Source organism: Carassius auratus, chromosome 28, assembly GCF_003368295.1.
Source record: "Carassius auratus strain Wakin chromosome 28, ASM336829v1, whole genome shotgun sequence".
In the NCBI taxonomy this organism is placed as follows: Eukaryota; Metazoa; Chordata; class Actinopteri; order Cypriniformes; family Cyprinidae; genus Carassius; species Carassius auratus.
Genome location: NC_039270.1, coordinates 16,865,509 through 16,984,811, shown reverse-complemented (window position 1 = coordinate 16,984,811; position 119,303 = coordinate 16,865,509). Strand labels below are relative to the sequence as shown.

The 119,303-nt window shown below is 38.5% G+C and overlaps 11 protein-coding genes and 2 non-coding genes across 25 annotated transcripts; 11 read left to right on the top strand and 2 right to left on the bottom strand.

Moving 5' to 3' along the window:
• The first annotated feature begins 1,840 nt into the window (after window positions 1–1,840).
• Window positions 1,841–20,605, top strand: LOC113047017 (excitatory amino acid transporter 2-like). Its single transcript, XM_026208244.1, has 11 exons — window positions 1,841–2,497; window positions 9,992–10,135; window positions 12,370–12,522; window positions 12,651–12,904; window positions 14,025–14,130; window positions 14,331–14,457; window positions 15,726–15,959; window positions 16,590–16,784; window positions 17,579–17,713; window positions 17,856–18,288; window positions 19,399–20,605. Exons 1-11 carry the CDS (start codon window positions 2,362–2,364, stop codon window positions 19,612–19,614), a joined length of 2,133 nt encoding a protein of 710 aa, XP_026064029.1. The 5' UTR covers window positions 1,841–2,361; the 3' UTR covers window positions 19,615–20,605.
• Window positions 20,606–21,309: 704 nt separating this feature from the next.
• Window positions 21,310–24,987, top strand: LOC113047024 (fibroblast growth factor 21-like). The gene is made up of 4 exons (XM_026208258.1): window positions 21,310–22,915; window positions 23,189–23,266; window positions 23,525–23,628; window positions 24,646–24,987. Exons 1-4 carry the CDS (start codon window positions 22,762–22,764, stop codon window positions 24,964–24,966), a joined length of 657 nt encoding a protein of 218 aa, XP_026064043.1. The 5' UTR covers window positions 21,310–22,761; the 3' UTR covers window positions 24,967–24,987.
• Window positions 24,988–25,341: 354 nt separating this feature from the next.
• Window positions 25,342–33,187, bottom strand: LOC113047020 (potassium voltage-gated channel subfamily A member 7-like). Of its 4 annotated transcripts, none has more exons than XM_026208248.1 (4): window positions 32,863–33,187; window positions 32,468–32,610; window positions 30,919–31,634; window positions 25,342–26,908 (listed from the first exon to the last, which is right to left on the bottom strand). In XM_026208248.1, the coding sequence occupies exons 3-4, from the start codon at window positions 31,603–31,605 to the stop codon at window positions 25,997–25,999; spliced, it is 1,599 nt and encodes a 532-aa protein (XP_026064033.1). In that variant the 5' UTR covers window positions 31,606–31,634; window positions 32,468–32,610; window positions 32,863–33,187; the 3' UTR covers window positions 25,342–25,996. The 4 variants fall into 4 exon arrangements, with proteins under 4 accessions (XP_026064033.1, XP_026064037.1, XP_026064032.1 ...); XM_026208252.1 differs by having other exon boundaries at window positions 32,927–33,187; XM_026208247.1 differs by lacking the exon at window positions 32,468–32,610.
• Window positions 33,188–34,672: 1,485 nt separating this feature from the next.
• Window positions 34,673–37,053, top strand: LOC113047023 (17-beta-hydroxysteroid dehydrogenase 14-like). Its single transcript, XM_026208257.1, has 9 exons — window positions 34,673–35,108; window positions 35,193–35,231; window positions 35,325–35,428; window positions 35,773–35,839; window positions 36,018–36,109; window positions 36,193–36,297; window positions 36,379–36,446; window positions 36,587–36,683; window positions 36,758–37,053. Exons 1-9 carry the CDS (start codon window positions 35,021–35,023, stop codon window positions 36,899–36,901), a joined length of 804 nt encoding a protein of 267 aa, XP_026064042.1. The 5' UTR covers window positions 34,673–35,020; the 3' UTR covers window positions 36,902–37,053.
• A 1,114-nt stretch (window positions 37,054–38,167) lies between these two features.
• On the top strand, window positions 38,168–47,220 carry LOC113047021 (branched-chain-amino-acid aminotransferase, cytosolic-like). Of its 3 annotated transcripts, none has more exons than XM_026208253.1 (11): window positions 38,168–38,549; window positions 40,241–40,315; window positions 40,771–40,971; window positions 41,819–41,929; window positions 42,061–42,180; window positions 42,270–42,433; window positions 43,794–43,936; window positions 45,385–45,471; window positions 45,756–45,907; window positions 46,001–46,075; window positions 46,173–47,220. In XM_026208253.1, exons 1-11 carry the CDS (start codon window positions 38,532–38,534, stop codon window positions 46,212–46,214), a joined length of 1,188 nt encoding a protein of 395 aa, XP_026064038.1. In that variant the 5' UTR covers window positions 38,168–38,531; the 3' UTR covers window positions 46,215–47,220. The 3 variants fall into 3 exon arrangements, with proteins under 3 accessions (XP_026064038.1, XP_026064039.1, XP_026064040.1); XM_026208254.1 differs by having other exon boundaries at window positions 38,171–38,549; window positions 45,385–45,470; window positions 45,767–45,907; XM_026208255.1 differs by lacking the exon at window positions 38,168–38,549 and having other exon boundaries at window positions 40,612–40,971.
• Window positions 47,221–47,634: 414 nt separating this feature from the next.
• Window positions 47,635–51,062, bottom strand: LOC113047022 (interferon-induced 35 kDa protein homolog). Its single transcript, XM_026208256.1, has 10 exons — window positions 50,789–51,062; window positions 50,268–50,297; window positions 50,122–50,193; window positions 49,880–50,038; window positions 49,662–49,778; window positions 49,262–49,406; window positions 48,558–48,664; window positions 48,259–48,445; window positions 48,066–48,172; window positions 47,635–47,983 (listed from the first exon to the last, which is right to left on the bottom strand). Exons 2-10 carry the CDS (start codon window positions 50,277–50,279, stop codon window positions 47,771–47,773), a joined length of 1,119 nt encoding a protein of 372 aa, XP_026064041.1. The 5' UTR covers window positions 50,280–50,297; window positions 50,789–51,062; the 3' UTR covers window positions 47,635–47,770.
• A 915-nt stretch (window positions 51,063–51,977) lies between these two features.
• Window positions 51,978–84,841, top strand: grna (granulin a). Of its 3 annotated transcripts, XM_026208241.1 has the most exons (35): window positions 51,978–52,097; window positions 52,363–52,448; window positions 53,149–53,286; window positions 53,719–53,856; window positions 54,170–54,298; window positions 54,453–54,537; window positions 54,694–54,791; window positions 55,196–55,346; window positions 55,438–55,533; window positions 55,636–55,733; window positions 56,462–56,615; window positions 56,721–56,812; window positions 58,362–58,515; window positions 58,621–58,712; window positions 60,503–60,656; window positions 60,753–60,853; window positions 61,795–61,948; window positions 62,054–62,145; window positions 63,812–63,965; window positions 64,062–64,162; window positions 65,709–65,862; window positions 65,959–66,059; window positions 67,848–68,001; window positions 68,107–68,198; window positions 69,141–69,294; window positions 69,400–69,491; window positions 71,789–71,942; window positions 72,039–72,139; window positions 73,758–73,911; window positions 74,017–74,108; window positions 74,227–74,466; window positions 81,751–82,026; window positions 82,834–83,076; window positions 83,157–83,405; window positions 84,005–84,841. In XM_026208241.1, the coding sequence occupies exons 3-35, from the start codon at window positions 53,149–53,151 to the stop codon at window positions 84,155–84,157; spliced, it is 4,590 nt and encodes a 1,529-aa protein (XP_026064026.1). In that variant the 5' UTR covers window positions 51,978–52,097; window positions 52,363–52,448; the 3' UTR covers window positions 84,158–84,841. The 3 variants fall into 3 exon arrangements, with proteins under 3 accessions (XP_026064026.1, XP_026064028.1, XP_026064027.1); XM_026208243.1 differs by lacking the exon at window positions 81,751–82,026; XM_026208242.1 differs by lacking the exons at window positions 71,789–71,942; window positions 72,039–72,139.
• A 546-nt stretch (window positions 84,842–85,387) lies between these two features.
• On the top strand, window positions 85,388–91,883 carry rundc1 (RUN domain containing 1). Of its 2 annotated transcripts, XM_026208245.1 has the most exons (6): window positions 85,388–86,488; window positions 87,505–87,513; window positions 87,903–88,061; window positions 88,190–88,388; window positions 89,160–89,255; window positions 89,341–91,883. In XM_026208245.1, the coding sequence occupies exons 1-6, from the start codon at window positions 86,108–86,110 to the stop codon at window positions 90,210–90,212; spliced, it is 1,716 nt and encodes a 571-aa protein (XP_026064030.1). In that variant the 5' UTR covers window positions 85,388–86,107; the 3' UTR covers window positions 90,213–91,883. The 2 variants fall into 2 exon arrangements, with proteins under 2 accessions (XP_026064030.1, XP_026064031.1); XM_026208246.1 differs by lacking the exon at window positions 87,505–87,513 and having other exon boundaries at window positions 85,390–86,488.
• A 728-nt stretch (window positions 91,884–92,611) lies between these two features.
• Window positions 92,612–97,364, top strand: LOC113047015 (60S ribosomal protein L27). The gene is made up of 5 exons (XM_026208240.1): window positions 92,612–92,713; window positions 93,174–93,256; window positions 93,330–93,499; window positions 94,517–94,627; window positions 97,277–97,364. Exons 2-5 carry the CDS (start codon window positions 93,176–93,178, stop codon window positions 97,323–97,325), a joined length of 411 nt encoding a protein of 136 aa, XP_026064025.1. The 5' UTR covers window positions 92,612–92,713; window positions 93,174–93,175; the 3' UTR covers window positions 97,326–97,364.
• Window positions 97,365–99,000: 1,636 nt separating this feature from the next.
• On the top strand, window positions 99,001–108,611 carry slc25a39 (solute carrier family 25 member 39). Of its 5 annotated transcripts, XM_026208235.1 has the most exons (13): window positions 99,002–99,158; window positions 100,453–100,512; window positions 101,152–101,261; window positions 101,807–101,866; window positions 102,841–102,891; window positions 103,922–104,031; window positions 104,121–104,188; window positions 104,867–104,991; window positions 105,445–105,618; window positions 105,712–105,821; window positions 106,752–106,833; window positions 107,024–107,107; window positions 107,653–108,611. In XM_026208235.1, exons 3-13 carry the CDS (start codon window positions 101,165–101,167, stop codon window positions 107,769–107,771), a joined length of 1,080 nt encoding a protein of 359 aa, XP_026064020.1. In that variant the 5' UTR covers window positions 99,002–99,158; window positions 100,453–100,512; window positions 101,152–101,164; the 3' UTR covers window positions 107,772–108,611. The 5 variants fall into 5 exon arrangements, with proteins under 5 accessions (XP_026064022.1, XP_026064020.1, XP_026064024.1 ...); XM_026208237.1 differs by lacking the exon at window positions 100,453–100,512 and having other exon boundaries at window positions 99,001–99,158; window positions 107,027–107,107; XM_026208234.1 differs by lacking the exon at window positions 100,453–100,512 and having other exon boundaries at window positions 99,004–99,158.
• Window positions 108,612–109,966: 1,355 nt separating this feature from the next.
• Window positions 109,967–114,002, top strand: LOC113047013 (60S ribosomal protein L3). The gene is made up of 9 exons (XM_026208233.1): window positions 109,967–110,112; window positions 110,859–111,051; window positions 111,267–111,435; window positions 111,764–111,899; window positions 112,431–112,617; window positions 112,839–112,999; window positions 113,093–113,194; window positions 113,289–113,504; window positions 113,890–114,002. The coding sequence occupies exons 1-9, from the start codon at window positions 110,110–110,112 to the stop codon at window positions 113,932–113,934; spliced, it is 1,212 nt and encodes a 403-aa protein (XP_026064018.1). The 5' UTR covers window positions 109,967–110,109; the 3' UTR covers window positions 113,935–114,002.
• LOC113047690 (small nucleolar RNA U83B) lies at window positions 112,678–112,773 on the top strand. The gene has a single exon (XR_003276348.1). It is a non-coding gene; the product is annotated as a small nucleolar RNA U83B (small nucleolar RNA).
• Window positions 113,678–113,812, top strand: LOC113047688 (small nucleolar RNA SNORA54). The gene has a single exon (XR_003276346.1). It is a non-coding gene; the product is annotated as a small nucleolar RNA SNORA54 (small nucleolar RNA).
• Window positions 114,003–119,303: the final 5,301 nt, after the last annotated feature.

Below are 119,303 nucleotides of genomic sequence, written 5' to 3'. Positions count from 1 at the left end.
AAAAAGTGATTAATAAATAATAAAACATAGACATATGCATATGAAAATGCAAAAATGACTATAATAATAAACCAAACAAACAGAAACTTAAAACAGAATGTATCTTGAAACAAATATCCATAAGATCATATTCTTCAGTAGTTCTCCTGTTTAGTTTAAGCCACCAATTGGAGAAAGTTATCTGTAATGTGAGAGAAATTTGGTTGTTCAAACTTGTTGCATAACTTTTGTTTTCTTTTCTTTTTTTGACATTGATTGCTATCTTCCACACTGTTACTGAAGCTCCTGCAAATAAGGGCAGCCAAACCACAAGAAACACATTCTTACCTCCTCCAGCTTACCTCCAGAAAACAAAAGGGTGGAAAAAAGCAGCTATGTGGTTAGCAGGTGTCCGTGTGATGGTTATAATAGCAGATTTAGTCAGCTGGTCAAGATCGGGAGACTAGCTAAACTGTCTTAAACCAGGCTTGGTCAAGGTTTAGCTCCATTACACTAATCGTTTTGTCATTCTTAAATGCTTAATTTGCTTCTTGGCTAGCTTTCTAAAGGGATTCCCCCAGGCCTTTCTGTTTTCCAGGGTTTTTATTTTGACCGCAACATCAAGTCTTCTGACTGGAGAAGTAAAAGTTATATCTCTCTCTATCCAACATCTTCTGGAACACTGATCAACAAAACCAGAATCTTTCATTTCCACACTGTGTGATCTACAAAAGGAGGCCAACCGAGATTGTTTTTTTAAGCTGTAGTTTTGCTTGTGGCCAATAGTTTCATCCATTCCATTCCTGAGTATCATGTTCTGTCATAGAGAGCTTGCAACTGTAAACTGAACTTGTTCTGTAAAAGAATGCTAAAATAAGATAAGTTTGTAGTTATTCAATTGTAGTAATCAATTTACACAATTTGAAAATAACATTTTATATAAAAATGTGCACATTCACTCTTTATTTGTATGTCTAATAGTCGAAAACGCAAACATCTCTTGTCACGTTCATTTATGATTTACATTAATAATGATCGCATATTTTCAATTCAAAATGCAGAAATTTCGCACAACACAAACTTTACACAAACTCTCATTGCGTTGTGACAGTGACGGTAAGACCTGCCTTCTTTGATTTGATTGGCGATCTTGATCATTTTGACATTGACGAGTGCTATTGGGCCACTGAGGTAGACCAGCTTAAAAACTTTTAAAAAAATGTCATCCTAACAACAAACAGCTTTACTCATTCTTATACACAGAATCTTATACTATCTATCACCTATGACTTTTTTAGTATTTTGAAGGACACAATGGGTGGAAAAACCTAAAAGTAATAAAAATAGACATAGATGCTTCACACCATCTGCTTTGCATTTTCTGATGCTGATTAGAAATCTAAATCTAAATCTTTTAATCTAAAAACACATCTTGATATTCCATCTCACATCCTGTGTGAATGGTACTTAATGCAGCACTGGGCCCAAGTAATGGCCCGATATCTTACCAAATATTCCAATATCGCCAATTTCGCTCAAACATATCCATGGAGACTCTGCAGACAACCAGAAGTAGCTGTAGTTTTCCAAACATGTATGATTTTTTTCCATCTTCATTGGAACATGAAAGAAGATTTCCTTTGGTATTACGGGTGAACTACCACTTTAATATTATCTTCTGACTGACAGCCAAAGCTCTTACATTATAGGTGGCCAATCCTATTCATGTTCTTATTCATAAATCAGCATGGATTGGTGGAAAAGAAAAAGGATGCATTGTGACTCTGGCTGATCTTACAGACCTGCATCATGTCTTAAGAACAGGTTAAGAAATTATGCATTTCATTGTGAAAGTACTTGCTCTTTATTATTGCAAAGGTTAACAATTTTTAATGAATTTAAGTCTTTGTGCCTTACTTGTTGACTGTCATTACTCAATGTTTCACTAACATCCTGACCTTAAAATCACTTACTTGGTTACAACACGTAACCTCCTCTCTAAAAATACAAAGCAGCTCTCCAACAAAGGGATTAGCAGAATGTAGCAGAGCTTCATTTTTATACATGCGGTTCTGGCATGTTGTTGCCTGCATTTGAATGTGGAGACCTTTGTGAAAACAGGTTTAAGCTCAAAATGAAAAAAATGTGAGGTATTGTAAAAGGGATGCAGACTCACGGGTCATAAGCTTCTCTTTCTCACTCTTTCTCTCTCTCTTCTCCACATGAGGCTTCACAGAGGATTATGTTTGTGCAATTGAAACTTGGCAAATGACTTCCCTCCCTCACCCTCCAAAAAAACAAACAAACCCAAAAACATTTCAGCAGTGCTGCCAATCCGTCTTTATGTCTGAGCAGCAACTGTTGTTATAGTTTAAATCTGACATGAAGAACAAACAGATGAACAGGACAGGGAACATCCAGAGAAAGAAAGAGAAATGCAGTTCAAAGAGTCAGAATCAAACAACACCGAAAAACGGTAAGAAGGGAAAGGGCAAAAAGGCCAAGACGGGAAACTCGGGTAAGTATTTCTCTCATCTAGTTAAAAGACTATTAAAAAGACTTATTCTTTGTGATGATGCAATTCACAAATGTTTGTCGCTCTGTCTTTCAGCTCTTGCTTTCTTCTGAACACGTGTGTTTATTCTATATGTCTCATTACTCAACCCTGAGTTTCCCCTACCTCGATCAGTGTCCGGCTTTAGGCAGATGTTTATAATGGGCCGAGGCTGATGAAATGTTTATCGGTCCCACTTGGCAGTCACATGGTATTCTAAAGGAGCAGGAGCTTTGTATGATTCCCATATGGAGGTTTGACAGTGTATATATGGGTGTGTCTGTGTGTGCGTGTAAGGGAGCGCTTGAAAAATTGCAGTTTAGAAGATTAAACGATTGGAAGGGGTTTATAATGTTTTCCTGCAAGGCTTTGTGTTTTTGTTCCTTTGCGATCTGTGATCTCAGTGACTTCCAAACCGAAGCAAGGCTCCATTTCAGCATAATTAAAGTTCTTATTATAAAAAAGGCAGCGTGTTATAGGAGAAACAGCTGTAAGATGCATGTGATGTGAGGAGGTGAATAAGTAAATCTCTTTCTTGACTGTTTCGGACGATCATAGGGATGACGGAATTGGCAACTGCTTGATGTGGATGAGAAAAGCATCATGTTGTGTGGTGCAGATGTTGCTTTGGAAGTTTCTAATAAACCTTTTGTTTATTTATGCATTTTAGACTTGGTCATAGTCAGTCATAAATAAATAATTTAAATATTAAAAAGAAGAATACAATGAAATGAGGCTGTGCGATACATTGGCCTCTGGCGTCATGAGCATAAATGGCGACAGATGAAAATAATACTGACCAATTATGGTAATCTGTTGTTTTATGTGTCGGCATGCTGACGTAAACACAGCAGAGGGTCGGTCAAGGATTTCTAATGCAAATGCATGAACCTGCCATCACACTCCTGCTGGAATCTTTTCTCAGCCTGTGTTACTGAGGCAAAACATTGTGACCAGTGCATTATTTGTGAGGGTGTTATTCCCATTTACAACAATAGTTCATCAGTCTCAGACATCGCAGTTGGGATCTCGCTAAGAGAGACCAATCCACTTCGAATGTAAATTCAATGAGCCAATGCACATTGGTATGCAATTATTTCATCCAGCTATTGCTGATCACAGCATAAGTAGGCAGCTGGTGCAGCACATATTCAGCTTTTTGTTTCGGAGCCAATTGGTTTCAGTGTTCTTCTCCTGACCTTCTGCTATGAGTGATCTAACTGATCGAGTTCAGAATCCTCCACCGCATCCCGAACCCTCGAGGCTGGATGATTGATTTCTTGGAGTTGCTCATGCTGGTTCTTGGCTTGCCCGCCTTTCTTCCCAGAGGTCCATGATGAGCTCACTGGGTCATGGACGGCACTGTTCACTGCCAGAAGCCACCCCAGTGGTTCATCCTTCCTCACCACCCTTGATGGTGGTGCAGCACAGGGGTATACGAAAGTCCAGGGTGGAGCGATCGGTTGTAATGCAATTGTGTCCAAATACCACTGCTACCTGGTGGGGCAAGCCGTTGCTCCCCTCCCTGGCCTATAGGTACTCTTTGGCCCTGACCGGCAGTGCTTATGCTGCCTGCGGAGAAGCTGCCTCTACCCTACACGCCATGGCATTGTTGTCGGTTCATCAGGTCATGGCATTGAAGGACCTGCACAAGAGTGGTCACGACCCAGAAGTTCTAACACACAGTGGAGAACTTCACCCAGTAGATCTCCTCTGCCCAGAAGCAGACGGAGGACATCAGGCGCATCCTGTGCCGGAGTGCAGCAGCTGCCTCCACCTGGCAGTGCCTCAACCTGTTCGTCGCCAAGAATGGTCCCCTGCCACCACCCCCATTCTTGCGCAGCATACGCAGCAGCCTCCAGCAAAGCAGCGCAAGAAACATCTTACTGTCTGTTGTTTAGAGGGATAGTTCACCCAAAAATTACAATTATGTCATTAGTGACTCACCGTCATGTCGTTCCAAAACCGTACGACCTCTGTTCATCTTCGGAACACAGCTTAAGATATTTTAGATTTAGCAGTTTAGTGATATCCATTTCGCAAACGAATCATTCAATGTAACCGGATCTTCTTGAACCAATTAACCAAATCGAACTGAATCATTTGAAACGAGTCAATCTTTAGTTCATTATCTGGCTTGGCTCAGCATTCATCTTCAGTTCTCTCTTCACAGTAGTTCAGTCAGTGTAGTGTTTGAGTAAATGAATTACTCCGGGAGATTGGTTTGTTTTAACTCAGAGGGAGTGTCAGCCACATAAAAAATTTTTAAAGCTTAAGTCATTTGTGGATTAATGCTTATTGGAGATGTGAACTGTTTCAAATGATTCAGTTCAATTTGGTTAACTGGTTCAAGAAGATCCGATTACATCGAGTGATGTGTTCAAAAACCAGATATCACTAAACTGCAGTGTTTTGAACGTGCTCACAACAGACCCGGAGGAGAAGACAATGCTGAATAAAGTCGTTTTTGCTATATTTGGACCAAAATGTATTTTCGATGCTTCAAAAAATTCTAACTGACCCTCTGATGTCACATGGACTACTTTGAAGATGTTTTTATTACCTTTCTGGACATGGACAGTAAACCGTACATACGTTTTCAATGGAGGTACAGAAAGGTCTCGGACTAAATCTAAAATATCTTAAACTGTGTTCCGAAGATGAATGGAGTTCTTACGGGTTTGGAACGACATGAGGGTGAGTCATTAATGACATTATTTTTCATTTTTCGGTGAACTAACCCTTTAACTTCCTGACCGAAAGAACACTCGGCACTGACGCAATGGCATACAGCTGACTGCGGGGCCTGTGCAAGTATGTGTTTGCCCTGTGAGCATTCTAGCACAACACTGTGCAAGGTCAGGGAGGACGAGGATCAGGTCCGGTTAGTGGAACCCTCTTTGCCCACCCGAACTTGGTTCCAATAACTAATACTCCTCGTGACATCACCTCCCTGGCCGATTCCTTTGTGGGAGGATCTACTGACTCAGAGATGGGGCACCGTGTGGCACCAGCGTCCATACCACTGCAAACTTCACTTCTGGTCCCTGGATGGGACACAGAGGTTCTAGGTGACCTATCCCAAAAGGTAGTTGACATTATCACTTCAGCCAGAGCACCATCTATGAGACACAATTATGCCTTAAAGGGGAACCTGTTCATCGAGTGGTGCTCTTCTCACAGAGAAGACCCCCAAAGATGCATGGTCAGAGTCATGCTGTACTTCTTGCAGCAAGGGTTGGAGCGAAGGCTGTTTCCCTCCTCCTTCAAAGTCTATGTTGCTGCGATTGCTGCTAACCACGACCCCGTAGAAGGGAAGTTGCTAGGGAAGCATGACCTGATCATCAGGTCTTCTTACTTCAGGGATCAGGTAGTGAGCCTGCAAGCGCTGCCCCCAGAGGAGGCAGTCCCAGCCTTAGCTTTGCTCTGTCCCGTCCGAGCATTAAGATGCTACATAAACCAAACACAAAGCTTCAGGACCTCAGACCAGCTCTTTGTCTGTCACAGAGGCCAGCAGAAGGGGAATGCCATCTCCAAGCAGAGGATGGCCCACTGGAAAGTGGTACCATCACCCTGGCTTTTCAGGTACAGGGTGGCCCTGCCCATTTAGGTTGCAAGCTCACTCAACTAGAAGTGTTGGAGGATGCAACAGGATGCAACACGTTCACTAGATTCTGTAGCCTTCGTATGGAGCCAGTATCCTCCTGTGTTCTCACCTCAAGCAGGCAGAAGCACTTAGAGGCCCCGGCTTTGGGTTGGCTTGCTAAAAACACTCCAGAGAGCCCATACAGTAGACCCTGTCGAGCTCCTCCATCCCCTCAGCAGCCAGACATGCCATAGCAGTAGTAGCTGGTCTTCTTGTAGTAATCCCTGAACTGTGCCAAAAATTAGCGGCGCAGGAAGTTTCCACAGGACACTGAAAGGGGCAGTAGCTATTGCCCTTTTGGTAGGGATAAAAATTTGTTGGTCAGCGTCGGTAATCACGTCCCTACACCATAGCTTCTGTACTACCACTGAGCAGCTGGGTTACTAGCTCAGCTTCTCAGCGAAAACCTGGATATGCGCTGCACCAGCTGCCTACTTATACCCACACTGTGATCAGCAACAGCTGGATGTAATTATCGCATGTCAGTGTGCTTTGGCTTGTTTAGTTTACACTCCGAGTGGATTGGTCTCTCTAAGTGAGATCCCAATTCGTCAGTCATCTGATGTGACATCTCCATTCCCTCCTTCGAGGAACAAGGGTTACCAAACATAATGTTACTTCATCTATTTCTGTGGTATTTGTGTTTTTCTATGACTAATATGACATTAATACACACATTAAGTTTGTTGTAATTCTGGTGAATTGTTTTGCTTAGTCACTGATGACAGAAGGAGAGCTTGAAGTATTGGGAAATATATTTTTGATTGTTACTTATTCATCATTGCACTAGTATTTGTCTAGAGCAATTTTTGGAAACCAGGCATGATGAAGGAAGTTTGTCAGACCTGGAGAAAAGAATACCTTTGAATTCCCATTCATCTTAAATGTCAGGGAGGACAAGGATCAGGTCCGGTTAGTTGAACCCTCTTTGCCCACCCGAACCTGGTTCCAATAACTAATACTCCTCGTGACATCACCTCCCTGGCCGATTCCTTTGTGGGAGGATCTACTGACTCAGAGATGGGGCACCGTGTGGCACCAGCGTCCATACCACTGCAAACTTCACTTCTGGTCCCTGGATGGGACGCAGAGGTTCTAGGTGACCTACCCCAAAAGGTAGTTGACATTATCACTTCAGCCAGAGCACCATCTATGAGACACAATTATGCCTTAAAGGGGAACCTGTTCATCGAGTGGTGCTCTTCTCACAGAGAAGACCCCCAAAGATGCATGGTCAGAGTCATGCTGTACTTCTTGCAGCAAGGGTTGGAGCGAAGGCTGTTTCCCTCCTCCTTCAAAGTCTATGTTGCTGCGATTGCTGCTAACCACGACCCCGTAGAAGGGAAGTTGCTAGGGAAGCATGACCTGATCATCAGGTCTTCTTACTTCAGGGATCAGGTAGTGAGCCTGCAAGCGCTGCCCCCAGAGGAGGCAGTCCCAGCCTTAGCTTTGCTCTGTCCCGTCCGAGCATTAAGATGCTACATAAACCAAACACAAAGCTTCAGGACCTCAGACCAGCTCTTTGTCTGTCACAGAGGCCAGCAGAAGGGGAATGCCATCTCCAAGCAGAGGATGGCCCACTGGAAAGTGGTACCATCACCCTGGCTTTTCAGGCACAGGGTGGCCCTGCCCATTTAGGTTGCAAGCTCACTCAACTAGAAGTGTTGGAGGATGCAACAGGATGCAACACGTTCACTAGATTCTGTAGCCTTCGTATGGAGCCAGTATCCTCCTGTGTTCTCACCTCAAGCAGGTAGAAGCACTTAGAGGCCCCGGCTTTGGGTTGGCTTGCTAAAAACACTCCAGAGAGCCCATACAGTAGACCCTGTCGAGCTCCTCCATCCCCTCAGCAGCCAGACATGCCATAGCAGTAGTAGCTGGTCTTCTTGTAGTAATCCCTGGACTGTGCCAAAAATTAGCGGCACAGGAAGTTTCCACAGGACACTGAAAGGGGCAGTAGCTATTGCCCTTTTGGTAGGGATAAAAATTCGTTGGTCAGCGTCGGTCATCACGTCCCTACACCATAGCTTCTGTACTACCACTGAGCAGCTGGGTTACTAGCTCAGCTTCTCAGCTAAAACCTGGATATGCGCTGCACCAGCTGCCTACTTATACCCACACTGTGATCAGCAACAGCTGGATGTAATTATCGCATGTCAGTGTGCTTTGGCTTGTTTAGTTTACACTCCGAGTGGATTGGTCTCTCTAAGTGAGATCCCAATTCGTCAGTCATCTGATGTGACATCTCCATTCCCTCCTTCGAGGAACAAGGGTTACCAAACATAATGTTACTTCATCTATTTCTGTGGTATTTGTGTTTTTCTATGACTAATATGACATTAATACACACATTAAGTTTGTTGTAATTCTGGTGAATTGTTTTGCTTAGTCACTGATGACAGAAGGAGAGCTTGAAGTATTGGGAAATATATTTTTGATTGTTACTTATTCATCATTGCACTAGTATTTGTCTAGAGCAATTTTTGGAAACCAGGCATGATGAAGGAAGTTTGCCAGACCTGGAGAAAAGAATACCTTTGAATTCCCATTCATCTTAATGGCTATTACTCAGCTTGCGTACGTTCTGTGCAAGATGATAACAACCTTCCTCAATGCCTGACTTAAAACATATTTTAATTTTTGTTCTGGCTAATTAAAGAACTTAAACATAACTATTCTAAGCTGGCAGTCCAAACTGTTAAGTGTAGACTGATCAAAAAGTTTTGTTGAAAATTTAAATTTGCTTTGAGTTCGAAATTTGAATATAGAATATATATATATATATATATATATATATATATATATATATATATATATATATATATATATATATATATATATTTTACTGTCTGTTGTGTTGGTCAAATACTGTAAATGCAGCCTTAATGAATATAAGAGACTACTTTCAAAAACATTACAAAAATGGAGAAACCGCCTTTGGCAGTAGAATTAAATCATTTTGATATCAACCAAATGTGCTGCAAATGTCCAAAACATTTTGATGTTCAGATCTGGTGGCTGGCTGTAGTACAGGTCATAAACCCTATATGTAAACAAATGGTACTTGAGGCAAAATAAATAAATTACACTTAAAAATAAAAAAAATTCCCAAAGATGGTTTAAGTATAATTCTCATCATGCTGACGTATGTAAAACATTTTCAAATCCTCCTTGTTTTTCCTGAAAAGCGGACACGGCCATTTGTAAATTTTATAGGTCTGGCTTCCGGTCTCATTTGCCTCAAGCTATTTTTAGCTGTAAAAAACAGCTTGTTTTACTGGTTGATAATGCAGATTGGTGTGTCTTTCCATATAATTGCAATGTATTATCTTAATTATCAACACACCAGTTAGTAGTGCAAACAGTTTTACCATTTACTTGCACTTTGCTATTCTTCTTATTCTTCTTCTTCTGCTAATCAACCATAAGTCTCACCTATAGACTTACTTCTGCATTGAAGAATCAGGTGGTTAAGTTTGCTTTTAGTTCATTATTTGATAGTGTATTGATAAATAGCATCATTATCGCAAGATGACAGTGGCTATACTGGCATGTTCTAGATTCACTTTTCTATAGTAGAAAGAACTGGAGAAGCATCATCCATCCATCCAACCAGCAGGATCTAACTGGGCCATGCTAACCAGCAAAAACCTGACCCCCTGACCCATTGAACAACCCGAGTTCACTGGAGGCATAAAGTGAAGCATAGGATGTTAAAGTTAGCATCACTGTTTATTTACCTTGGATTTTTTCTTTCTTTCTTTCTTTCTTTCTTTCTTTCTTTCTTTCTTTTTTTCTCTTGACTTATACAGACAGAATGACGAATAAGCATTTGGGCAACCAGAAAAGTGCAGCATTGCAGATGGAAGATCGAGTGGACGCAGAATTACAAGGCAACACAAACCAACAATGTGGCTGGTTTTCACGCAACCTGCTCCTTGCCCTCACCGTGCTAGGTGTGCTTCTGTGTGTGCGTGCATGTATGCATGTGTGGGAGTGTTTGTACACATTTTCAGATCTGTCTGTGTCTCCTTCCTTGGAAGTTAAGGGTATTAAATAAATGTGCCATTTTATTGTTTGGTGGACATAAACTAATAAAGCCTAGCAAGTCATAGTGAGGTGATAAGGACAAAACAGGAGAGATGGTATTATCTCTAAAATTGTTGATAATATACGGGAAGAGATTAGTTGATTTGCGTATGCAAAAAGAGGCGTAGCAGTTGGAAAGAGGAAAGAAATGGTCATGAAAACTGAAATATTACTAGGGTCCAAAAACAATTTATAAATGTATGATACCACCAATTTCATCTCAGTTTGTCAGCTTTTATCATCAGCTTTCATCTACTCATTCTTTATACTTGCAGTGAGGAAAATATTTCTTTGATCCCCTACTGATTTTGTAAGTTTGCCCACTTACAAAGAAATGAAGGGTCTGTAATTTTTATGTTAGGTTTATTTTAACGATAGAGGCAGAATACCAAACAAAATATCCTGAAAAAGTGCATTATATAAAGTTTAGAGATAGATTTGCATTTTAGTGGGTGAAATAAGTATTTGATCCCCTACCAGCCAACAAGAATTCTGGCTCCCACAGATTGGGTATGAGTTCATGTGGAACACAGATTAAACCTGTCACTTTAAGAAGTTAGTCCTAATGTCAGCCCATGTATAAGACACCTGTCCACACAATCTGTATCTTTCATTGCAACCTCTCCCACCATCATGAGCAAGACCAAAGTGCTGTCAAAGGATGTCAGAGACAAGACTGTAGATCTGCACAAGGTTTGAATGGGCTACAAGACCATCAGCGAGAATCTTGGTGAGAAGGATGCAACTATTAGTGGGATAATTCGGAAATGGAAGATATACAAAACAACCATCAATCGGCCTCGGTCTGGAGCTCCGTGCAAGATCTTGCCTCATGGGGTAAGGATGATAATGAGAAAGGTGAGGAATCAGCCCCAAACTACACGGGAGGTGCTTGTTAATGATCTTAAGGCAGTTGGGAGCATAGTCACCAAGCAAAACATTGGTAACATACTACATACTGACATACACCCCGCAAGGCACATATACAGGCCTGTTTAAAGTTTGCCAATAAACATCTAAATGATTAAGAGAAGGTTTGAGAGAAAGTGCTGTGGTCAGATGTGTTGAGATTGAGCTCTTTGACATTAACTCCACTCGCCATGTTTGGTGGGAGAGAATATGCTGACTATGACCCCAAGAACACCATCTCTACAGTCAAGCACATTATGCTTTGGGGCTGTTTTTCTGCTAAGCGTACAGGATGACTTCACTGCATTGAGGGGCATATGGAAGGGGCCATGTACTGTAAAATCTTGGATGATAACCTCCTTCCTTCAGCCAGAACATGGGTCACAGATAGGTCTTCCAGTATGACACTGACCCCAAACATACCTCCAAGGCAACAAAGGAGTGGCTCAAGAAGAAGCACATTAAGGTCGTGGAGTGGTCTAACCAGTCTCCAGACCTCAATCCTGTAGAATATCTGTGGAGGGAGCTGAAACATTGAGTTGCCAAACAACAACTAAGAAAGTTCAAGGATTTAGGATCTGTCAAAATGAGTAGACCAAAATGCCTCCTGAGATGTTTGCAAACCTGGTGACCAACTACAAAAAAACGTCTTTCCTCTGTGCTTGCCAACAAGGGTTTTTGCACCAAGTACTAAGTCATGTTTTGCTTGGGGATCAAATACTTATTTCACTCACTGAAATGCAAATCAATTCCTAACCTTTATATAATGTGTTTTTTTCTGGATTGTTTGGTATTCTGTCTCTATAAATTAAAGTAAACCTACCATAACAATTACAGACCCTTTGTTTTTTTTTTTGTTTTTTTGTAAGTGGTCAAACTTACAAAATCAGCAGGGGATCAAATAAATATTTTTCCTACTGTACATTCTTAGAAATATAAAAGATAAACCTTGTCTGTCGTTTCATAACTGTGGTCATCGGTAGGTCAAATGTAGACAAATACCAAAATAGCAAGTTCTCAGCAAATTTTTTGGCCCCAATGTAGTGACACTGTTTATACAACAGTAGTTTGATATGTTGCAGATACAGGACAGTTATGCAGTGGTGCATGTGAAATACCCAGTGTCCTACAATGATCCATACAACTTTTAATAAGCAGGCCAAACATAACTGTTTAATCAACACTCTCACAGGTGTTATAGCGGGCACAGTGCTGGGCATGATGCTGCGTTATATTCCTGATCTGGACGCAAACACTCTTATGCTGGTTTCGTTTCCGGGAGACCTCCTAATGAGAATGCTGAAGATGCTCATCCTGCCTCTCATCATTTCCAGTCTCATCACAGGTCAGTGCTCAAACACATGTGTTATATTTTAAGATTGCTAAATGGGAACAGAGTCTCTATAGCACCAGAAAAGAATCCATTTATCTTTGTTGATGCAAGATCTCTCTCTTGTTCTGTCTGGCTCGCAGGCCTGGCCGGTCTGGATGCTCGCTCCAGTGGAAGAATGGGCTCCAGAGCAATGGTGTACTACATGTCCACCACAGTAATCGCTGCTGTTCTAGGGGTCATCCTGGTGCTTGGAATACACCCTGGGAACCCAAAACTCAGGTCCAGTCAGTTCAGTTCCGCCCCCAAGAACCAAGAAGTCAGCAGTATGGATGCCTTTCTGGATCTGATCCGGAACCTTTTCCCTGAGAACCTGGTCCAGGCCTGTTTTCAGCAGGTAAAAGAATGTGCTTGAGCTTTGGAAAGTTTTAAATGTAATCATAAGATCACCCAGTATGCATCTGGGGTCAGTGGTTTACCATGAAACCAGGTACCGCCCACAAACATCATGGATGAGAGTCTGTGTCTCTGATGACTTGTGTCTCTCTCTTCAGGACTTTTCTCTATATTTGTGCTCTATTGAAAATATATATAAAAAAAATTCATCTTTCTGCATTTCTGATGTTTAGAAAATGTGAATCTTTCAGAACAGTGGCACAGCGGGTTGCTCGTGATGTATATTGGGTCACATCCCAATTGACCTATAGTTTCAGGCTGTCTGCCGCCATTGGTTCACTGCTGTTGTCTTTTACATTGTTTGTTAATGGTTTTTGAGCAACCTGTCCTGTCCATCTGCCTAGTTTGTCTTGCTTCTAACAAGTGAAGGATGAATTTGTGTTGAATTTTTCCTACAAACAATACGAGAATCATTTTCTATTATCTTTTAAAGTGGCCTATTTATTTTGCAATCCTAACGTTGGATGATTATTTTTTTATTTTCATTCAAGCATAGTTTTTTCCTGCTGTCAGATAAAAACAGTACACTTATTGTCCAATTATTGTTTTAATATTGCAATTTCATCTGTGTTGTAAGTTGTAATTCCTTCATCCAACTTAGTTACCAGAGTACATGCAGTTTGTTTAAGGGCCTAAACATTAAAATAAACTAAACAGTCTAAAATTTGCATTGGTTCCCTGTAGATCCCACTTCCTCACGTGTCAGTGATTCAGATCAGTCTGTGTGTAATGACAGAGCGATTTGTCAGCCTGCAGAGCTTCTAATCTCTAATAGTTCTCATGGTGCTTAGATGTTAAATGCTGATCGATTTTTTTGTTTTATTGGTCTTATGAAGTATTCTAATTTGTTGAGGCTTTTTGTTAAATGCGAGCCAAAATCATCACAATTAAAAGATCCAAAGGCTTAAACTACTTCAGTCTGTGTGCATTGAATTTATTTAATACACAAGTTTCACAGTTTGAGTTGAATTACTGAAAATAAATTGAATGTGTATATACATAAAAATATACACATAAAAATATACACGTAATCAACATATATTTCTTTCTTCCCTTTTCAGGTTCAAACGGTGCTCAAAAAAGTAGCCGTCCCAGTCCAGAACCAAACTGAACCGATCCTTGTCAACAGGAAAAAACTGGAAATGAAGTGGGGAATGAATGTTTTAGGTTAGAGTATATTCGGGGTTTTTTCTGTACTTAAAACACAAAATACAGCATAGATGAAATTTTAAGTAACATCAAAAAGAGTCATTTCAATTTGTGATGCATTATTAGAAAAACCAAAAAATATTATGATTTCTCAATAGATGAATTTCTGTTTGTCACTGTTTTTAATGGTCATTTTTCTCACCTCTCTGTGTTGTAAGGTTTGATTGGGTTCTTCATCACATTTGGTATCTACATGGGGAAAATGGGCGAGAGGGGGAAGCTCATGAGTGATTTCTTCAACATCCTTAATGAGATCATCATGAAGATGGTGTCCATGATCATGTGGTCAGTCTTCTGTCTTTATTATGATTATATATCTGTTGCAACTGAAACAAATGAATTTATTTTAGCCATTTTATGGCTGTCATCCACTCATAAATAACATTAATTAATCTCTCCATGTTTTGATTGCTGAAGCATGGGATTAAACAGGCTACTGAAGTGTAGAAGGTTTTTTTTTTTTACTAAGGAATTATTGTGTTTGAAACATGTTCAGAGGAGTTCAGCAGAGTGAGGGAATGGTATATAGCATGTAAGGAAGAGGGAAAGAGGGGGATTTGTCAGGGAGAAAACAGCACAGGAATCTGAGAGAGTGCAACATCGTATTTGTGTTCCCAGGAGTAAATGTGGGAGTATTATTCTGGATGTAATATATCCTCCGACACATAAACCGCAGACAGATACCCACACGCTGGCAGAAAACAGATAGAGCACTGAACTTACAGTATGATTCATGTCTGCAGAAATGAAATGCTTGAACCGAAATGCTAACAGGCCATTTTACAGCACAGGAGAAGTGAGACAGTGGGAACGAACATGTCCGTTTCATATTCTAATACATCTTTAACAATAAAAAGAAAAAGCATGGAATAAGTTAACAGCCCAAAATAAAAGCGTATGACAACAAAGACAGTCCCCGCTCAGCCCTGAGACCGTCCCATCTGTAACTAACTGTGTTCTGTGTTTTCCAAATGGTACAATAAAGATCATCTGTTGCTTACTATAACACACTGTGAAATATTTATGAGCAGCATTTCAGATTAATTAAATTCAGACCACATAAGAAGTAACATCATCTCACATGGTGTTCAGGTTGTGAAACTGGGCCAAAATGATGATCCTCTTGCAAGGGACTCCCTGCTAAAAATGTTAAAGGCAGCTATATATGAATAAAGATCCACTTGTAATGTGTGAAGAAAAAAAGTAAGTGTGATTTTACTGTGTGTGTGTTCTAAAGATTAAAATAGTATTTATTATATAAGTATTTATTTTTTATTATATACAAACAATTTTATCTCATAAATATTTCATATACAAACAATTTTATTTACCTCATAAATATTTTCTTTTATTTACTTATACTTTTTTCTTGATACAAACAAAATTTATTGATTGTTAAAAAATACATTCAAACATGTTTTTATTTTATTTTATACTGCTTGTTAGAGAAGTATTATCGCTCAGCAACATAAACAACAACAACAAAAAACACTTGACATCAACTGTAAACAGCTAAACTGACCAGACTAATAACTCAACTGATCTGTCTTCAGGTACTCTCCAGTAGGCATTGCCTCCCTCATCTGTGGGAAAATTGCTGCTATCGGTGACCTGGAAGTGATGGCGAGGCAGCTGGGCATGTACATGGTCACAGTCATAGTCGGCCTCATCATTCACGGCGGCCTCATCCTGCCAGTCATATTCTTCGCCGTGACTCGGAAAAACCCCTTCACGTTTTACTCTGGTATCTTCCAGGCGTGGATCACTGCTCTGGGAACGGCCAGCAGGTACAGACAGCAGACCACTCCTCATGTGTCTCATGCTGTTCTGACTTAAAGAGTTAAAGGTCACTTATCTTGAGAACCAAGATCTATCTCTGTTTTTCTCTCTTTTACATGTAGCACAGCCCAAACACATTCTCATGTAAAAAAAAATATATATATATATATTTTATACTGGTATGTGGTCTCAAATGTTTTAATATAAACTCCAACATAACAACTTAAAAAAAAAAACATCAGATGGATGACTTATATTTTAGGCAGCACATAAATCATCCACACTACGTAATCTGGCCGAACAAGTTGTCTGATGTTCTCCAGAATGCAAGTCTAGAAGGATTAATCAGTGTAAATGGATGGGAAATTATTGAAACATATTTTAGAGAGTTGTTTATGAATAAATCTGGGTTTACATCTGTTGCACCAAACTATTTTCTGAATGTCAAACCAACTGTCAGTTTGGCACAGAATATGCATGCAATCCTATCAACCGGTCCTTTTTGTTTATTTATTTATTTATTTTTATTACTGGTTTTGTGGGTTCTTTTGGAAATAATGTTTAGTCAGGGCAATTTTTCAAACAACAAATTAGCATTAGTTAGACAATTATAATAGATTTAGCGTTCTCTTTTTCAGTGCTGGGACATTGCCAGTGACTTTTCGGTGTCTGGAGGAGAATCTAAATATTGACAAGCGTGTGACCCGCTTTGTGCTGCCCATTGGAGCCACCATAAACATGGATGGCACTGCACTCTATGAGGCCGTAGCAGCCATTTTCATCGCCCAGATGAATGACATTTCCCTCGATGGAGGACAGATTGTCACTGTTAGGTAAGGAGATGTGGGGCTGAAACAAGACAAATGGTGGCTTATGCAGCGGCTGCAATAAAGAAATCCTTGCATTACAACACATGCACACAACAAAATCCCCTTATCCACGGAGGGATTCAGCTTTTAGGTTATTCAGAGAACCTTTTCAGTTAACCTTTTTCATTTTATTCATTTTTTTATTCCGGTAAGACTTGATTCCTTAGAATTCACTTGTAAATGGGTTGAATTTTGAAAATACAAACCCAGATCTTATATATATTATATAATATTAATATAAAATTATATAAAATACCATTCTTAGATTGTACCATCACATTTTAATGACCGCAAAATTGTAGTCAATTATTTTATTTTATTTTACATCCTATTTTATTCAGGTAATATTTGATTCTGTATAAAATGTCATTTGTTGTCTCTTTTAAACATCTGCCCGCTAGTTCTCACATTCAGTCTGAATGCAGTCCTGATTTATGAGTCACGTGTTTGGTTTTATGATCCTTTGTGTTGTGCTATAACAATCTGGTTATTATTCCAGTTATTAGAATTGCCTTTTATTACTATTGCTCTATAATTGCAATACAGTTACCAAACAAAACTTTAACCTGCAGCTACATCACAGATGTTCCTCCTTGAACTGCGCTAGCATCTTCTTCCAATTCTTGTATTTTTCCATCTTTCCACCATTGAATTTCTATTGTTTCACCCCCTCAGTAGATCATATCTGTCAGTGCCGCCCCATACTGTCTCAGTCGTGGTGGTATAATCCCTCTCTCTCTCTCTCTCTTTCTCTGCAGTATGACAGCGACTTTAGCCAGTGTGGGAGCGGCCAGTATTCCCAGTGCGGGTCTGGTCACCATGTTGCTAATCCTGACCGCTGTGGGCCTTCCAACCCAAGACATTAGCCTGCTCGTCGCTGTCGACTGGATTCTGTGAGTTCAAACAGCTCTGTTTGTGTTATGTGTGGGCCCTGACGACGGCCTTGCTTTAATGATCAACTGATGTTCTGAACATAAACAGCTGTCCTGAGCTGCTCTGTGTCAGCGTTTAGAGCTGTCTTTTGTGTGTCTTCAGTGACAGAATGCGTACCTCCATTAACGTAGTGGGCGACTCTTTCGGGGCGGGCATTGTGGACCACCTATCACGGGCAGAGCTCGCCTTGATCGACGGGGAGATCCCTCTATCAGACGCGGAGTTTGTCCCCCCTCCACCCCTCCTCACTGAAATAGACCTCATAGACCCTCTCAAACCACCCGAACTGCCCCCCCGCTCCCCGCGCCCCCCAAAGCTCAACCATCACGCCCCGTCTCTGACCCCTTCACAGTCTCAGTCGTACTCTATCCCGCACTCGCCCCGCTCCGTCCGCTCTCCATCACCTCACTCCATCCGCTCGCCCTCCCCTCGCTCCGTGTGCTCTCACTCCCCGAGGCCTTTCCGAACACATTCCCCTCGCCTTTTACGCAGGACAGAGCCTGGATACTGCGCCCTGCCCACTCATGACAACCAGGTGAGGCTTTGTTCAGAAAATAGCTATATTATGGTTTGATTTTTAAGTTACGAGTGCACAGATTGATCTTACACAAATAGGTCACATAAAATGTACTCACCTTCATGTTGTTCTAATCCTGGATGACTATCTTTCTTCTGTGGAATGCAAAAGTCACTCTTTTTCTTTTCCATACAAAAGTGATTAAACTGGTGTGCTGTATTCCCAATTTTTAATTATGAGATAAATACAGTGTTTTTAGGTAGTTTTTTTGTGCAAGAAACAGACAGCCATTAAGTCATTATTCACTGTTAAGCTTCTTGACGTGTTTAGTAGAGTTCATTAGAGAAGTTACACCGTCTGATCCGTGAACAAGTCTTTCTTTTGAGTCTGATCTTGACAGTGATGTGTTATTTCCAGTTCACCAATCTGAATCATTTGTTTGCAAATGCGACTGATCTGTGGAGCTTGTTTTGGCACCCTTTTTAACCATCCTTAGAAAACTTCTATCCTTGTTCTTTGTAATTGCATGAAAAAGAGTGACCAAGTTCTGCGGAAGAACAAATACACTACACAACACAACACAGAAAAAGTGCACAAAAAATGTAATTTAAATGTATGATCAGCTGTGGTTTCCAGAAAAGTGTTTCAGTTTTTGGTGTCTGTATATTTTACTAATTATACTTGTATATTTAATTAAATCACATATTGTTCATAATAAAATGGTTTCAAATACAAAACGCCATCAGAGTAATAAAAAACAAAAATAGGAATATGCAAATGACTTATATATGATGTGTGATGTGGCTCTGGGGGGAATGCCCTTTTACTGGAAATAATCCAGAAATTCATAGGTTTACTTGCAACCATAAATCTGACAGTAATTTCACCACAATGGTGAACCATTTACAGTTTTCCACTGTATATGTCAGCTTACAGTTAATCAATAAATAGTTTTTACTTTAGTGTGTTTACTGCAACATCTTTTTCTGTAAAAATGACATTGTATTGACATGAGGGTGAGTAAACTAGTCATTTTAAGTTTGATCAAGTAATTCCGATGTTCTTATACCGAGGTGTTTCTGATGTGAATGTGCTGTTAAAAGTCGCCCGTCACTTTGCATCCCGCAGATTACCACTCTTCCCAGAGGTTTCCGAGAGAGAGGCAGAGACCGGGAAAGAGACAGAGAAAGAGAGAGACTGCGCGAGCGGGAGCGGGATAAAGGGAGCGAGACTGAGGAGGACGAGGAGAAGGGAAGAATGATGGATGTGGCGAGTGACGGAGAAGAAAGCGACGACACGGCGTACGACAGGCGCCACAACATCCCACTTTGTGACCTGCCCTGAAGGGATCCACAGACAAAGCTGCAGCACATTTCCACAATACTTCTTCCGTATCTCAGAACCCACCTTTCTGGGTGAACGCTGGCATTTTTGTTGTTTTGGCAAAGACTTTGAGTACCTAGGTTCGTTGTGTGTTTGTTTTGCATTGAGAAACGTGATGTAAGTCAATGGAGGGTTCACTGTGTTTCAGCTTTATAGTCTAGCAACTGTTTGTAACTGTAAACCGGATGAGTGGCTCCGCGCGTTTATTGCACGTGCTCTGCCAATCTTGACTTTATTTATTCGTTGACTTCCCTGTCATATAATTTATCTAGGCTACTGGGATACTGGTTATAAGAATGGATGTCACTGCACTGCTCTGTAAATCCCAGACTTACTCAATGGTTTAGGGAAAAGATAGCCTTGACTCACTTGAGCTGCCTTAGTTTACTTTTATAGACTAGATGTCCTCTGTTCAGTTGCCAGTGCAACATAAACAAAATGACAACAGGCCGTTCAAATGAGTCGAAGCAGTTGGTTCCTATAAACAGTCCGAAGTTGTTCCAAATCTCCCGTTTTATGATTTGTTGGGTTCTTCTTTTGACGGTGGCGAGGACGTCACAAGCAGCTCTGAGTAACATGATCCATTTTCTCAACGTACCCCTCATGTTCTTTTCCATTTCCGTGTGTCTTTAAAATGTGAATCATACACTGAAACATCATTTGCATGTACAGATTTACCAATACACTGTTTATATTAGTGGGTGTGACTATGACATCAGGCTTACACACCTCAGCATTACCAGAAGTGTAAATGCAGTTACACAAATCTGACAGCCAACTTTATTGTTCTTGCACAAGTCGTCCACGGTCATGCTGTATGAACGCCAGTGCAGTTTTCACTCACATCCAGTCCATTATAAAAATAAAATAAATAAAAAAACACACAAATTAGATTTTTTTTTCTGTAGTTACTTTTCATACTTAACAACACATTGCCAAATAATTGCAATATTTTCTTTTAAATACAAATTATTTCATTGTTAAATTACAATAGTTTGTAAAATTATAATATATTAAATTCTAATATTAAATTATAATAGTAAAATTTAAGTTGAAGGTCAGTCATTTTTTAAAGAAATGAATAATTTATTCAGAAACGATGCATTCAGTTGATCGAAAGTGACTGTAAAGTCATTCATCGTGTTACAAAAGATTTCTGTGACAGATTGTGTGATGTTCTTTTGATCTTTCTGTTCAATGAAGAATCCTGAAATGACATGTTGCATATTTTATGTTACTTTTCCACAAAACATATTAAGCAGCGCAACTGTTTTAAACAAGAATAATAATAATAACAATAATACATGTTACTTGCGCAGCAAAGATAAGCATATTAGAATGATTTCTGAAGGCTCACGTGACACTGAAGACTGGAGTAATGACTGCTGAAAATTCAGATGAAAAAATGTAATAATATTTCACAATATTACTGTTTTTACTGCACTTTTGATCAAATAAATACAGCCTTGGTCAATATTAGAAAAACATTCCAAATCTTAGCGACCCCAAACTTGTGAATGGTTGTGTTAAAACAGATTTGCCATTAAACCAAAGTCTCAGATTTCAGTAATCCTCATCAAAACCTTCCTAAATCATAAGCAATCGACACTGTAGCTCAAAAATCTTACCGTACGTCTACAATCATCTCATTTTTTTGGCATTAGTATCTCTGAGACGGATTTATTTTAAACTACGAAAGATCTAAAGCGATATTTTTCTCCCTCCTTTACAGTTCAAGAATTACTTTGATGTTAATATTGTTGTCATTTGCTGTTATGGATTATGTTTATTGTCTAGCGTTGCACTCGAATTAGTCAAACTTAGCTTGCTATTCATAATGTATTTTGTCTGACTCATGTATTTATCATGTCTGATAGACTTCAATTCACTTTCCTATGAAATCAGCTGCTGTCTATGGTGTGCGTAATAAAATCGTAATGATTTATTTAACTTATCGAGTGCTTTGTCCTTTAATGCCTCTTGTGTAAGAGTCGCTGTCAGCACGAGGCATGTTTAAATCCCGTCTGGGTGAACGAAATCCCTTCAAGCTCAACATTTCCTTGCACAATGATGAGACAAAGACATCACAACACTTAATCCGCTCAAAGAAAGCAAAGGATGGGAGAGAGCAGCAGATGGCCAGAAAGACGTCAATCCTCCTCATTCGTCCCAGGACAACAGGGGACACTGACGTTATCGTGGGGACCCTGGACGTCACCGAGACGGAATGCGAAAGCTTAAAGTAGTTGCATTAAGATGAACGGGCAAAATGGCAATTGGAGAAAAGGATGTGATTCTTTAGGGATTGTATTATAAAAGACATCGGTCAACACTTGATGGAGTCCAGCTGTTCAATTACACTTCCGTATTTACAGTCTTTAATCATTTACAGGGATCTAACAATTATTGACAGACCGGGTTTTCATGTTTGTGCTAACTTTTGTTAAGATAAGACATGCACACTTGAACTTTTTCATTCAAAAGTTTCACTTGATGCCACACTGCCCTCTCTAGCTGATGGGACGGTAGTGTAATGTCCTCTCGTCCTGTCATGAATGCTCAGATGAGCATGAAACCCCCTTTGAGTGCTTTTTATGGCCTCTTATCTGTTCTTGTTTAAACTGCCACCTCCACTCCCATCGTCTCTTAATACTGGGAAATAACTGAAACACTTTCTATTAAATAAACAATGATTTATCTGCGATATGCAATTTTCAATTCTATATGTTCTCCTCTTAGTACAAAAGTCGGGGGGGTCCCCTGTCCTCTGAGATCAGTGGCATATCCGGCGTGGCCATGTGAGATTTACCATCAGTTTTTCCTCCTTCATTTCCTGAAAACAAGTTTGTTATCATTTTTCCTTTTCGTACTCGAGTGACTCATGGATTCTCTGTCGCTCTCTCCTGCGCACCGTATAAATACAAGTTTACAGAGACATGTCTTCTGTGTAGACCATCTTCAACATCTGGAGGTCTTGGGGACATCGCAATTTGTTCGCCTCTTACTTTTTATATATCATTTACATTTTAAGTCGGTTCTAAGGTTTATTATTACAGATATTTTCTTTTTGAGAATATTTCAACTTTTGAATACCATCCATTTGTACTGATGAGCACCTGTTCGACTCCGCCAGTCATGCTTTTTGCCTGTTTTTTCATTTTTTTTGCTCTGTGTCCTCCTCTTCATTGGTGTATGTATGTTCCTGTAGAGAGCGTGCTTCTGCCGTTTAGCACACAAGTCAGGGAATGCCTGCTCTACACAGGTAACCTTAACCTTTAACCTGTTACAATTGTTGCAAATGGGTTTCTGCTTTTTTTTTGAGCTGCAGAGTTTAAATAGATGCTAGGATCTGCTTATTGTGGGTGACTGTGATGTGTGCTACTTTCTTCTGTCAACATGGTCCTGTGCCTTTTATATAAGGGCATTCGTTTTGCGCTACAATTGTACTGTGTTTTCTTCCTAAAGAGCAAAGACTGGCTTGAGGTAATGGCAATAACTGTGTTCATGTGTCTGTGTGTGTTTTTATTCATTTTAGATAACAGAAAATATGGGCTGTTCCTCGAAATGAAACCTGACGGCTCCGTTCTAGGGTCTCAAGTACAGAAGCCCGACTGTAAGCAACTGCTGCAAACATGAGTTGAAGAGCACAGTTTACTGTCGGAGTATTATAATCATTAAGTAATCCTTACTTCTCCGAATGTCCTTCAAGGACAAATACCTTATCAGAAAAGATAACAATTCATAATATCTGTGATAACAAGGGTTATGCAAATAATAACAAATTGTCGTCATTTTGGCTGATGATATGAGAATATCTTCTAGTGGCAGTATTAGAGGTCTGAAGGTGATGTGTGTGTTTGCTGTGCTGCAGGTGTGCTGAACCTGCGCTCGGTGAAAGCCGGGGAGACGGTCATCCAGAGCGCCGCTACATCGCTCTTCCTCTGCGTGGATGATGAGGACAACTTGAAAGGACAGGTCTGAACATTCGAACATCTTCACAAATGTGAAACATCCAAAAGAGCATGGTTATTTAAAAACAGATTAATTAAGATATTATTAAACTGAAAAGTGACAATTGATAAAAAGATACCATTCTAGCCTAGCAGTGTATAGATAAAATGGATACTATGGCGTTTACTGTTTTTCCATTTGTACAAGCAAAAAATACAATATTATAATATGATATTTTATTTAAACTTTAGATAGTTAAGGTACTGAGTTTTTGTTTGTTTGTTTTTTAAAGAAAGAAGAAATGTATACTTTTATTTAGCAGTGTGGCATTAAATTGAACAGAAGTGACATAAACGATATTTATAATGTTACAGAGAATATATTTCAAATAAAGATATTTTTTTCTATTCATCAAAGAATCCTGAAAAAGAAAGTCAATCATGATTTTTGCAAAAAAAAAAAAAAAAAAAAAAAAAATGCTGTTTTCAAAAAAGATTTTGGGAAGGTTTTTGAGCTGCAAATCAGCATATTGAAATAATTTCTGAAGGATCATGTGACACCGAAAGCTGTAATGATGCTGAAAATTCAGCTTTGCATCAAAGGAATAAATGACATTTTAAAAATATATTTACGTATAATATATAAATAATAAATTACATTGCAACCAAATGAATGCAGCCTTAGTCAGAATAAGAGACTTCAAAAACACACATAAAAAACTATTTGTGTATTTTTTATGATTTGCACATTTAAAAGTCATTGATATATAAATATTTTTTCAATTAATAATTTGTTTTCTCTTCACTACTCAAATAGATAGACTCTAGATTTGTAGAAATGTTGATTTTACTTTATTACACATAATTCTATACATCTTGTTTTTCTACACATCTTGTTTTTGAATCCTGTATTTCATTATTTATTCGATGTGGAATTGATTTGACATGGTTTGCCAACACCTGTAGTAAACACTGAGTAAGGTGTTAGTTTTATTTAAGGTACATGAACTTCACTGGTTCTGAGTTTTCTTTTCTTTTTCAGTCACATTACACTGAAGGAGACTGCACCTTTCAGGAGTTGCTGCTGCCAGATGGATATTCTTATTTCCTTTCTCCACACACTAAGAATCCCGTGTCGCTCCTCTCAAAGAAGTCCGGGCTGAAACACAGCGCCCCACTATCTCGGTTCCTCCCTCTTGTGAAAACTCAGTTGGCAATGGCAGAGAAAGGAGAGGACAGCCAGATACAGGGGGGCAAACAATACATTAAGGACATAAACCTGGACTCTGACGACCCGCTAGGAATAGGACATCACTCACATATTGAGACGGTCTTCAGTCCCAGTCTGCACACTAGGAAGTGAAGACTGGAGAACATCGGTTATGGAGGCATGCTTTACATTATCACTGGACTGCAATGTTTAAAAATGTTTTGTCACTGTGTTTTTTCTTTGCCCAAAACTGTATTTATTAGAACTTATTTATTTATTTGCTATGGTCTAAAATTATTTAAATTAATTTAACTTAAATATTGTTATATTAAAAATTATACAATTGTGCATTTAAATATTTAAATTCAGCTGGAGAAGATTCCACCTGCAGTTGGTTCCTTCTTTTTGTAATACACCGAGTCACTTCAGTATGATTTTTGTGTCATTAAAAATTTTAATAAATAGTATATAAACATGGCTCAGCGTTACACAATTCATGGAGCACACACACATCGTAAATCACTGTACATATTTTCCTAAAAAGCCTTTGAATGCAGAAGCATTTCACCAATGTCAGAACAGCAGTAACACAAAACTGTTCCAGATGAATGATACTTAAGACTTGATCCATTCATCGGGACACACAAATCCCTGGCACATTCATGGCTGCAACACGGGCGACAAAATACATGACATTTAAATGACACCGCATGGCGCTTCTTCCTACGATTAAGTCAGACAATAAATATGTCAACAGTTCCAGTAAGATCTTTAAAGCAAAGGTGCAAGCGCTTTCATTGCACAACACAGCTCAGCTCATCTTCAGCTAGTTTTCCAAAACGCATTGAGATGCCACTCTCTAAATAGATAAACATAGTTTCTCATTCATTGATTTAAAGTTCAGTGGAAAGGGTGTGATGTCAAAAACGTTTGGTTACCGGAACATTAGAAAGGCGGTTTAAAGACGTGTTATAAAAGTCAATGTTTTTTTAACATCTTCATACCTTTCCTTAAGATAATGCATCTGCATTTTGTACCTTCTTCATCAACTGTTTTGTGTTTCTTGCATTTATTCCTTCCCATCATCCACGTATATTCAGTGAATCACAGTGAGGCAGTGTACCTTAAAACATGACAGAGGACCACCTCCATCTCTCATTCCTCCTCTTTGATCTCCAGTCTCTCAGACTTGGGTGACTAGCGGGTAAACGCTCCCTACACTTTGCACTCCGGACTGTCCTGTGCAAAGTCCAGCCAGGAGAGTCCCATTAAGAGGGCCGCAGATCCCCATATAGGTCGTGCCTCCTTCAAGAGGAACACAGTCTCCCTGTTCCCCAGGCTCTTCCTCAGCATCTTCTTCTTCTTCCCCTCCTTCTTCCTCTTCCCAAAGGGAGGTGCTGACGTGTGTGTATTCCTGGTTGTCCACACACTCCGTTTCGCGGTGGTAGAAGTAGCTGAAGTTGGAAACGATGACGGGAACGGGAAGTGAGATGGTGAGCACGCCGGCGATGGCGCACATGGAGCCCACCAGCTTTCCGCCCACCGTCATCGGGTACATGTCGCCGTACCCCACTGTCGTCATTGAGACCACGGCCCACCAGAAGGCTTCTGGGATGCTGGTGAAGGCCGTTCCCGGGTTGTCCACCTCAGCAAAGTACACGGCCGAGGAGAACAGGATGACTCCGATGAAGAGGAAGAAGATGAGCAGCGCCAGCTCCCTCAAGCTGGCCTTCAGCGTCTGGCCCAGGATCTGAAGGCCTTTGGAGTGGCGAGACAGCTTGAAGATCCGGAAGACTCGAACCAGACGGATGACTCTAATGATCGCCAGGGACATGGACGGCGTCGCTCCCTTAGACTTGGCCAGCTCCGTGCCGAGCGTGACGAAGTAGGGAATAATGGCAAAGAAATCTATGATGTTCATCACATCCTTGAAGAAGGACATCTTACTGGGAGAGCAGGAGAACCGCATCACTAGCTCAAACGAGAACCAGCAGATGCAAATGGTCTCCACCAGGAAGAATGGATCTTGGAAGGGAGAGGACATTGGGATGTGCGAGGTATTGTTTCCGGCAAGGAAAGCCTGGTATGCCATTTGCTGCAAAAGATACAGAGTAAAGAAAAAAAAGATAAGAAATTAGATGCAGAAATGGGATAAAAACATATGACATTCAAAAACATATTAAACACAGCTAGAGCGTGACGTGCATTTTGCATGTTCAAGGAAGGCATATGTTGAGCTTATTTTGTGTGCTTTCAATATACTGTAGTTGAAATATTTTCTTTGTGGTTACAACCTTATACTTTTAATTTACTGTGCAGCTATGTGTGTGTGTGTGTATTTTAGAATTTTGGAAATACATTTGGAACCAGAAGTGAGCTAAATCTGATAACATTTTGTGGACATCCTCATTTGTAAAACCTGTATATATTAAATGTATACATTTTAAATTTGTAATGAAGTATTTATTCTTTTAAATTTAGAACTAATTTTAAATCTATCGTTATTCATAAAATAAGGGGATTTCTAATGCTATTTCATGCATTTTTACTAATATTTACACTACTAAAGAGTTGAATTTCCAAACATGACAGCGCACATGACCAAAGGCTCAAAAAAAAAGTTGGATATATGATGGACTATTTTTGTGCTAAATATACTTCTTCAGGCTTTGTATAAGTTTCTGGATTTTTTCTACGAGCATGGCCCTTTATGCCAATATAAAAGAAGAATGAGAGTAACTGCACGTGTTTATTCGGATTACAGAATTCGTCGGCACAATTGCTTGAGAAGAATTTGATATTTTGTTTTTGGTTGACGAGGGAAAGATAACCTTGTTCAGCTTCCCAAAGAACCCAGCATGAAATCAAAATGTACAGTATTTATTTTGTTAGTTCACATGGTTAGTTTTAAGGTGAACAATTAATCCGTGCAAGTTAATCCTATGAAAAAAATGATTTGTCTTGGTAATCTTTAATCAAAATCTGATCATTTGCTTGTTCTCCGGAATGATGACGCATGAGCCATGGCTTTGGGAAGAATTTGCTGAACTACAACCTTCAACCGTTAGTTTGCTGCGAGTGAAAGATGAGAGGAGGAGTGCAAATCTACTCAGTATTCAGTTTAAGAAGGAAATACATCACAAATAAAGTCTGCAGCAACATCCGGTTCACATGAACAAATGCAGGAAATTCAGAGAAGAAAGAGGAAAAACTCAAACAATGCATTTGGAAGGGAATGGAACATTAGAAGTGTTTTAGGAATAAAAAATGATCAGACTGAAGTTACCATGGAAATAATGATTTTTTTGGGAGGAAGAAAGTGGTTTAATTAGAAGAATTTAAGATCACCAGGAAGTCATGATGTTGCACTCTCCAATATAGGTGGCGGTATACACCTCAACGCTGACCTGTAACAGCCAGAAAAATAAAAGAAGAAGACAGTTTCATCTCGCCCCTATTGAGCTAAAAACACAAATAAAAGCACAGCCATAAGATGAAAATAGCTCAAAAATATTCCGCATCCTAACAATGAGCAGGAGAGATTTTTTATTTTTTTATTACGTTTGAAATCTGGATATTTATCTTACAAAAAACATGGATTCGCTACAGGGGGAGTTTATTCACCCCCCTGAGCCATGCTAGGGACGTTTTATTACAGATGCGAGCACTTTATTTCACATCTTCGGATCTGTTGACAATGAACATCCATTTACCCCCATTGAAAGGCTTGGAAATGCAAAGACAATTTTTATATTACTCCAAATGTATTCATCTAAAAGAAGAAAGTCACATACAACTAATGCTTCGAAGGTGTGCAAAACATGGACATTATTTTCTTTTTTGGGTGAACTAACCATTTAAGTTAAGATAACTGTTCAATATAGAAAGATCATTTCTGAAACTTCTCTTGACACCAAACATGTTTTGCCTAACAAGAGCCTGACTGAAACTATTTGGTTGCCCATTTGACACCCACTTCTTGAGTGAAGCTGAATGTCCCATTCTGCTTTTAGGGTCACAGAACATGACCTGTCACTCAAAGGTCAGTCATTTTTGCTCTTTATCACCCTGACTCCATAAAAAATGACTTGATCTAATGTGTACACGAGCACAAACCACATCAGTATGTAAGAGGTAACCAGAGTAGGGCTATTTTCAAATATGTATCCATAAACACGTATAGCTTTACTTGAATTTCCAGTCATAACTCAAAGCTAAGCACGTGTTTGCATGGAAAACAGATTTATGAATCGCAAGAAAGAAGATTCGAAAACGACATGTGAGATGTGAGTTTGTATGCACGTGTGGTGTGTCTGATCTCATGTCGGGCTATTATTAAGTGTTCCCTATCGTAGTGCTTATTTAGCTTTTGCTAAAGTCATCATAGGATGTTGTGAAAGTGTGTTTCCATTCCTATTTCAGCGTTCAAGGTCTATTTATTAATACAAGCTCCTGTATCTGTATTGATATGCTCTGAAGGGTTGTCCTTACTCTAAAAATAGCACCTCAGATCTCTAAGGTGAAACTTGAGAATGTACAATCTCTCTCTCGCAAGCTTTAGTTTACTGCTCGTTGACGGTCTGATCCATGCAGAATTACTGAGCTGCTTTGGCAGCGTGTGGAGGTTGCGGTCTTGTGCCGAAGCAGTCGGGGCACTGCTGGGAAACTAATTTGATACTCTTTACTAACTTTCCCTCATTGCCCCTAACCCGCCCTGCGTCTCTCTGTTTTCTCTCACTCGATCAAGCACAGGCGCTCTTTCATACTATCACCTGTCATCTCTCATCTTTTTCCCATTTTTTTCTATCTGTGTGAGCCGATCTCTCCACGGACACGTCACTTGACTGTTTACCAACCCCCCCAGAGTCTCTGCTCCCAATCTGTGGATCAGATTTAACGACACGTCTAAAATAATCTCAGCAATAACCCTACACTGCTCCTGAACTTTTCATCTGTTTTCTTTTTTTTAATGCAACTTCTCACACTTTTAAACTTATCCTATTATTATGTGTGATTTGAAATGTGTACGCATTTTTATATCTGTATGTGAATCTGTATAGGCGTATAGTCAGTAAGAATGCCTCTGTGCTCTTAAAAGTTATCATTTAGCATTAAACATTTTTTTTTTACCTTTGATAGAAATTCAGAATGCAATGTAAATTTACACAGCACACTACTTGGATAAATTTGTCTGTACTTTAATATGCAATAGGCAATATGCAAAAAAGTCTCTATTGTCAAGAGAAATAAGCACAGATCAAATTGAAGTCACTTTCAAACGAAGCAGCTTTCTGCTGGTCAAAATAGATCAAATCTGCATGAGCAACTTAAAACTGTTTATAAAGTTTTAATTATGGATATTTTTCTTACAAAAATGCATCGATTCGCTTCAGTAGGGCCTTTATTAAATACCCCTAGAGCCGTGTGGAGCACTTTTTATGATGGATTCATGCGCTTTATTTTGCTTTATTTTCACCCATTCACAGCCAGTTTAATGCTTTGAAGAGCCAGTATATATATATTTTTTTTTACATAATTCCAGTTGTATTACTCTGAAAGTCATACAGACCTAGGATGGCTTAAGGGTCATTAAAGGGATAATTTTGTTTTTTTTTAGGTGAACTATCCCTTTAATTATTGGGGAAGTACATCAGTTTCGCTTCAACAGAAGACCAAGTTATTAAATGTTATTAAAATTTATGAATTCAGAAAAAAGAAAAACAAGAAAGGTGGATAAATCGTACACAATAAGATCAACAACATGCATTAATAACACACTTAGCAAAGAGAATTTCCATTTCATGCTGAGTAATACAATACTTTTTAATGTATGCTCATTCATCTGTATATGCTCAGGAACCCATCTGCTTCATGCTAAGAGCCTTTCTAACATTCTTAATTATTGCTCTGGCTTTGCTAGAAGTTGTTGCTCAAATTTCTTTTCTTTTTTTTTTTTGCATTATGTCTACTAAAAATAAATCCTGCATTTTCTGTATGGTGATATCAACTGACAACAACTTGCTAGTGTTTAGTATCATTCAACTATGTGTGTCACACAGTAGTGTAAATCATGTTGAGTCAGACACTGTAACGTCGACCTCTCACCTCTCTCAGCTCCTTCTCTACTCTGAAGTCAGGCAGCGTCTCCAAACAGAAGATGAGGATAGAGAGCACGATCACCATCACGCTGATGATGGCGATGATGCGGGCGCCTCCAGAGGACTCGGGGTGCTCAAAGAGCATCCACAGCTTGCGCTGGATCTCATTGTCTGGCAGGGGTCGAGGCTCCTCCTTGGGGAAGCCCTCATCCTCTTTGAAGCGAGCCATGATATCCTCACCCAGCTCATAAAAGCGCAGTTCATCCATGAAGACGTCCAGAGGCACATTGGCAGGCCGCCGTAACCGACCTCCAGACTGATAGAAGTAAAGGATGGCATCAAAGCAGAATCGATTGCGGTCCAGGAAGATCTCGTTGCGGAGTGGGTCAAAGTAGCGCAGGCGCCGTTGAGGGTCTCCCAGCAGAGAGTCGGGGAACTGGGCCAGGGTTCGAATCTGTGTCTCGTAGCGCATGCCTGACACATTGATGGCCAGACGTTCAGACAGCGCCCAGCCTCCTCTCCACATTGAACCAGATCGTCGACTCTCTCTCTTACTCTCACCCTTCTCTTTGTCACCCTTTTCTGCCTTGTTGCGCTGGTCCTTGAGCTTCTTGTCACTTTCGCTGATCTCTTCCTCTGCTTCTTTTTTGACCTCCATTTCCCCATCCGATCCTCCTCCTCCTCCTTTGTCCATCTCTTCTTCTTTTTTCTTGTTCACTCAGTCTGTTATATTGAATAGAAACACAGTCATCTCAGCCAAGCATGAACCCAGGAGTTAAAGGTTTGTAGAAACCTATAACCGCTGTAACACTAACAGAAGTGGACATTTCTTCTAGCGTCTATGATAGTCTTGTGAATACATTTTCTGATTACAGATATATTTAGTTTATTTTAATTAAATATTAAGTAAAGATTTTCAATTGTTAAATAATTTTGCACTTATTTGCTATTCTGTCTAATGATTTATTATTCAAATAAGTCAATATTATGTATATATTTCAGCATTATATCATTCCATAATAATTTTGTCCAACTATGTCAATTCAAGGTGTGGAAATATTTTTTTAAATGCAATTATTATAGAATTAAAAAAAAAAATGCTAAAACATATGTGATGCATCTTCAAATTTAATGTAATTTAAATTTATAAAATGTAAAATTAAATTAAATTCAAAATTCAAAATTACATTTTTTAAATGTAATTTAAAACATTTAAACTTAATTACACTTTGGGAATAACATTACACTCAGAAATTGCAAAAAATGCAAATAATTAGAAATACAAACAACAAATAACATGTTGAATTTTTTTTGAAGTATAAAGTTTTTTTTCATTTACTGTACATCAAAATCTTTTTTTAGAGTATATGTAATACAATAGTATTTAATATATTAAAATAAAAGCAAATGTACAATACAAAGTACTTTTATCTATTTTCCAAGTAGTAAAATGTTTAATTAAAATGTGTAACAGATAAATAAACTGCTCCACAACAAGAATTTGGTAAATGTATACAGTCATGTTCCAGTTATGTAACTAAAGATAGTATCCATACTTAAATTCTTCTGCAGAAACTTCTCCTGCTGTTCCATGAAATCATATACCAACATTTCATGTACTCTGTCCGAACCCTGTGTTGACTCCTGCAGACAGATCCATTACCACTTTGACCCTCACCACGAGAATAAGACTACAAGACTTTCAGACAAATAAAATAAAAATAAAAATGTTAAGAGAGCTGTGTATACAAAGACAGGAAAATAACCTGACTTCAAGAATAAAACAAGACTTTAAGTGAAGTTAAGGGGTGAAAAATGTTCAACAAAAACTTCACAATCCCTCGCGAGGAAATATCTCCCAAAATTCGGAAATGTAGTAGCTACTAGAAATATAGAGGCTTGAGTCGTTGAAAAGTTTCTGAGAAGGCGCCTTGTTTGTCCCTCCACTTACCCTCTGCCACTAGTGTCCGTAAATCCAGAATAGTTACCCCACGCTATTCGTGTTTCTTCCCTACCTGCACCACACCATGAGCTGTGTATCTACTGCCAGACGGTCTATAGCCTACGAGTCCAACAGGAGGTGTTTTCTCCTGTACCCTGAACCACAGACTCTGTCCTGGCCTTGGTCAGTGCAGTAGCCCACAGATTCTTGAGGCTGTTTGTAGGTCACTGTCTTCACTCCCTCTCACACTCACCGCAGCGCTGGGGAATGCTGTCATGCTGAAATTCAATCCAGAGCCCCTCGTCCCCTCATCAGCTCACTGTCCCAAACATCGTCACACCAGTACCAGCACCAGCACCTTAAAATGCCTATTTCATTTATCTCTTTTTTATATCATTTTCCTTTATTCATGTATGCATAACAGGTTTTTGCTATTTGTTATTTCATCCCAACCCAGCATTTCTGCCAACAAATAATTAATTATACACAAAACAAAAACTCCTAACTAACATTTTTTCTTTTATTTTTTCCAGACTAATGACATAGGTTTCCAAGTCACTTGTGTATTTCTTTTGTAGTTCATTAAAATAGTCTATATGAATAAAATGAATAAAAAAATTCCAATATTCTACAGATATTCCAATCTCAGTTAATATAACAATTAATGTTTAAACATTAACATCTAGAACAAAGGTTACTATAATTCTTATAAATCTTTCTTTTTTCTTTTTTCCAGTTCAGTTCATACCTTCTTAGCAACACCCAAAACTACAAGAACCATAACCTGTGACGTCTCTGTTGACACTCTGGGGAATCAGATTTCCCCGCCCCCTGCAAACTGGTTCTCTTGGACTGTTTGTTTCGATTAACCTGATCAATACATAAAATAATAATAATTACTAAAAAATAGTAATGTGTAAGTTCATAGCTGATTTACATGTTAATCCATCAAATAATAATACAAATATAAAATAATAATTGTAATAATTATTACAATAATCCTTATTATTAGAATTAGTAGTAGGAGGAGGAGAAGGAAGAGTAGGTCTAGAAGAATAAAACAATTACATAGATGTGAAAAAGCTTTAGTAGTTTATCATTTTATGGTTTTAGGATTTAGTTTGAATATTAAAACCTTTTCCATATTAAAACTGAGATCACTAATAACTTATACGTTTTTTTGTTGTTGTTGTTGCTATTTTGTGAATAAAAAAATTATTGCTTTTCGTTTAAAATAATTGTAATGGTGTAAGTACTTTTCATTTCATGATATGTCACATAGTTTTAAATTTGTAAATAATTGACAGCTTTGGACAAACAGACTGTTTTGTAAACAACGCTGGGTGGCGTAAGTCCACGTGTTCTTCGCCTTTGGCCTAATAGTAACTCGTGCAAGTTTTTCAAAGCCCCAAATACATGAATGATATGTAAACGCATATAAAAACTCACCTTATTAGTGAGTTCACCTTATTCATGAGAACCCAAAAGGAAATTGCATTTCGTTTCTCATTCAAGTCCTCGATCCACGTCTGTAACTTATTCGTTCATAAAGTGACTCTTGACCACTGATCTATATATAGATCAGTGCTCTTGACTCATTTCTGCAACTCTAGTTCAGTCAGAAGGATATTCACGGATGATTTTTGTGGAAATATTTATATTGGTAGTGTTCAGTTTTTTTTTTTTTTTTTTTACTAGATAATATCTGTTGGGACAAAGTAAATGTGTTACAAAATACAGCTGCTTTGCCAACCTCACACACTCCAGCCCATCATCACGTATGCTCAGTTTTCTCCAGCGGTTGTGCACGTCACATATGATGTTACAGAGACATCTGTTCTCAGTTCAGTCCTCTGGAGCACCTGCAGGAGCAGCGCTGTTGACTCAGGAACAGCTGGGAGACCGGGATAGGATCATATTTCAGACGATCCAGTCGGACTCAGCGAACCGGTTCATCAAGTTTACTAAAATAACTTCAACATATCGATTCGTCCAGGAAGCGATCCTCTCTAGTTGACACACACACGGTCGGTCACTACCACTTCTCTATCAGATGATTTGATTACACTAGAAACCTCTTACTCAAGCAGACTCTGTCAGCCTGTGCAGAAAGTTGGCATTATTTACATTTGCTGCACAAGTGAAGGTTTATCGTAGCTTGTAACATATGGCTTGTGCGCAGCGTTATGTCAACAAAGTTGTCATCGTTACTGGGGGCACTAGAGGCATTGGAAGGGGCATCGTTAAAGTGTTTGGTAAGGGTTTATCATATTTATCTTTCCACTCAGTTATCGGAAGTAAAGGGAGTAAGTCAAATTGATTTCGTCTTTGTTTTGCAGTGCAAAACGGAGCCAAAGTTGTGTTCTGCGCACAAGAGAGTATGTGATTGATTTAAATAGCCTTTCGATTGTACGGCTCATTCGCCAATAAATGCAATAACGTTTCCTTCTTTCTTTTTTTACGATTGTCAGCTGAGTGGTCAGCTGGCCAGTCTCTGGAGTCTGTGCTGAACAAGGAAGGACTGGGATCATGCACGTTTGTGTCATGTGACGTGACAAAAGAGGACGACATCAAGGTAACACACTGTCTTACTCCTTTATTTTTGCTTCTTAAACTTGCATATACATAAGAGCAAATACATAATGCAGAGGAAATGGATCAAATAATAGTAACACTTAGCTAATGCAGTTAAACTTTTATGTTTTTTTTTTTTTTCATTTTTGAAAAGGGTTCCATGTAAAACTTGAGATCAGTAATATAAAATAAAACGATTTTTGTGCTTTTTTGTGGGTTAAGCATATAAAATAAGTATAATTATAATGTAGTTTACATTTACATGATGCATAGACTTTTTCAAAACTAATGTATAGTTCAAAATGTATTGTTTCACTAATTTGATTGTCGTATATCATCTTGAAGCGATTAATCAATGTGACGATCGAGAGGTTTGGACAAATAGACTGTTTGGTGAACAACGCTGGCTGGCGTAAGTTTTATTCACCTTTTTTTTTTTTTGTATTTAAACTTCTTTATTTGTTTCTACACTCTTTATTTTAACAAGGGCCTTTTGGATTTCTTTGGAGAAAAAAAATATTTATAATAATAAATAAATGTATGATAAATTAATAAATAAACAGTTTTCTGTATATAAAATCCCCTGCCAGACCCCCCTCACAAGACCACAGATGAAACCACAGCGGAAGAGTTTAGAGACCTGCTTAATCTGAACCTCATCAGTTACTTCCTTACTTCAAAGGTAAGGAAGTGATGTAAAAAAAAAACTTGAGTCTCTTGTGCACAACAACTTTTTTTTAACCTCTTTTCATTACCCCGGGTCAGTATGCACTGCCGTATCTGCGTAAAACACAAGGAAACATCATCAATCTGTCCAGCCTTGTGGCCTCAATAGGTCAGAAAGATGCTGCTCCCTATGTGGCAACCAAGGTGAGTTTCTCTGCTTGTTCTGGGTGCTTTCCTTGATCATCTTAGTTGGAAGTAACAGTAATGCTCAGATATATACACAAGGGGGCGATCACCGCGATGACTAAAGCAATGGCTGTGGATGAGAGTCGCTATCAAGTGAGAGTGAACTGGTGAGTGATCCTGCTAACATCTAAGCTGTCCCTTACTTCGTTATTCATATCTAAAGTATATAGGATTTTTCTCTTGTTCAGATCCAATTGAATTTCCATCTGTGAACATGCTGTTTATTAACATTTAAACTATTTTATAGCATCTCTCCAAGCAATATAATGACGCCTCTGTGGGAGGAGCTTGCCGGCCGCACAGAAGACGCTGCTGCAACTGTTAAGGGGGGAGAAAATGCTCAGGTAGGTGTTCATAAGGTTGAATATGCAATGCTGTTCTGCTGAATATATTCTAGTAACATATTTCTACTCAACAGCTGATTGGTCGAATGGGAACGGAGACTGAGAGCGGATTAGCGGCCCTCTTTTTGGCAGCTGATGCCACTTTCTGTACTGGGATAGATTTGTTTCTGAGCGGAGGGGCTGAACTGAATTACGGCTTCAAAAGCCAAATTCCATAACCGGACGACAGTGATGGAAAGGCCCATGAAATGATAACGGGGCATAATTTTTCATCTCAGACAGCTTGTTTCATGCTGCTTCTCAGTGCAACTATTTGTGTTCTCAGTGTAACTAGTTCTCACTGTAACCAATAAATTTTTTTTTAATCATTGCAGAATTTCAAATCGTTGTGCGAAACGATTTGCACAACTTTTATTTGAGTGAGGTTAAGTTTCATATTAAACAATCATATAATTGAAAGTTTCCTTAATTTCCAAGCAATTGAACATTGTTTTTCATTCACTTATGATCAGGTAAATGGTGCAATAATTGTTCAATTTAGAGCCAACTACATTTATTTGTATGTCAAAATTTTGGGGGTATCGGTGAAATCCTAATTAATTAATCTAAATGCTGAGTTTTTCCTTTTTAAATACAAATTTTAGTTAAATAGTATATGTAAGGGACCTGCACTATGAATTACAGTGCCATGAATGTGCAAAGACTTATTGATGTTTACATGTAAACATTCCATGGACTGTTTGTTACACAATAATCCAATTTTTCAATTGTGATGTAGTGATTGTTCTTTTGACAGGTTGTGATTTGCTTCAAACACAAAATTATTTGTATTCATAATATATATATATATATATATATATATATATATATATATATATATATATATACAATTTTCACCGCTGTCATATTATTTTTACTTAATATTAGCTAGAAAAAGTATGTCAGAAGCATGGCCTATGCCACTAATGTGGATTATTCTGATATGATGATACAAAACAAGTTGATAATGTTGTTTGTCTTTTGATATCAAAATGCTGTGGTTAGTCCTCAACGATATTAAACAGCTGGAAATGCATCGCATTATATGTAAGTTACAAGACAGTAAATAATAATCAGATTGGTGTAAATCTGGTAGCAATGCCTAATTAAAATTAAATTCAAAGAAAGAAAACCCAATTCAATTTAATATGCAAATGGACACTAGGTTTCTTTGTAATCTAAAGCCAAACAGCCTGGTTTACAATAGTGACCAACACAAGTGGGAGGCTATTTTTATTTTCATCACATCGTCAGCTGAAGGCATAGAACATATTGACATAGAACATATTTCTTCAAATGTCCAAAAGCCAATCGTTTAACGGGATCGGACTAACGTCTCATGACCAGAATGAACTAATGAACTACTGGCCAATGACCGGAATGTTTCCCCAAACAACCGCCCCCCCCCCCCCCCCCCCCACCTCCGGCACTGATTGCGATTCGACTCTTTACTTTTTTATCTAATCAGATGCAAGACACCCGTCACTCCCACCCGCGGGTCACTATTAACCCTTTAATGGACAAGAATAGTTTTGTTTGTAACATTAATGACTTTTAAAATTCATATATATATATATGATAAATATATTGATGATGATGATGATGATGATGATGATATAATCGACCCATACCTATTTATTAATCTTATTATATGAGTGTTTTATACACTCATTTTTATACATTTAAAGAATTCAAACCCTGAGCACTCCTGCCGCTGTTTTCTTATGGGGACCAATCCGGAACGCAGAGAGTCCAGGACTAGTGCTCCCACTCGGACTAGTTTACCATTCATCTCTCAGCACGGCAGCGATGGCAGCGATCAGGACGGTGAGTTCAAAGATCATTTCACTTATCCCCCGCCCCCTTACACCACATCCTGCTGTCAATAATTAACAGCTCTGTCTAAACTCCCTATCTGGAGTATATTTAACAGAACCGGATTTAGCACCGTTAAACTGCAGATCATAGACATTGCGAATCGACAACACGGATGTTTCAGTTATCACATAATTGCATGTTTTTAAGTGTTTGATTTTATATTTATATAAAACATCGGAGGGTCATCTATTGTGTCTCTCTTTGAATTGCCGCTCATACTCAAATCTGTCTGTAAATCTCCAGACGCGGATGAAAGCTTGATGAATGAGAGAGAGAGAGAGAGAGAGAGAGAGAGATAGCGCAGCTTTCCACGTATTTCCGTGCGAACGCATGCGCCTATGGCAAGCCCTGTTTACAATCGTTCATAAAATATAATATTTTTTTTTTTACGTTGCCAGCACTTTTCTAAGAAATCACTATTAATATTTCTAAAACGATTAGTAGGATTTACAATTTTAATTTTACTTGTAACTCTTTATTAGACAGGAATGCTATAATTCATTCCAGTAATGGTAATCAATGCCTTTTCAGTTGTGTGACTAGTATTCCTTTGCTATTAGTCACTATCCAACAAGGAACTATTCCACTTTTACTGGTTACAGTTTGCAAATGTAATCAAAAGGTGTCTATATTAACTACCTAGACCTACTTCTGACCATCCATTTGTTGCTGATATTCCTGTTCTACCTGTATCTTGTCATGAGGGGCTAGTACCTATATTTTAGTTACATGTAACATAATGTTTAATCTTACTAGATTTTAATAATGAAATTTAATTTGAAATGTTGAACAATAAAATTCTGACCTGTCATTACATGTACACAAGTAAAAAGCCATTGCGTAAATAGTATGATTTTTTTTTATCTTACAGCTGAGTAATATTAGTTGAACCAATATAATAGTAAATATAATATAATAATATAATAGTTGAATAGTTGCAACTTTTGCATTTGAATTCTTTCCAAAATTGATGCCAGTAGCATTGGTGTTATATTTAGTTAAATAAAATTTATGCATTTAGCAGGCGCTTTTATCCAAAGTGGCTTACAGTGCATTCAGGCTAACAATTTGTTTACCTAACATTAACTTGGCCATATTTTGGAAGTGACTAGTAGCAAAGAGAATTGAATGAATAGTTACTATAGTGAATTTGAAAACAATTCTAGCACCTATTGGATTACTTATTAATAATTCAAATAATACTAGTTGCAGTTAAATATGCTAGTTAGTTTTTCAGGAACTAATGGTAAAACATCTTGCCATAAGATCCTTTTGCCTGCCAAATTATGCACAGAGTTTAGTGAGGTCACCCATCAGAGCTATCATGTAACCCTACTACATTATTTATGATGTAAACAAATGTCTAAAAAAAGAAAAGAAAACACTAATAGAAGTAGGATTAGCTGTGTCTTACAGTAAAATAGGCAAACACACATCCGATTTCCTTGCTTTGCTTGTTCACTCAGGGTTTTTTTAAGTTATTGAAAGCACTGTTATGCAGGTATATACAGCTGGCACATAATAAACCTTCACATCTCACGACGAGGGCTCAAAAACAGCTGTCTAGAACAACATGCTCTGTGTCTGATTGGGCTATGAAAGGCAACGGTCGAAGTCACACTCTGTTTCTGTGTTTTAAGGCCCTGAATGGACGCTTTCTTCAGCCTCTCTCCCTGTCATGTGGGTCGTTGCGGTTCATCAGCTCCTCCTTCAAGGTACTGAAACTAACCTGATGTGCCAGGTTTGTGCACTACTTTCATTTCCATGCCACCACAAGTCAGTCTGGGCCTCCCAGGTCTTGTGATTGTGTGTCTGTTTTTAGTTGGCTCAGAGTTTACGTTCACAAGTTTTAAGGTTCATCCAGAGTTGAATTTTCTGACTTAAGAAGGCCTCGGTGTCACCTTGTGGGATCTGACGTCTCTTTTCTTTGTGCCTTTGCTTTCTTGCATGCTTTCCCCCCTCTCCTCTCTTCCCTTCTCACCACAATTTAATTAAATTCAATTTCTATAAGAGCTTGACTGGCATGATGAATCCAGATTAATTTTTCAAATGCATGTCCAATCAGTGATAATGAATAAACATCTCTCCACGTGCCGGCTTTACTCCCTGCCCCTCTCTGTCTTTTTGTTTTCTCTCCCTCTTTCTCTCTCTCCGCGGTTGTTTGTGCCAGGCTGCAGATCTTACCATAGAGAGGAACCCTGTACTGAAGCCAAAGCCAGACCCCTCAACCCTTGTGTTTGGCAAGCAGTTTTCAGACCACATGCTGACAGTCAGCTGGTCTGCAGCAGGAGGATGGGAGGCACCTCAGATCAAGCCCTTCCAGAATCTGTCCCTTCACCCCGCTTCCTCAGCCCTGCATTACTCCATAGAGGTGAGGCAGTGTGTGAGCCACATGGCTCTTAGTACCTTTTTGTCATTTATTCAAAAAAGAATTGACTTTATTTCCCAAGTCTGGTGTTTTTACCTGAATTGAAAATATAGAAATGAAATATCTGCAGTGTTTTCCTTGGTATTGTAATTGCAATAATTTATTTTTGAAACATTGCCTTTAATAATAATTATTATTTTATGTATGTATAGGTTGTTTATAATTCTAAATCTTATACATCTTAAATAAGTTAAATCTATATTACATGAAATAATCTTGATGAGTATATAGTTAATTATGCAGCTCGACAATGATGTTATATGCAATAACTCTCTGAAGATTGGGGTCAGTATATATATATATATATATATATATATATATATATATATATATATATATATATATATATATATATATATATATATATATATATAATACAGAGAGACAGTAAAGGCATTAACAAGTTTACAAAATACTTTTTATTTCAAATAAATGCTTTTCTTTTCTATATTTATAAAGGGAATCATGAACAACAATATATCCCATTTCCACAAAAATATTAAGCAACACAACTGTTTTCAACATTGATAGCAATAAGAATTTGAGCCCCTAATCATCATATTAGAATGATTTCTGAAGGATCATGTGACACTAAAGACTGGAGGAATGGCTTCCATCATAAGAACTCATCTATATCATATATATTAAAATAGAAAACGGCTATTTTGAATTGTAAAAAATATAATAAGTTAGCTGTAACTCCCTTGGTGAGCTTATTAAGACTGAGTATTTATTTTTTTGTATATCTTTCATTAATTTAATTCTTTTTGATATTCTGTTTTATTCTCAGCTATTTGAGGGCATGAAGGCTTTCCGCGGAGTAGATAACCGCATCCGTCTCTTCAGGCCTCTGCTGAATATGGAGCGCATGTACCGGAGCACGGAGAGGAGCTGTCTGCCTGTTAGTCTTTATCTTATGCCATAAGGCATTACTTCAGCTTATTGATTAATTCCCTGTGATTTGATCACATTTCAACTTAGCCAATCCTCTCCCATCTCCATCATCATATTCTCTCTCTGTATCTCTCTTAGTTGTTTGATAAGGACGAACTGATAAAGTGTATAAATAAGCTGATTGAGATCGACCAAGAATGGGTTCCTTACTCCACAGACGCCAGCCTGTACATCAGACCAACGTTCATAGGAACTGAAGTAAAAAAAACTTTTGGTATTAAAATATAATTTACTGAATGATTTTGGTCTTTTTTTATCTGTAGTGGTGACCCTCCTTCTCCTTGCAGCCCTCTCTAGGTGTGTCTCGAGCCGGTCATGCTTTGCTCTTTGTCATCATTGGGCCCGTTGGACCTTATTTTGCAACTGGAGGCTTTAGTCCGGTGTCACTGCTGGCAGATCCTCGATATGTCCGGGCTTGGAGGGGCGGCGTTGGAGAATACAAGATGGGAGGGTGGGTTTTCACAATTATTTCACCAAACATTAAAAATAATTGCTTTACTTGTCCTGGTGTTGTTCTGATGCCGTATGGCCTTCTTTGTTTTATGAAGCACAAAAGGAGAGTTAAGAAAAATATCCTGCTAACACAATGGCAGCGAATATCAACCAACATCAAACTTTACAAATTAAAGGTGCAAACGTGTTAGAGCGGTCGTATGATACGTATACAGTGTTATGGGGATATACAACAGGGTTTGGTGTAAAAAAACAAACATGAAATTAAATTTTTTATTTAGTGAAAATCCTGGCCTTGCAGCTGGTCTTATTCATGAGACTCTATTAGCACCGCATATCACTTTGTCAGGTTTACCCTGCTAAATTAAAGCAGAAATAAGTCACAGAACTCTTTTCAGAAACCATTTTCTGAAGTGTATAAGCGAAAGTATTTCAAATGTTAACTGTTCCGTAGTGTTGCATCAGAAAGTGTTTTTTCCGAGGCTGCTGTGGGTAAGACGGTTCCGTTTTCAATTCCTCCTTGTTGCAGAATACTGATGCATCTTCTTATTTGTTTTAATGGTTAGATCATGAATTGCAGAAGAGCAATTACACGTCTGCTAGTTTTTTTTCTTTTCACACTCCATTGCCCTTTGAATGACTTGAGGCATATACAGGTGCATCTTAATAAATCTGAATGTCATGGAAAAGTTCATTTATTACTGTAATTCAACTCAAATTGTGTAACTCGTGTATTAAATAAATTCATTGCACAAAGACTGAAGTAGTTTAAGTCTTTGGTTCTTTTAATTGTGACGATTTGGGCTCACATTTAACAAAAACCCACCAAATCACCATTTCAACAAATTCGACTATGGTGACATGCCAATCATTTTCACCTCGTTTCATTTTAATTCTATTCTGGTGGCATAAAAAAGAAGGAGTTATGAAAATTGTGTCAGTGTCCAAATGTATATGGATCTAATTGTGCAGTATAGCCCACCATTTTCCTGACACTTGGGAGTTTTGAAGTAGCTTTTCACGTTGAGGTTATCCAGAGGAATTCATCAGCTTTCACAGGCTGCAGTACGCTGGACATGGACAAGTTGCAACTTGGCATCGTTGTAAATTCTTTGCAGTCTGCTGACCCTTTACAACTAATGCAGCTCTGGTTTCTGTTTATGTGCTGTATCTGTCCCCGCTCACCTCTGTTATCAGTCCGTATCTTACTGTGCCATTATGCATGGAAGGTCCAATTCTGCAAGTGTTCAGACTATCTGATGTCTGTTTATATTATGATTTGTTTGTTATAAACCTCTTCCTTTAAAATCTTTAGTTTCAATGTAATAATGTTTTGTGGCCTCATGTGCATCTCATAGTAACTACGGGCCGACGATTGCTGTTCAGAGCGAGGCGGCCAAGCAGAAATGCCAGCAGGTCCTTTGGCTGTACGGAGAGAATGAGGAGATCACTGAGGTCGGAACCATGAATCTCTTCATCTACTGGACCACAGAGAAAGGAGGTGAGAGGGAGAATCAAAAACTTCTGCAGTCCTAACGTGTGTTTGTAGGTGCAAACGTGTGCTTTAGGTCCCATTGTATACACATTGTTACTGTTGGCAATTTAGTGGTTAATAAACAAAACTACATGCGTCTTGTGGAAAAATATTGTAGCCAGAGCTACTTCTCTGTTTATGGATAAGACAGGTTAAGCAGGTACTGGGTACTCCACAGCGGTTGTCTCATGAACATTTTGTCATTAATTACTCCTGTAATTTCATGTCATTCTAAACCCGTAAGATCTTTGTTCATCTTCATCACACATATTAAGCTGTTTTTAAGTAATAGACAGCAATGCAACTACCACCTTCAAGGCCCTGAAACGTAGCAAGGACATCATTAAAATAGTCCATGTGACAGCAGTGGTTCAACTGTAGTTTTATGAAGCTACGAGAATACTTCTTGTGCACAAAGAAAACAAAAATAACGACTTTATTCAAAAATGTCTTCTCTTCCGTGTCAGTCTTTGATGTGAGTTCACGAGAGTAAAGGTCCTTGCACACTGACTTTTGTCATATTTGTCATCCTTCCCTAACAAGGTCAATTTTTTATTTTATTTTTATTTTGTGGGAAATCTTTGGATGATTAGTTCAGATTCAGTGTTTAAGGACATGTGGTAGATGTGTTGTTTTCTATCGAGGGTCAGAATCTTCTCGAATTTCATCAAAAATTGTTTTCTGAAGATGAATGAAGTTCTTACAGGTTTGGAACGACATGAAGGTGAGTAACTAATGACAGAATTTTATTTTTTTGTGAACTATTCCTTTAAGTGCCAGCTGTAACTGTAGACAGTATGTTATATCATTTTAGGAATAAAAATACTACCCTAACTCTTTTTGTGTGTGTGTGTGTGTGTGTGTGTGTGTGTGTGTGTGTGTGTGTGTGTGTGTGTGTGTGTGTGTGTGTGTGTGTGTGTAAAAATACCTAATAGGCTCCTGCAGTCATGAAACACTTGGAAATATGAAAAAATCATGATTTGCAAGCCTAGAAATGTCTTGAAAATAAGTACAATTTAAAGTTAAGAAAATCTCTATAATGAATATTTGTTCAAATTTAAGTTGTGCTCTTCTCTACAATATTTAATTGGCTAGAAATTGTTTTGTGTCTGTGTAGTGTGTGTAGTGTCTATCAAGTGATTAAAAAAGAAAAAAATCCTTATTCGATAATCATGAAGGAATAAAAAAAACTAATTATTCAAATGGTATGGAAGCCTGACAAGAAAAACACTGACAGCGTATATTGCTTCTGGTCTATTTCTCACTCTCAAAACAGCAAGGTTAAGTCAAGTTAACTGCGTGTGCAGTGTGGCCTGCTGTATGTAAGATGTTGACATTTAGTCATTTGCTTTTCCTTGAAGAATGATCGTCTCCCTCTGCTGGTGGTAAATTTGAATACATGTGCTTCTTTACAGAAAAAGAGCTGGTCACCCCTCCTCTAGATGGCATCATTCTTCCAGGAGTCACCAGGCAGTCTCTGCTGGACCTTGCCAGAGAATGGGTGAGAAACAAGAATGGAAAGGGGGAAGTTTTTCAACTCTCACCTTCATATGTTCTTTAAAACATTAATACCTGTCTAGATTGCAAAACCATATATGTATGATAATATTCAAGTTAGTGACACATTAAGGACAAGGTATGGCATTCTTTTTAATACCATGTAATACAATGAAAATACTATGGTATATGAATAGGAAAATTGTTCAGTGACATGTTGCATATCAAGTACCAAGACATCTGTTGCCGTACCTGTATCATAGCATAGTACTGTTTGTAAGGGTTGCGTGTCTTTTTCAGGGGGACTTTAAAGTGACAGAGCGCCGAGTTTTAATGAAGGAGCTGATAGACGCTTTAGATGACGGACGGATTCTGGAGGTGTTCGGTTCGGGCACTGCATGCGTGGTGTGTCCAGTTGGCAGTCTGCTCTATAGAGGACAGGTAACGCTTCTCTAATGCAAATGTCCTCTGACAGTATCTTGCCAGTATAAACATTTTACTGCAAACACAGTTCTTGATATTTCAATCTTTTAGACTTACCAAATTCCCACAATGAAGAACGGACCGGACCTTGCCAAGAGATTCCATAAGGAGCTCACTGACATCCAGGTAGAGACGTTTTTCAAATAGCCCTTGAATTAATAACAGCTTTCTTTCGTTCCATTGTTACACTGTCTTAACCTCTGTCCCGTATCTCTATGTACAGTATGGACGCACTCAGCGGGACTGGGCACCAGTGATCATCTAACTGATCGGATTGGTCTAAAACCTCTCATCTCAAGTGTTTGTGTGTGGACTAAACAGACAGGGCTGTTATTAAACCTATTAAATATACGCAGTCTTTCCTAATGTCCTTACATGCTTGCTTGGAAATCAGTATGGCATAGTTTGTAGCACTAGAGATCATCCTTAAACCTAAGCTCAAGCGTCATAAGCAACAAACTAATATTTTCTCCTCGCAATAGTTACTGATCCAATCTGTAAACTTTTATTTTTGTCAACCTATCATCTTTTGCTGTCTTCTAAAATATTATTCATTTATTAACATTTCAACTTTTATATTGCAGGACTGGTGCTAAGAAATCAGGTTCAGACTTCAGCATGTAATCATTTTAATGTAAATGTTATTTCACTGAGCTGCTTGTTTGTTTGTGTAACAGGAGAACAGTCATGATTTTCTATCTTACTAGTAAGAGGACAGACAGCTATTCATTTGAATTCACATTCAATGAGTTATCTATCACCAAATTTAGATGATTTAAAACCATGAGCTGAACTTATGCACGCACAAAGGGCTTCAGGACGGCCCAGACATAGCAGCTCTTGAGACCCCTAGAAAAGTCTTGATGTGATAATCATAGGTGATCATTAATAGACTCTGTGTGTGTGTTATCTATATGATATCCAGAACAACAATGTGACCTGTATGTACATGTGTTTGTGAAATGTATAGCATTCACTGAACATGGATAATGTATCAGTTTTAACTTATTTTTGGTGTTGTTTTAATGTTTAGAATACCTATCAGCTTATTATGAACCCCCTCCCCCCTTTTTCCCCTTCATTTTAAACTTTTTTTTTCCTTTTTATTTTAATCCATGCACTACTCCACATCTTTTCTGTCTAAGTGCCTGATGGAGTGGGCTGCTACTGCACTCATGATTGGTTTGTTTTGTTTGAAGGGTTTTTCAGAGTAGATTTCTTTACTTTTTCTGTTTCTGTATTTTTACAAATAAATTAAATTTTCATCCAAATGCGTAATATGCCTTTGGCTTCAACCGCCTATAAATATTGGTTTCTGAAAGTCTAGTTTGCTTGGTTATTAAGCATAGATTTTGATCAACATTAATATTTGGTGGATGTAATATGTGTAGAAACTTCTTGCACCCATTATTTGCTGAATTTCAAAAACCCAAAACATGTCTGGCTCATATATTATAAAATAAATCAGAAAGTATAAGAAAAAGTACCATTTTTAATTTTGCATAGTTAATTTTTTTATGACTATTTTGCATAGTTATTTTTTTTTATGACTATTAAGCCCATATCTGCCAACATTCCTCACTACTGTAATGACAAAAATAATAGAACGACTGGCTAAAAATCTAAACAGCTAAACAAATAAACTTAAATGTAAAAAAAAAATATAAAAGTGTATATTATTTTTGGGGGGGTTTTCCCATTTGTGTATTGCAAAAATCACAGTAAATATTACAGTAAATAAGAGGGAAAGAGATACATACAATATACATTTTTGCAAGATGCATACAAATTAGGAGTTTGCTCGGTCAAGTCTATAGGTTTCTAACGTTCACTCTGGCTGTTTTGAGGAGAGTCCTCATCAAATAGAGCCAGGGTGGTGTGGCCTAGAGGGTTGTAGGCAATGCCTTCCACCTCTCCTCCACCATTGGCCGTCTTCTGGAAGTGGATCTCCAGGTGGTCCTGCAGGTTATCTTTTTCCATGATGTCAGGGATGCCCGTCAGCAGCACTGTGCGCATGCACTCGGAGTCACAGATCTGATAGGGAGCAACAGTCAGCTTACATCAGAAACTATACAGCATTGAGAGTTGAAATTGTGACATACTCTATACTTCATACCTTCATTTGTGAAATCTCGCCATTGAGGAACGGAGTGACCTTCACCTTGTACTTCTTTCTACCAAAGTCTACCTCATGATCTTGTTTGTCAGAAAGACGTTTAGCAACTGAAGACAAATAGAAACAATTGAAAAAAAAAACCCAAGCATCGTGCACGGAGAGGTGTCAGACTGAATGAATTTAGTTAACTTACTGTTATCATCTACAAAGGTAATGACCACAGTGCCAGAGTCATGTAGCATGTCCTTGTCCTCCACCTCGCCGCCTCCATTCTTCTTCTTAGAGAAATGGATGTCCAGTTTGTCTAGTACTCTCTCCTCTGGTTCTTCCTTTGGCAGGTTGGAGACTAGGATTCTGCGTGGGCACACTTGTGTTTCCATCTAACAGATGGAGAGAGAGAGTCGTTTTGGATCACGTTAGTCCATACGAACACAATGCAATCCAAAACCAACAATCCATGTTGGTAAATGGAAGTCAGCTTGTCTCCATTACCTCAACATAGCTGGGTACCAGGAACTGAATGGGTTTTGCCTGCACATTGATGGTACAGTCTCCAAGTTCCACCGAATGATCCTTTAGGTTCAGTATTTTCTGAGCCACTAAGATGGAATATCAGCAGAGATTTGAATAGAGGTTAAAGCAATAAGTCACAAGAGGAAAATCTATGGCAGTGATTCATAACCAGACAGCCCAGACCCACTAGGGGTACTCGACAAATTTACAAGGGTGCCTTGAGATGAATTAAAATGACTTAAAACATTATGTGGACCACAAAACCAGTCGTAAGGTTTTTTTTTTTTTAAACTGAGATTTATAGCTTTCCATTGATGTAAGGTTTGTAATGGACAATATTTGGCCGAGATACAACTATTTGAAAATCTGGAATAAAAAAAAAAAAAAAAAAAGTTGTCTAAATTAAGTTCTTAGCAGTGCATAGTACTAATCAAAAATTGTGTTTTTATTTTTACAGCAGAGAATTTACAAAATATATTCATGGAAAATGATCTTTATTTGATAGCCTAATGATTTTTGGCATAAAAAAAAAATACGAATTTTGACCCATATAATGTTTTTTTGGCTATTGGCCAGCGACTCAAGACACAATTATGACGATTTTTCTTTATTACAGGTGAACTTTTAGGCACTTTTGACAATGTTTTTTTATCACTATGATTCTAGTTTGGACAATTACATACCATCCTTTTCCTCGAAGGTGATCAGTGCGGTTCCACCCTCCATCGGATAAACCATTCGGGGATTCACATCAAAACTCACAGCATGGGCTCCCTCTTTTGTATTTCCCCGAAACACAACCTTCCTCTCAGGCACCGCTGTAGAGATCTGCAGTCAACGTAGAACCTTGTTAAAATTCTCACAGTTGTTAAATCATTCATGTTTTTTTGTTTGTTTTTAAATAAACATTGTGACCTTAGGTTCAAATTTGCATGAATACAAGGGATATTATAGAAAATGTATAGATTACTAAAAAAGTATTTCAATATATTGTACTGATATACTGTAGAGCCACACAGCCAATTCAGTGCAATGGATGCAACAAAAACAAGTGTGAATATATTTATTTTGACACTTTTGAACCTCAGTTTGCTTTTTCAGAGTGCTGTTTTTACAGTCCAGGCTTTGCATCTCCTCCTTTAGTCTCAGGATCTCCTTCTGCAGCTTGGCGTTCTCCTCCTGTACAGCTCTGCATCGCTCCTACACAGAGGAACCCATTAACACAGTTTTTAAATGTCTTTAAATTAAGGGATACAATGAGTGTCTGGTCTTTTTTATTTATGTATTTTTTTTTAACAGACCTTCTCTTTCTGAGTTGCCTTAATACGTTTCTGGTTTTCTTCTTCAGATAATGCTTTCTTTTCATTAGCTCGTTGTTTAAATTCCTTGGCATAGTATTTGTTGGTATCTATTCCATCTCTCAGTATTTGTTGTTCCTTCACTAACGCTTCATATTGTGCCTGTGGACAGATGAGATGACAATGGTTAATAGGCCTAGCTTGTTTTCTGGTTGACGGGTACTACTTAAAAGCCATTGACACACCTTGTATTTGTTGATCTCCAGTACACTGTCCTGACATCTCAGAGACTCACAGTCTGTAACAATGCTGAAATCCTAAATGGAGAAAGAGGGTCACTGTACTGAATAGAGTCTCGAATGCCAAAAATAAAATAAAAGTCTTCCTTTACCTCAGCAGACATTTCTACCTACGCAAGAACCTGTAAACAAACAGGAAGTATTATTACTAGGACAGAAGAGTTTATAATCTATACTAGCACCTTGTTTTTCCATCGAACGTAATATTTTAAAGTTTGAACATTTGCTGGTTGTGTTTGGCTACTAAACTTAAGCTGTAGCATGAACTACATGAAGTTCAACAGCATGTGTTGTTGACGTCACCAAAAGCGCTATAAAACAATTTAAATGAAACCTATTTGACACTTAATTTAGGCGCCAGCACACATTTACATTTATTAGTGCTCGTAAATGCTGACTTTACATTCTTTCGCTTGACATAAAGTTAGGCCTAGCCTATACGCTTTGTCTTAGACACCACTGCATTTAAAAAAAAAACAACAACAACACAGTCAACATAGTAAGTTTTGTAACGGCAGTCTTTTAAACAATTGTATAACTTTTGTGTTGTTTCACGACAATTTGTTTTGTGCATAGGCCTAAAAATAAATAAATAAACAGATGAAAAACTTACCGTGATGAAGCAAACCGTTAGAGAGAGCAGTTTCGCTTTCGTTTCAGGCGTTGTAATCCTTGAAATATATCAACACGAGCTTTACTCACCAGGGGGTGGTGTTAAACAATAATATCATTCTTTAACAGTACTCATATAGTTGTCACGATTACGTTTAGTTTAGTTCCTGTCATGTCTGTTGTGAGCTCTCATTAGTTTCAATGGTTTCTGATTAGTTAATCCTTGTCCAGCTGTTCCTGCTTACTTCTCTCATTCACCATGTGTGTAATATAGACCTGGTTCTGTTCCAGTCTTGGTAGGTTATAGCTTATGACATGTGCTGCCTGTACCCAGTCTGAAGTCTCAGTAAAGTCTGTTTTGAGTGATGTATCTCCATTTGCTGTTCTCATTCCTCGACGACCTGTGACAATAGTAAATAGCCTACTAGTGTTTTTGAACCATACTATAGCAAAGTATGCTTCTTGAATTAATTTGGTGTGGTATTTCTAAAGTTGCTGTGGTATTATAACAACTATAGTAATATAAACAGTTTACTTTACCCAATGCTGTACTAAGTTTTCTTTAACCATTGGGTATGTTATACTACAATACACTACAGTTTAATGTAGAGAAAAATAAAGTACTACAGTATTTATTACAGTTTATCAGTTAACTATATGTAATACAATAGCTATGCTGTAGCATTCATTGGCAAAGTGTTGTAAGTACTATAGCTATACAGTATAATTCACTTTACTATATGGTTCAAAAACATTATAGTATTACTATAGTATTTTATTATGTGGGTCGCTTGTACGTTATTAATTTACATATCAAAAATCACAATAAATATAGACATTTGTTGTAAAAATCTATAAGACTGATATCTATATCAAATTATAGTTTAATATCCAAGTTGCAGGCTACGGGAAAACTGGGTATCGGTCTGGTTGTGTTGATGATGTCATAAATGAAACGCTTTTTACATTAGGTTAATTGAAAAGACTTATTTTATTCAAAGTGCCTTACAAATGTGAGCAATACAAAGTAAAGAGTAATTATTCTAGGGCTGTATGAACAACATGCTGCCTTTTAATTTAATTTAATTAAATTTTAGTCTAGTTATAATTGTTTATTGTAAACTAGTCATCTTTCCACGCACATTTCCAAAGAAATAAAACCACGTATGACACACCTCTGTTACTGATAGACACAGTTACATTATCCAAAGGCTGTCCTCTTATATAGGCGGAGCTTGACAGAGCTCTACATTTAAGGGGCAAACATTAATTAATTCAAGCACAGTGTGGAATCGTTGCGAGGGGACAAGGTAGGTCTTGTAGCTATTTCCCTCATTCGTCTCAGACGACCTTGTGCTTTTTTTGCACAGCATGGTAAAAGTTGTATGCAAAAGTGCTTTGCTCATTGAGATTTATTGTGCAGAATTAGACGTCACTCGTTGCTATGGCAGATTTTTTTCCTACAGGGGAACTAACTCACGTTTATGTGGCATATTGATGTAGTAAAGGGGAAAATATAATTAATGCATGATGGATTTCTATTATTTTATTTTATCTATTTATGTCTGCTCACAGATCGGTAACTTGGAGTCCACGGATCCACGGACTGGTCATTCACCTTCAGCCGTTTACAAATCCACCTGTTCATTCAACAATCAATAGTAAGATGAACTGAAGTGCATACTCTCTCTTTCTTTAACTTAAGAAAAAATAACATTTTCTTTATGAAACATATTTTATTTATTTTTTACCATTATGCTCAGTGAGAAATAGCAACTGAAAAAAAGGGAAAATACCACATTCACAGTTTCCCCTTTTTGCTGCCATAGAAGCCTAGTGCTATAACCAGTCTCGGTCTCGGTGTGGATTGACATTCATAAAGGGGAATTTCCTTTGTCAAAACAAGGAAATAAAACTGCACAATTATAATTTGATTGATGCCCTGGTTTGCCCTCAGTTAGAAATATGAGAATAAGACACTGACCAACTGTCTAACAAAAAGCATTTTGCTGACTGAACCACTTTGTCTGAGACATTTTGACTGTGATCCTGAGTTTCAGTTAATGTTTCTAAGTTCAGCATAGTTTCTCTGGTAAGCTTTTGCTTCAAATTTCTAGATGTGAAAGAGGAAGTGATACAAGAATTAAAATGATATACTTGGATTTTTATAGCTCAACAAAAGAGGAGACAGTGAATTATACATCAGAAAATGTTTGTTAAATGGCAACCCTGCATCTGAGATATAAAGGTCTGATGGGTTACAGTGAAAGCGTGTATCATTTTCTGCTAAAACACATCAGACACATTTCATATTTCAAATCTGTTACTTTTAACGTGTTAACTCTATCTCTTTCCATCCAGATGTTGAAAGTGACATTAGGCCTTGCTCTGGTGACTCTGGTTGCGTGCTCGCAGTGCCCCAACAATGAAGTGTGTGAGGCAGGCCAGACATGCTGCCAGGATCCCACCGGAGAGTTCAGCTGCTGCCCTTTCCATCATGTGAGAGACTGAACTTGTGACAGATACATAAAGACAGTTTCATTTTAGAATAGTGTCAGGTACTCTTCTATAAATACAATAAAGGTTGTAGAAATCAGTTGAGATCAGACAAGGGTAGGTAAACTGCACAATGATAGGGAACTTACTGTAACTTAGTGCTCGTATTTTTATACTCTCTCAGATATTCCTCAATAGCACCCTTTTTGACGCACATTCACACTGTTAGCTCTTGTAATATGGGATATGATAAGGTACCCATATAGTATCAACATGCAAATCACTCTTTGATGACTTTGCTATTCAAAGAGCGCAAAGAAATGAAGCTGTAATCAGTAGGTTGTCTGTCAAATGACCAGCTTCAGTGCTGTATTGCTCAATCAGCTCATGTATGGGTAAAATTGTGTGTGTGTGTGTGTGTGTGTGTGTGTGTAGGGAGAGTGTTGTGAGGACCACCTGCACTGCTGTCCTGAAGACATGTTGTGCAGTGTTATGGACTCCTTGTGTATGAACGCTACACATACACTGCTGTTTGTGGAGAGGACACCGGCTAAACGGACAGACCTTCCCAAAGTGAGAAATTATATAGTATGAGGAGGCCAATAAAGCTGCTTCTTATGTCATAAATGGATAGTTTACTCAAAAATGGAATATTCTGTCATCATTCACTCAACATAGATATTTGAAGAATGTAGGTAACCAAACAGATGTTTGCCATTTTTCAGTCAATGGCTACCGTCCACTGTTTGGTGACCAACCTACTTCGAAATATTATCTTTCATGTTCAACAGAAGAAACAAACTGATACAGGTTTGGAGGTTGAGTAAATGATGACCTTATTTTCATTTTTGGGTGGACTGTTCCTTTAACAATCCCCATTCCTCAGTCATTCAGAATGATTCCCTCATTACCTGCAAGTGAAGACGACATCACCTGTCCCGATGGCTCCTTCTGTCCTGCTGAGTTCTCCTGTCTGCTGATGGCTTCTTCATATGGGTGCTGTCCTGTAGCACAAGTAAGTTACATTGGCCCAACGTGTGGATAGGAACGTGTTGCTAAAGCATTGACCCCTTAGATATATACTCCTTTTTATTCTTTATTTTTTTTATAAGAATATATACTATATAATATATGTAAGAATATACCTATATATTGTTTCTCTTTTTCAGGGCCTTGTGTGCTCAGACGGGAAACACTGCTGCGCGAAAGACCATGAATGCAGTGCAGACAGCAATTCCTGTGTCAAACTAAAAGGTATGGAAGATGTGGACTAGAGTGTTTCACAATTGAAAGATGCTTTATTTAAAGAAGACCCATATACATTTATAACAGGCTAATGGAGAGATGCACTGTATTAATTTGGATAGGATGTTCTTGGATGTCATGGTGTTGTCCTGTGATTGTTTGTAGAACCTGTTCTTTGTGGAAATGGGACCTCAGAGTGTCCCGTGGACACCACATGTTGTGGGACAGAAGATGGTCAGTGGGCATGCTGTCCCATACCTAAGGTATCGGCCCAGCTGAAATACAGTAAAATGTGCAGAGACATGTTGACATAGAGTTCTCAGTTCAGAAAGTTAGCTGTTTTTTCACAGTCTTTAAATGAATATAGATTTTGAAACTGAATTTTCTTCCTTATTTTAAAATAAAAACCCTTTTTTAATATTTATTCATCAAAACTAGTGTACTTCTGTGATGTATTTTAAGATGTACTGTACTTAATTCTTGTGATGGCAAAGTGTAACATGATCTTTGAGAAATCATTATAATATGCTAATTTAATTACTGTTAGACAGCTGCTAAAGACACTTTTGATCTAATTCAAGGATCCTTGCTGAATAAACTTTTCTTAATGTGTTCATGAATGTTTTTTCTCTTGCATTCTTTCCTCTGTCGTTTGTGGTTTCTGTAGGCTGTATGTTGTGACGATAAAATCCACTGTTGTCAAGAGGACAGTGTCTGTGATGTTGAAGGCTCCAAATGCATGTCCTCCACCAATCAGGAGCTGCCTATGTGGGCCAAATTCCCTGCTCGTCTTAGAGCTGAATGGGAAGATCACAAATGTAGGCTATTATCCCAGAGAGTTATTAATTTTCTGATAACTTCCTCTAATGCAGTTCAGCATTTTCAAACTTTGCCCTGATTCTTCAAAAGCTGCAGAAAGGAGGACTGAAGCTGAACTCACTACAGCCAGACGAATCACTACTGCTGGCAAGCAAATGACTACATTGCCTGGTGCACTACCAAAAAGTATGTGCAAATTTCTAGATGGCAAAACATACATGTTTTATATGTGTGCATAAATGATAACACTTCTCAAATGGTTTCTGTCATTGCCTTCTTTATATTCAGCCTCAGACGTTCCCTGCAATGACACTGCAGCCTGTCCTGATGGAAACACATGCTGCAAGACTCAAGGAGGAGGATGGGCCTGCTGTCCACTGCCTGAAGTAATTCACCCAATGACAAGTCGCTTGACCATTATATCTCTGTCTTATATAACCAATCCTGATGTAGAGTTGTGTTTTGCATTAAAGGGTTAGTTCACCCAATAATCAAAATTACGTCATTAATAACTCACCCTCATGTCGTTCCAAACGTGTGTTTACTGTATACTGTCCATGTCCAGAGACGTAAGAAAAACATCATCAGAGTAGTCCATGTGACATCGGAGGGTCAGTTAGATTTTTTTGAATCATCGAAAATACATTTTGGTCCAAAAATAGCAAAAACTACGACTTTATTCAGCATTGTCTTCTCTTCCGGGTCTGTTGTGAGAACGAGTCAATCTTTTGTTCGTTATCTGGCTCGGCTCGGGGTTCATCTTCAGTTCTCTCTTCACAGCACTTCAGTCAGTGTACTGTTTGAATACATGCATTACTCCAGGATATTGGTTTGTTTGAACTCAGAGGGGGTGTCAGTCACATTAAAAAAGTTAAGTAATTTGTGGATTAATACGTATTGGAGACTCGAACCGTTTAAAATGATTCAGTTTGACACAGTTTCAATGGAGGGACTAAGCTCGGACTAAAGCTAAAATATCTTAAACAGTGTTCCAAAGATATATGGAGGTCTTACTGGTTTGGAACGACATGAGGGTGAGTTATTAATGACAAAATTTTGATTACTGGGAGAACTAACCCTTTAAGTTAAAGGTGTACGATAATTTTCTCTACAGGCTGTGTGTTGTGACGACTTCATCCACTGCTGTCCTCATGGTCAGAAATGTAACACAGCTGCTGGGACGTGTGAGGACTCTTCAGGATCTCAGCCTTGGTTTGAGAAGATGCCTGTCAAACTGATCAGCAGTCAGAATGTGGCTGTAACACAAGGTAGATCAAAGCCCTGAATACAGCACACACAGACACGGTAAACAACTATCATTTTATTTGTTCTTGAAGCATTTATACAATTTCTGGTCTCTTCGATGCATTCAGATGTTCCCTGCAATGACACTGCAGCCTGTCCTGATGGAAACACATGCTGCAAGACTAAAGAAGGAGAATGGGCCTGCTGTCCACTGCCTGAGGTAAATCACCTGATCTATTAAAGGAATAATAGGTTACACTTTATTTTAAAGGGGTCATATGACATTGATAAAAAGAACATTATTTGGTGCATTGCAAAGTGTTTATGTGGTTTAAGGTTAAATAAAAACACATTATTTTCCACATACTGTACATTATTGTTTCTCCTCTATCCCACACCTTTCTGAAATGCGTAGGTTTATACAAAGCTCATCGTTCTAAAAAGCAAGGTGTACACTGATTGACCAGCTAATCCAGTTTGCTGTGATTGGCTGAATACCTCAAGAATGTGATGGAAATGTTACGCCCCTTACCATACTGTAATGCGTGTCCCGGTCAGAAGACTGGTGTGAAAAAAACAAAAAAATAAATCCCATTACAAACAAGGAATTTGTTGCATCCAGTAAGGACATAATTACAGATTATAATGACTTATACTGTCTTTTCACGCGTTGTGTTGTTGCGTATTGCACCACATAAACATAAAACCATGTCTGTAATTGTGATTGGAGGAACAACAAACAACAAGCGCTACTCTACACTGCTCAAAACTCAGTTTAGATCATCAATGGCAAATCCTTTACATATGGAAACGTACTTACAGACTGAGCCAGAAGCCCCAGACTTGAACTGTTCTGGAACAGTTTTGTAGATACAACTTAACCACTGATTTGTAGTTGTGTCCTCTTTTGGAGGACAAATCAAAGAAACTACGCTTTCACAACGAAATACACAGCATCTCCACTACATGGCATCGGTGGAAACAGTGAGAATAAAAGTTACGCCTTATTTCTTTACTTGAACATTTGGGCGGTGTTATGCAAATCTTCCCACCTCGTGACCTAGACATGTGGGGGTGTGTTAGAATGATCCATTTTAGGTAGACGTGGTTGACTCTTAACTTGTAGAAAGAATATCTCTTTGGATTTAAGACTTTAGTCTTTGCAAATTAACAGATCTTCTTTATGCACCAAGAGCTTGTAACACTCCAAAGAGAAAGGAAAAATATTAATTATATGACCCCTTTAATGTGTCTGTTACAGTGTCATTATACATTTAAGTACTGAGTAATCTTAATTAACTACATATACTTACTGTGTGGTAGGGGTTAGGATAAGGGTTTGGTTTAGGGTGACTTGCATCTAATTATGCATATTTTATTGTTATTATAATAGTAAGTACAAGTAAAGATGTGTAGGGGAAGTTGTGGCCTAGTGGTTAGAGAGTATGACGCCTAACCCTAAGGTTGTGGGTTTGAGTCTTGGGCTGGTTATTCCACGACTGAGGTGCCCTTGAGCAAGGCACCGAACCCCCAACTGCTCCCGGCACCAGAGCATAAATGGTTGCCCACTGCTCCGGGTGTGTGTGTGTGTGTGTGTATTCACTGCTGTGTGTGTGTGTGCACTTTGGATGGGTTAAATGCAGCGCACGAATTCTGAGTATGGGTCACCATACTTGGCTGTATGTCACTTCACTCACTAAAAAGGACACCTTAAAATAAAGTGTTACAGAATAAGACATTTTGATACAATAACTCCATTTTCTCTATAGGCTGTGTGTTGTGACGACTTCATCCACTGCTGTCCTCATGGTCAGAAATGTAACACAGCTGCTGGGACGTGTGAGGACTCTTCAGGATCTCAGCCTTGGTTTGAGAAGCTGCCTGTCAAACTGATCAGCAGTCAGAATGTGGCTGTAACACAAGGTAGATCAAAGCCCTGAATACAGCACACACAGACACGGTAAACAACTACCATTTCATTTGTTCTTGAAGCATTTATACAATTTCTGGTCTCTTCGGTGCATTCAGATGTTCCCTGCAATGACACTGCGGCCTGTCCTGATGGAAACACATGCTGCAAGACTAAAGAAGGAGAATGGGCCTGCTGTCCACTGCCTGAGGTAAATCACCTGATCTATTAAAGGAATAATAGATTACACTTTATTTTAAAAGGGTCATAGGACGTTGATAAAAAGAACATTATTTGGTGCATTGCAAAGTGTTTATGTGGTTTAAGGTTAAATAAAAACACATTATTTTCCACATACTGTACATTATTGTTTCTCCTCTATGCCACACCTTTCTGAAATGCGTAGGTTTATACAAAGCTCATCGTTCTAAAAAGCAAGGTGTACACTGATTGACCAGCTAATCCAGTTTGCTGTGATTGGCTGAATAAAACTGTTTTTTTTTACTCTACACTGCTCAAAACTCAGTTTACATCATCAATGGCAAATCCTTTACATATGAAAACGTACTTACATACTGAGTCAGATCCCCCGAACTGTCTTTGCAAAGTTGGAGTTGCCCCACTTTATAGAAACAACCGGCATTGTAGGCTACTTTCTCAGGAAACAATCCTCTTCCTCTGTAAAATGTGCTGCACACATCTGAATATTTGGGTTGAACTGTTCTGGAACAGTTTTGTAGATACAACTTAACCTCTGATTTGTAGTTGTGTCCTCTTTTGGAGGACAAATCAAAGAAGCTACGCTTTCACAAAAAAATACACAGCATCTCCACTACATGGCGTCAGTGGAAACAGTGAGAATAAAAGTTAAAAGTACAATTTGTGAGATATTTGCAGTAAAATATCCAAAAGCCACTAAGCTAGTGTTATTTTGTCCAGCTGTTTACTAACAATATCTCTAATGTTTTCAACTACTTGTAAATCATGAGAAAATTCCCATTTAAAACAGTGACACGGGGCAGTGCAGTCGCCTGTCAATGACGTTAGTTACCCTTTGTTACCGCCTTAACTGACGTAGAAACCACATGACAACAGTTTCGTGGACAAATGCTGAAGTAGCTTTGCGACAAACTTCAACTAGAAAGAGATTCCTATCTCTCTTGTGTTTCAATCGACAGGCGAGTTGTTTTGATTCGTATCTTTATAGAAAACGTATGCTATTATAACGATCAACATGATTAGTAATATGGGGCATACACGGCAAATGCGGGGCATTGCGTCTTTAGACCCGCGCGAGGACACATATGATCCATAGTCTGATCGCGTCTTTGCATTGACTTTGTATCTAATCTACACACGCAAATTGTTGAACTTGCGTTAGATCCATGATTTATCTTTCCGTCTGATTGATGGCCATCATTCCACACTCCTTCTTAGCGTCATCAAACCACTCGATTGTTATTGTATTGATAGTGCGCCCTCTAGTGGCAGGTCCTACAACCTGAACCCTTAAAGGGGGTTGAAATGCTATTTCATGCATACTGAGTTTTTTTACACTGTTAAAGAGTTGGATTCCCATGCTAAACATGGACAAAGTTTAAAAAATTAAGTTGAACGTTTGAAGGAGTATTTCTGTTCCAAAAAAGATGTGGCCTAGTGGTTAGAGAGTATGACGCCTAACACTAAGGTTGTGGGTTTGAGTCTTGGGCTGGTTATTCCACGACTGAGGTGCCCTTGAGCAAGGCACCGAACCCCCAACTGCTCCCGGCACCAGAGCATAAATGGCTACCCACTGCTCCGGGTGTGTGTTCACGTGTGTGTGTGTGTATTCACTGATGTGTGTGTGTGTGCACTTTGGATGGGTTAAATGCAGAGCACGAATTCTGAGTATGGGTCACCATACTTGGCTGTATGTCACTTCACTCACTAATAAGGACACCTTAAAATAAAGTGTTACAGAATAAGACATTTTGATACAATAACTCCATTTTTTGTCTATAGGCTGTGTGTTGTGACGACTTCATCCACTGCTGTCCTCATGGTCAGAAATGTAACACAGCTGCTGGGACGTGTGAGGACTCTACAGGATCTCAGCCTTGGTTTGAGAAGATGCCTGTCAAACTGATCAGCAGTCAGAATGTGGCTGTAACACAAGGTAGATCAAAGCCCTGAATACAGCACACACAGACACGGTAAACAACTACCATTTCATTTGTTCTTGAAGCATTTATACAATTTCTGGTCTCTTCGGTGCATTCAGATGTTCCCTGCAATGACACTGCGGCCTGTCCTGATGGAAACACATGCTGCAAGACTCAAGAAGGAGAATGGGCCTGCTGTCCACTGCCTGAGGTAAATCACCTGATCTATTAAAGGAATAATTCACTTAATAATAATTCTGTTAAAGGGGACATAACACACACAGTTTCACCCAATCTCATGTTAATCTTGAGTACTTATAGAGAAGTATTGTATCCATAATTTCTCTAAAATATCTGTAGTTTTATCATATTTAAAAAAAAAAATACAGCTTAACAATTCTCTCTGAAACAGCAGAGCTCCTGGAAGCATGCCATGGGTGGAGCTAAAGAGTGACGAGCACTTGAGTGCCGATTGCAAACAAAACACAAAAATTTGGTGCAGTTTTACGTAACCATCTGTAATTCCGAATCGTGAACGAGATCTTTTATTGCTGGGAAGGCTCAATATTTCCGTATCAAACGATGTGCAAATCCAGCGTCGAACTGGGCCTTGTTCATAAAATATTAGTCACTGAAATAACAGAAACAATAAAACACACCTGCGAAGCTCTGTTGCTGCCCCAGAAAAACAAACTGCATCCACTGTTTCACGTAACACTGGGTTATTTGGGAACCTGAAGACGGTTGTCTTTCTCTCATTTCCAAAAACACACGGAGAAAGTCCTGTGTATCGCTGACAAAATAAAGCACGATGATAGATGCACTTTGGCTCTGGTCAATGTGTGTGCAAGTGCGCCTCTCCGGGAGAAGTGCCCATACAAGGAAATCCACCCTTCATGAGATCATGAAGAGCAATGATCGGAAAAAAACAAAATCTCTGAAAATCGTATACGAACCCAGAGGGAGTTTATTTAACATGGAAATGCTCTGTTATACATCCAAATTTTTGGCCATGTTTAGCACAGAATTCAACTCTTTATCATTATAAATAACTTCTGTGCATGACATAGCATTAGACATCCCCTTTAACTTTTTTCTTCTGTGGAACGCAAAAGAAGATACTTTGATACAATAACTATATTTTCTCTATAGGCTGTGTGTTGTGACGACTTCACCCACTGCTGTCCTCATGGTCAGAAATGTAACACAGCTGCTGGGACGTGTGAGGACTCTTCAGGATCTCAGCCTTGGTTTGAGAAGATGCCTGTCAAACTGATCAGCAGTCAGAATGTGGCTGTTACACAAGGTAGATCAAAGCCCTGAATACAGCACACACAGACACGGTAAACAACTACCATTTCATTTGTTCTTGAAGCATTTATACAATTTCTGGTCTCTTCGGTGCATTCAGATGTTCCCTGCAATGACACTGCGGCCTGTCCTGATGGAAACACATGCTGCAAGACTAAAGAAGGAGAATGGGCCTGCTGTCCACTGCCTGAGGTAAATCACCTGATCTATTAAAGGAATAATAGATTACACTTTATTTTAAAAGGGTCATAGGACGTTGATAAAAAGAACATTATTTGGTGCATTGCAAAGTGTTTATGTGGTTTAAGGTTAAATAAAAACACATTATTTTCCACATACTGTATATTATTGTTTCTCCTCTATCCCACACCTTTCTGAAATGCGTAGGTTTATACAAAGCTCATCGTTCTAAAAAGCAAGGTGTACACTGATTGACCAGCTAATCCAGTTTGCTGTGATTGGCTGAATACCTCAAGAATGTGATGGAAATGTTACGCCCCTTACCATACTGTAATGCGTGTCCCGTTCAGAAGAATGGTGTGAAAAAACGAAAAAATAAATCCCATTACAAACAAGGAATTTGTTGCATCCAGTAAGGACATAATAACAGATTATAATGACTTATACTGTCTTTTCACGCGTTGCGTTGTTGCGTATTGCACCACATAAACATAAAACCCTGTCTGCAGTTGTGATTGGAGGAACAACAAACAAGAAGTGCTACTCTACACTGCTCAAAACTCAGTTTACATCATCAATGGCAAATCCTTTACATATGAAAATGTACTTACATACTGAGCCAGAAGCCCCAGACTGTCTTTGCAAAGTTGGAGTTGCCCCACTTTAAAGAAACAACCGGCATTGTAGGCTACTTTCTCAGGAAACAATCCTCTTCCTCTGTAAAATGTGCTGCACACATCTGAATATTTAGGTTTAACTGTTCTGGAACAGTTTTGTAGATACAACTTAACCACTGATTTGTAGTTGTGTCCTCTTTTGGAGGAGAAATCAAAGAAGCTACGCTTTCACAAAAAAATACACAGCATCTCCACTACATGGCGTCGGTGGAAACAGTGAGAATGAAAATTATGCCTTATTTCTTTACTTGAACATTTGGGCGGTGTTATGCAAATCTTCCCACATCATGAACTAGACATGTGGGGGGGCGTTAGAATGATCCATTTTAGGTAGACGTGGTTGACTCTTAACTTGTAGAAAGAATATCTCTTTGGATTTAAGACTTTAGTCTTTGCAAATTAACAGATCTTCTTTATGCACCAAGAGCTTGTAACACTACAAAGAGAAAGTAAAAATATTAATTATATGACCCCTTTAACTTGTCCCTGTTACAGTGTCATTATACATTTAAGTACTGAGTAATCTTAATTAACTACATATACTTACTGTGTGGTAGGGGTTAGGATAAGGGTTTGGTTTAGGGTGACTTGTATCTAATTATGCATATTTTATTGTTATTATAATAGTAAGTACAAGTAAAGATGTGTAGGGGAAGTTGTGGCCTAGTGGTTAGAGAGTATGACGCCTAACCCTAAGGTTGTGGGTTTGAGTCTTGGGCTGGTTATTCCACGACTGAGGTGCCCTTGAGCAAGGCACCGAACCCCCAACTGCTCCCGGCACCAGAGCATAAATGGCTGCCCACTGCTCCGGGTGTGTGTGTGTGTGTGTGTATTCACTGCTGTGTGTGTGTGCACTTTGGATGGGTTAAATGCAGAGCACGAATTCTGAGTATGGGTCACCATACTTGGCTGTATGTCAATTCACTCACTAATAAGGACACCTTAAAATAAAGTGTTACAGAATAAGACATTTTGATACAATAACTATATTTTCTCTATAGGCTGTGTGTTGTGACGACTTCACCCACTGCTGTCCTCATGGTCAGAAATGTAACACAGCTGCTGGGACGTGTGAGGACTCTTCAGGATCTCAGCCTTGGTTTGAGAAGATGCCTGTCAAACTGATCAGCAGTCAGAATGTGGCTGTAACACAAGGTAGATCAAAGCCCTTAATACAGCACACACAGACACGGTAAACAACTACCATTTCATTTGTTCTTGAAGCATTTATACAATTTCTGGTCTCTTCGGTGCATTCAGATGTTCCCTGCAATGACACTGCGGCCTGTCCTGATGGAAACACATGCTGCAAGACTCAAGAAGGAGAATGGGCCTGCTGTCCACTGCCTGAGGTAAATCACCTGATCTATTAAAGGAATAATAGATTACACTTTATTTTAAAAGGGTCATAGGACGTTGATAAAAAGAACATTATTTGGTGCATTGCAAAGTGTTTATGTGTTTTAAAGTTTAAAAACACATTATTTTCCACATACTGTACATTATTGTTTCTCCTCTATCCCACACCTTTCTGAAATGCGTAGGTTTATACAAAGCTCATCGTTCTAAAAAGCAAGGTGTACACTGATTGACCAGCTAATCCAGTTTGCTGTGATTGGCTGAATACCTCAAGAATGTGATGGAAATGTTACGCCCCTTACCATACTGTAATGCGTGTCCCGTTCAGAAGAATGGTGTGAAAAAAACAAAAAAATAAATCCCATTACAAACAAGGAATTTGTTGCATCCAGTAAGGACATAATAACAGATTATAATGACTTATACTGTCTTTTCACGCGTTGTGTTGTTGCGTATTGCACCACATAAACATAAAACCATGTCTGCAATTGTGATTGGAGGAACAACAAACAAGAAGTGCTACTCTACAATGCTCAAAACTCAGTTTAAATAATCAATGGCAAATCCTTTACATATGGAAACGTACTTACAGACTGAGCCAGAAGCCCCAGACTTGAACTGTTCTGGAACAGTTTTGTAGATACAACTTAACCACTGATTTGTAGTTGTGTCCTCTTTTGGAGGACAAATCAAAGAAACTACGCTTTCACAACGAAATACACAGCATCTCCACTACATGGCATCGGTGGAAACAGTGAGAATAAAAGTTACGCCTTATTTCTTTACTTGAACATTTGGGCGGTGTTATGCAAATCTTCCCACATCGTGACCTAGACATGTGGGGGTGTGTTAGAATGATCCATTTTAGGTAGACGTGGTTGACTCTTAACTTGTAGAAAGAATATCTCTTTGGATTTAAGACTTTAGTCTTTGCAAATTAACAGATCTTCTTTATGCACCAAGAGCTTGTAACACTCCAAAGAGAAAGGAAAAATATTAATTATATGACCCCTTTAACTTGTCCCTGTTACAGTGTCATTATACATTTAAGTACTGAGTAATCTTAATTAACTACATATACTTACTGTGTGGTAGGGGTTAGGATAAGGGTTTGGTTTAGGGTGACTTGCATCTAATTATGCATATTTTATTGTTATTATAATAGTAAGTACAAGTAAAGATGTGTAGGGGAAGTTGTGGCCTAGTGGTTAGAGAGTATGACGCCTAACCCTAAGGTTGTGGGTTTGAGTCTTGGGCTGGTTATTCCACGACTGAGGTGCCCTTGAGCAAGGCACCGAACCCCCAACTGCTCCCGGCACCAGAGCATAAATGGTTGCCCACTGCTCCGGGTGTGTGTGTGTGTGTGTGTATTCACTGCTGTGTGTGTGTGCACTTTGGATGGGTTAAATGCAGCGCACGAATTCTGAGTATGGGTCACCATACTTGGCTGTATGTCACTTCACTCACTAAAAAGGACACCTTAAAATAAAGTGTTACAGAATAAGACATTTTGATACAATAACTCCATTTTCTCTATAGGCTGTGTGTTGTGACGACTTCATCCACTGCTGTCCTCATGGTCAGAAATGTAACACAGCTGCTGGGACGTGTGAGGACTCTTCAGGATCTCAGCCTTGGTTTGAGAAGATGCCTGTCAAACTGATCAGCAGTCAGAATGTGGCTGTAACACAAGGTAGATCAAAGCCCTTAATACAGCACACACAGACACGGTAAACAACTACCATTTCATTTGTTCTTGAAGCATTTATACAATTTCTGGTCTCTTCGGTGCATTCAGATGTTCCCTGCAATGACACTGCGGCCTGTCCTGATGGAAACACATGCTGCAAGACTAAAGAAGGAGAATGGGCCTGCTGTCCACTGCCTGAGGTAAATCACCTGATCTATTAAAGGAATAATAGGTTACACTTTATTTTAAAAGGGTCATAGGACGTTGATAAAAAGAACATTATTTGGTGCATTGCAAAGTGTTTATGTGGTTTAAGGTTAAATAAAAACACATTATTTTCCACATACTGTACATTATTGTTTCTCCTCTATGCCACACCTTTCTGAAATGCGTAGGTTTATACAAAGCTCATCGTTCTAAAAAGCAAGGTGTACACTGATTGACCAGCTAATCCAGTTTGCTGTGATTGGCTGAATAAAACTGTTTTTTTTTACTCTACACTGCTCAAAACTCAGTTTACATCATCAATGGCAAATCCTTTACATATGAAAACGTACTTACATACTGAGTCAGATCCCCCGAACTGTCTTTGCAAAGTTGGAGTTGCCCCACTTTATAGAAACAACCGGCATTGTAGGCTACTTTCTCAGGAAACAATCCTCTTCCTCTGTAAAATGTGCTGCACACATCTGAATATTTGGGTTGAACTGTTCTGGAACAGTTTTGTAGATACAACTTAACCTCTGATTTGTAGTTGTGTCCTCTTTTGGAGGACAAATCAAAGAAGCTACGCTTTCACAAAAAAATACACAGCATCTCCACTACATGGCGTCAGTGGAAACAGTGAGAATAAAAGTTAAAAGTACAATTTGTGAGATATTTGCAGTAAAATATCCAAAAGCCACTAAGCTAGTGTTATTTTGTCCAGCTGTTTACTAACAATATCTCTAATGTTTTCAACTACTTGTAAATCATGAGAAAATTCCCATTTAAAACAGTGACACGGGGCAGTGCAGTCGCCTGTCAATGACGTTAGTTACCCTTTGTTACCGCCTTAACTGACGTAGAAACCACATGACAACAGTTTCGTGGACAAATGCTGAAGTAGCTTTGCGACAAACTTCAACTAGAAAGAGATTCCTATCTCTCTTGTGTTTCAATCGACAGGCGAGTTGTTTTGATTCGTATCTTTATAGAAAACGTATGCTATTATAACGATCAACATGATTAGTAATATGGGGCATACACGGCAAATGCGGGGCATTGCGTCTTTAGACCCGCGCGAGGACACATATGATCCATAGTCTGATCGCGTCTTTGCTTTGACTTTGTATCTAATCTACACACGCAAATTGTTGAACTTGCGTTAGATCCATGATTTATCTTTCCGTCTGATTGATGGCCATCATTCCACACTCCTTCTTAGCGTCATCAAACCACTCGATTGTTATTGTATTGATAGTGCGCCCTCTAGTGGCAGGTCCTACAACCTGAACCCTTAAAGGGGGTTGAAATGCTATTTCATGCATACTGAGTTTTTTTACACTGTTAAAGAGTTGGATTCCCATGCTAAACATGGACAAAGTTTAAAAAATTAAGTTGTACGTTTGAAGGAGTATTTCTGTTCCAAAAAAGATGTGGCCTAGTGGTTAGAGAGTATGACGCCTAACCCTAAGGTTGTGGGTTTGAGTCTTGGGCTGGTTATTCCACGACTGAGGTGCCCTTGAGCAAGGCACCGAACCCCCAACTGCTCCCGGCACCACAGCATAAATGGCTACCCACTGCTCCGGGTGTGTGTTCACGTGTGTGTGTGTGTATTCACTGATGTGTGTGTGTGTGCACTTTGGATGGGTTAAATGCAGAGCACGAATTCTGAGTATGGGTCACCATACTTGGCTGTATGTCACTTCACTCACTAATAAGGACACCTTAAAATAAATTGTTACAGAATAAGACATTTTGATACAATAACTATATTTTCTCTATAGGCTGTGTGTTGTGACGACTTCATCCACTGCTGTCCTCATGGTCAGAAATGTAACACAGCTGCTGGGACGTGTGAGGACTCTTCAGGATCTCAGCCTTGGTTTGAGAAGCTGCCTGTCAAACTGATCAGCAGTCAGAATGTGGCTGTAACACAAGGTAGATCAAAGCCCTGAATACAGCACACACAGACACGGTAAACAACTACCATTTCATTTGTTCTTGAAGCATTTATACAATTTCTGGTCTCTTCGGTGCATTCAGATGTTCCCTGCAATGACACTGCGGCCTGTCCTGATGGAAACACATGCTGCAAGACTAAAGAAGGAGAATGGGCCTGCTGTCCACTGCCTGAGGTAAATCACCTGATCTATTAAAGGAATAATTCACTTAATAATAATTCTGTTAAAGGGGACATAACACACACAGTTTCACCCAATCTCGTGTTAATCTTGAGTACTTATAGAGAAGTATTGTATCCATAATTTCTCTAAAATATCTGTAGTTTTATCATATTTAAAAAAAAAAAATACAGCTTAACAATTCTCTCTGAAACAGCAGAGCTCCTGGAAGCATGCCATGGGTGGAGCTAAAGAGTGACGAGCACTTGAGTGCCGATTGCAAACAAAACACAAAAATTTGGTGCAGTTTTACGTAACCATCTGTAATTCCGAATCGTGAACGAGATCTTTTATTGCTGGGAAGGCTCAATATTTCCGTATCAAACGATGTGCAAATCCAGCGTCGAACTGGGCCTTGTTCATAAAATATTAGTCACTGAAATAACAGAAACAATAAAACACACCTGCGAAGCTCTGTTGCTGCCCCAGAAAAACAAACTGCATCCACTGTTTCACGTAACACTGGGTTATTTGGGAACCTGAAGATGGTTGTCTTTCTCTCATTTCCAAAAACACACGGAGAAAGTCCTGTGTATCGCTGACAAAATAAAGCACGATGATAGATGCACTTTGGCTCTGGTCAATGTGTGTGCAAGTGCGCCTCTCCGGGAGAAGTGCCCATACAAGGAAATCCACCCTTCATGAGATCATGAAGAGCAATGATCGGAAAAAAACAAAATCTCTGAAAATCGTATACGAACCCAGAGGGAGTGTATTTAACATGGAAATGCTCTGTTATACATCCAAATTTTTGGCCATGTTTAGCACAGAATTCAACTCTTTATCATTATAAATAACTTCTGTGCATGACATAGCATTAGACATCCCCTTTAACTTTTTTCTTCTGTGGAACGCAAAAGAAGATACTTTGATACAATAACTATATTTTCTCTATAGGCTGTGTGTTGTGACGACTTCACCCACTGCTGTCCTCATGGTCAGAAATGTAACACAGCTGCTGGGACGTGTGAGGACTCTTCAGGATCTCAGCCTTGGTTTGAGAAGCTGCCTGTCAAACTGATCAGCAGTCAGAATGTGGCTGTAACACAAGGTAGATCAAAGCCCTGAATACAGCACACACAGACACGGTAAACAACTACCATTTCATTTGTTCTTGAAGCATTTATACAATTTCTGGTCTCTTCGGTGCATTCAGATGTTCCCTGCAATGACACTGCGGCCTGTCCTGATGGAAACACATGCTGCAAGACTAAAGAAGGAGAATGGGCCTGCTGTCCACTGCCTGAGGTAAATCACCTGATCTATTAAAGGAATAATAGGTTACACTTTATTTTAAAGGGGTCATATGACATTGATAAAAAGAACATTATTTGGTGCATTGCAAAGTGTTTATGTGGTTTAAGGTTAAATAAAAACACATTATTTTCCACATACTGTATATTATTGTTTCTCCTCTATCCCACACCTTTCTGAAATGCGTAGGTTTATACAAAGCTCATCGTTCTAAAAAGCAAGGTGTACACTGATTGACCAGCTAATCCAGTTTGCTGTGATTGGCTGAATACCTCAAGAATGTGATGGAAATGTTACGCCCCTTACCATACTGTAATGCGTGTCCCGGTCAGAAGACTGGTGTGAAAAAAACAAAAAAATAAATCCCATTACAAACAAGGAATTTGTTGCATCCAGTAAGGACATAATAACAGATTATAATGACTTATACTGTCTTTTCACGCGTTGCGTTGTTGCGTATTGCACCACATAAACATAAAACCCTGTCTGCAGTTGTGATTGGAGGAACAACAAACAAGAAGTGCTACTCTACACTGCTCAAAACTCAGTTTACATCATCAATGGCAAATCCTTTACATATGAAAATGTACTTACATACTGAGTCAGATCCCCCGAACTGTCTTTGCAAAGTTGGAGTTGCCCCACTTTAAAGAAACAACCGGCATTGTAGGCTACTTTCTCAGGAAACAATCCTCATCCTCTGTAAAATGTGCTGCACACATCTGAATATTTGGGTTTAACTGTTCTGGAACAGTTTTGTAGATACAACTTAACCACTGATTTGTAGTTGTGTCCTCTTTTGGAGGACAAATCAAAGAAACTATGCTTTCACAACGAAATACACAGCATCTCCACTACATGGCATCGGTGGAAACAGTGAGAATAAAAGTTACGCCTTATTTCTTTACTTGAACATTTGGGCGGTGTTATGCAAATCTTCCCACATCGTGACCTAGACATGTGGGGGGGCGTTAGAATGATCCATTTTAGGTAGACGTGGTTGACTCTCAACTTTTAGAAAGAATATCTCTTTGGATTTAAGACTTTAGTCTTTGCAAATTAACAGATCTTCTTTATGCACCAAGAGCTTGTAACACTCCAAAGAGAAAGGAAAAATATAAATTATATGACCCCTTTAACGTGCCCCTGTTACAGTGTTATTATACATTTAAGTACTGAGTAATCTTAATTAACTACATATACTTACTGTGTGGTAGGGGTTAGGATAAGGGTTTGGTTTAGGGTGACTTGCATCTAATTATGCAATTTTATTGTTATTATAATTAGGGCTGTCACTTTTGTGAAAGAATCATTTTCGATTTTTAAGACATAAGTGTTCATTGAATCGATTGTAAAATCAATTTTCCATGTCTAAAAAAAAGACGTTTCCTTTTTCAATGTCAAATAACGGACAAACGTAAAGAGAGCGCTGGAAACGCACAAATCAGAAATATTTCTTATTTATTGGCATGAAGTTTCATGCAGAATAACAAACAGCAACAGGAGTGCAAAATTCTCGAAAAAATATATGTGCAGAGGGGACGGCTGCCATAACAAAAGAAAAACATCACTGCAGGCTTCAACCCGGTTGCATTCATGATTTAGGCAATTCAAAAATCTCCAAGATTATTTTAAATAATGATTCAATCCATTTCAAACAACTGTTCAAAAAAATTTAATTTATGTGCAGCTGTTGAGAAGACGCGCTCCGACCGCACTGATGTCCCAGGGACACTCACGTACAGCTGCGCAAGGTGGAGGTATTACTACAAATTTTCCATCACAAAGGCCGGTCACTGTCAGCTTGCAGTGGTCCTTTTCATAACTCAGAATCTCCTGTAACTAGATGTGCGAATGAGGCGAATTCGCGCTCCCATGCCGCGAGACCTCCAGATGTGTGTAAACGCATCTTTACATTGACTTAATCATTCGCATTTGGTGTGAACGCAGCATAAGAGTTCGCTTTCAAATTGCTGGTATTTTCTGTCTAGCTTTCGCAACGCATACTGCACTTTCGGAATTCTTTATTGTCTTTTTCTGCTTGTTTGTGAGTTTTGTTACATCTATATTTTTTAATTGTTTAATTATTTTCACATTAATAGTGTATATATTTGGTTAAAATCGATTCTCTATTTTTTGGTTGATCCGATCGATTGTGCAATCGATTTTTGAACTAAAAGTGACAGCCCTAAATATAATAGTACGTACAAGTAAGATGTGTAATAAGGACACCTTAAATAAAGTGTTACAGAATAAGAAATTTTGATACAATGACTCAATTTTCTCTACAGGCTGTGTGTTGTGACGACTTCACCCACTGCTGTCCACATGGTCAGAAATGTAACACAGCTGCTGGGACGTGTGAGGACTCTACAGGATCTCAGCCTTGGTTTGAGAAGCTGCCTGTCAAACTGATCAGCAGTCAGAATGTGGCTGTAACACAAGGTAGATCAAAGCCCTGAATACAGCACACACAGACACGGTAAACAACTACCATTTCATTTGTTCTTGAAGCATTTATACAATTTCTGGTCTTTTCAGTGCATTCAGATGTTCCCTGCAATGACACTGCGGCCTGTCCTGATGGAAACACATGCTGCAAGACTCAAGAAGGAGAATGGGCCTGCTGTCCACTGCCTGAGGTAAATCACCTGATCTATTAAAGGAATAATAGGTTACACTTTATTTTAAAAGGGTCATATGACGTTGAAAAAAATAATATCATTTGGTATGTTGCAATGTGTTTATGCAGTTTATAATTCAAAAAACACATTATTTTCCACATACTGTACATTATTGTTTCTCCTCTATGCCACACCTTTCTGAAAAGCATAGGTTTATAAAAAAGCTCATCGTTCTGATTGAATCTGGTGTACAATGATTGACCAACTAATCCAGTTTGCTGTGATTGGCTGAATACCTCAAGAATGTGATACTGTGATGCGTGTCCAGGTCAGAAGACTGGCGCAACAAAAAAAAATTAAAAATATAGGCATTTGTTGCATCCAGTAGATAAATAATTACAGATTGGAGGAACAACAAACAACAAGCGCTACTCTACACTGCTCAAAACTCAGTTTAAATAAACAATGGCAAATCCTTTACATATGAAAACGTACTTACAGACTGAGTCAGATGCCCCAGACTGTCTTTGCAAAGTTGGAATTGCCCCCCTGTATAGAAATAGCCAGCATTGTAGGCTACTTTCTCAGGAAACAATCCTCGTCCTCTGTAAAATGCGCTGCACACATCTGAATATTTGGGTTGAACTGTTCTGGAACAGTGTTGTAGATACAACTTAAACAATGATTTGTAGTTCAGACAGGAACCATTTTGACAAGTTTACTTGAGTTCATTGAACACAATTTATCTTTGGCAGTATGGTTCCTTATGGGGGTTCTTGCTCCCAGAACAATTAAACATACAAGAGCTTTAACATAACCCCCCTGGGAACCATCAGCTTAGAAATACATGACTTTTACGACGCTTAATAATGTCTTTAAAGCAAACATTGATAATCAGTTAGATGTGGGAGTGGGACGTCTATCCTGTAGTCTGGTTAAGAAGATGAGTGCCTCTCAGCAGTGAGGTCCATGCCAGCTAAGATTTGAAAGCCTTAGTGATCTGAAACAGCCTATGCCTCCGTGGCCTGACTGAACTAACGCTGCGCTCGATTTTGTCCTCTTTTGGAGGGTCAATCAAAGAAGCTACGCTTTCACAACGAAATACACAGCATCTCCACTACATGGCGTCGGCGGAAAGAGTGAGAATAAAAGTTATGCCTTATTTCTTTTCTTAAACATTTGGGCAGTGTTATGTAAATCTTCCCACATCATGAACTAGACATGTGGGGGTGTGTTAGAATGATCCATTTTAGGTAGACGTGGTTGACTCTTAACTGTAAGAATATCTCTTTGGATTTAAGACTTTAGTCTTTGCAAATTAACAGATCTTCTTTATGCACCAAGAGCTTGTAACACTCCAAAGAGAAAGGAAAAATATAAATTATATGACCCCTTTAATGTGTCTGTTACAGTGTCATTATACATTTAAGTACTGAGTAATCTTAATTAACTACATATACTTACTGTGTGGTAGGGGTTAGGATAAGGGTTTGGTTTAGGGTAACTTGCATCTAATTATCGCATACTTTATTGTTATTATAATAGTTAGTACAAGTAAAATGTTTAATAAGGACACCTTTAAATGAAGTGTTACCGAATAAGACATTTGGATACAATAACTATATTTTCTCTATAGGCTGTGTGTTGTGACGACTTCATCCACTGCTGTCCTCATGGTCAGAAATGTAACACAGCTGCTGGGACGTGTGAGGACTCTTCAGGATCTCAGCCTTGGTTTCAGAAGATGCCTGTCAAACTGATCAGCAGTCAGAATGTGGCTGTAACACAAAGTAGATCAAAGCCCTAAATACAGCACACACAGACACGGTAAACAACTATCATTTTATTTGTTCTTGAACTGTCTTTATCTTTTCTTGTGTCTTCAATGCATTCAGATGTTACCTGTGATAGCTCCAAATCTTGTCCAGATGGAAACACATGCTGTAAGACAAAAGAAGGAGAATGGGCCTGCTGTCCTCTTCCTGAGGTAAATCTACTGATCCGTTAAAGAAATAATTCACTGAATAATTATTATTTTAACCTTTCTTTCTTCTGTGGAACACAAAATAAAAAATTTGGATACAATAACTAAATTTTCTCTATAGGCTGTGTGTTGTGAAGATTTCACCCACTGCTGTCCTCATGGTACGACATGTAACGTTGCTGCTGGGTCTTGTGATGAACCTTCAGGATCTCAGCCTTGGTCTGAGAAGCTGCCTGCTCTACCTAGAGCAGGTCAAAGGTCACATGGGAACGTGAACTGCGACTCTAGTCACATTTGTCCAGATTCCCACACTTGCTGTAAGAATATTGATGGAGACTGGGGCTGCTGTCCTTTGCCTGAGGTATAGTATAACTCAGAGGAGAAATCTTATCTTACATGAGTAACCAAATGAGAAAATACACACTCCGTTTTCAACTTTGAATTTTATTACTCTTGGTAATATCCCTCAGTCCCTCTTTCACAATTATATGCTTTAAGTGCTCAGCAACATTTATTTGAGAAACCAAGCTGACGCAGACCTATTTTCATAGAATTACCCTATAGCTTGAAAGTTTGGGGTCAGTTCGATTTTTTTATTGCCTTTAAAAATGTCTCTTACACTCACCAACAATGCCTCTGTTTATAGAAAAAAATATACTATAATGAAATAGTAATACAAATTATAATGGATGTTGTTTTTATTTTGAATTACTTTAAAAGGTAGTTTATTCCTGTGATGGCAAAGTCGGTGTCACATGATTCTTCAGAAATCATGCAAATATGCTGTGGTTTGTGGTTTGGTGCTTTCTTATTATTTTCAATTATGGAAACAGTTGTGGTTCTTAAAGAGATAATTCATCCATCAATGAAAATGTGATGTTTATCTGCTTAACCCCTGGTTGAACAGTTTCTTCAGTTGAACACAAACCAAGATTTTTAGCTCAAACCGTTGCAGTCTGTCACTCTTATAATGTAAGTGGATGAGAATCACAACTAAAACATACAATAAAACAAAACAAAAACTCATACACAAAACAACATTTAAAAAAACTCTGCGGCTCGTCACATGGAACAATCGATCTGTGCAAGAAACTGTACATTATTTACATTGTTGTTTTTACCTCTGATTCACGCAATGTTCGAACTGTTCTAACTCTTCTGAGCATGTCCTGTTGTGGGCTATCTCAACAGCAGGCTTGTGAGGCATCTTCTTCTTCTTCATGGTTTATGGCAGATCGCAGACTTATAAGTGCATTACTGCCATCTATCACTCAAATGGCCATTGTGACACTCCTAATTGAGATTTAATTATGAGTCTGCAATCCACCATAAAGCAAGAAGAATAAGAAGACGCCTCATGCCTCCTTGAGATTGTGCACAACAGGACGTGCTCAGGAGAGTTTTTACAGTCCGGATGAAGTGAAGATAATGGTTAAACACTCAGTCTAGGTGCTAATTCTGGGTTTATCACCAGGTTCACTCAGGTGTGTCGGCCAGAACACCACTTAAGGCCAAATATTCCAGAGTATGAAATGAAGAGCGGAGAGATAATTCTTATTATTCTGTTTATTCCTCCTCTTTCTTGTATGAGTGAGTTTAAAGGTGAGAGTAATTTCTAGTGTGGTTTCTATAAAGAGAGAACAAATACAAATGAATAAAGGAAACATATGCATACACTCATTCAACACTCATTCAATAAACATTACAAACATAAATTAAACAGTAGTCAGAATATGACTGTATCTCTTAAACCCTAAAATGTAAGCAGAGAGAAAGGATTCAAACACTTCTCAGATTTTCTACCATGCATTAAGTTATCAATAACGTAGATAGAACTTACTGTCTTCTATGATATACTTTAAAGCATCAATAGCGGTCCAGATAATGATATTTAACACCACTTCATATTTTACTCAGCCACAGAGTACTTAACATTCATAACAACAAGTATTGAATAAAGTATAAACATGTCTGAACACGATGTGACCCATTTAACCCAACGTACTGAGTCAGGTGGACCGAAGCTAGAAAGTAACGTACAAACGTGAATATAATTAACACAGCGGCCGTGTAACGACCCCTAAACTCCTAACTCTCATCCATATCGAACATCAGAAATAACAGCTGTCCAAGAAATACAATATCACGAGTAATGCAGCAGATTTACTTACTTTTCTCATTCACGCACACACTGAGGAAAATGTCACTCACAATTTTAATTTTACCGACCGATGATCTCTATCATACTGAATACTAACTGCGTGACAACCGACTGACCATCTCTATCGTACTGCATACTACTGCGTGACGTCAGATATAATATACAAACCAGCGCGTGCCTTTGCTACCCTATTACAAACACTGAATAAACGGGAGTAAAGTGAAACATAAAGCACGTTATGGTCAACTGTACTAAATAATAGCAACAATAACATAACTTTGGGGCCTTTTCTACACCGGACATTGTGTGAATCAGAGGTAAAAAACAATATAAATTCTGTTCAGTTTCTTGCACAGACCGGTCATTTCGTGTCTTTACACATCAATATACACTGTGTGCAGAATTATTAGGCAAATGAGTATTTTGACCACATCATCCTCTATATGCATGTTGTCTTACTCCAAGCTGTATAGGCTCGAAAGCCTACTACCAATTAAGCATATTAGGTGATGTGCATCTCAGTAATGAGAAGGGGTGTGGTTTAATGACATCAACACCCTATATCAGGTGTGCATAATTATTAGGCAACTTCCTTTCCTTTGGCAAAATGGGTCAAAAGAAGGACTTGACAGGCTCCGAAAAGTCAAAAATAGTGAGATATCTTGCAGAGGGATGCAGCACTCTTAAAATTGCCAAGCGTGATCATCGAACAATCAAGCGTTTCATTCAAAATAGCCAACAGGGTCGCAAGAAGCGTGTGGAAAAACCAAGGCGCAAAATAACTGCCCGTGAACTGAGAAAAGTCAAGCGTACAGCTGCCAAGATGCCACTTGCCACCAGTTTTGCCATATTTCAGAGCTGCAACATCACTGGAGTGCCCAAAAGCACAAGGTGTGCAATACTCAGAGACATGGCTAAGGTAAGAAAGGCTGAAAAATGACCACCACTGAACAAGACACACATGCTGAAACGTCAAGACTGGGCAAAGAAATATCTCAAGACTGATTTTTCTAAGGTTTTATGGACTGATGAAATGAGAGTGAGTCTTGAAGGGCCCGTGGCTGGATCGGTAAAGGGAAGAGAGCTCCAGTCCGACTCAGACGCCAGCAAGGTGGAGGTGGAGTACTGGTTTGGGCTGCTATCATCAAAGATGAGCTTGTGGGGCCTTTTCGGGTTGAGGATGGAGTGAAGCTCAACTCCCAGTCCTACTGCCAGTTTCTGGAAGACACCTTCAAGCAGTGGTACAGGAAGAAGTCTGCATCCTTCAAGAAAAACATGATTTTCATGCAGGACAATGCTCCATCACACGCGTCCAAGTACTCCACAGCGTGGCTGGCAAGAACGGGTCTAAAAGAAGAAAAACTAATAACTTGGCCTCCTTGTTCACCTGATCTGAACCCCATAGAGAGCCTGTGGTCCATCATGAAATGTGAGATTTACAAGGAGGGAAAACAGTTCACCTCTCTGAACAGTGTCTGGGAGGCTGTGGTTGCTGCTGCACGCAATGTTGATGGTGAACAGATCAAAACACTGACAGAATCCATGGATGGCAGGCTTTTGAGTGTCCTTGCAAAGAAAGGTGGCTATATTGGTCACTGATTTGTTTTTGTTTTGTTTTTGAATGTCAGAAATGTATATTTGTGAATGTTGAGATGTTATATTGGTTTCACTGCTGAAAATAAATAATTGAATTTGGTATATATTTGTTTTTTGTTAAGTTGCCTAATAATTATGCACAGTAATAGTCACCTGCACACACAGATATCCTCCTAAAATAGCTACAACTAAAAACAAACTAAAACTACTTCCAAAAATATTCAGCTTTGATATTAATGAGTTTTTGGAATCATTGAGAACATGGTTGTTGTTCAATAATAAAATTATTCCTCAAAAATACAACTTGCCTAATAATTCTGCACTCCCTGTATTGTCTCAAGCTGCAGGGTTTCATTTAGTTTTGTTTTTGTTCTGTTTTATTGTATGTTTTAGCACTAAGTTGTCATTGGAGATTCTTAGCCGTCCGTTCCGTTCTTTCAATCGCTTTATGTATACGTCGACATTCCATGTCCAGTATTGTGAAACCCGCGAGACACAACAAAAACACAGCTCTGATCATTGCATCCACCGGTTGTGCAGACATTATGTCGCTGTCAACCGGCTAACGTCTCTTCCTAGTAAACACGGTCGGTGGGAATGCAACACTTTAAATTTTACTGGGAAATAGTTCACACAAAATCGTTCCAGTACTTTAATACAGTACATTTAGTTCTGGATCTACAGCGGTGCGAAAGGCCCTTTAGTGACCTTCATCTCGGATGCCCTGGGGGTAAGCAGATAAACATCCAGGGCCCTATAATTAGAGATGTATAGTAACGAAGTAGAACTACTTCACTACTGTACTTAAGTACTTAAAGGCGGTATCTGTACTTTACTAGGGTAATATTTTCTCCTACTTCCACTTTTACTTCAATACATATTTTGGCTGAGTTTAATACTTTTACTCCGATATTTTTTTTTTATGTGCTGCATCGTTACTCGTTACAATTATAAAAATGTTACGAATCATTCCATTACAAACCACTGCCAGAACTGTAGATGGCAGGTTTGATGAAGGTGGCACATCATTGAGCGAATCAAACGATTAAGAAGACTGCGCATGCTGACTGAACTGCTGTGAAGAGAGAGTTGAACACCGAGCCGAGCCAGATAATGACTCGTTCACGAGTCAAAAACCAGTTGCATCGGTTCTCTGATGACCAGTAACGTTAGTTCTTTCTGACAGTTCGATTCAATAAACCAGTTGAAGAAAACAGTTCACCGATTCTTTTGCGCTCGACGCAATGGTGTCATTGGCGTTGACTGCACCTGGGCTCATAACATTAAGAATCAGTTCAGAATCAATCACCAAAAGAATCAGTTCGGTTCAGACGCTCTGTGTGTCGGTTTGCTTCACGCTAAATCACACACATGCGCAGTATCATCAGCTCCTCGGTTCACGAATCAGACGCGTCTGACAGAAACGGTTCTTGACTCGTGATCGAGTCATTATCTGGCTTGGCTCGGTGTTCATCTTCAGTTCTCTCTTCACAGCAGTTCAGTCAGTGTACTGTTTGAGTCAATGAATTACTCCGGGATATTGGTTTGTTTTAACTCAGAGGGAGTGTCAGACACATTAAACAAGTTAACAGCTTAATTCATCTGTGTATTAATGCGTATTGGAGACGCGAACTGTTTAAAACGATTCAGTTCGATTTGGTGAACCGTTTCAAAAAGATCCGGTTACATCGAATGATTCGTTCGCGAACCAGATATCACAAACTGCTTTGTTTTTAACTGCCTTACAACAGAAACGGAAGAGAAGACAATGCTGAATAAAGTCGTAGTTTTTGCTATTTTTGGACCAAAATGTATTTTCGATGCTTCAAAAAATTCTAAATGACCCTCTGATGTCTTACGGGTTTGAAACAACATGAGAGTAAGTTATTAATGACATAATTTTGCAAATTGGGCTAACTAACCCTAGTAACCGTTTTTTGTTTACAAGAAGTTACAGTCAAAGGAATTGTGATTGTCCTTCAGGTTAATCATTTGAAATAGTAAAAACAATATGTTCAAACTTTTGACTACTTTCTTTAATAGCTACATAACACAATACTTCTACTTTTACTTTCAGTACTTGAGTAGTAAATTTTAAAATAGACTACTTGCATTACTTAAGTACAAAAAATGTTGAATACTTTAGTACTTCTACTTAAGTGTGGTGCTTAAAGAGCACTTCAACTTCTACTCAAGTCACTTTTTTGATAGAGCACTTGTACTTTTACTCAAGTATGGGTCTCTAGTACTTTATACATCTCTGCCTATAATATACCCGGCGCAATGCGACACAAGGCCCAGCGCTTTACACTTTGCGTTTAAATCATTTTGGATGAACTGTACCTTACATTTTTTTTGTGTGTAATACATGATAGATGAAAATTTCACTTTCTGAGGTTTTTTAAGATTAATATGAGTTCCCCTAGCCTGTATATGGTCCCCAAGTTTCTAGAAATTTGAATCGGTGTAAATCGAGATTTTTCTATCTTTCTCTGCCTTTGAGAAAATGGAAGCTCAAACAAGCTGATCTTGAATCTCCTCGTTGTGACGTTTCAACGAGAATTGTTACCTCCCCTTTCTCTGCTTTGCCCACCCAAATATTTACATATAATTCAGCAAAGGCATTACAAACAGACTTTTATGATATGGATTCGACAGCACCGGCACAAACAGTGAGTGATAGTGTTCATTAATGCCTGATCTGTGATCAGTGATTTCTGATGGGTAGCTAATCATTCAAGTTCACACAGAGTTTCTTTCTAAATCGTTTAATACTGATGCATCAGTGAATCAAGCCAGTGACTAAACGATCAACTTCGCGTTGTTTCTCTTAGTAGCATGAAACAAATCTGTTATTTAAATTAAGATTTAACTACAGAGAGCGATCAAAGAAAGCTCACTTTTTTTCCGGAGCTGTTACACATCGCGAGTATATCTGCACACTTGCCCAAACTGCCGTTACAATGAATGACGCTGTTATGCTGCACAACAAAGCTCTTACTGTATTCATGTGTTTGCTGTTAGCTGTGGTGAAAGCATTTTGTGAGATAACGTGTTGCAATAATGACGAGATCACTGCATCCACGCGATAAACAGACTCTGTCTACTCAATGCTCATCACTGCAGCCTTTCATGTGATGGGAAAAGATCGAAAAAATGTTTATATAATCCACACTTCCACGATTTGTTAATCTCGACAGCTGTAATAGTAAAAAAAACAAAAAAAAAACAAAACAAAAAAACAACAACAAAAAAAAACATATATATATATATATATATATATATATATATATATATATATATATATATATATATATATATATATATATATAACGTTATATTTGAGAGGGGTTCCACATGAACGCAATTCGAATGCAAAGATGTCAGCCAATCACATCAGTTGTGGTTTACTCGGAGTCTCACAGCAGACACTCCCCTTCAAACATAGCATTCAAGCCAGAGGGCTAATATCAGGATCTAAAAATGCTTTTTATTTCTAAATTTTTAATGTAAAAATCATACTAACAATATAAGTACACCTAAGAGAACATTAAAAAGCATTTAAAGATAAGGAAATGATCCATGTCATGGGACCTTTAAAGTATTCTTTGATGAGTAGAGAGTCCAAAAGAACAGCATTTATTTAAAACTATTTTTTTTGTAACAGTATAATGTATTTATTGCACCTTTTGTGTTGGTACAAGTATTTTTTATCTTGTTTAATGATTGAAATAAAAAATAAAAAATACCCATTAAAAACTCATTTTGCTACCCTAAGTCTTTAGACAACTACTTTAGACAAGTTTTATCACATACTAATAGTGTCTATATTATCATAAAGAATAAATCATAAGAAAATAACTAAAAGTCAGGTTGCTCTGTCTGCAGGCTGTGTGTTGTAAGGATCATTTCCACTGCTGTCCACACGGCACCACTTGTGACTTTGTAACACTCACCTGCACTAGCAACACCACATCTGTACCTATGACTGACATTAACCAACCCTCAAATAAGGAGGAACAGAAACAGCACAGGGAAGTGAAAGACCGAGTGGGGAAGTACAATAGCAGGGTCCCGTGTGATTCACAAACTTCCTGTCCAGATTACACTACTTGCTGTCTTATTGCAAAAACCAACAAATGGGGCTGCTGCCCTCTGCCTAATGTGAGTGTGATTCAGTTACTTACAACACAAGGATGTTTATTTGTGCTAAACATCTTCTAAATTCTCATGCAAAGTCATGTTCTGCAGGTTGTTGTTTTATTAACTACCTGTTTTTCCAGTTGCATCATCATAATATTGCATCTATTCAAGTTTATCTACTGAGAAGTCCCTTTGTTTTGAGTGTGTTTATAGTTCCAATTACTTCCGTGTGCATGCAGCACAGTCCTTACTGACTTGAAAACAGACACAAAGTACAATACTGTTTAAAAATCTGTTTTTTTTTTAAAAGAAATTAATACTTTTATTCAACAAGGATACTTTAAGTTGATCAAAAGACATTTAACACAGTAAAGCCATTTAAAATGTTACATAAAGGTTTTTTATATCAAATAAATGCTGTTCTGTGGAGGTCTAAGAAAAAAATGAATGAATGAATGAATGAATATCAAAATATTAAACAGCACAACATTTTCAAATGATAATTAGAAGAAATGTTTCTCAAGAATGAACTCCGCGTATCAGAATGATTTCTAAAGGATCATGTGACACTGAGTAATGGCTGAAAATGAAAAAAGAATTTTGCTATCACAGAAATAAACTAAATTACATTTACTGCATTTATTATGGAATAAACAATTTTTGGTGAGAACAAAACACTTTCACAAAGATTAAAATAGTCTTACTGCCCACAAACACTTTTATATGGAAATAGGCTATATGTCATTTGTTTTGCAAATTTTGAAACACACAGAGCATGTTGTGAAGGTCAGATTGCCCATATGTTTTTCTCATTTTCTTTTTTCTCAGGCTGTATGTTGCACAGATGGGGAACACTGTTGTCCGGCTAACTATAAGTGTGATGTGACCAGGGTGTCTTGCATCAGGGGAGATGTGGTGATCCCCTGGTACAATAAAATGTCTGCTCAAAGCACACCGGCACCAAGCTTGGATCTCGGCGCTGTTGAGTGCGGTGAGCAGATGAGTTGCTCTGCAGACTCGACCTGCTGCCATCTGTCCACGGGAGAATGGGGCTGCTGCCCTCTTCCTGAGGTAAGAATATGTGTGTATGGACTGGCTACAGAAAATCTACTCATGTTCAATAGATTTAATGCACCTCTTCTATGCCATAGGCTGTTTGCTGCCCAGACCAGGAGCACTGCTGTCCCAAAGGCTACAGGTGTGACCTGCGTAGACGCTCCTGCATAAAAACCAGCTGGCTGCATATGGAAAAAGTCCCACTTGCCCACATTGATGACCAAAAGCCACAGTCGAGCGTCACAGAAAATGACATTCAGTGTGGAGGTGGACATAGTTGCAAAGATAGTGAGACCTGTTGTCCAACCTCCAAGACCACCTGGGGCTGTTGCCCATCTCCAAAGGTAATGCATTAAACAATAAAACCTTTACCCAGAAATTCATTTTTACCATTAGCGAAGTTATTTGTGTGTTATTTTAAGCATAAAACAAGAAGAAAAACACATTCAAATATTTTTGCAAGCACATACCTACTTGAAACTAGTTGCAGATCTGCAAAGGTAAAGTATTAAACCATCATTTACTCACCCCCACGTTGGTCCAAGGTTTCTTTCAGCGGGGGAAAACAAAAGGAGATATTTTGGTTCTATATTTTTTTGTCCTTACAATAAAAACCATTGGGCTCTGATGTTGTTTTGAACACCAATGAGCTTTATTATACACACACAAATAGTTGAAACTTTTTTAATAGTATAGGTCCAATATTATAAAATTCATTTGAAGAAGTTAATGGGTTAAAGATGTCAGTTTAGAGTTCCAGTGCATAATAGTTGTATGAAAGAATAAACTAATTTATTCATGGAAATGAGCACACTGTCTTGTGATTTCAGTTCTGTTGACTTTTCTGTCACTTTAAATGCTGGTCAAAGAGTAATGTTAATCTATTCTTGTCCTTGTACTTTCTCTTACTCCTTTCTTTCCTTTGTTATCGCTGTCTCTAAAGGCCGTGTGCTGTGACGATATGAAACACTGCTGCCCTGCTGGATACAAATGTGGCGCGGGTGGAACTTGTACTTCAGCTGTAGGCTTTGACTGGAACAACTGGGACAACTGGAGGGTGTTCTTCTCCAAAAATAATCGAGCTATTACTCTATAAAAAAAGATTTATAAAAATATAAAATAAAATTTTTACATTTATCAAAGTACTAATTAAAGCTAATCAGAAAGTTTAATGCAAAGGCTGATTTTTTGCAGTTTCATTAGAGCTGACTATGATGGCTAATATGTTTCCATTGTCTATCAGTAAAACTACATTTTATCCACTAAGCCATTTGTACATTTTAAGAAGGTGTCATTATTGTAAAGTGTACATTGTTCATAGCTGTCCATAGTTTCCTGCTCAGTTTTATCTGAAGAATTATTTGACTATGGAAGGATGGAAAGATGTAACACATACTGAAGCATAGATGACCTCTAGTGGCTGGATTTAATTCATTTTAACTTGGCATGTACAAGCCTCAAAGATTTATAGGTTACATTTGTTCAGACTTGACATCATGCAGTCTTATGATTATGACACATTTGCCCAGGATAAGGAAACATATTAAATGAATCTCTTCAGATAGCAAACATCACCTTTTCTGTGTAACTTCCTTATTTCAGGATCTTGATTTTTTTTTTTTTTTTTACCATGATTTGTATAATTGTCTTTTTTTATTGATTTAAATGCTGGTTATATTGAGAATTGTGACCGATTACAAAAAGTTTTCTGAAGTAAAAATGTGGCCAATCTGAAATCTTGTCAGCTCTAAAAGAGAAATAAAAGAGAGATAAAAGGAAATTGTATTGTGCTCCTTCTTTTCTCTTTCAAATGTATCCAAATTCAAATGTATTCAATTTATTTCAAATTCATGATATTTTGTATTTTATTATAAAAATAAAATAAAAAAAAATCAAAATACAAAGGAAAAATACCATGTCCATTTTTTTCCTCAAAATCAAGGTTGTAGGTTAGAATTAAGGTAGAAATGTCATGTGCTGTGACGGATCAACCAGTTCACAATTTAATTTCCTGTTTCACACCACTCCTTTTGTGGGGAATGTAATTTTTAAAAGTAAAAACAAATCCATAAAGGCATTAATCTTTCATGAAATTTGTCTGTATAAACAACTTAGGCTGTAATTTTCTGGGTAATTGGAAAGAAAGAAAGAAAAAGAAAGAACAGACCAGCCTAAGCTTATTTGTTTGTCTTACTTGGTTAGAGACAAATTAAGACAAGTTAACCAGAATTTAGAGACAAACTAAGAACAGTACACCAGATTTTAAGTTGTTTATTATGCAGATTAATAAGAAAGAACCCGGAAAATAAAGAAAATTGAAAAAAAAAAAAAAAACTGGCACAGCAGCAACTAACTCATAGCAGGCAGAGGGCATCAGAAATCCCATATAACTGACCAAGAATCCTTCAACTGTCACTTGCTGCAGTTGTGATCTACCAAATCTACCTGAGGTGAGTTTCCCGAAGGTCAACTATTGTCGCAAGTTCATTTGTTCAACAGAACTTGCGACCATAGTTAGCAAACGATGCTTTTGGAACGCACCCCTGGTCGATCGTGCCATGATGGAAATCTGTGCTGGGTCAGGTCAGAACAGTCAAAGGTGTGTTTGGCACGCAGTCCAACCCACTGACACTAAGGGCGTTGCGTTAAAACAAACACACAGACAATATGGAAGGAAGAGTAAATATGGACAGAAACGCTCAACAAAGTGCAAAGCCCTCGGTTTAACTGTGTGCGTTTATCTGACGTCATGACGCACTGACGTAAACATCCTGCCCGTGCATTCGTTGATACATAGAACATATTGATAGAACGACGCGTTCGTTGGAACTCTGGTGAGTTGGTTCCACGTTGCCTCAAGATCTCAGTCGTTTCGATTACGTTGCAATGTTTTCTGAAGACGTGAGTGTTACACTGCGCTGCACCTGCTAAAGCGACGGCTGCGTCTATTTTGAATTCACGTTAAAATATTTGCGCGTCGATTAAGTAGGTCGAGGTTGTTTTCGGTTTAAGGACAGCCCGGCTGTCTGCCTCAACTATCAATCACATGTCGACGGAGGATCTGTCCACTTCCGACAGCGAGGCTGCCTTCGCGGGAGCTGGGGAGCGCTGGGCGCCGGTGGGGGCCGTGGCCAGCCCGGAGGATGAGCAGTGGAAGAGGGGCACACGGGCTGGCTCTGTGTCGCCCGGCGATGCAGACCTGGTGTCCAGGCTGAGGAAGCTGGAGGATGAGCAGGAGCAGCTGAACTCGTCGCTCCTCGCATTAACGTCTCACTTCGCTCAAGTGCAGTTTCGGCTGAAACAGATCGTCCACGCGCAGAGCGACGAGAAAGAGAGGATGCTGCTGGAGCTCGAGGAGTTTGCTTTCAAAGGATGTCCTCATGTTATAGGCTGCAGGGCACAGGATGCTCAGATGCTGGAAAACGCTGTGAGTTCCGTTGATTTCTGTCATAATGATCTCTACTCTGCAGAAACAAACAAACAAACAAAACATAGTAAAAAAAAAAACAAGATCTCCCAAAACCCAAGACCTGGTCTCTCAGTCTGGTCATAGTCCTGCTAGTCTTTTGAAGGTGTTTGGGCGCTGTGAAACCAGCTGGCAATCCAGATAATACCAGCATGGCCAGGCTAGGGGTCCAGCTAGACCACTTCAAGTTAGCTTAGACCAGCAAACAGGCTTCTCAAATCTCAAATATGACTCAAAACAAGTGCTTCTTAAGGAGAATGGCCTGAAACGGTCTCAAATACATGTGATCTACATCAGGGCTTTTCAATATTTTAGACACCACAGGCCCCAAACATGATCAAAATGTTAGTTATAATAATCTTATATTATTATAACTAACATTTTTGACCAAACTAAGCAAATAAATAATACATCCAACAGTACAGTGATATAATGAGTAGAAAAAGTAATAATGTAACTCAACAGAGAGTAAACAGAGGGTAAATATTTTCCAAATAACTATTTGTCCGCAGTGTAATTTGGGTCTTTTTTTTTTAACTATGTAATGTCTTCTAAATTATAGGTTTGGGTCCCTCACTTGAAGATGATCATGTTTGGGGCCTGTGCTGTGGTGTCTAAAATATTGAAAAGCCCTGATGTAGATCACATGTATTTGAAATATAATATATATATATATATATATATATATATATATATATATATATATATATATATATATATTAAATATTAATATTTTTAAAATGTCTTTCTAAACTTTTCAGTGGTCCCCTATTTGACAAAACATCTGATCCACAGTGTCATCAGTGTTGTTTTTATTTTCAGTAAGCCTTGAATTCTTCAATAGACCTCAAAAAGTTCCTGTAACAATACGCTCCCATCACTTTCCCCCTGTATTTCTTCCTGCTGGAGCATCTTGTTACTGCCATTAAAATGCATTGCTTTCTTTTTATTTCCTCCTCTGCACTCTTTGGTTGCAGGATAAATTGGTGAGTACTATGCACATGACCTTGTGCAGTCTTTCTTTAAGCTTCAGTGTTTACTTTAAGTATTCCTGATATGATAAGAGTTAATACTTGGTTGGCTTTTGTTCAGTCTCTTTTTCTTTTTTATATTAATCAGTTACATTTTTGTTCCCCGGAGGCTCAAACATTCAAGCTTAACAGGACTGTAGTTAAACTATAACTGTGTTGTGTGTGTGTATAGCTATTCTGAATGGCTTTGCATTTCTGGATAAGCAAAGCTAAACCAAATGGAGCAAACTAATTAAAATCTCATTATCCTTCACCAGAGCATATGCAAAAATGTTCAGATAGCTGCAATGTAAACACTTTTTAAAGCTTATTTGACTCTGTGTTTGTGTTTTTATAATATGCAGAGTGAAAGAGAGAAGAGGGAACGCTTGGAAGCTCAGAGAAAGAAGCAGAAGGAGCTGATTCTCCAGCTGAAGACTCAGCTTGACGACCTGGAGCGCTTCGCCTACCAGGAGGGCAGCTATGACTCCCTGCCTCAGTCTGTGGTCATGGAGAGACAGAAGGTACATCTGATAATACACTCTCATGCTGCTGACGTCATTCTGAAGATTTATCGGTCAAAGTAATTCCCCTTAAAACCATTGTTTGGACATTTGATTTAGTGTCTGTCCACCTCAATGCTGTACTGTAGGTGATCATTGATGAGCTGATTAAGAAGCTGGATGTGAATCTGAATGAAGACATTGGGAACCTCACTCCAGAGGAGCTGCGACAGAGAGTGGACGCGGCTATAGCTCAGATAGTCAACCCGGCTCGAGTCAAAGAGCAGCTGGTGGAGCAGCTCAAGACCCAGATCAGAGACCTGGAGATGTTCATTAACTTCATACAGGGTGAGGATGTCAATCTCAATTACAGTAAATGTGATGTTAATACAATTGAACAATTACTGTTTTAAAATCTTAGAATGTCAAAGCTGAATTGCAACACTACTTTTTAAGCAAGTCTTGTAATACAGAATGTTTCGAAGCAGCTTCACAGTAATAAACAGAAAAATAACTGTTTATGTTCATCATTTATGAACCAAATGAAGTTTCGGCTATAAAGTAGCTCTACTGCAGACAATAGTGTCATTATCTAACTTAATTCAGCTTCAGTGTTGAATCAATTCAGTTTAATAACAGTGTCAGTGTTGCAAAGTTCATCAAATATGAAACGACTCAATTGTTGAGCCAGTTCAGTTCAAGTTTGTGTTCGAGAATATTTTCTTAATATTAATCCTCATTGGTTCAGAAAACATTCTTAAATGCTGATTTGGTGCTCTGGAAACAATATTAAATATTTTAAATATTAAAAGTTGTGTGGCTTTATTATTATTATTTTTTTTACAAAACAATTTTTTCAAGATTCTTTACTAATTTCTTTGTTGTTGCTCTGTTTAATGTATATTTCTTAAATTAAAGTATCATATATCAATAATAATAATAATAATAAAAAAACATATCTTATTAAGCCCAAACCTTTGAACAGTAGTGAATATCATTAGGCTTTATGCCACTATCTGCAGAGCCCACTGTACTGGTTTTCTGTGCTTTAAGTTTGATGTGGCTATTTGGAGCAATATAAATACAACTAGATTACCATCCTGAACTTGCTCCTCTCAGATGAAGTGGGGAACCCTCTGTTAAATGATGGTGTGAAGAGCCAACAGGCCCGTGCTGCCGGACCAAACACTGGAGCCACTGGAGGGATGAAGCGAGGTAATTATACTTCACTTCATAATAATTTTACATTTGATTCTACAGCTCGGACGTGTAACTTTAAATCCCTTCTCTCTGTCCAAAGTGGATCCCGAACAGGCCCAGAGGATGCGGGAAACCGGGCTTCAGCTGATCCAGAGAGCCTTAGCGGTGCTGCAGATCTTTGCTCTGAGTCAGTTCGGATGTGCCGCGGGTCACGTGCCCCAGAACCTGTGGTCTCAGGGTGGCGAGGCTCAAGATTACGGCCCCCTGCTGCAGAAACTCGAAGGAGCCGTGGAGCGTGTACGCCTGCAAGCCTCCCGCCAGCAGCCCAGCTCTCAGGACGAACACGTGGTCAGCTACTCTGCCTGTCTGACGCCTGGAGGACCTCGGGACGAACTCACCGCTTCTGTGCGTAAGGAACTGGCCTTGGCGCTCCGGGACCTACTGGCCCACGGACTGTACGCTCCTTCTCAAGGCATGAGCCTGGTCCTTGCCCCCATTTCTTGCCTGCTGCCCTTCAGCTCTTCTCCCGAGAGCCTGCATCCCTGGGAACTTTTCGTCAAGTACTATCATTCCAAAAATGGCCAGGCGTTTGTGGAATCGCCCGCCCGCCAGCTCTCTCAGTCCTTCAGTTTACCTGTAGGGGGCGGTCCTGTGACGGTCACACCCAAGCAGTCTCTGTTATGGGCCATCCATACGGTTCTTAAAGAGCATGGGCGATTCAAGCGCAGCGCAGACTCTGAGTTTAAGGCCTTGGTGTGCATGGCGCTCAATGAACAGAGGCTTGTGTCCTGGCTCAACCTGCTGTGTAAGTCTGGGACACTCATCCACTCACACTACCAGCCCTGGAGCTACATGGCCCAGACGGGCTTCGAAGGTGCCCTGCGTATCTTGGGCCGCCTCAGCCATCTCAAATTCAGCCTTCCTGTAGATCTGGCTGTCAGGCAGCTTAAAAACATCAAAGATGCATTCTAAGCAAAATAAATAAATGGGAATTTTGTTGCGTTGAGGGAAAAGGGATAACCATCCCAACCCTCATAATCTTAAAAAATATATATTAAAAATAACACTATTTACACTAATAGAAATAACACTAACAACATTATATATAAAATGAATTTCAATCAATTTAAAAGATGCTCCCAGATCAACAAGTACACTGGAATTAAAAATTGGAAATGAAGCAACTTGTGCACTTTCTTGAGACTGTTGGGTCTGTTGCTGTTAGGTCTAATCCCTCTTGTCTCTAAACTGAAGAGGATGATGATGAAGGCAGGTTTTAATATGATGCATGGGTCACAACACAAAGGAAATGTGCTCTGTTTAGTGTCCCTGAGTAAATGCCTCTACATTACCTTTGAATGGATTTGTTATGCTAAGCTTTTACCAAAATCAGCCACCATGTAGAAGAATGAGTTATTACTTGAAGTCTTTTCAAGGGCCATTGCAAATGTTTGAGATCTACAGCACTACAGTATCTATATAACATATTCTACACACACACACACACACACACACACACACACACACACAGTGACAAAATAGTGACTAATCTTTTTTGGTTCTTAATTTATGTAGCCAAATGCCCTCATTTTCTGAGCTTGTACTACATTATTTTACAGTGGTTCACAGACAAATCATAGGATGTTTTAATTAAAGATTGGATTACAGTTGCATTATTAAGGGTCATTGCATTTCAAACAGTGGCATAGCACGTATCACTGGTTCATTGTTTTATTGCATCTTTCTTAGGTCAAGCAACACACTCAGGTCATTCTGAACAAACAAAAAGATGTTCATTAGTGTTTGTAAATCACTGGAAAACCACTTCTCTCTCCCTAACTCCTTTCCACAGCCTGGCCCTTCCAGCCAGGTGACACCTTAAAAATGATTGTAGAAAACTGCATCTTTGTTGTCGTGCTGCCCGCTCGCCGGAGGACATGAACAGCATGTGAACTGAATGAAATGAGGTCATTTGCTGAATATGTGTCTGATATGCTGTGCATTGGAACTGACTGAATTATTTATGGCCTGTTTTGCAATGCCAGCATTCAGAGGCTCTGCTTGAAAACCTGCCGTTTCTGTGCTTTGTCAATCCTTGTTTACTGTTCTGAAATATTGAATGTACAATCCTTGGGATTGTATCGTGCTTCTGTAGCTGATCTGATTCCAGGTTCCTTAAACCACTCTGAATACTGATTCACTGATACGTTCATCAAGTAAGAAGGGACTGTCTGTTTCCCTATATCATGGAAATGGAATCTGTACTCTGTGTATTTCTCTGCACCATTGAAGATGGAGGAATGGTTGTGATGCATTTATTAAGGCTGCTAAGCTAACCCTTATTTAATGTAGTCTCCCCCACCCCATTCTTTCCTTTATTTTCTTCTTTTTTATAGTAATATATCAGTTTGAATACATGCTTGGGCCTATTTTGATGTCTATTTGTTTGTTTTGTTCTATCAAATCTATTTAAGAAATTATTATTGTCTTTGTACCTCTTCTTAGAAAGAAATAGACTATCAATTATTTCACTAGTGATTTCAAATCTGGGTCAATTACATTCCCTTTTATAAAATTTGTGCCATCGTTTTTGGATGTTGTGATGGTCTCTTTTCAGTGATTTCATGGATTAAATGTTCCGAATGCTCTATGAGTGGGTCACATTTACTTTTTCTCTCTTCTCTTCAGCTCTCTTTTATAGACGATGTAATTTTTTATTTATTTATATTAATAGTAGTAATTGTGGTTATAGTTGTAAGTTTTTATTCAATTTCATGTTAGTCAGAATTTAACTGAGATTTGTCTTCTATTCAATTTCATTTCAATTTTTGTATTTCTGAAAACTAGAACTGTAAATTGAATGTGAAATTAAGGATTTAGAATTATAATCACAAGAAATTCTAATTGGATTTCTGAATTTGAATTGAGGCAGCAAGATGCAGAACACTAAATGAAGAAATATATAATTAAAATAGAATAAAATGACAAGAAATTAATAAAAGTACACTTAAATAGCCAATGCACTATCATAAACGCATTTTTTTAAAATCAAATGGCTACAGAAATACATTTACATTCAAACAATAATTAAAGTTTCATGAAAATAATATGATGACATTTACGCTTTATTACGTATTTTTTTTCTTTGAACTTTTCAAATCAACACCTTACTTACACGTAAAGTTACTGTTGCTTACTTTTTTGTACAAAATGTGCAAGAGCAGGGAACTGAAGAGACATTTTAGAGAGAGAGAGAGCGATAGATATTTATAGATATTGAAAACTTGCTTAGGAAATAAAAAATGTGAAAAAACCACTGTATTAAAAACATAGGCAAAGGAAAAAGGCATAGATCAGTGGTGTGCACTCCGTAGAACAAATCGACGGAAGTACGTCACTCGCCGTAAGTGTCAAGGGTCACGCTCGCCCGTTCTACTTCCTTTCCCGATCTCGTCGGCCATAGAGCACCATCAGTAAGTGTCAGATATGAGAAAACAATCCGTGAACATCGATAAAGAAATAATACCTGAGGGCTTCCTTTCACGCTGCTTATAGAGCGAGTATCCCTGTCGAGCTCTGAAAGTGTTTATCGTCTGAATATTCCGTGTGCATGAGATGATGATAGGTTTAGAGTTCCCTACGTCTCCCTGCTTCAGACAGGATCGCCTTCCTGTCCCCGTCCACGAGCGAATACGTGTATTAGTATAAATTTTACACCTGTGCAAGAAGCAATATGTGAACCCGATCAAATAAAGTTTATTTGTTATTCCGTGATCGTCTCCATACAGCCATGTATTTATCATTTAGCACAATGCTATGTTAAGACCGATCGTATTTTATAAACGTGTTGCCCAGAAGATACAGCTTACATTTCAGATCTGTGCTTCTGGAGATTTGCAGTCCACATGTCATATAATAATTAATGTTTTTCAGACATGGGCAAGTTTATGAAGCCTGGTAAGGTGGTGATGGTCCTGGCTGGACGCTACGCCGGACGCAAAGCTGTGATCGTCAAGGTATCTTCAGTATTTCACGGTGTGATGTGAGTCGTGTTAAGTGTGTGTGCTGACACTGTTGTGCTCTCTTCAGAACATTGATGATGGCACCTCGGACCGTCCTTACAGCCACGCTCTGGTCGCAGGCATCGACCGCTACCCTCGGAAAGTCACCACAACCATGGGCAAGAAGAAGATTGCCAAGAGGTCCAAGATCAAGGCCTTCGTGAAGGTGTTCAACTACAACCACCTGATGCCAACCAGGTATGTAGATCCTGAACAGTCAGAGGAGTCTGTGCACATCTTCATACAGCTTCCGTATTAGAATTGACAGATGTTTTCAGAGTAAGGCAGATGTTACACAGGGCAACTTTCTGAGTAGTATTGCTGGCAACGGGTAGCCAGGTGAGACACAGGGCCCACACGACCGATCTAAAGTATCCAGATAGATATTTGTTACCCATTCCCGGTGGGGAATGAATTTTCAGCATCATTACCTCCAGTCTGCAGTGTCACATGATCTTTCAGAAATCATTCGCTGCTCAAGATGTACTACTTACTGTCAGTTTTGGAAATGGTTGTTGACATTTTGTTTTGGAATTCTTTCAATGAATGGAAAGTAAATGAAAATGTCTTTGTGATTTGATCACTTGAATGAGAATGTGAAGAATAAAAGCACTGTTTTCCAAAGAAAGCCAGTACTTTGAACTTTGAACAGTAGCGTGTATATAGACACAGTGTTTGATGACTGATTCAGGTTGAGTTATGGTTTTTATTTTTATCTTTGTGTAGTTGAACTATTGATGAAGATAATACATAGAAATAATAAGGTATGACACTCCAATTTGCAGTATCAAGCAGCAGTTTTGTACAGCTAAAAAAAACACATCTGATTACAGCGATGTGGATGTTTGCATGAGCTCTGCTTGTAACATATTTTAAGAGAGACTTTTGTGAATAAAATTATCCAACAATAAAACATCGTATCACATACCTTTTGTTTATTATCCACATAACATACAAAAGGAGATGTTTGGCGGAATGATGTGCTGTCACCAATGAAATGGTGAATGAGTTTCCCTGTCTGTCATCTCCTGTGTGCCAAATATACTTATTTGTATAATAATTGGGATTTATATATTGGGTTTTCAAAAGCTTTAGTGATTACCTTTATTTGTTAGAATATAAAGAACTCAATATCTTAACTAATCACAAAAGCTGAGTTATGTCTACTGATTAAATTATGTATATTTATCTAGTTAATGTATCATCTTTCCCCAGATACTCTGTTGATATTCCTCTGGACAAAACTGTTGTCAACAAGGATGTTTTCAGGGATCCTGCCCTGAAGCGCAAAGCCAGGAGAGAGGCCAAGGTTAAGTTTGAGGAGAGGTATGTTTTTATCATCGGATCTTGACTACTCAATTTTACAATTAAATTGAAAATGTTTGATTGTTAATGCTTACATGTTACGTTAAGGACTAATTAAAACTTCATAAAAACGTCTCATTGCAGTGTAGTGTGTAGACATGTTTGATGCACAAAAAGTGTTGTCAAGTTTACTCAGTCTTGTGGGTTTAAACTAGTGGTGCAACGGATCGGATCATTTTCTGATCAGCGAAAAAAGTTCGCCTTTTAATAATTACTGAAGGTTTCAAGTGCTTCTTGGCCACAGCTAAAACTACTAGCTGCACTAATGAATTAATGAAATAAACTAATGACAAATTACATGCATGGATGAATACACCTTAGTTACTAATAAAGGCAGTGACACTAGTATTTAGGTGTGGAAATGTAATAATTGTAAAATAACACAATAGTGTTCTTCACTGCATAAGTTAAATATAGCAGACAGAAGCAGGTATTTATACACTAATCCGGCAAAACACGGAAGTAAAGCAGCGCCGCCATTACTGCATGCCTTGCTGCTAAGGAAGTAGCAGAAATAGCTTGTTGGTCCCGTAGGTGGCTGTAGCAGATGTTAGCTGTACGAAAAGTTATTTTTTATTTAGTTGTTTTAGTACGTATGCTGTCCAGTGATGCCGGGAAGAGCGTGTTGTGTGGTTGGCTATTTTAACAACAGCACAAAACTACAGGCCTGGAATAAAACCGCTTGTGAAATTTACGAACGGAGTTTTGTAAATTTATCGTATTTGTTTGTATTTCATAATAAAATTGACAATCTAAGGCCGGTGACACACTGGCTGCGTGGCGTGAGCGCCGCGTGTCTGAAGCGTCCCAGAAGCGTGGCGGATTCTGTGTCTTTACACACCAGAAGCGTGCCTGACGCGGCGCTGGCGCGCTGCTGCTGTAGAGGGAGACCGTTGACAGACCAGGCTCATGTCTTCATTACAACAATACATACTTTTTTTTTTTTACACACCTACACCTACGCCTACTGATAAAGGACACCGTCAAAAGTATTGACGGCGAAATAGATTGTTTGACAGGTGCAATATTTGAAAATCAATAATTTATTTATTTTTTAAATTACATTTATATCTGAATTTATGTCAACCTATAGAATTTCAAATATCAAAATATCAGGAATTCATATGTATTTGTGTACAAAATGACATTTAAACACATTTTCCTATTATATTTTGCCTGGAAAAGCTTCCAACACGCGCGCGCGTCGCGGTAAAAATAGGCGTCGGTTCTATTTCTAGCAAGCAAGCGTTTTCCATGCGGCTCGAGCCGCGCCTTAGACGCGCGTCTCACACAGGCGGTCTGTAAGCTCTAACCTGTTAACATGGGAGCCGAATTAAAAACCGACACGCCACGCGGCTGAGACGCTTGCGCCACGCATCCAGTGTGTCACCGGCCTAAGAGCTGAGACTTTTTTTTTTTTCTATCATAAGTAACCTGCTCTGTCTAGTCTGTCGGTCTCCGTGTCCTCTTTGCTTCGATTTTTCTGTGCGTGGGAAAATGGATGTGTGGTGTGAGAGAGCGTCAATTGCGTGTGTCTCACATTTTATTGCATTTGTATTAGTTGTCTGAAGAGTAAAAAGTCGTTCTGACTAAAATATTAATTGGGTCGGTCGGATATTATAAATTATATAACTGATATTATAAACACATAACAATAATATTTTTAAGGATGGCCTAATAGGTATTTGAAACTTATGAAGCTTGTTGAACATATTAGCAACACAGCTAGTAATGACAGCGTTTGGTTTTGTTGTCATCAATTAATACACTTAATTTCATTACATATTTTCACATTATTACACTATGTTGTCAATAAATGACCTTTATCAGTAAGTTTTGGCCACTGCCTGACATCATCTACCCAATGTTCCCTTTCACCATTTTCTTTAATGAGCAGGATCCACTTTCATTGAAATGTCATTAGAGTGCACCGGCAAGTGTCACACCGTCACACTTCGCAGGCACGCAGAAATGGCGGCAAGGAAGATTGCTGCGGCCAGAGAGTTTGCGGCAGATTTGTGTATAGGCTGCTGTCTCTTTAAGACCGAATGCACATACCTAATATACTGACACACATCTGCTTTCTTTCTCAGCTGTTTCAGTTCACTTAAGACATTAGTGACTGTGTTTACCAGAATACTTGCCAAAATGGGTATTTTAATATAACTGTGTATGTTTCCGCTCAAAGAGAGTGAATGATGAATCAATCTGTGTGCATCGTTCCTCTCTGTTTCTCTGCGTGTGCTTTATTCGGATGTGTGCGGAAGAAAAGTGGAAGAAAAGCGTGTGCATGCTCTTTTGCTCTAATGGTTTAAAATGGTTTGAATGGGTAAATTGGCAGGAAAAAAAAACACATGCAAACGAAAAACTTTATATGATGGTTGAATTTAACCGGTAATCCACAAACCGCAAGCCTGCCGAACCGTACGAGTCATCTATGATCCGTTTCACCCCTAGTTGAAACCCACATGCTGACTTGTGTTCAGAGAGATGACTGTAGGAACAGTTTGATCTTCTTGGGCACTGTACATTCTATTTGCTTTGATACTCTCAGTATGATAAGCATGTATTGTCCTGCATGTGTTGATAAGTGAATGTTCTCTTCTACAGATACAAGACAGGCAAGAACAAATGGTTCTTCCAGAAGCTCCGATTCTAAGTTTTCATTGGTTTCACAAATAAATCTGTAAAAATCTCACAAAGTGGTCCTTGCCTTATTTCTGTTGGTTTTAGATTATTATCTTGTATTACTCATGATATTAGTCTTTCAATTTATTTCATATATTGCTTGATGCGTTTATAATTTCTCATTATTGCCATCAGGGTCCTCTGTCTTGTTTGAAGTAACTGTTCACATTGTCATCATTTAGAGTGTTGCATCACGTAAAAGATCTGTGAACAAGATTAACAACTGTAATACAACTAATACATGAAATCATTTAATTGATTGAATCGAGACTTGTCATAGCACCTGCATATTATTGCTGTTTTTGTTGTCATCATTTATAAGTTGCTTTGGATAGAAGCGTCAGCTACATGACAAAATGTAATAACACGCTGCATAACAAATAGCTTAGTGGTAATGCAGACCAACACATTTTAGTTTCCACAACTGTTTTAAACTCTTGAATATTGGAGCCATATAATAGCAAAGGCATCACGGTGACATCCACCCTATGACCGCTACGTTTGCTCGAAATGGATGACCTAACCTGTTGATGCTGTGTTTGACAATGAACTGCAGAATCGCAAAATAAACCTTTTGCTGTAACCCTGATTGTGATTTCTCTCGGCATGACAAAAAGAAAGAAAAAAAGACAAGCTTATAGTGTTAATTAATTTCATGCTAGTGTGAGGGAAGTGATCTCTCAGGACTTGAGAGTGAAACCTTTTAATAAACCTCTTGAGGTTGTAAGGCAGAAAACAAGCCTGTGTTTCTGTTCTGTATATTGTGAAAGTATGTAATGGAGTACTATGACAAAGTGAATGTGGTTATAGTCATGACTGATCATGGGAAAGCTGTATTTCTGTACACAAAACAGAGACCTAAAACCTTAATGAAAGTTAAATTGTCATGTTAAAGGGATAATTCACCCCAAAATTTTCCATCCGGGCCTGTATATATTTATATAGTCTGATAAGCATAGAATATGTTTTAGACCAAACCGTTTCTATTTGTTCTTTTGACAATTTTCTACATGACGAGTAAAAATGTATTTTGTCAACGCAAGTTATCCAGGTCCAAAAATATATTTTAAACTTATTTTGAATATGTAACTGAACTGAATATGTAATTTATACCTATCCCTATTTGAGATGGCCTTGGTCAAGGAAGGACCTTGGTCTTGGATGCTATTGGTCTCCTTTAAAATATTTAATAAGAAAGAAAATAAACATTAAAAGAAAACAAGATTTTTCCAACAAAATAGTTAAAGCTATCAATCTCTCAGTTTGGTAAATGTCCTCATGTTTGTGGATACCAGAAGGAGGAACTTGCGTATATTTTCCCCTGCGACCTTAATCATTGAAATGTATAACAATGCTTCTGCAGTCCATTATAGCATGTTAATAACCTTATTAATAAACTATTAATGTATTTCTTATGTAACTTTTTTTTTTTAAGTCATATATATCATGTTTCTATGGTACGCTGTCTAATAATAATTTCAGTTGATAGCAGACATCCAGAAATATAAATATGCGTGTTAAATTTACTCCTTTGCTCTATAGTTCTTACTGCCTAGTGGACAACGTGACAGGATTAGCCCATTTCTTTCTCGCTTCATGACACAAACACCCTGGACCGTTGGTGTATTTGGCAGCAGATCGTCCGCCAGGGGACGCCGTGTGTTTTGATGTACAGTACACCCGCTGCGACGCGCCGCTGTGCGCATTGAGACGCTCCGAGCGCGCGACGGGGGAGCCTCTCAGTCTCGCTTCAGAATGACACGAACAGAACCGATGCGCGGAAACCCTCCGGTTTAGACAAAAGGTGAGTTGTCTGCACGAGCAGCCCTGCTTACTCCTTGATTGCACTGCCATTTCTGCTCCATTAGCTTCAAAAGCGCTCGGTTGCTATCACTGCTCTGTATGCAATGTGCCATCTTGCGCCATTGCTCTTAATGCGATCAAGCGCACAGCTCATGAAACTGGGCTGATGCAGGAGAGTCATCTAATCATCAAGACCTTTTACAGCCGTTTCAGTTTATTTGTAACCAGTAACGTTAGCAGTAACCAGGCCAGTTATAGTCTGTTTTTCGGGACAGGCTAAATGTTAGCTACCCATGATTTGGTCAGCTTCCTCGCCTTGCGTTTCTTTTGCGTAAACAGGACGTTTTGTTCTTTGTTTTTGAATTTCGTCTTGTTTTCCTTGGCTCAAAGATACAACGTTAGCAGTCGTAACATTTTTCAAACCTATTACTTTTAATGTAATTTGTGACCGTTTAGGCCACAGATCCAAGTCACGAGGGTCATTTTTTGGGAATTGAGATTTATACATCGTCAAATAAATAGGACATTTACAAAACATCTTCATGGAACATTATCTTTACTTAATATCCTAATGATTTTTGGCATTAAAGAAAATAAATTTTGACCCATATAATGTTTTTTTGTCTGGCGACAGGTTTTGTGCTCCAGGGTCACATGACTCTACTTCTAATGTTAAATGTGTCTTAAATGTTTAGTAAAATATTCTGATGTAGATTAGAAAATATGAGGGAAAAAAAATAAGATTAAATATTATGACTTTTGCTACATTCATTTGGCAAGGCATTATCTGAATTAAGATTGTCTTGATTCAGTGCGATCTATACATTTTTCTGATTATTTTCAAAGTGAATATGGTGGGTTTTTTTCAACTACTAATTTTTTACTAGTCATTCTCAATGATCTAGTTTTTCTGCATATGCAGTAGTATTTGTATTGCATCATCTATGAGCTGTGTTTGATATTTTGGAAGAAGGGATGTGAAGGAGTGAGATAAGAGCTGTTTAGGGTTTGTTTTGCAGCCCAAGAGATGATGGACTGCACTTCGATGGTTCTTCTGGAGTGTCTTAACACATGAGATAGATCGAGGTGTTTGCCCTGATGAACGTTACAGCATTGCAGCAGAAATATATGACTGTGTATTAGCAGCAGCACCCTGTACTTCATAACTCCATCATTGTGCTCATTGATAAATACTATCTGCTCTGTTCCTCTTTTAGTTTGTTGCATATGGATTTTCCTTTCTGTGTCATAGCCTAAAGCTGTACTATTTGCTCTAGCTTTTGTATTTTTTTCAGTATTTTAGGAGGTAATACCAGTCTGATGATTAAAATTCTCCAGTCCTCTACCCTCTACTAGTAAGCTGCTATTTCCTTATGTCTTGTGTATGAGTCTCTGTAACATGAAAGAAGAGATTTTAAAGTGTGTTGACAATAAAACAGTCTTGATTCATTTTTCCCCCTCATACAATGAAAGTCAATGCGAACCGAAACTGTTTGTCACTAAGATTTTTCAAAAATATCTTCTTTTACGCTCAGTGGAATACAGGCCTGAAACATGAAAACGTGAGCAAATGATGACAGACCTGACTTGCATTGACTTGCAAATGATGCCAGTCTGCCCAAATCTTCGACACTGAACACATTGCATGGTGCATGCATCCGGGCTGCACTTGGTGTCGGTCAAAGTCTCATGCTAAATTGTTTCTTATACTGGGGCTAAGGGGAGGGTGACCCACCCACAGCTCTGTGCTCAATAGATAAGATAGCAGTACACTATTGCTTAGCCATTATGATCATCACTGCCTCTAGCGGTTGCTTTTTTCTTAATATCTGAATACATTTTAGCATGAATGTAGAAAATGATATTACGCTGTTATTCAGAGGACTGAGTAGATCAGCAGGTCTCCCCGATGATAGGAGCTATAAAACAGGACCATGAAATGAAATGTAAGCTTAACTTGAGTGTTTACAGGAGCGCTCCGTTGTGTTTCTCAGGTGGGCCGGCAGGATGGGGGAAGGGCCCGTGGTCAGGCCCTCGGCTGCTATCACACCCATGCAGCAGATGCTGGCGTCTGGCACTGGGGCTCTACTAACATCTCTTTTTGGTGAGAAGAATCATATCTCTATTCAGTAGAAATTCTGAACATGTTTGTGATATCACTTGCGCAATTTGTCTGATTTTAGCATAATGGTTTTTCTTCGTGTGTGTTTTCAGAAATCCCAAAAATTAATTCTCTTCAAGTATGGGGTCAGTCAGTAAAAAAAAAAAAAAAAAACTCTTTAATTCATCAAAATGCATTAAACAGATTGAAAGTGACCAGAAATGATGATAAGAAGAATTATTTTATTTTTTTTTTCAATTGTGAAAATATTTAATTTGTTATTGTATTTTTGATCAAATGAATGTTGCTTTGGGGAGCTTAAAAAACTTTCAGAAACTTAAAAAAATGTACTGACCCCCAAACTTTGGAGTGATACTGAATGTAATCTAATTGTGTTCATAAAGTGGCCTAACTGGGTTGACAGTTTTATAGTTTAATTTGACATTGGAAGCTTTGTGCTTGTGCAAGCCTTATACTTCAGAGATGGAATCAAAATGCTAACTTTTTTCTAACATTAAGACAAAATTATACTTTTTCTCTTTCTGCAGTCACACCATTGGATGTAGTGAAGATCAGACTTCAAGCCCAGCAAGCTCCCCTCTATCAAGGTACAGATACTAAACTCTTACGTTTTCACAGAAAGAATGACAGATGATTAAACTTCATGCATTTACTCTAGACATGATACATGTCAGACCAGATTAACATCAGGGTTTTTGTTTTCCTACTCCGCTTACGTTTTTAGCTTAAATGTGTGTTTTAAAGTTAAAGTGAATAATTTCTGTGCTACTAACTAGCAACACCAGTTAAAATAGTAAAAATAGTGACTGATTTCAAACCGGTTTCTTAAAAACACCCTTGTCTGTCGCTGCTTGCTAAACTCAGTCCTGCCCCAAACTTACCCCACTGATTGTATCAGCCTTGCTATGTTGTGTCAGTCATAATCCAAACAAAACAAGGTTTTGATAGCACTACAGTATTTAAATGTTTTGGGCATATTGACGTAGACATGGCTTTACATACAGTTTTCAGTGCATATTAAGCTGGGCTACAGGAATTTGACCTATTTCTGCATTTAATACCAGCAAAAATTAATCATTCAGCTTCTTAAGATTTTTTTTTATGTGTTTGAAAGAGGGCTGCATTTATTTGACAAAAAATTGAACAAAAAAAATAATAATGGGGAGAAAAAAATCCAGTTTAAAGTATGTTTTTTGTATTTTATTATATTTTCAAAAGTAATTTATTCCTTTTTTGATGGCAAAGCTTAATTGTTCAGTCTTCAGAGTCACATGATCCTTAAAAAAAACATTCTAATATGCTGATTTAGTGCTAAAAAAACATTTATTATCACTTATAAATGTATTTACTGTCAATTTAGATCAGTGTAATGCATCCTTGCTGGATAACAAGTTTAACTTCTCTTTCATTGTTATATAAAGTCTACTGACCCCAAACATTTGAATGGTAGTCTAATAACCTGCTGTAAGCTTTTGATAACAGCGCATATAGCAAATGCAAACCAGCATGAGGCCTATGAGATGTCTTTCTATCTCTCTCTCTCTCTCTCTCTCTCTCGTAGCTGTAGCATCAGAGTCAAGGCCCTGGGCTAGGGTCATCCGTCCTTCAAAATGTGAGTACTGTGTGTGAACTGTATGGTCCCCTCCCAAAGCCCAGAAGCTCGCTTCACTAACCAGCTCTCAAAGAATTCCCAATGCACTCTGCAAAACTACTAAATCACATTGTGTATACAGCATTTTGGCTTATATACTAGATCTGTGAAGGGCTAAACCCAAGGTCACGTTGCAGACAGACATGACAAATGTGTGCATATGTAAAAACGTCAACAAGATGGAAAAAAATGCATTCAAAAATTATTCCGAGGTCTACTCTGCTGTATGTAAATGTTTATAGCAGTGGCCATTAACAGAACTCATTAGGACAAACTAAGATCCAAGCCAGGTAGATCTTCCTTGAAGCTGTTTTGTGTAATGTCCAGAAATAGTAAGAAGACTGCTTGTTTTTGGTAGAAGTTTCTTTCTTTTCCGTCTCTTTGCATTGTTGCAAGGTAACAGAAGTAGCAACAGATCTTTTTTTCTATATCGTGACATACATTTGAGTAAAACAGATTATTGAACATGAAAGTGACTTCATTGCCTATTCAGTGGTTGTTGATTGGCTGGAGGCAGATCTGAATACAAGCTTGCTGTCAGTTGTAAGAAAGGGACAGGGTTTAGAGGACTTAAGTCCAGCATATGTCACCAAACAGAAGTCTGTTGCTTCACTCGAAGATTGAGTTAAGCTAATTTGTTTTTAAAAAGACACATAATATGCATGTATGGATTGTGCACAGATCAACATCAAATTAGATCAATAAAGTGCATTTAGAAAAAAAATGAATTTGTCATTTCATGTTGACTTGAACCCATACCATATGTATAGTGCACAAATTTAACAAATTTTCTGTTTAACCTACCTAATTCTACTTCAACCAATTGCAAGATTAAAAATCAAAACAAAGTGTTTTGAAGTCTTTTTTTTTTCATAATTGGTCACTGCAATCAGTTCTAAGTACGGTATTTTGGGTACTTGGCCATTGGTAATATATTTGCAAAATGATTGCAAATTAGATTTATTCTGCTGCATTTTGGCTGTCTTCTTAGGGAAATGCTTCCTCTATTGTAACGGGTTGATGGACCATGTCTATGTGTGTCAGAATATGTCGAGCTGCTCCAGCTGGTACAAAACCCCTACACACTTCAGCGGGACCGTGGTGAGAACTCATTCCCATCTTTCCAAACTGTGACCACACACACACACACACACACACACTCTTGATTAATGATCTTCTTTGTTTGTCAGGATGCATTTGTAAAGATCACTCGTAACGAGGGGCTGAGGTCTTTGTGGAGCGGTCTTCCTCCCACACTGTAAGTGCAGCATCATAATGTCAGTGTACAGTTACATAAAAGCGTCCGCTATCTTAACACCTGTTTTTTGTGCGTCTATTAATAAACCGTGTGCTTTAACTCCAGCTCAGTCTAAAGACTTTGATTCTAATCGGAGAAGTGAAGTGTTATTAACAAGCGCAGATCATGAAATAAGTCAGATTTTAATTATGTAAATGCCTTGATGGATACAAAGATCATTAAGTGAAGGATTCTGTAGACTGATTCAGACAGATGACATGTCGGTCAAACAGCTTCAGATAAGCCTTGGCCAAAGAAAGCTGCCTTGGATTCCAGACCTACAGCCGTCAGTCTGAAGGTCTGGCTACAAGAGACGAACTCGAGAGTATTGAAGGGATCCATTAAAAGAACGGCCTCACAAGGGTCATTATTTGTAAATAAAATGACATGTTTTTACCGAATAGCGGTGCAGGAGATGCTGTGCAAGCAAATGACCCTTTGACTTTGTAAATGTATAAATAACGTGTTAATGATTGAACGTCTGTATCAAGTTCACTGTAATTAACCTTTTTTGGGGTCGGTTCACTTAAGCGCATGGTTTTGCAAACCAGCAAATAGGAACAAACATCAGCCTTGGGAATGACACCCATTTGCAATTAGTGCACCGGTTGTTTTCAGTGAGTGTGTTTGTGTTTGAAGGGTGATGGCGGTTCCTGCCACAGTCATCTATTTCACCTGTTACGACCAGCTGCGAGACTTCCTGCGTTACAGCATGGGCTATCAGGGGGACCATATCCCTCTCATAGCAGGAGGGTTAGCAAGATGTGAGAATTTACTTTGCCTTGTCGTCTCATACAAGTGCTGTGTACAAAATTTACAACTTTATATTATTATTATTTTTTTTTTTTAGGATTCTTTGAATAGAGAGTTGAAGTTCAAAAGAACTGAATTTACTCAAAAGCATTTTGTAACATTATATTTGCCTTTGCTGTCAGTTTTTATTGTCAATACTGTTGGGTTAATCCTTGCTGAATAACAGTATTAATTTCTGTCAAAAAGTTCTTACTGACCCCACACTTTGGAACTTTAGTGTATACACTCTTAATTGGAATCTTTTGCAAAATGTTTATACTGTCGCAATTCTAAAATGTATAATGATTGATTTAAATGTATTTAGGAAAAAAAAAAAACATTATGTTACTATCGGAGCATCCCTAGTTTTGTTTTTAGTTATTGCTGTGGTGTGAGTTTTTTTCTCCTCTCTCTGTGCTGCTCAGTGGGAGCGGTGTCTGTGATCAGCCCTCTGGAGTTAGTTCGGACTAAGATGCAGTCCCGCAAGCTACCGTACAGCGAGCTGATGGTGTGCATCCGCTCGGCTGTAGCTCAGGATGGCTGGTTATCTCTCTGGAGAGGCTGGGGACCCACTGTCCTACGGGACGTGCCCTTTTCCGGTCAGTGACCTCCTGTACACTCTCTGACAGCGTGATGGTGAGCTGATGTTCCCCAGATGCGGTGTTTGACTGTTTTTGTGTCTTTCCCCTCAGCCCTGTACTGGTTTAACTATGAGCTAGTGAAGGCACAGCTGTGTGAGCGATACAGGGCTCCACAGACCTCCTTCACCATCAGTTTTACAGCCGGGGCCGTCTCAGGAGCCGTGAGTATACTCTCAAAAGCCGGATACGATTGTTGACTTGTTGACACTTTTAAATAAGAAACCCAATGGCTATAAATTAATAAAGAGGAGATTATGAATGATTACATAAAGCTTCGGTGAGAAAGATAAAACAATGTGAGCAGAGTCTGATAACCTTATCTGGCTTGACTGATTAACAACAAGGGCATTTAACATGAGAACAAATGCTGGGGTAACTTCTGTCCCAGATGAATACAGGACATGAGTGACACTGGTCTTTTGAATTGAAATCTAACTAAAGGCCAAGTTACATTTTGTATAATTGTAGTACATACTTAATGTTACTACATTAAAAAAATAAAAATTATTTTGAAATGTATTGTTTTTGCAATGAAAATAGAATAATCATTAGATATTGAAATTAATATATAGAAAGTTAAAATTAAGATTTAAGTTTTTCTGTTTTGTGTTTTTTCCTCCCAAATAAGTCTCTCCTGTTAACCATTTGACCAAAATACAGAAAAATATTAATATTGTGAAATATAATTACATTTTAAATTAAATGTTTTCTACTTGAATAGACTGTACAATGTCATTTATTCCTGTGATGCAAAGCTGAATTTTCAGCATCATTTCTCCAGACTTCAGTGACACCTGATTCTTCAGAAATCAAGAAACCTCTCTTTTAATTATTATCCTCAATGTTGAAATTAATACTTGTTCATATTTTTGTGAAAACTGTGATAAAATTTTTTTTTATAATAATATATATATATATATATATATATATATATATATATATATTATTTTTTTTACATTTTATATAACATTATGCATACAATTTTAAATCTGTTTTTAAACCTGATTCAATTAAAGTAATAATAAAATAATTAATGTGTCTCATACCCTCCTGGTTTATCAGAATATCATGTTTTGTTTTTTTCGACACAGATCGCAGCAATTCTGACCCTGCCGTTTGACGTGGTGAAAACACGCAGGCAGATCCAGTTAGGAGAAATGGAGGCACTCGGAGGTATAGCAGCTTCTGTCGTTTCTCTGTTAACACATTAGAAAAAGTGAAGTAATGCAACCTGCATGCTGACTGACACATGATGTCATTAGGTGACGACTCTCTTTTAAAAACAGTTCGGAGCTGATTACTTAAGCTAGATTTAATTACATTTATCAGGCATCAGATGTCTTGACATTTTGACCTTTCACAGCAGTCTCTGTGAAGAAACCCTCCTCCACGTGGAACATGATGAAGAATATCTGGATAGACATGGGATACAGGGGTTTGTTTGCAGGTAAGCTCTAAGATCTAATGATACTGACGTCAGAGTAGTTATATAACTTCACTAACTAGAGATTGGCATTAGTTAAAAGAGGCCTGTTTGTTAAAGTCAAGATTAGGGCTGCACCATATATTGAAATAAAATCATCACTGTCATATCACGCTGCCATGCAACATATTCACGATCAGGTTCAGATTGAATCGCAGCACTCATTTACACTCATTGTAGCTCATGTTCAGCAGCGCATATTTTTGTTTGCGCCTGTCAAAATAATCACCCTACTCTATCTTGAATTATGTATTCTTTCCAAATATAGCTTCTTAAGTCATCTGGTGGAAATTCATATCGCAATAAAACACGGAAAATCGAAATATCACAATGTCAGTTTTTTCTAATAACATGCAGCCCTAGTCAGATAATTTAAAGGAGTAGTAATATAATACTATAAAATATAGCTTTTTGTTTGGATGTATAATATATTTTATGCATAGAACTGTATTGTTAGGTTTGGGTCGGACCACCCTGGATCTGAAATTACAGACTTTTTTTTTTTTCAGGTTTTCTTCCAAGAGTGATCAAAGTTGCTCCCGCCTGTGCAGTCATGATCAGCACTTATGAGTTCGGGAAAACTTTCTTTCAGGAGCGTAATCTGAATCAGGCGAGATGTGGACTTTGAGATGAGCGAGAGGACCAGAGGCTCCTCCTCAGCAACTACTGCAAACATCGATGACTTTAGTGCTCTGAAATACTTTAATAGTTGGGTGATATGTGCCTACTGACTGGCACAAGGACTAAAAGCTGTGAGACTTAAACCACTTCTTTGCATCTGAGATGAAAGACTTGTGTTATGATGCATCAATAAATGCACAAATTCCCCACAAACCCTGTGATGCCTTAAGTAACCGTACCAAAGCATGCTGGCAGAAGCACTACCTCCCAATAATGCCCCACTTATTGAAATGGCTGCCGGTTGAAGGTGACATCCAGGTTGTTGTTTCTGTAATGCATGTCTTTAGTCCCTTTCATTAAAGACAGTGCTGCCCTCTTCTGTTCATATTGAAGAAACCTCAGCCGACAAATGGACTGAATGGATAAACTACTCAATACTGAGCTCTACAGTGTCTTTATTTTCAGAAAGAGCGAGAGAAAAATATTTTATTTGTTTTCTTTTTTTGCAAATATTAAACTCTCCTGAAGTAAAATACTTGTCTTTTTATGGGCACTGGACTTGGGAATAGCCACAAGAACATTTTTGAAGTTTTGTTTATGCATTGAGAATATAATGCAATTTTTTTTTTTTGTTTTGTTTGTTTGTAAGGCAAGAATTGTTCTTGTGTGTAGTGGATGGGTCTCTGGTCTCGTCCTGTTTGCTACACATGTTCACTGCATTTAGTTCAGATATGAACTGCTGTAAACTTATTGCTGACTTGAAATTATTACAGTTCTCAGATAGTATTTAATAAAAGACCTTTAAGAAATGTAATGTGTATTACTGCACTCTACGTGAATCATACTACAAAATTAGTCATTGTGTCATTTCTGAGTGAATGTGAGAAGGTTGTGTGTTGTCTGTTCCTCAGAGACATGAGGGTGACTTAAATGATAAAATTTAATTAAAATTATTATTTTTTTCTTTGTTTACTTATGTATATATGAGTACATTTGTGTGCTGATTTTTTTTTTTTTTTTTTTTTTTTAAATCGCGTACTTGAAAGTTAGCAAATATTTTATAAACCTCAACCTATTTCTTATTCTAGGTTTGGTGGTGTACATTTTATGACTTATGTAAACTTGCATAGAAACTTACCATTAACTCCTTTAGAGCCTGCGTCCATTGAAATGGATTGGTTTGTTTTGTTTAAACCAATAAAATGTTATGTTTTTATAATAAGAGCAATGCCTGGTCACTGATTGGTCACTGATCAACCAATCACAGTGAAGATATGACTCCTAACTTTATCTGATTGGGCTACAGGCATCAGAAAAAAGAGACATGACTATGAACCTAGACAGGAAGAAGAGGAAGCCCATCAACTTGCATCTATTATAAAATTAAGACTATCAAATGCTCATTTTCAATTTAATATCCAATTTAGATGTAATATCCATTGCAATGAACATCAGGTCTTGAAAGATATCAGCAGGAACCTCATTAATTAGTTGTATAAGAGGTTGAGAAATTTGCAGAAGCATTTCAAAGCTAAATACAGAGCTACAAATAATGTTAATTCTTTATGAACATTTATGTTAATTAAATTAATATTAATGTGATTTCATCTACAGGTATGTCTTCAAAGTGACCATATTCTGTCAATCAATGTTTCATTGGTTTTAGTGAGAAACAGCCACTGTTCATGTGAGATCAGTGAATAAACAGCAACACACACACACACTAACACCCCCTGGCCCTCACTCACACACACACACACACACACACACACACACACACACACACACACACACAGATGCCTTGATGCACACAAACATATTCATCAAAACAATCTACAAAGTAAGTACACATTCACATAGTCATAAAAACATTTATACATATACTCAGATTCACACCGATCGTATCATTTTCTTTCCACATTCTCATTGCATTGGTCATTCTTATAGTTTGAGTTCTTTTCAAAATTTTAAACACTAGTTCAACTATAGTGCCCAAACTCTACTGATTAAACTATGGTTAAAATATGATCATTTTTATGTTCAGTCCTGGCGTCCATTATAGCGGACATGAAAAAAATCTAATAAAAAATGAGTTGGCACAAATATTGTTTTTTAGACTAATTTCGAATGAAGTTCATATTTAATATACTTAATCTACATGTGGCAGACAGTGCATTACTGGCATAGACAGTAAAGATTACTGGCCCATAGAGGGCGACGCCACTGGAGGACCGCCATTACGAGAGACGTATGCAGTGACGCACATGCGTCGAACGCGCGTCTTACTTTAAAGCGAAGCGCCGCCTCTCTGTCGTTCTCTCTCTCTCAATCGGACCGGGGACACAATGGTGAGTGATTGACTCTGCCTTACAATCCACCCTAAATCTAAGTCATCCGTCTGATTTCTAACACATCCTGTGCTGAATATTACACACAGAGGGCAAACGAATGTTTTGCAGGGATTATACACGGTAACCGTTGTGTCTAGGCGTTTGCTCATGTTGTGTGTGTTTGACCGAAGGGGATAAATGGCAGCGTCCTGTTCTGCTTTGAATTTCTTCCAGTTAAATACGTTTTAGGAGGCACAAGAATGAAACCGAGATATCATAAACCATTTTACCTAAATTGTTATTTTTCTGACTTTGTTTTCTCAATGTGGAAGATGGTTTCTGCGCTAATTTTTAGGGCCTTAGCAAGTTAAGGCGTCGAAGTAAATTTTATTAACTAGATAAAATGAGAAGTCAGTATTTTCTTGTAGTGTCTGGTATTTCCAAATGGCGACCCAATTAATGTAAAATTAGTTTAAGATATACCGATTTGACTCAACTCAACTAAATTTTTTACGTGCAATTCAGGAGACCTAACGAGTTGCGTTTTCAAGACTTGACTAACGTTAACGGCTTTTTCTTATGGACTTATGTAATTTTAAGAAATTGCAGTATTAAGTTTATCTAGTGTAAGTTGCAAAGATAAGGGAGTTTACTAGAAAAAAAATGAAGACCGCAGGCTTTTTCCCCCACAATTAATGGTGCATCGTTACAGAAGTAACTTCACAAGATTAAATCAGAGCTTTTTTTTTTCTTTTTTTTTGTAGTCTCACCGCAAGTTTTCGGCCCCACGCCACGGCTCTCTGGGCTTCCTGCCCCGCAAGAGGTGCAAACGCCATCGTGGCAAGGTGAAGAGTTTCCCTAAAGATGATTCCAGCAAACCTGTTCACCTGACCGCTTTCCTTGGCTACAAGGCTGGTATGACCCACATTGTCCGTGAGGTCGATAGACCTGGCTCAAGTAAGTTGAAGCAGACAGGTGTTGCATGTTGTGTCAAGTCTTTTTTGCTATTGGGATGTCTGCCAGTGATGATCACCTCGACGGGCGGACATATTTGGGCCTTAAACCCTTGCTGAATGTCGAGTTCTGAGAACAGTTTAACTCCTTAAAATCCTGGTTGTAAATGGGCATACTGGTTTGCAATTAAACTAACTTGTGCTTTTTGTGCTTCTCAGAGGTCAACAAAAAGGAGGTGGTTGAGGCTGTGACTGTTGTGGAGACTCCACCCATGATTGTGGTGGGTGTTGTTGGATACGTCATGACCCCTCGTGGCCTACGCTCTTTCAAAACCATCTTTGCTGAGCACATTAGTGATGAGTGCAAGCGTCGCTTCTATAAGAACTGGTAAGGCTTGCTTTAGGTAACTTCTGATTGGGTTTTAGTCTGGAGCTGATAGTCGCTGGCCAGAATAAACATTTGTCATGTTTCTTCTGAGCCAATCTAATGTGTCGGTTTGGTGCAGCTCCGCTCAGGTGCCTAGTGCCCTGATGAGCTCCGGGCTCCTCTGGCCGGTGGAAACGGTGGCTTAAACTGTGCCATGAGCCGAAGTGACCTAGTGTTGTTAATGCCCACCCTTTACCACGAGGGATGGGCAAGCAGCCATGCCCAGTCTCCTTCCTCTAGCCCGCTGGGCTATGAAGGAGCTGTGCCAACCTTTCTGTGCCACGTTTAGGTACAAGTCCAAGAAGAAGGCCTTTACCAAGTACTGCAAGAGGTGGCAAGATGAAGAGGGCAAGAAGCAGCTGGAGAAAGACTTTGCCTCCATGAAGAAGTACTGCCAGATCATTCGCATCATTGCCCACACGCAGGTGAGCTTACAAGCTGTGGCACAAAGTAATGCTGTGAGCTTTAGTGACCACTTAAATGCTTATTGAAAAGGCTAGGAGATTATGGCCTAAATATCTATTCATTTAAAATGTCACTACTGGTCCCATACCATTAAATCAATTCCATGTGTTTGTTACAAGAACATTTAGCAGACGCCTTTATCCAAAGTGACTTACAGTGCATTCAGGCTAACAGTTTTTAACATGTGTTCCCTGGGAGTTGAACCCAAAACCTTGCACTGCTAAAGCAAAGCTCTACCACTTGAGCCACAGGAACAGAACATTCACTTTTTCGAACCCAAATATCTTTTTTACACCCCCCCCTCCCTCCCCCCAACCAACATAATGGAAAAAGTTAAATCGCAAGTTTAAATTGTCAAAACTCATGAATCTTTACCAGTGTAATGAACCTTTTTCTTCAAAATTTGTCAAATGTGCAACACATTGTGAACCCTATTTAAATTTGTTGCATGACTTTAAATGGCGCTTTACCAACCATCCCACTTTCTGTAGATGCGCCTGCTGCCCTTAAGACAGAAGAAGTCTCACTTGATGGAGATTCAGCTGAACGGAGGCTCCATCGCTGACAAGGTTGACTGGGCCAGAGAGAAGCTTGAGCAGCCCATTCCCATCGCTAACGTCTTTGGTCAGGATGAGATGATTGACGTTATCGGGGTTACCAAGGGTCACGGATACAAGGGTAGGTGGATGTCTTTTTGTTCAGCTTTTGTCTTCCTGTGAGTCTTGATTTAACAACCATTGTGCACAATGATGAAAGACATGGATTAATCGCGTCAGGCATGGCGCCCGAAACGCATGAGGAAATTTCCCATGCTGCCTTCCTTCTGACAGCACACTTACTGTATCTTAAACCAATGAGCTTCCTAGAGCACTTTCTAATCAAAGAAACCATCTTTGTAGGTGTGACAAGCCGCTGGCACACAAAAAAGCTGCCCCGTAAGACCCATCGTGGTCTGCGTAAGGTGGCCTGTATTGGAGCCTGGCATCCTGCTCGTGTGGCTTTCTCTGTGGCTCGTGCCGGTCAGAAGGGCTACCACCACCGCACGGAGATCAACAAGAAGGTGAGGCCCCAGGATTAGACCCTAGCGATCCTGTACGATCAGTTTTACATGATCTTCCTCTTGAGTCTTGTTTCTCATGATGTATTGTTTTAGATCTACAAGATTGGTACTGGCTATCACACCAAGGATGGAAAAGTAGTTAAGAACAACGCCGCTACTGAATATGATCTGTCCAACAAGAGCATCAACCCCCTGGTGAGTGTGCAAATTTCTGCCTTATGGGGTTTTCAGTTACTTAAGGTTGCATAGTCTTAAATTTAAGCTAACTTTATTTTTTCTTCTGTATTAGGGTGGCTTTGTGCACTATGGTGAGGTGACCAATGACTTCCTGATGCTGAAAGGCTGTGTGGTTGGAACCAGGAAGAGGGTTTTGACCCTTCGCAAATCTCTTCTGGTCCAGACCAGCCGCCGTGCCCAGGAGAAGATCGACCTCAAGTTCATTGACACCACCTCCAAGTTTGGTCATGGACGTTTCCAGACCATCGAGGAAAAGAAGAGTTTCATGGTGAGTGCACGCCTGCAGTGGTTACTCGGCCTTTTATCCCTGCTGTGACCCGAGCACCCAGAATAATTCTGAATTAGGCGTTGTCTGAGTGTTCTGTAGCATTGTGTATTCTGCGCTTAATTTTACACACACCACACCTATCTGCCTCGCTGCCCATGGACCTCTGCAGATCAGTGCACTGTTCGTAACCTGTTTCAGCTTTTCAATCTGAGATTTGGGTTCCATTCCAGTGCAAGATAAAAGCTCAGTGAGGCAGGGGAGTGGTGCCTCTCTTGTGCTTTCTCCCTGTTCACTCTCTGATGACATTTTTATACCAGTCATACATGTACCTTTTTGTTAAAATCAGTTAAATGGGCTGGTAACCAATCTTTTCTTGTTTCAACAGGGGCCCCTCAAGAAAGACCGCCTTGCCAAGGAGGAAATGTCATAATCCTACTCTTATGTATCTGTTGTCATGCAATACTGCAGAGTTTAATAAAAATCAAATTAATGGTCTAACGTCTTTGCATTTCTTAATTTTCCACTTTTTTTTTTTTTTTTTTTTAAGTGTAGCGGTTCTCAACCTCTGACATGACCATCCCCACGGTGTTGGCTTTGTAATGCAAGAAATTTAGGTTTCCCCAAGTACAGCTGCTTGTTCTCTAGGGTTGTTTTTGTATAAGTCTATACCCCGCCAAATTGTGTAATGTATATGCAATATAAAAATGACCCTGGGGTTAAAGAGTTTTGTACATGACTGCCAGGTCTAGAAGTCCATTAACTGTGCCTAATTCATTCCTTTTAATCCTGAAGCATGCATGTTGGGAAATTTTTTTTTTTTTTTTTTTTGGGTGTTGTGCAGCGAACGTTGTCAATTGTCCACACCATCTACATGTTTTGCTGTGTCTGACACAAACCAAATTATAAGTCACTTAATCTTGGATGTAGAACTCAGCCCAAATGTTCAGTGGCTGAAAGAGCTCAATGTGCTGCAAATAGAAGAATACCTGCAAATTTGTAAAACCACTTCAATTTGACAGTGCCCCAAATACAAATTTGTGCGCATTTGCAGCACCTTCTGTCTGTTTTCTCGATTTGCTGGTGCCTTTTCTGTTTGCACGTGTTTTCTAAAGTTGCGGCGCATTGAGCTCTCTCAGCCACTGTACAAATGTGGTCTAACTTTTTCCATGTATGACCTCTGTCAAAGGTTGCTCCAGAAAAGCAATGCAGCAGAGCAGAAAGCTGATCAATGGCAGCTTTGTGTATCCCACTGACTCAGCTAAACTCCTGGTCTTCAGGTGCTTGGTCGATTAATGAATGCTGTATATACCTTAATTAGTATTGTATGTTCTCACGGCTCCTCTAGAGGACAAAAGTTGGTTGGGAACATGGGCAAAGTTCACAGTAATCTCGTCTTGATTAAAACACTTGCATTATATGCTACTTCTGTAATTCTCCATATTTAACAAGCATTTGTCTCAGTGTGTCTGTAATCTGCTAAAATCGCTAAACTCAAATTGCCTCTGTCTGACAACAGCTTCATTGTAAATGAGGGCTGATGGGAATGATGAGGGCAGTGTCAGGAATTCTACCATTCCCTGTCATGTTCATCTGTCCAAACACAACACCCCACAGCACTTGTGCCCAGATGTCCATACCAAAGAAACAGCTGGCTCTCCCCACTCCCACCATTACATCATAGAAGAGGGCTGCCAGGGACTTTAGTTGCAACATCACACTCTGCCTGTTCTCCTCGTATATAAATGTTGTTATAGCAATCTCAAACAACAATAGTTAAGCTTGCAAAGCCTCTAGATGTTGTCCTTGAGAACGGAGCATCCCTCTGAGCGTTGGGGTCGTCAAGTTGGAATCGAGGCTTTTGTTTACGACAGTCCGAAGGGAGCTCACCTAATTAAGACTCTTTGTCCTCACTGCCTCTTTGCAAAACTGCTTCCCCATCATTTCACATTGTAATAAGAAGCCTGGAAGCTCTTTGCACACTGTTTAGGCCTTTCTTCCTCCTCGAATGGTAGATATTCTGTCGCTTCACCCTAAAACAATTAATTTTAAAGATCTTCTAAGTAATAAATTATATCATTTGGATTATAAGACGCATGAATCCTAGAATCGGATTAGATTTCACTCAGAAAAAGAAGCTAAGGGGACCATTTTTGGCTGATTAGCATACTGGTCTAATCACATTGAATTTGCAGTGTTGATTGGTCAAAGAGTCACTGCACGAAAATACTATTAAAAATTCATATTGAAAAAATGTTAATAAACTATATTATTAAAGCAGTGAATGGCAACTGTCTGGTCTCCCGTTGATTTACATCATGGACAGTTGTGATTAATATACACTGCAAAAGAAAATATAATACCTTTATCTCCGAAAACACTTGTCTTTGATTTTTTTTTTTTTTTTTTTTATGAAAGTATAATATAATAATAATGTTCATTGTTCATTCCTCATTTCTCACCAGATCTTTTTCATGAATTGGAATATGTGTAAAGAATATTGAGTGACTGGAAGACACAAAGGAGACACTTGATGCATCCTTCAAAATACAATGCAGGTCATGAAAATGAAGGTTGCCTTCCAAAGATCCTTTCATTCGAGACGGCCTTTTCGATGGTGCTTAATGATGTAGCAGCTGAGGTGTGTAGTTACTTGGAATGCAGTTCTGTGGTTTCCATTATCAAAAACAGCTGATTTCAAAGAGTCATTTTTTGAGCCTTTGTTAAGACAACTCGGGTCCTACCTTGAAAAAGGGTTTCCATTGAGAGCGATCCCCATTGGCTCAAAGACCTTTTAATGGGTTCTGTTTCACTCCTGTTCATAATTCCTACAAAATAGTGTTATATTTGTAGATTAAAATATATTATAATGAGTGAATTAAAAGTTCACCCAAAAATGAAAATTCTGTCATTAATTACTCACCATCATGTTGCTCCAAACTCAAATTAGCCTGAACACAAATGAATATATTTTATGAAATCCGAGAGCTCTCTGACCCTAAATAGAGAGCAATGCAACTGAAATGTTCCCAGGCTCAGAAACTTATTTCTCCGCCATTATACAGAGTACCAGAATGTATGTGTGTGCATTCCTCTGCATGTAAACAAGGCTCAGCACATGCATGTTCAATGCCAGCAGCACCACACGCATGTGTTATGTGCAGAGGTACTCTAGATAATGATGGAAGACATGATTTGGAGAAGAATTGTTGAATAAAATTTTTATTTTCATTTGCTTTATGCTCAAAAAGTACTGTATTCTTAGTAACATTATGTTAGAAACCACTGATGTCACATGGACTATTTACAATGCCCTTGCTAGCTTTCTGGGTCTTGAACTTGGCTGTTGTGTTGCTGTCTTTGGAGGGTCAGAAAGCTCTTGGATTTTATCATAAATTTATTAATTTGTGTCCTGAAAATGAAGGAAGGTCTTACAGGTTTGAATGACATGAGGTTGAGTAATGACACAATTTTCATTTTTTGGGTGAACTATCCCTTTAATGTTTGTATTAACATACTTCATAGCTGAAGATACTTGGATCCATTTGCATAAACAGCCACTATGCTAAGACTGTATTTAAAAAATGTATTTGACCAACTAGAATTTTAGCCAGTCGTATTATGACCGGTCTTGAAGGGGGGAAAAAAAGAAAATTTATACTTTTTTAAGACTAGACACAGTTAGTTAATAAACTTTCACTTACCCTATACATGTATTTTCAACATTGTTTAAAATTTTAAAAAAATGATATTTCAGTTATTAAAATAACAATGTGACGGTGTTCAATTATTTGTTTATTAATATTATTTATTAACAGTTAATCAAGTGATTAATCAAGTGATTTTGTTATGCACTATATACAGTGTTTTTTGTTTATTTTTATTTTTATATATATATATATATATATATATATATATATATATATATATATATATATATATATATATATATATATATATTCATGTTATTTGTGTGTACATAGTAGAACTATTAACTTATAATTAAAGCAAACTCTATTTTGAGGGAGGAGCAGATGTCTTTCTGGTACTATTGGGAGAAATAATAAAGGAGTGTGCAGTAAAAGAGAGAAGCGCAGGGATGAAAGGGCCGAAGCAGAATGTCATTGTGGCTGAAGGGCAAGTCTGTGTTGGTTTCCTCTCTGTGCAGTGCACTTATGTAAGTAGCTCTGGCACGGCATACAGCTATTCCCCACACTGTCCTAACTTCTGCTCTCCACCCCTCCTCATTTTCCCCTCCCTTTCATGTTATAACTACCCTTCATTTCATTATTTATGCTCTTAAAAATGTGCTGGTTACTCTCAGTTAGCAAACTCAAGATACCATTGCTGTGTATGATTCGTGCATAAAAAAATATATAATAAAGTTATAAATATATACAGTTGTGTTCAAAATTATTCAACCCCCTAGAGACTTTACAAATACAAGCTTTTCTGAAGATCCAGGATAAAATAAAAATTGTATCTATAACAGTTCACTGGCATATTAAAAGTGATATTGTCCATATATAATGTAATACTTTTGAGTTATAAGATTTTTTTAATAATACTGCTATGTCATAATTATTCAACCCCATTGCTGTTTTTAAATCACTTATTTTCATGGTGGGAAATAAAACAGTCTCAAAACACAATTAAGCTTTTAGAAACTCTATTAAAAACAGAATTAGCTTGAGCCGTTACACACACAGTTAGCCCATGGATGTGTTGAGTAGCAAAAATGTCAACACAGATCTCACAAAAGCTAAAGAGAAGAAATTGTATTACTTTAGAAAAGCTAAGGCTATATGAAGATTTCCAAGACATTGAAAGTTCCTAGAGACACAGCTGTCAGCCTTATTCCTCAGCTTAAAGTGTGTTATACCAGAAAATCTTTGAGGTTGTGGAAGAAAAAGCACAGTATCATAAAATGTTTAATCAGAGCAACTGAGAAAAATCTGCAATGCTAAGCCAAAGACTTGCAAGATGACCCGATGAAAGGAGGAAAACCATTTCAAAGCAGTGTGTAAGAAGATCACTAGACAAGTATTGCCTTTATGATGAGACATCTTGTAGAATACCACTCTTGATCAAGAAGAACAAAGGACAACTTGAACTTGATAAAATAAATTTGTGTAGACTTGTGGAGCTCTGGAGGAATGTTATATGGAGTGATGTGACCAAACTGCAACTTTTTAGACCCATGGATCAGCGGTATGTCTGCTGCAAAAAAGGCAAAGCTCATAAGCAGAAGAACACCGTCTCCATCCTCAAACTTGGAGGTGGATCAGTCCTGTTATGGGGTTTCTTTACTGTAGAAGGAAGTGGAAATCATGACTGTATGAAGGACATCATGGACTCTTTGAAGTATCAGGCCATTTTGACAAGAATTATGATGCCTTTGGTGCAAAGACTGAAGCTGATGATCAATGGACTTTCCTGAAGAACAGTCATCCCAAGTAGACATCCAAATCTACTACTGCTTGGTTCAGGAATCAGTCACAGAATGTACTTGAGTGACCTGTTCAGTCTCCAGGCTTAATTCTCATTTCAAATATCTGGCTGAATTTGAAGAAAGCAGTGGCTTTCAATGTGAAAACCAAAGATTAACAGTGATCTGAAAGTATTTTCAGGTGTGGAATGGGCCAAAACTGTAGTAGAGAGGTGACAGAAGCTTCTAAACACTTACAGACAGCGTTTATTGTTGATTTAACTGTAAATATATATTTAAAATATTTTTTTCCTTGGTTATGCTGTTTTACATGTCAGGAGGATATAATGCCTAAATGCACTTCTAATATGGGT

Bases quoted from the DNA above. Each gene is read 5' to 3' on its own strand.
- LOC113047020 (XM_026208248.1), bottom strand. From the start codon at position 31,605: ATGGACAAAGGAGGAGGAGGAGGATCGGATGGGGAAATGGAGGTCAAA. The intron at 26,909-30,918 runs GTGAGAGGTCGA...TATCTTTTGCAG, and splicing joins TAGAGAAGGAGCTGAGAGAG to CAAATGGCATACCAGGCTTT.
- LOC113047024 (XM_026208258.1), top strand. From the start codon at position 22,762: ATGAGCACCTGTTCGACTCCGCCAGTCATGCTTTTTGCCTGTTTTTTC. The intron at 22,916-23,188 runs GTAACCTTAACC...TATTCATTTTAG, and splicing joins GGAATGCCTGCTCTACACAG to ATAACAGAAAATATGGGCTG. The intron at 23,267-23,524 runs GTAAGCAACTGC...GCTGTGCTGCAG, and splicing joins TCAAGTACAGAAGCCCGACT to GTGTGCTGAACCTGCGCTCG.
- LOC113047023 (XM_026208257.1), top strand. From the start codon at position 35,021: ATGGCTTGTGCGCAGCGTTATGTCAACAAAGTTGTCATCGTTACTGGG. The intron at 35,840-36,017 runs GTAAGTTTTATT...ATCCCCTGCCAG, and splicing joins GGTGAACAACGCTGGCTGGC to ACCCCCCTCACAAGACCACA. The intron at 36,684-36,757 runs GTAGGTGTTCAT...TCTACTCAACAG, and splicing joins AGGGGGGAGAAAATGCTCAG to CTGATTGGTCGAATGGGAAC.
- LOC113047022 (XM_026208256.1), bottom strand. The intron at 48,665-49,261 runs GTATGTAATTGT...ATTCCATCTTAG, and splicing joins CACCTTCGAGGAAAAGGATG to TGGCTCAGAAAATACTGAAC. The intron at 48,173-48,258 runs GTAAGTTAACTA...ATTTGTCTTCAG, and splicing joins TACCTTTGTAGATGATAACA to TTGCTAAACGTCTTTCTGAC.
- LOC113047021 (XM_026208253.1), top strand. The intron at 42,434-43,793 runs GTGGGTTTTCAC...TGCATCTCATAG, and splicing joins GGAGAATACAAGATGGGAGG to TAACTACGGGCCGACGATTG. The intron at 45,472-45,755 runs TGAGAAACAAGA...TAAGGGTTGCGT, and splicing joins GGACCTTGCCAGAGAATGGG to GTCTTTTTCAGGGGGACTTT.
- LOC113047013 (XM_026208233.1), top strand. The intron at 111,052-111,266 runs GTAAGTTGAAGC...TGTGCTTCTCAG, and splicing joins GGTCGATAGACCTGGCTCAA to AGGTCAACAAAAAGGAGGTG. The intron at 113,505-113,889 runs GTGAGTGCACGC...TTGTTTCAACAG, and splicing joins AGGAAAAGAAGAGTTTCATG to GGGCCCCTCAAGAAAGACCG.
- rundc1 (XM_026208245.1), top strand. From the start codon at position 86,108: ATGTCGACGGAGGATCTGTCCACTTCCGACAGCGAGGCTGCCTTCGCG. The intron at 88,062-88,189 runs GTACATCTGATA...GCTGTACTGTAG, and splicing joins TGGTCATGGAGAGACAGAAG to GTGATCATTGATGAGCTGAT. The intron at 88,389-89,159 runs GTGAGGATGTCA...TGCTCCTCTCAG, and splicing joins GTTCATTAACTTCATACAGG to ATGAAGTGGGGAACCCTCTG.
- LOC113047015 (XM_026208240.1), top strand. From the start codon at position 93,176: ATGGGCAAGTTTATGAAGCCTGGTAAGGTGGTGATGGTCCTGGCTGGA. The intron at 93,500-94,516 runs GTATGTAGATCC...ATCTTTCCCCAG, and splicing joins AACCACCTGATGCCAACCAG to ATACTCTGTTGATATTCCTC. The intron at 94,628-97,276 runs GTATGTTTTTAT...TCTCTTCTACAG, and splicing joins AAGGTTAAGTTTGAGGAGAG to ATACAAGACAGGCAAGAACA.
- LOC113047017 (XM_026208244.1), top strand. From the start codon at position 2,362: ATGAAGAACAAACAGATGAACAGGACAGGGAACATCCAGAGAAAGAAA. The intron at 17,714-17,855 runs GTGAGTTCAAAC...GTGTGTCTTCAG, and splicing joins GTCGCTGTCGACTGGATTCT to TGACAGAATGCGTACCTCCA. The intron at 18,289-19,398 runs GTGAGGCTTTGT...TGCATCCCGCAG, and splicing joins TGCCCACTCATGACAACCAG to ATTACCACTCTTCCCAGAGG.
- grna (XM_026208241.1), top strand. From the start codon at position 53,149: ATGTTGAAAGTGACATTAGGCCTTGCTCTGGTGACTCTGGTTGCGTGC. The intron at 65,863-65,958 runs GTAGATCAAAGC...TGGTCTCTTCGG, and splicing joins GAATGTGGCTGTAACACAAG to TGCATTCAGATGTTCCCTGC. The intron at 69,492-71,788 runs GTAAATCACCTG...TTTTCTCTACAG, and splicing joins CCTGCTGTCCACTGCCTGAG to GCTGTGTGTTGTGACGACTT.
- slc25a39 (XM_026208235.1), top strand. From the start codon at position 101,165: ATGGGGGAAGGGCCCGTGGTCAGGCCCTCGGCTGCTATCACACCCATG. The intron at 105,619-105,711 runs GTCAGTGACCTC...CTTTCCCCTCAG, and splicing joins ACGGGACGTGCCCTTTTCCG to CCCTGTACTGGTTTAACTAT. The intron at 107,108-107,652 runs GTAAGCTCTAAG...TTTTTTTTTCAG, and splicing joins ATACAGGGGTTTGTTTGCAG to GTTTTCTTCCAAGAGTGATC.